The sequence below is a fragment of the Macadamia integrifolia genome, chromosome 12, assembly GCF_013358625.1.
Source record: "Macadamia integrifolia cultivar HAES 741 chromosome 12, SCU_Mint_v3, whole genome shotgun sequence".
In the NCBI taxonomy this organism is placed as follows: Eukaryota; Viridiplantae; Streptophyta; class Magnoliopsida; order Proteales; family Proteaceae; genus Macadamia; species Macadamia integrifolia.
Window position 1 is genome coordinate 25,220,768 of NC_056568.1, and position 144,179 is coordinate 25,364,946.

Sequence of the window (144,179 nt, forward strand, 5' to 3'; positions counted from 1 at the left end):
TTTTCATGCTGAGGTTCTAAGTAGTTTGCTTATTTCTCAAGTCGAGAGTCAGTCTTATTGAGATTAAAGAATATCCTTACAATTTTGAGTAGTTGCCTTTTAGATTTTGGATTTTGAATTAAGAAAATAGGACTGCATGGGGCAATCACCTAATAAAAATATATGGTTAAGTATAAGTTGAGTATAAGAGATTAGGGGATGATTCGACTTGTTAGTAATGATAGAGGTCTTTTTTATTTATAAGAACATTACAATAAATCAAATAAGGAGAGTAGGGTAATGCTGACTAAGCGTCCCTATCTACAAAACTTACTATGGTAAATAGTAAATAATAAAACTTAACCAAGGTAAAAATAAAACTAATTACGGTCATCTCAACACTCCCCCTCAAGTTGGTGCAAATATATCATACATGCACAACTTGGAGACGAGAGAATGAAATGCCTTACAGTGAACAACCTTGGTGAACACATTAGCTAACTAATTTGTAGTACTAAAAAAGGGAATGCAGACAGCCCTTTGGTCAAACTTCTCTTTGATGAAGTGTCTATCAATCTCAATATGCTTAGTCCTATCATACTGAATAGGGTTGTGGGCGATGCTGATGGTTGCCTTGTTATCACAACACAGACGCATAGGACCTTCAACATTTACTCCGAGATCACTCAGTAGGCTCTTAAGCTAGACCAACTCACAAATCCCTTGGGCCATTGCGCGATATTCGGCTTCAACACTAGACCGAGATACCACAGATTATTTCTTGCTCGCCTAGTAACAAGGTTTCCTCTAAGTAAAGTACAATATCCAAAGGTAGATCGCCTATCATCAATAGATCCAGCCCAATCAACATTAGTAAAGGCCTCATTCTTCAAGTGCCCTTGATTAGAATACAAAATACCCTTTCTAGGAGTGGATTTCAAGTACCATTAGGATCCCGGTACACAACATCAAGGTAAAGTGTCCTGGGAAAATGAAGAAAACGAGCTAATAATACCCACAACATAAGCAATATCAGGCCTGGTGTGGAACACGTAGACCAGACTGCCAACAAGTCTCCGGTACTGCTCTTTATCAACAGAGTCACCCATTGCATTGCTCAGTTGATGATTGACCTCCATAGGGGCATCCGCAGGCTTGCACCCAAGCATACCTGTCTAAATAAGGAGATCCAAAACATACTTCCTTTGGGAAATGAAGATACCTCAGTTAGATCTAGCCACTTCAATCCCAAGGAAATACCGAAGGGGTCCTAGGTCCTTAGTCTCGATTTGCTGCTAGTAAGGCCTTAAGGTTGGAGATCTCCTCATCATTGTTACCAGTAATCACAATATCATCAAGATAGACAATCAGAGCAGTGACCTGGTTATCTTTCGCCTTTGTGAACAAGGTGTGATCAGTTTAACTCTATCTATATCCAAACTTATCATAGCTTTTATGAACCTCCAAACCATGCCTTAGGAGACTGCTTGAGGCCGTACAATGACTTCAACTTGTAGACATGTCCGGCACTGGAAGGAGTGGAAAAGCCAGGAGGAACATCCATATAAATTTCCTCTTCAAGATCTCCATTCAAGAACACATTCTTGACATCCAGTTGTTGAAGATTCCATCCCATATTTGCAGCAACAGATAGCAATGCCGTGATAGTGTTCATCTTTGCAACTAGGGCAAAGGTTTCCTGGTAATCAATCCCATAGGTTTGGGTAAAGCCTTTAGCCACCATGCGTGCCTTGTATTGCTCAACTATCCCATCATCCTTCTGCTTGACTGTAAACACGCACTTGCACCTAACTAATTTCTTTCCCTGAGGAGGAAGAACAAGTTCCAAGGTCTCATTTTTATCTAATGCCAACATTTCCTCAACTATGGCAGTTTTCAACTTCGGATAATTTGTAGTTTCCTTCTAACCATCTGGAATAGACACAGAAAACAACAAAGAAACAAAGGCCCAATATGAGGGAGATAAAGATGCATAGGAAACAAAATTGGAGATGGGATGCTTGGTACAGGAACGAACTTCTTTTCTAATAGCGATAGGAAAATTGCCTACTGTCGGAGCAAAAGGTATAATATCAAGTATGGGAGGCTCTGAAGAAGTAATTGGTACAATATCAAGTATGGAAGAAGTATTACCTGATACTGGTGAATCCGATGGAGGTGCTTCAGAAGGGTATGGCTGGTTACTAGTGGCGTCTTGCTTCTTGGACCTCTAAGTGTAAGTGATCATATATCTTACAGGCTGATCTGGTGGCTCCCTTGAACGGGAGTTATACCTTGAATAGGAGATGTATCAATAACAAAAGGAGGCTCTTCCTCAAGACTCTCCCCCTAAAGAGGTGACGTGAAATACACCTCACACTCATGAAAAGTAACATCTATGGTGACATACAAGCGGCGAGTAGGAGGAGGATAACACTTATACCCCTTTTGAGAAGCCAAGTAACTAAGGAAAACACACTTTAGAGCCCGAAGATCAAGCTTGGACCTTGAAGGAGAGGAATTATGGGCAAAACAGACACACCCAAATACCCAAGGAGGAAGACTAGAAACAATTGTAGGATCAGGGAGAAAAGAAATAGGGAGCTTAAAGTTAAGTGCACTAGAGGGCACCCGGTTAATAAGGTGGGCAGCAGTAAGAATGTCATCACCCCAGAGATATTTAAAAACACCAGTAGCAAACATTAGAGCCCGAGCAACGTCAAGAAGATGAGGATTCTTGCACTCCGGGATCCCATTTTGTTCAGGTGTCCTAACACAAGATGTTTGGGAGAGAATATTCTGAGAATCAAGGTATTTCTAAAACTCCCCATCTATATACTCAGTGCCGTTGTCACTACGAAGGACTCGTACAATAGCATCAAACTAGGTATGAAACATGTCATGGAAAGATTTAAAACAAGAGAAGGCATCAGACTTATTTTGCAACAGATATACCTATGCCAAACAAGTACAATTATCAATAACAATAATAAACTAATGAAAGCCATTCCTATCAATTGCCCAAGAAGGACCCCACAAATCTGAATGAATAATAAAAAAAGGAATATCACTTTTATTTTCAGTAGGAAAGTAAGAGGTGCATGAATGTTTAGCAAATTCACATACATCACACTTAAGTTGTTTCAAACCATAATGTTTGACTAAAGTAGGAAACAGACGATGGTGCCACTGGTGGAGAGAGAGAGAGAGAGAGAGAGAACTAAGAGTATGCGTTGTCATAGGAGGAGGCACAACCACTGTTAGTTAAAATGTGTTTTAAACACGTTTAAAACGCGGTTGCTTTTTTTTGCCGTTTAAAACGCGTTTTCCCGTATGCTATTATACAATACGAAAAAAAACGAAAACGGAAAAAGAATCCGTTTTAAACGGCTGTTTTAAATGCGTATTTGTTTTTTAAGGGTAAAATAGGAATTTTATTAAAAAATTAATTAATTAAAAACAAAAAAAAAACCTATTAGTAAAATTGAAGAGTGAAGACAATATGGTGCTTGGTTTTTGGTTTTTAACTTTCATACTATCTATAGGAAAAAAATCACATCTTCTTATAGCCCATTGAGTAAAGAGAAGCTAAAGCTAGCAACATCTCATTTTCTTGTAGCCCATTGGGCTATTTTATCTTGGGACTCCCAAAGCTTTTGGAACATTAGATGCATGTATACAGGTAATAATCTCTCAAATTGCATGAGTATACTACCGTTTTTTTGGTTTCGTTTTTTTGAAAACTACATGTTTAATACTCGTACCATTCGTTTTCGTCTGTTTGCCGTCCCTTTTTTTTTACCTTTTTTGATCGTACTATTCATCGTTTTTATCTGTTTAAAACCCGTACCGTACGTTTCTGTTTTTTTTCCATTCCCATTTTAACTAACAGTGGGCACAACTAGTGGAGAATCCAAGCGGTAGAGCCCCTCACGGACCTGACCATACCCAATCGTTGCACCAGCCACCAAATCCTGAAAAAGGCATTGGGTAGAAAAAAAAATTTTTGAACAGAACTATACAACTCCTTAGTTAAACGATAGATGAAAATAAGGTTAGCACATAATTTTGGGACATACAACCCAAATGGAAGAGAAATTGTAGTGGTACAGGAAACGGAACCTTTACCAGAAATGGGGGACAAGGTACCATTAGTCACACGCACCTTATCTAGACCGGAATATAAGTATTGAAGACCTCAAAGCTACTTGTCATTTGATCGGAAGCACCCGAATCAAGTAACCATAAGGGAGAATGAGAGGAAGAAACAAGGAAACTACCTGTTTGAGCAAGGTTAGACATAAGAGGAGCAAGAGAAGTGCTACACTGTGTCATTAGTTGCTGGAGGGCAGCCATTTGATCCAAAGAGAATGGTGCAATAGTGGAGGCACTGTCAACAGACTCAGACATATGGGCATGGGGGCCTTGTTTTCCAGTTTTGCGATTATGCCCACCCTTGGGACGACCACATTAATTACGCTGAATAGTTTCCCGAGGAGGGGTAGAACCCTTAGACGAGGTTTCAACAGTCAGAGTAGCCAATAGTGCAGACTGAATAGGAATTCTAGAGGGTAGCATAACAGAGTGACGATGATCCTCAGATTAAACCAATTTATATGCCTGGAGAAGAGTCAGAAAAGTCTCGCGACCCAGAATATGTACCATGATCTGATCATATTTAGGATTAAAACCTGTCAGATAATCATACACCTGTTCCATGTCACGCTCCTTCTGAAGTGTACCAGCATCAGTTGGACAAGCCATAGGGATTGGGTGATAGAAATCTAGTTGTTTCCATAGGCTGCATAAGGTGGACTAATAACTTGAGAGAGACAACCCTTTCTGAGAGGTGGTTTTACAGTACGACGAATCTTATAGACTTAAGCATAGTTCCCCCTTGAGAATAGGTTTGCTTTACTGCATGCAGAGATCCTTGGCAGAGTAAAACAAGACAAAGCTTGGTCTGATAGTAGGCTCCATAGAGTTTATCAGAAAGGACATAACAATGGCATTATTGCCTAACCAGGTGTTAGCAGCGGCTGGATCAATTGGTTGAGGAGTGTCTCCAGTGAGAATACCAGAGAAGTTGTTCCCACAGATAGTAAGGAGGCAGGCACGAGACTATGTGAGGTAGTTCTGACCATTAAGTTTGATGGGTTCAGGATGAAGAGTGGATTAATTGCTTGAACAGTGACCATCAGAGGCCTCAGAGGAGGCAACCACAACCTTAGCATTATCACTTACTGTGGTCATACCTCAGAGAGAGGAACACGTGGATTGTGCAAGCAGGCACAAAGGGGCTCTGGCAGAAGGTGTTGATGGCAGCAGGTGCAGGCAGTGACAGGCATAGGCAGGAGCAGGTGCAAGCATAGGTGCAGGTAGGCACGAGCAGCAGCAAGCGCAGGTAGTAGGGGGCACAGGCAACAGAGGCAGGAATAGGCAACGACAGGTGCTGGCAGCAATATGCAACAGAGAGCGTAAGTAGCAGAGGTAGCGACAGGCAGCGGCAAGGAGACCACAACGGCGAGGCGTAGGCAGTGATGTCGCCACGGAGGCGGAAGCGGGAGAAGGTGTAGTGGATTAGGGGTTAGGTTGTATGGAACGAGGTTTAGTCTACCATGCTAGACTTGGATGCAAGGGCTCCCAAGGGTGTAGAAGAAAACCAAAAAAGAAGAAAAATATTTTAGGGTTTTTGCCTTTGATACCAACTTGAGAATCAAAGATTAGGGAATGATTTGACTTGTTAGTAATGGCTGAGTCTTCCTTATTTATAAGAAGATTATAATAAATCAAATAAGGAAAATAGGGTAACGTTGACTATGCGTCCCTATCTACATGACTTAACGTTGACTAACCGTTCCTAGCTACAAAACTTACTATGGTAAATAGTAAATAATAAAACTTAACCAAGGTAAAAATAAAACTAACTATGGCCATCTCAACAGTATAGTTTAATAAGTTGAGTGATCTCAATCATGAATCATTTAATTCTTAGATCCTTTCTAGATCTAGGAACAGAAATTAATATTAGGACTAAAAGATAAAAAAAAACTAGATTACTCAAATAAAAAAAATTGAAATATTCGAATAATTTATATTTTTGAGTAACCTGAAAGTAGTACTAAAATAAAATGACTAGGAACGATTATAAGTGGTGTAAAGGTAATGGAAGGAATCATGATTTTTTTAAATGGGAATTAGAGTTAAGCCAGTCCCTAAACAAGGAAACAGTTGGAATTGATAACCTAGTGATAAACATATACAGATAAAACTTACCAAACCTTTAAGGGAACACTTTGTATTCAACAATCTGCAGTCATTGTGGAATATGAATGTATACTTTGCAGCCATTACCAGTCCAAGAAACCGATCAAGATCATATCCAAAAATCCAAAGAAAATTGGACTTACCTCAGTTGGATCCAGGAGACAACTCTTGGGCTTTTGCTGCATCTTATGAGATATCCAGGGAATTCTTGTGGGACCCACAATGACTTCTGTTTGACTTTCAAGCCCTACTGTGATTGAACTCTAGAGTTTAAGGTTGACTCCCTTCACTCTAGGAACTTGATTGGATTAGACATCACATATTGAGATGACTGGATCCTGTGCATGCACTTTCTAATTACTTATATGGTTTTAGACCAGCTAGTTTAGTAACATCCTCATGGTATTCTTTTCCTACTGATTGGGTCTTCTGTTTGTGGCTTAAACAGTTGCTGCAGTTGCAGACGGGCTCAAAGCTTGGGACGCCCTGAAGGAGAAACACTACAATTTTGATCTTGTCTTAACTGAAATGGTTATGCCCTCTCTCTCCGGGTTTGGTCTTCTTTCCAAGATGATGAACAATGAGATGTGCAAAAATATTCCTGTTGTCAGTAAGTTAAACAAAGAGAAATAAAATTGTTTCATCTTAGTCTTACCTTCTTTTTGGCTTTGTAACTCTCTTTCACTTGTGTTGCAACAGTGATGTCTTCTCACAATTCCACAACGATGTCTTCTCATGATTCCCTTGGCATAGTGTTTAAATGCATGCTGAATGGTGCTGCAGACTTTCTATTGAAGCCAGTTAGAAATAACGAACTAAGAAACTTATGGCAGCATGTCTGGAGGAAGTATCATGTATGTTTTTTTCCCCTTACCAATAAATTACTCGGAACTATCCCACATCAACTAACTATGGGACCTTGGAAGGCTCCATACTCTAGTTGAGCCTCTCCACCTAACAGCTTAAGCTTTTGGGTTGTATAATCAAATATTGTATCAGAACCATCAGACCCACTAGAGGGCAGGCCTTGGTGCAACAGTAAAGTTGCTCCGTGGCGACCTATTGGTTGCAGGTTCAAGTTTGGAAACAACCTCTCTGCAAAGTGGGGGTAAGGCTGTGTAAATTATGACCCTCCCCAAACTCCGCAGTGATGGGAGCCTTGTGCACTGGGTACTCCATCAGACTGACTATGTTAATGGAACATTTGTGTGTGGCCACCCAAAGAGGAGCCACATGTGCCTTGTGTACTGCCATCCAAAAGAGGGTGCAACATGATTGCATAATTCAATATGAATATCTGTTTTTTGTTATTCATTCATCTTTTTCCCCCCTTTCTAGAAAAGCATTTTTTTTTTAATTCTTTCTTTCTCAATCATTGTGGTAGTTAATCTTGGTACTTTTAATTAAAAACAACAAAATATTTTTCTGTAACCTAGTAGTTCTGGGCTTGGATCTAACAATAGGAATCTGAACCAGGCTACACTTGAGACTGTGTCTGACAATATTGCTCCTATCAATCATGGAAGTTCAAATACTGATAAGGGATCTAGAACTGGGGGTGGTTCTGATAATGAAAGTGATTCGCAGGTAAGCATCCTCACGTGGTCCTAAAGTTTGACTCTTGTTTTGGAAGTTTGCAGTTCTTTACTTGTTTTGCATGCTTTAACAAATGGATTGGGTATACAGGTTACCAATTGGCGGTGTTTAACCTCGAGTCCAAAACTTTTGAGTTTGAAATGCAAACTGCCAATGACATTGGATCTTCACAGTTTCACTCAACTGGTCCAGTTCTCATGAAAATTTCAAGTCCAATGATCAAAACAGCCTTAGTAACATAGAATTGATCTGAATGTCAAAGTGGTTTGCAAAAGGAAAAAATTATATGTAGTTTAGTCTGAAGTTCTGTTATTTTCAATCTAAAGATACTTTATCATTTGTGTCTTTGAATGAGTTTTTTTAATATGGGCGTGATCATTATATCCAGAGATCTTTTAGTAATCTAGAAGAAAAAAATGGAGGTGCACTGAAGCTAAGGGAGAATTCTGAAGGTGAAAATGGGAATTTCGTTCAAGAAATTGACTTGGAATCAACAAAGCTTGAATGCGGTATGTATGTACTTGTTTTTGTTTGCCACAATTGCAGTATGGTAGGTAGTTTTTTTTGTTTGTCACAATTGCGGACTTGCAGTATGGTTTAAGGCCAGCAAGTATTATCATTTATATGATAAACCTGATTGTGCAGATAAGGCAACAGGGGAAGAAATGAATGTGTCTCTATCAATTCATGTGGCAAATTCAACACAAAATATTTTGAAGGCCAATGGTTTCTATAATGAATCCCCATGTAGCGAGGAATACCGAGCCTCGTCCAGAAGTAGGGATGGTTCCATTATTGATTTTGAGCTTCTTGATCAAATTGGGAGAACAAATGAACCTTCAAAAGAAATTATTGATTTCATTGGGGCAACAATCATTGAACAAAACAAGTTTCCCATCTTGGAACACAAAGATCACGCAGAAGATATCTTCTGTAAAAATGAGAAATCCTCAGTTGAAAAGAGAAGCACACTCAATTCTGGTTCCTCACAGTCGTGGAAGCTTTCTTTATGGGGACCACAACTTGAATTCAACGATGATGAAGTTTTTCAGGAGGAGCATGTGCTGAATCATTCTCATGCATCAGATTTTTCAAGGTGAGTTTCCTTTTGTTGAGTAATCTCCTTATGGACTACTCGGTTTTTGTTGGTTTAACTAATTTATTTGGTTTTATGACTTTATAGTTAAATTTTTTTCTTCCTTCTGAGGAAAGGGAAAAATAGGGTCCCAAAAAGGCTTACATGTTCTTGTGGATGAGTCCTGTTTTTGGTATTCACTTGACCATGGGAATTTTTCGCCTTAGCAACATGTGAAACGAATGTTTTATAATTATGATTTTGTATGTATAATCTTCGCAAGCTTTAGTCTAGCCTACATGCATCTGCAGACGTATTTGTTTTACTTGGAGCTGTTGGTGTTTTCAACTTGGAAAACTTTAATTCACACTTTCCTGTTTGGTACGAACAATTATTTCCTTGGATCTCTAGTCCTGTTTATACTTATTCATATTAAATTACTTGAAGCAGAAGTTTGTGTAGAGATAAAAGCAGATGAAAACTATGTGAGTCTTCAAGTGTAAACTTCATCTGCTACTAGCTGCTACTTGTATGATACTTGTCATTTTCTTTGATTGACAACCAGTGAAAAAAAAAAACTTTCTGGTCTAGAGAGAATCTTTTTCACTTTTGTTGTTCAAAAGAGAACTTAAAGAAGGAAAAAGGGTATCCTGAAGTAAGAGAGGACTGGCTACCATTCAGGAATGCTAACCACTCTATCCTTGTTTTATAGACTCCCAACTTCTTGCAAGCTGATCTTAGATATCATTTTGATATCTAGGAATTAATTTGAATGAGGTGTTCAGCTCAAACACTGAGGTCATAGCCAGTTAGCCTTCCCATGGTAGGGGATAACCTGTCTAATAAGCAATTCCAGAAACTCTAGATTTAAAAAAAGTGTTGGATGGGATAATGACTTGTGTCCAACATGACACCAGCCTTCTTTATTTATAATAACTGAGAGAAAATTCTAGAATACTACAAGGACCATTAAACCCCTAAAGGACCTAAGGACCTATTTGGAATCTAACAACTTCCCTAAAACCTATTATTACAACACTACCCCTCAAGCTGTTGCATAGATATCACATATGCCCAACTTGCAGATAATAGGATGAAACATCTTATTGCTAAGACCGTTAATAAATACATCAGCCAGTTGTTCACTACTGGGAACAAAAGGCACAGTGGTACGACACATATCCAACTTCTCTTTGATGGAGTTCCGATCGATATCTACATGCTTGGTTTGATCATGTCGGATAGGGTCGTGAGCAATGTTGATGGCAGATTTGTTGTCACAAAAGAGCTTCATAGGAAGGGCAACATAGACAACCAAATCTATAAGACGACCATGAAGCTATAGGAACTCACAAATGCCATGAGCCATAGCATGGAAGTTTGCTTCAGCACTTAATCGGGCAACCACGGCTCGCTTCTTACTTTACCATATAACAAGGTTACCACTAACAAAGGTGTAGTAACCAGTAGTAGACCAATGGTCATCAGGAGAACCTGCCCAATCAGTGTTTGTGAAGGCCTCCACCCTAAAGTGATCATGAGGAGAAAAAAGGATACCACGTCCTAGGGCAGATTTCAAATAACGGAGTTGTGCATCTATATGTGTCGAGTAAGGATCATGCATATATTGACTAACCAAGCTGACGACTAATGCTATGTCAAGGCGTGTATAAGAAAGATAGATCAAAAGCCCCACTAATCTCAGATATCTCCCCTTGTACACATAATCACATTCCTGGCTATTTAGATGACCATTAGCTTCAATAGGAGTATCTTCCAGTTTGCACCCCAACATACCTGTCTCAGAAAGAAGGCCAAACACGTTTTTCCGCTGAGACCGATAGATTCCACGAGAAGACCTGGCAACTTCAATGCCAAGGAAGCAAAGAAGCTCTCCTAGATCTTTGATCTCGAATTCCTCACCCAAGTATCTTTTGAGAAGAGAAATCTCTGCTAGATCATCACTTGTACCAATAATGTCATTTACATAGATGATCAAGATAGCAATCTTCCCACAAGATCTCTTGATGAACAGAGTGTGGTCAGCACTTCTTTGAGAGTAGCCTATAGCAATCATAGCCTTATGAAAACACTCAAACCAAGCACTAGGGGATTACTTCAGTCCATATAATGCATGCTTAAGCTTGCATACCTTCCCTTGGGTTTTAGAGTAAGTGAACTCAGGAGGAATGTTGTTCCCCATGAAGGAAAGCATTCTTCACATCCAGGTGTTGAAAATCTTAATCTAAGTTGATGACACAAGATAAGATAACATGGATTGTGTTCATCTTATCAAATGGAGAAAATGTCTCCTGGTAGTTAATCCTATAAGTTTGGGTGAAGCCTTTGGTGACAATTCTGGCCTTGTTATGATCCACTGCACCATCAACCTTTCGTTTCACTGTGAGGACCCACTTACAACCAATTGTCTTCTTTTATGAGCGAAGACACTAAATCCCATGTGCCATTCTTCTTTAGAGCTTGCATCTCCTTAACCATAGATGTTTGCCATTGTGAGTCTACACTCGCTTCCTGCCAAGTATGGGGAATATATTCAGAGGATAGAGAAGACAAAAAACTATGGTAGGATGGAGAAAGTAAGTTATAAGAAACAAATTTAACAATGGGGTGTAAACTGCAAGACCTAGTGCCTTTACGAAGGCAACTTTAGAGACGGATCAACATTACCAATTGGAACATCAACAAAATGGGAAAGAGAATTACCTGGGTCCAACGGGACAAGATCAGGCTTGAGAGGATACAATTGGTGTGGTAGGGTAGGTGCTAGATGTGTAGTGGTCTGAGTCTACTGTCTGCGACTATAAACACGTATCTTTGGTTGAGGCCAAGCCGAAGTAAGGCTATGGGAGTGTCTATCTCCCCTTGGAACGGGACACTAGCAGGAATAACAAGTTCAAGAGGCAGCACATCTTCCACAATGGAAGAAGACTCCCCCTGAAGAGGTGCCGCAGTGTAGTAAGACCCAGATTCGTGAAATGCAACATTCATAGCCACAAATCAACACCGAGTGGGAGGATAAAAACACCGATAGCCTTTCTGAGTAGGAGGGTACCCCAGAAAAATGCACCGGAGACCATGAGGATCAAACTTCCTATGAGGATGATGATCTCGAGCATAGCAAACACGACTGAATACCTTGGGAGGAACAGAAAAAGCAGTGGAGCCCTGGAGAAGATCCAAAGGGGAGAGGAAGGTATGAACCCAAGAAGGCATTCGGTTGATTAGAAAAGCGACAGTGAGAACCACGTCACTCTAATACTATGGAGGAACATACATCTCAAACATAAGAGTGCGTGCGACCTCATAAAGGTGGCAATTCTTCTGCTTAGCAACACCATTCTGAGTTGGAGTATCGACACAACTGGTCTGATGAATCATCTCATAAGTGGAAAGATAAGCCTGAAATGACCCTTTGAAGTATTCACAGCTATTGTCAATTCGAAGGATCTTAATGGTAGCACCGAACTAAGTATGAACCATTTGGTGAAACTACTGAAAGCAATAATAGGTCTCGCCTTGGGTTTGCGTCATATAAACCCAAGTGCTTTAAGAATGACAATCAATAAAATGGACAAACCACCGATAACTATTGACAGACACATAGCGGGATGGACCTTAAATATTAGAATGTATTGGTGGAAAAGGAGTTGCACTGTTATTTCCAAAAGCAGAATAGGTGATCCGAGTTTGTTTAGCTAATACACATGCCTCACAAAAAACTGACTCGAATTACAATACTTGAAAGAAGGAAAAAGCCTAGCAAAAGTTCTCAAAGTGAACAAACCGTTGATGCCACTGTAGTAATTAAGAGATGGGATGTGACTTAGAAGATGTCTGAAAAGCCTGATTTGAGAGCAATGCCGAGTCATCATCAAGCAGATACAAACCACCACGCACCCTACCAGAGCCAATCGTTGCCTCTGTCACTAGATCCTGAAAAACATAATGAGATAGGAAAAATGTGACTTTGCAATTAAGACTACTAATGGACAATAATTTAGTAGGGAAAGATGGAACATGCAAGATAATAGAAAAGGATAAAGAAGGAGTACAATTAACAGAACTCTTTCCTAAAATAGTGGAATAAGTCCCAGTAGCCAATTTGAACTTACCATTACCAAGGCAGTTAGTGTACTTAGAGAAAAGAGACAAGTAAACTGTCGTATGATTTGATGTCTCGGAGTCTAAAACCCACGTGGTAGAATTGACAGACATAATATGGCCACAGAAAGAGGTACTGACCCAAAAGGGGTGGAATGAGCAGAGCTCGCACTGGTAGATGCAGGAGATTCCGAACGTGTTCGAAGGCGTTGGATGGCAGTAAGCTCATCGGATGATAGCAAAGGTGTTGAGATGCTGAGAGCAGAGTCCGAGTATGGGACCTTAGTATGGTTGGCCTGACCAGAAGTACCGCTATGACCCTTCCCTTGCCCTTTTTCAGATGTATCAACAATACAACCATGAAGCTTCCCAGCAATGCTCCTTGGCGTGACACTCCTTGCCATAGTAACATAGTAATCTCACTTTGCTGGAACTCTGGTAGAGGAGCCACCAGACTGTGGTGCTATGTTGAGGGACTGAGTGCCAGAAGCAAGTGCAAATCTCTCGGTGGGAGTTGCAATAGGCTGTGGGAGATAGTGGTACGATGGCTGTCCTCAAGCTGGATCACATCATAAGCTTGATCTGAGGTAGGAAAGAGGGTACTTTGGGTTTTAGATCCAAAGGCTCTGATACCATATTGGATGGGGTAATGACTTGTGTTTAACATAACACCATCCTTCTTTAGTAATAATAACAGAGAAAAATTATTGAATATTACAAGGACCATTAAACCCCTAAAGGACCTAAGGACCTATTTGGAATCTAACAACTTCCCGAAAACCGATTATTACAACAAAAAGAAATAGAGCTTACTCTCTGAAAAAATAGGTTAGGGAAATAATAAAAAGATATATTATTTGAAGGAAAAACTACACTTCACTATGCCATGTGGCAGTACATGTGTAGGTCTGGTTGTGAGTGAGGACCTGACAACCATCTCATTGATACAGTTTCAGCTTAAAATGAGTAGAGGAAGTGGCTAAAATTACAAAGTTTCCATATTGTATTTTAATTTATTTCCATCTGATAACATTACCGTAATTTTACCGAAACTTTGAATCAGAATTTGAGCTACTTTCCTTACTTTTGGGGCTAAAATTGCCACTGATATGGATGTGGGTCCTCCTATCACTTGGATTAACCCATGTACTACCAACTGGCATTCACTAGGCATAGTGAATCATAGTCGGTTTTGTGTGGAACTTAAAACAAATGTTGTCCTTAGAGAGCAGTTGGCAGAGTAATTTGTTTTGTTTCTCCCAATTTGGGTAAAGCAGCTAGGATGTTTTTTTTTTTTTTTTTCCCTTTTTTAGTTACATTTTTTTCTGTCATCTGTTTGATAGAATTATGGGTTCTTAAGATATAATGGAGATTGGTTGGGTTGGTTGAGTGATGCTTTGATGGATTGAAAGGTGGGAATGATTTGATGGTGGTAAGAGAGTGAAAAGAATAAATAATTCTATTAATATGCATTCCATATGTATTTCTGTTCTTTTTTAGTGGCTGAGATTTTTTTTATATAGAAGTATTCCAAATTAATAGAAATTCCGACTCAGAAATACAAATTTGGAGTAGAAGCTTTGCCATACAGACCCTTTGTGTCCAGGTTGTCTGGTTTTGGGTTCAGGCTAATTTTGGGTAGACACAAAACAAGCAGGAAGCAAATAGATGATTTTTATGTTGGACCCCCCCCCCTCCAAACTTGAAATTGACCCATCCCACATGTTTATTAGCTTTATATTAGGAACACCCTCCCTCCCGGTTTATCAAATTTTGTGCCATTTCATGTCCACAATTCAATAAGCTGCTCATGTTAATGTCAAGTTATTTGTGTTATTCTCCTGTCTTGAATGACATAATTCATTAACACCTTTACGTTCAACTGTGTATAATTGCATGCTTGCAGCCTAATATTGATTAGTCCCCATTCCAATTCTTAGTAAGATCATAATCTTCTTTAATGTGACCTCAGGGTTCAAAAACCTTAGATTTTGAATGCTATGGTTAATCCAAGTGTGTGATAACCAAAACAATTGACAACAGGTAAATATCTCAAGGTTTACAAGGGTAGTGGTAGACCGGTAGTTTGGTAAATAAGTAGAATCTTATATTTAAGAGGATACATGTATGTAGGAATCTAAAAAGAATTTGATTTATTGAATAAGGGTAGACTTGGAATCGAAGAAAAAATAAGTATATTAAAGAGATTAAAGAAAGGACAAAGTTTTCCTGCACCCGCAGTGAATTGGAATCCATTCACCGTGGGGGGTCAGAAGTGTGGGGCAGGAATAGGGGGTATTTTGGGACTATAGGGGGTTTGTGGACCCTAGGATCACAGGGCTCACCTCCTGGTTCAGAGAAACTTTAGGGAAGAAAAAAGAGAAGGAAAACATGGGAAGAACACAGTTATTGTGTCGTTAGAATTTTACAAAAGTAAAATTTCTGCAACTCAGGTCTAACAGTAAGCCTTAAACTAGATTTGATTCTATAATGGAAGCTCACTGTAAGAGAGATAATATAGGATAGGTCTTTGGGGTTTAAGTCTCCCTATTATGGTGATTCTATATCTCTACTTTGAAGTTGAAAGGCTGTGTTATGAGAGAGTTAATTCCTCTCTCTACTGAACTTGGGTTACGGTAGAATGGTAGCAAGGATAAAAGAAAGGAGAGATATAAGAAGAGAATAGGAATCAAAAGGAATAATGCTGCAAGGTGGAAGAAACGTAGGGTGAGAGTTAAGAATTAAGAGCTTACCCTAAAGAGAAGAAGAATGATGAGAAGGGGAAAGCAGGAAAACTCATGGCCATTCCTTGGCTTCAACAGAGACTCAAATATCTATTGTCCTTAAAATAAAGCTTACAAGATAATCTCGAATAAGAAAATAAAAACAACGACTAACTCAGCCTTATCCCAACTTAATGGGGTCTACTACATGGATCCATGCAAAACAAAATAAGAGAAAGGAAAGTCACATGAAAGTAAAATGAGAGTAAAAAGGAAGAAGCACAGCCTAGCAGAATAGGAAGATCTCAATTAAATGGGGTCGGCTACATGGATCCTTGCCCTCTAATCAGCTCTATCTGCGGTCATACTTGGGAGTTGGGACAAGCCCTAGACTATGCATGTCATTCCTCACTACTTCTCCTCTTGTCATTTTAGGTCTACCCCTAGCTCAGTAGCTCTTTTAGCTCCTTCAATCAGGATCAGATCACTCCTCCTTATTGAGACATCAAGACTCTGTTGAACATGGCCATACCACCTCAAATGACTTTCTCGGAGCTTGTCATTAATCGGGGCAACTCACAAATCAGCTCTACTATGTTCATTCCTTACTTTATCCTTCCTAGTTTTTCCGCACATCCATCTTAACATCCTCATCTATGCGACACATAGCTTCTCTATATGACACTTCTTCACTCCCCATCATTCCACCCCATACATCATAGCCGGTCGCACAACAGTCTTATAGAATTTTCCCTTAAGCTTTAAAGGACTAAACTGGTCACACAACACTTCAGACGCACGTCTGCGCTTCATCCATCACATTTTAATTCTCTGTGAAACATCATCCTTTATGTCACCTTCTTTATTTATGGTTGACCCTAGATATCTAAAATAAGCACTTTGCGGTATCTCTCTCTGTCTCCTCAATTTTCACCATATTATTTTCTATCATAGTGTGACTAAAGTTATACATCATAAACTCTGTCTTCGATCTATTAATCTTAAATCTCTTGTTTCCAAGGTTTTAATTTCTACTTTAGTTTCATCCACTAAAACAATATCATCAAATAAGAAAATAAATCCCTAAATATTTTACTGGATCCAAAATCACTTTCAAAAATTGTAAAAAAGCTGATTGGAGTCGGAATCGGCTGTAACCAATCCCAATTTCGACTGATTAGGTATAGTGAATTTCAGATCTGAGGCCATTTCCAGGGTTCTTGGACTGATTCTGGCCGATTCTGATTCGGTCTGCAGGGACTGATTCGATCCTCGATTATGTGTATTGAGTCGCTGCCCGAAACCCAATTTGGACCGAATCATCTCCGTCTAAGCTCCCAAATGGGTTTGTGCCAGTCCAAAGAAGCGCTCCTGCATCATTCCTGCTATGATTCACTCAATCAATCAAAGCTCATGTTACATAACTTATGACAATATCCTCTTGGTGGAAATCATAAATAAAAAACCAGAGACCTGACAGTTTATTTATCTTCATCCCTCTTTAAAGAAGAGAAAAATCCTTGCTTTAAACTCATATTTGTGGATTATAGTTCAATGATCTTCTTTTTGATCTTTCCCCTCTTCTTTTTCTTCTACTATATCACCTATTCCTCCACTCTTTTGCAGGTATGGGGGTGGAAAAATCCATGTTACTGGTGCTAGTGGGAGCAATGTCTGCAATGATGATACAAGTGTAGTCATCAAAACAGGAACTGCTCTTGATAGTGGGAATGGAAATGATTTCCAAGATGGTAACGGCGAAGGTTTGGACAATAGCTGTTCTCGACGTCAGGCTGCATTGATCAGATTCCGCTTGAAACGGAAGGACAGATGTTTTATTAAAAAGGTGACAAATATACCCTGAGTCCACTTTAAATGAAAGGGCCATATTTTGTTCCTTGATGTTTCATGGAACTAGTCTTGGCATTTTCACTTTTGACTTTTGATAAAAGTTACTTTTTTCTGATATACTACCATGTTTGCATCAGCCACCAATTGAGCCTAGTTCAAATCTTTGGCCTGAATATGTGGTACCATTCACCTTTTTTTTTATTGTATTTTGGTTAAAAAAAAATTGTCTTTTGCTACTGAATTTGCATTAGTTTTGGGTTGTCAGGTTAGGTATCAAGGTAGACAAAAGCTGGCAGAGCAACGCCCACGCTTAAAAGGTAGATTTGTGCGTCAAGCAAATCAGCCAGATTGTTTCAGAATTGGATGATTGAGCAAAGCCATTTACCCAATTTGAAATATTGTGAGAGGTTGATATCCAGGGCCTTAAAACTTTTCTACATCGAATTAATAATTTTTAGCCCTTACATTGCAGGAATTGATAGCATTTTTTTTGGGGGGGGGGGGGTTGTTTAAAATCCCAATAATTGCTGTACTATATTCATTGGTTCCATCTGATACATTATGATATATGGTTTCCAAACTAGGATTAATGACATGGGATTATCTGTTATCTGTCAATGAATAAAGTCCTTGCACGACAGGACTAACTTTACAGTTAATGGTGTCATGGTGTTCAAAATAAACTTAGAACTCCTGAACATGGTTCTTACTAGTAGTGATAGACCAAATATAGACCTGGAAAATTTCACTTATATCCTTGTCAATTTTTTCCTTGTGTAACTGCATGGGCCTAAGCAGTACCTTGTACATATGTAGTGTGATTGATGTCGAGTTGGAAACGAGTAGAATGCTCTCCAAGTAGCTAATGCAGTCTGCCAACATGCATATTCAGCATAGGAGGATCCATTATCATGGTGGCTGCAATAGAAACTTTGCCTAACATCGTTACCTTGGAATAATAGGCAAGTTAGACTAAATATTATGGCTTTCTCCTTGCACAATTTTCGGGTTCGAAGGACTAAGATCCATTCTTCCTTCTCCTTTCTTCCACTCTTAATCCCCTCCTGGGCAGTTCCTTTGCCTTTCCCTTTAATTTTGAAGCACTATTCACCCCTGTTTATGCTACTGTGCTATCAAGAGTAGGTCACATCATATTTTATGTTCATTTAGAAGAAATGAGAACGGAAATGAAAAAATACCATAATTTGCACAACACAGAGCATCAGGATGATTTTTTTTTTTTTTTGGGGGGGGGGGGTGGGGGGTTGGGGTGTGGGGGTCAAATGTTGATTTCCATTATTTGATTGCAAAATTTGCGTCAATTGGCTTGTATAATAGATTAATTGAACCCATATTCTATTTCTCTTTTGCATAGGAGTTGGCATAGATTATTGCATTTGTGATTGTAACTAGTTAGTTTATGGTCCTGATTCCTGGCATGGTTGGAACCTCCTAAATTGTGTTGGAAACTCGAGTGCTCAAGATATGCTTGGACTTCTATCTTGAATTGTTGACCAGAACATCTGTGAAATTCCCATTCAAGTGTTGGCTGACTTCAATCTGGCTTCCTCTTTGTTTCTACCTCTGCCTTTTCGTTGTTGGGATTCTCTATATTTCAGTTTTATTACAGGTATATGACTTAACCGCCAACCGTCAAACTGCCTAAATTTTCATTAAGACCATAAATGTGAGCATGAAAAAAAGCTATTGCCATCACCAGCTAAACTTGGGTCTACTAAACTCCTACCATTCAAGCACTTAAACTACACTCATCTCTTTTGTCTCCAAAACAAGCTATTCTTCGGTCAATTAACCTCTCTTTCCTCTTCCCTCGTCTTCTCTGCATTCTTGCTGCATCAATAATGACAAGAGGGAGTTAATGTTGACATATATGAAGTTTCTTGTGACAACAACTGCATGCAATGCAATGAAGATTTAATATTTCGTTCAGTCTAATGATATATTCAACTATAGGATCCCAAGGGGGTAGCCGAGTTGGAAAGGGACCTTCCTCTCAGGAAGCGTGTGGTTCTGAGTTCGACTCCTTTTACCTCATTTGAGCTTGTTTAGTGTTCTTCACTGCTTTGTTCAACTATATGATCTTGTTCATACGGTTGTGAGGTCAATATGACCCACGGTTCTAGTCAGGCAAAGGCTTAGATATTCATTGTTAGTAAAATAAATAAAAAAATATTCAACTATGCCACATGCCTAACAAAACACTTATACTCAACAATCACTCATATTTAGGAAAATGAACTTTTTTTTTTCTTTTGGGTTTTTTGTTTTACCTAATCAATGGCCTTGATCAAGAAATCTCAAGATCTACCACCTCTTATGTTGCTCCACTCTTCAACTACAAATGGCCTTGATTAAGAAACCTCAAGATCTAATACCTCTTATGTTGCTCCACTCTTTAACTACAAATGTCTTTGTTTGAGGTTCATTTGTTATGAGGAAATACCTCTTTCGTTGCTCCAGTCTTTAAGTACAAATGTTTTTGCTTGAGGTTCATTTGTTATGAGGAAATCGTAGACGTAGTGAATTGTATCCTTCATTAAATCTATCTACTTCTTGTACGCTTCCAACGATGCTTCTAAAGCAAAGATGCCTCTCCTGAAGCACAGTCGCCAAATGATCTATTGGAATAGCAACAGCATAGATTTGATCATCAAATGCTCTCTTTCCCTCTCAACGCTTGTCTTGTATTGCTGCACCTCTCCTGCTTGCAATGGACACCAACATTTGGGTGCTTGACCCTTCATTGCCACCCAAATTTTGAAGAAGTAACAATTTCTATAAAGGTAGTAGAATGCATCTAGGTTCTAGATACACAAGCCAATAAAATCAAATAATATAGGAAATCAACACAAAATTTTCACCAAAGTACAGCCAGCTAGCATTACCATGGAAAACACTGGTTAACAACCTACAAAATCTAAAAATAAATTTGGTCACCTTTAGGTTTCACAAATAGCTTTGCTCTTCAAAGAACTTTATCAATAGATGAACATAATTGTCAGTATGGTCAAGGTTAAACATAAATTTCCCTTAAGTCACAGTTGTGGAATCTCAAGATCCATCTAAGAATTTAAAACCTTCCTATGGATATTACTATTTGACATGGTACCCACCTAAACTATGCTACTAAAATTCTTTCAAACAAACAGCCAATTAGCTTTTCTGCAATTAGGATGACAGTGTTGAGACATGATTTTCCTACCCCATAAGTAAAGGAAAGGCCCTTCTCTTTTAGCCGGTTGTGGGTAAGTGTAGAAATGCAACCCTAAAACGATACAAAAGATAATGGAAAAACAGAACAAACAATGCACACAGATTTTACGAGGTTCAACAAGGTTGCCTACGTCCCCGATGAGATGAGAACATGGTTTAAAGTATCTCTGATATCGATACGATACCCTCCGATAAGTATCTTAAATTTAACCGACCGATACGATACACACTAATACGATACATGGATTTTTTTAAATCCTTTCGTATCGATATATATCCTAAGATACATATCGATATGCACCAATACACTATCGATACGAACTAATACTCAATGGAAAATATAAAATCGAGGTGAAATATACGTTTCGGTATGTATCGGTATAGGTGAGTATTTGTATGTATTGATCGGTACATATCGATGAGTATCGGTATGTATCGATCAGTATGTATCGGTACGTATCGGTGAGTATTGGTATGTACTGATACAGTGCGCTACGGTCATATAATGGCCAAGATGGGTATTTTTCAGAAAACACAATTTTTTGAGGGGTTTTTGTTCTAAAGTTGCTGCCAGCCATATTTCTCTATAACTAAAGTGGAAATCAAAGTTGAGAATAAGGATTTTACATTTATGGGACAACTACAAACCTTGAATTCTTAGTGCGATACCCTCAATTTAGTGTTTATGCATAATACACGTTATCAATAGCTTGTTTTAACAATTTTTTTATGCAAAAGTGTTTAAAAAGGTGTATCATATCCATTTATGTGCATATCTTTAGCGTATCTTAGCGTATCTTCGATACGATACGATACCCTCCGATACGTATCTTAATTTTGGTCGACCGATACGGTGAGCGATACCGATACTTTAATCCTTGGATGAGATCGTCCTTCACTATCAATGGAGAATAGGGTTACATCTCACACCTCTCAGTATTGCTTGCATTACAGAGAAAGAAACCCTCGCTATAAATATATAGTGAAAATACCCTAATTCGGAAAGTATACAATTGCCCTCAAATAAAAAATTCGAGTGGGGGGCCCTGCTATACAGGGGAGCCTCTTGCTCCCTCGCAACTCCCACAGCCAGCTCACTGGCTAGCAGGACCGCCGCCCTTCCTGTCGAGGCGTTGCACCAGTACTCCCTAGATTAAACTGTGACGGAATACAAGACATTGTACACCAATAGGTAAGGAGGGATTTGAACCCCTGACACCGTGGTTTGTAGCCACTTGCTCTAATCCTCTGAGCTACAAGTCCCATCCCATCTCCACTGGATCTGTTCCGAGAGTACTCTAAAAACAGAACCTTTCCTCTACTCAAGCCATGTCATACTTGGCACATCTTCTTATCATGTGAATTCAACAAAAGAACATGGTAAAAAGTAAAAACAGGTACTACTCTCCACAACGCTTTCACGAAAGGAAGAGCACACAATACCTGCATATATTCATGCAATTATAGTCTATTTCATATGGTATTCCATAAACAAAACCATTTTCGCTTATGGAAACCTAATCACATTCCAAAAAGAAATGTTGCATAATATAAATAGATGGATTACTGACTTGAGCAATCATGATGAGGAAAATTGGAAACTGGAGTTGGTTATAGATGAAACCAAACACTAAGGCACCGTTTGACAATGTTTTGTTTTTGCCATTTTCTGCGTTTTCTTGTTCCAAAAAACAGAGAAACAACCTAAAAAGCGTTTGATGAAGTTATTCCGTTTCATCCATTTCTAGAAACATAAATCAAAATTTATGCCTATTTACAATTCTAGAAATAACTTTGATGAAACAAGTCTGACTTGTTTCGTCGTTTCTAAAAAGGAATTTGAGAGAAAAAAAAAAAAGGTTGTTGTGCCCGATAAATCTCTCAATTATTTAAACCTAAAAAGAGGTAAACGAACCTTCTCTCCCTTTTGGGCATCCAATGATACTATTGGGTTTTTTAGTGACATTATGTCTGCAAAAAACATTTCGAGAATCGGGTTTATCAAACAGCAAAAAATTTGTTTTTGTTTCCGGAAACGTGAAAAGCCGCTTCTGCTATTTCTAGACACAAAAACAGTAGAAAAGTTATCAAACGGTGCTTGAGTTTACAAGTTCTCAATCATCTGCTTCCACTCATAGATGGGAGTAGGTGAAATTCCTTTGCTATAGGAATTTGGGTTTCCATGTGCTGTTGGTTATCTTCAATTGAACTAAATTTGGGGTCATTCTAAACCCTAGAAGGAAGAGAAGGGGTGTTTGTGTGGTGATAGCTTGCTACTCCTGGCTGTGAGCCATACGATTCTATTCCATGGCATTAAGATTGAATCCATCACAGTTGAAATATTTAAGGAAAGCATTGTCGAAATTTGAACAAGACAGACTGCAGAGATAAGACAAGAATGCACATGCTAGACGTGCTCCATAAAATTAAGGCTCCGTTCCGTTCCGTTGTAGAACTTCAAAAAGATTATTGTAACCATCACCCCATGTGACTATATCACCAACTCTAAATCATTCCATATTTGGTTATTAAGTTTCACTTTATTTTGCATCCAAAATCTTTTGCTAGAAAATATTAAGATAAAAATTACATGTAAAATGTATCATTACTAAATATGGTAAAGAGGAAATATCACTCCCCTCCACGGTATCTATATTTTTTTAATAGTGTAGGGAAACTTGATATTTCGGGGAGGGGAATGATATTTCTTCAATGGTAAAAATTTAAGTAGTTTATACAATTACATGAGATCATATGAGGTAATGGTTATAAAAATTATTTTCCAAGTTAGAAAATTTCACTTTCCTTCTCTTTAATTTCCCTTACAACCAAACATAGCTTTCACTTTTTGATCGATTATTTTACATATAAATAAACTTCCCTAACTCAACCAAATACTCAAAATTAATCTCCCTAGGAAATAATTCCACTTTACATATAAGAAATTTGCATTTCCCTTGCCCTAAAGGTTCAACTTCTTGATTCCCATGCTTCCTGATTTTCAACAACCGATCCAACGCAAGTATTTTATCGCAGTTTTGGATTCTCTAGCAACTCCACTTATGATCTCATATGAATTTAACCTGGGCTGTCAGATTTTACTGCCATCACTTCGTATTGTTCCCATGCTTTGCTAGAATTCACAACCCACAAGTTAAGGTGACTGAACAAGGAACCAAACTTGTATTATAATGAACTACTCTCCTAATTGGCAGCACCTGATTCACTCAGATTGAAACTTCATGGCTATTCGGATTCTCTCATTTGTAGCAGAAAATTCCAACAGAAAGTATACAGATCTATTCCCTAATTGAAATTCACTATCATAGAGCCAAAAGAGAACCACTTGCATCCTTCCCAAACAGCCTGCATCATTTCATACATGTTTTTCGGAGGTGCTCATATCATTTCGTACGTGTATATATTCACTTGTTTGGATGAAACATTTGATTTATTCAACTATAGGTATCCTGAATATATACAATAGAAAATTTCTCTCCCAATTAAAAAGAATAGAAAAAAAAATTTACACGCAAAAAGAGTTCATTCAGTTCTGCACTTCTGCTGACAATTCAAAATGGAACTTGAATAGTTGAAAAGAAATGGCAAAAGCTACCACATAACAGGAACAGACAGATGCTTGTGATATTAAGGTAACTTACAGTCAAGATCTCTCTATGCTCACACACCCCGTCCAGAGTCCTCAATCATCATTCCTTTGAGGCTCTTTGCCAACCAGATTGCTGTCTCACGTGGTGAGACTTTATCCTTCCCAAAAGGCTTCAAAACAACTGCAAGCTCTTCCAATCTATTGTGCTGCAGCAAATCTGCAGACAGCTCTAGCAGCCCTTCAAGTGCATCTGCCCTCTGCCTATAAGATTTCACATCCAAAGTTTCCTTTACAGCGTTCCCATCTTCCTTGACCCCAGTAACAGTGGCCTCAGATGAGTTCGCATTTGTTTGGTCAGAGCAATCAAGTTTTGGACTTGATGCTGGTGGTGCAGGTAGGTTCCTTTCTTCAATTTCCTCAGTTTGGTTCCTCACATTGATTTCCTTGACCCCAGAGCTATCTGAAAAATTCGATTTCACAGTTGTTGCCTCCAAGCAATTTGATGACTTAAAAGTTGTCAGAGGTATTTTGTTCCTCATCTCCACCTCTTCCCTTACCACGTTTAGTAGCTTCCCAACATCCATATTGTGAACCCCCATCTCCATTGTTTCCATCACAGGCTGCTCGTTCCCAACACGGAAGCTGCTATGCCGTATTACGTGTATGACATCATCAAAGGCCGGCATAAGATGAGCAGCAGTTGGCTTCTCAGTCACTGAACTTGCCATGACAGACACCTCTGGATGAAAGTTCTCTTGGGTTGCTAAAATGGAGGGTGTGATTTCCGTCATAGATGACAGGAGTTCCCTCACAGTAAATTTGTCACTGCCACAAAGTGGAGGATGGTTTGACTGGGGAATCATACCTGATCTACCACTAGGCCTGGTTAAAGAGACCTCATCTTTGCAGACATATTCCTGGTGAGAGCTTGGGAAAGAGGGCTCAACGTCTGTGCTTGAACTCAATTCATCGATACCTGATCTACTATTAGGCCTGGTTATAGAGACCTCATCTTTGCAGACATAATCCTGGTGAGAGCTTGGGAAAGAGGACTCAATATCTGTGCTTGAACTCAATTCATCGTTGCTGGCAGCAGTTTCCTCATGATCTAGTTTTGTCCCAAATGCCGTTGTGCCTGATATGGATACACAATCATCTCCATTGTTTTCTACTGACAGATTTTCCATCCTGGTAGAGTTCAGATATGAAGGAACCAAACGACTAGATGGATGATCTTTGGAACTCTCAGCTTGAGGTAGTCTCTCATCATGATGAACTTTCACATTTGACAGACGAGACTCATTTTGTTCCTTGAAATCTGACAAATGGACAGCTGCTACCTTCTCATAATGCTCAAAACCTTGCATTGACCTTGGTGAAGACGATGAATTGCTGTGTTCCTTTGGATGAGTCTCCGAACTTTCAGTTTGAAAGAGACTCTTATCAGGATGAAGTAGCAGATTTGATGAATAACAGTTGTTTTGTTCCTTTATAAATGTAGAAGAGGCAGGTGCTACCTTGTCACAATGCTCAAAACCATTAGTTGACTTTGACGATGACAATGGATTGCTGTGTTCATTTAGATGAGCCTCTGAAATTTCAATTGAAGGAAGATTCTTATCATGGAGTGACAAGTTTGACAAGCACGAGTTTTTGTGTTCCTTCAAATCTGTCAAAGAAGCTACAGCTACCATGTCACAAAGCTTGAAACATTGGTCCGACTTCAATGATAAAAATGAATTGCTGCATTCCTTCTTATGAATCTCCAAACTTTCAGTTTGGGGGGGTCCCTCATAATGGTGAAGTATCAGGCTAGATGAACAAGAGTTGCTTTCTTCTGTCAAGTTAGTCCATGGGGCAGTGATTTCCTCATTGCTCTGCTCAAAAAATTGAGTTGACTTTGATGATGAGAGTGAGTTGCTACTGTCAGTTTGTGTTCCTTCGGATGGTCCCACTGGAGATTCAGGCGCTAGTACAATTTGTGGGGCATGATTGAGACCATTGGGTGCCAGTTTACAAGTCGTTTTAGGATCTTGTCTAGCCTTAATTCGGCCTGGTTTCATGTCATTGCTCACAGCAACTGGGGTTTCAAGCCCAATGCATTGCTCAAAACCTAGAGTCAACTTTAATGATGAGATTGAGTTGCTGCTGTAAGTTTGTTTCTCTTTTGATGCTCCCACTAGAGTCTTTTCAGGCATCATTACAATCTGAGTGCCATGATCCAGACTATTGGGTGTCAGATTATGAGTCATCTCAGGCTCTGGTGTAGCCTCACTTGGGCCTGGTTTCATGTCATGATTCGCAGCAACTGGGGTTTCAAGCCCAATAGGCTTCAGTCGTCCTGAAAAGGAAGATCGTCTGGCCAGACCGTAAGGTGGAGTCTTTTGCCTTGTCTTAGCCAGTTGTCCATCTTCTGCAGAATGTTTCACGGGCCCAGGGGTTGACGTCCCATCATATTTGGCTTTTGTCTTTGGTGCAGGTTCAAAAGTTGGTAACTGTAACAGATAAGAGAGTATCAAGACAAGCAGATTCAAATATATTAAAAAAGCACCCCAAAAAGGAAAAGGGAAAAAAGGTCATATTTCTACTTGATGCTTCAAAGGATTTGACCCAGGGATTCGTTTCGCAGAATCACTGCTCCCGTTTGCTGCCCCAGTAGCTGGTGTCTCTGCATTAGGCTTGAAACCAGAAGGAACAGCACTGGATTTCACAACTTTTGGTGATGCTTCTATATTAGCTTTTTGGCTCAATACACCTCCAGCCTTTAAACGGTTGCCTCTCATTGGGGAACTGTTCTCTCTAAGTTTTCCCTCTTCTTTCAGAGACATTGGTATATTCTTGATACTTTTTGGTTGCTTTGATTCAACTTTAGGTCTCTGTGCATCATGCGATGGTTTCATCACCTCCTCATCTGCTTTGACAGTGGATCTGTGATTGCCATGTTCATTGCCTAAAATTGGTTCATCATAGTCCATTCCATCATCAGTTGAAGCCATATCTGTGACAGCAGCGGCCTTATGATTGCAGTTGACCATCAATTCCATCATGTTTTTCTCACCTGAAATTAGGCTACCTTTATCACTGCTAGAAGTGTTGCTGCTTTGGCTTTCAGCCATGCTCTTTTGAGCATGATGTGCAGTGGAGATTGGCTTCTCTGGGGAACAGGCACTAGGCAGAGTAGAAGATATACGGTATTGATCAACATATGGCTGCAAATATGGATGCTTTATGATCTCGGATGCCTGATCAATGTTTAGACATGCATTGTTAGGCTACCTATGATGAATACAAGTCTCAAACTTTGCTATAATCAAGGAAAGCCTTACATTTGGCCGATGCTCTGGGTTTTTTCTCAGCATGCTCTTGATAATTGATTTCCTGCAGAAAATGACAATTTACAAATTCTGGCAACAATTTCCTAAGATATACATCAATTATGCTACCTATTACCCAACATCGTATCACACATGATAGTGCAAGATCTAAGGGAAATATATAAAAGGAAGAAACAACAGTAGATCACCCAGGTATCCAGCAAGACAATGATATCTATAGTAGCAATAAGTAAAATAAAATAAGCATAAATATCAGGGGAACTGGCATCACTCTGAGACTTACAACGTAGGGGAATAGCATGCAGGCAAGGGGCCGATGGAGGAATGGTTTATCTTACTTATCAGTCCTGCCATATCCTGTGACCACAAGCATAAAACCAATATAAGTAAATATTCCAGTAGAAATAAACTGAACCACAACAAGCTCAAGACTTCATATGATGCTAAATACAGCTTAAAGGGTTTCAATTAACTTAACAGATGAGTTCAAGTCACTGCATAGTGGCTTGAAGATACAGAAAAAAAATTAACTTAACAAACGACTAATTAGATGGGTAATTAACAAGTCAATTTCTAAATGGAAAGGATCACATCTCTGTCCGCAAACACAGAAAAGGATTTCTATCATCATGACTTAAATATACAGGAGATCAGATTCTCTCAGACAATCCACATGCAAATTGACTTCCTCTAAAAAGTCCACAGGAAGAACAAATCACAAGCAACTCTCAAGGAACGTTTAAACTAGCCTCTACGGCCAATAATCATGGGAAAGGCTATATTGAGGAATGTGGCACAAGAAATATCAGCAATGTATTGTTTCTGACAAGATGTCACAAAATTCAAGGAAAGATAAGCCAATGCTTTAATTCATAACTGAGATGACAGAAATTTAATAAAATGAATAAGTGTGGTTGGCAGTCCAGAATATATTATCTAATATCAAGTTGAGCATCCAGAATCAAAGGAGCATAGGTAACAGATCAAACCTGGGTTTTTTTTTTTTTTTTTTTGGGGGGGGGGGGGAGCTAGAAATCTCAGAAGTGTTGACTCCATAGGTAATAATAAGGTAATGAGAAAAAGAAGCCTGAAAGGCAGCGTGGCCCCTGCACCCAGGCACAGGAGGAAATGACCGTCCCGCCCCTCATGAAAGGTGGAAATCCCACCCCTGTTGATGCTTCCACGCACACTCCCATTGTGCAGTGTCCATGCTGCCTTTCAGGGAACTTTTCCCTAAGTTTATTTACTCAATTTGCCTCATTAGTTTTAGAGTCTAACAAAAGCTGACCTACAAATCCATGCAACACAGCTTGTAATGAGACCATAGAGGGGCACCACATGCAGCTGGTGTTAGAGTTTGTGTACTAAGAGTAGTTTGGGAACTAGTTAAGTCACTTGTTCTCTTATATTGTAATTCTTCTTTTTTCCTTTTTACCTCCCTAAAGAGGTGTATATATATATATATATATATATATATTAGTGAAGCAATATATGTGTTAGAGAGATCATTATCTCAAAACACAACATTCTACCTCCATATCTCTTCTTCTCCTTCCTCCTCCTTCCCTAACCTTGTCTTCTCCTCTCTTCTTCTCTTGTTCTCTTCTAATTTCTATATTCTAACTGCTGGCACGAAGACTTAGAAAACACAAGCTGATTAACCAGTTCTAATTAAGGAACTCTACATGCCAGGATTAAACCCATTTCTCCTCACCACAAAACTATCACAGTATTACTTTTGAGAATTCATACAACAGTAGATTTGGAGGAAAGAACTTGAAACAGGCTATAAACAATTAAACATAAGTTACTGAAATAGTAAATTTAGCAAAAATCTCTAGTCCAACTTTGACTTATCCTTTTCTTATTTAATAACCTCACCGCCTTTGCAAGGGGAATAATAAAAGTGTGAATCCCTCTGGTTCGGCAGTGGTAAACCAGAGATGGTCCTAACTCTTAATCCTTGGCAAATTTTCACAAATTGGCCACTTTCATACTCAAACCTGTCCCTTCATACTGGCAACCAAGCTTTTGTCATTGCACCAAATCATGGACCCTTTGAGAGTGCTGCAGGTACACTAAAATTATATACATTCATGCCCCAATCACAGGGTCATAATGCTTAGGCCACATGGAAAATCTGAGCCAAATAAGTCCAGATGTCATAGCAGAGCCCCAAGGATCTTCACAGATTACAAAATATAATTGAAACTAATATGAGCAACTAGATCAACATGGTTAAGACCATAAGAGAATAATATAGCTATACAGTTCTAAAATTCTATCTCCAATGCACTTAACTGGTGCCTTGATAATTTGTGCTGTTTTTCAAAATCCAATAAAAAAATCTCAATAAACCATGATCAGAATCCTGATATTTGTCTATGTATATATTTTGAGAGCCTGGAGGCTGTAGAAAGGTTAGAATTACAAAATCTAATGTCCAAAATTGTATGGCCTTTTCTTGTTGAGCTTAAGACTACACACAAATACCAATTACCAACTATCTTGATTCATGTGAGATGTTATAATCATCACAGAATTCAGAACAACTTTATTTCAATTCATACAGAAATATAAGAATTGCTTAATCACAAAGGGCATGAGATGTATCTTACAAATGCTTTAAAGGCAGGGCGACGTGCCGCCATCTCATATATACAGCACCCTGTCCAACCATAAAGAAATTAGAACTAAATCATAGACATAAACAGTAGTCAAAAGAAAAGGATGCCCATACCCAGAGACCAGATATCAGATTTGAAGCCATAAGGGATATCAGCAAGAAGTTCTGGACACATGTAATTAGGAGTTCCAACAACCTAAATATAGATGATACAAAGCCAATTGTTAATTCCCAGTAAATATGATATAACATGCTATTGTTACCTCTTTAAACAGGGTTTTTTTTTTTTTTTTTTTTTTTTTGGGGGGGGGGGGTGGGGGTATGGCCCTCCAAGACCAATAACCAAGCAAGTAAACAATCCCACGATGTGGCAAAATTGATTCCCTAAAATATCCTTTGCAAGTTTAAAATCCAACATCGCGTATTTATCACAACACTAGGCCATAAAAGTTAAAGTTTCCAAATGTATTAGAACCCCCACCCAAAAAAAAAAAAAAAAAAAAGAGAGAATGAAAATTGCTTCTCATGGTAGCTCACGAATGAAGCTAAACAAAGGAAGATTCTGGGATTCCTGCAAGGTCAAAACAACCATACATCAACCACCTTGCATTTAAACAAACATGATGGTTTTCCATACATTCTTTCCTGTTCAACAAACTTCAGAAAGAGAGTTATAAATTAAACAATATATCCCATACGAGGGAGTAGAACTTTCAAAAGTCAATTAATACCCATAGGAATTTGCATGGAGTCTCTTATCCCTAGAACAATAACAATAAAAAGGATATGCAGGCCAGCAATACAAATTGACATTAAAAAGAAGCAAAGGAAAATTATAGATACAGAAATGAACGTACAGAGGAAGCCAAATCATCTGCCTTTAAAGTTTTAGCAAGTCCAAAATCCCCTGAAGAAACAGAAAAAGTCTTTATGAGAAAAGAAAGGATAAGAGCATGACAATTAATCAGGTATGGTTGCACAAAAAGACTCCACCTAAAAAGAAGGGTCAATATGCACTAACCAAGGCGGACATCCTGGTCCTTAGTGAGAAAGATGTTGGAACACTGAAATGGTATTGCTGAGAAAATCAGTGTACAGTTTTCAGTGGTGAGAGAAAATTCAAACATTTGCAAATAATTCACATACCTTCAGATCTCTATGAAGAACATATTTTGAATGCAAATATTCGACCGCCAATAGCAATTGTGTGAACCACTTGCAGAGTTTCTGTGCAGTACCAACAATTGTCAAGAAATGATGTTAACTCGAAATTGAATCATAACCAACACAAAATGGGGTAAGTGGCTATACCTCCTCTGGAAACAATGCCCCATTTGATCTTTTCATCAACTCAGCCCTGCAAAAGGTGACAAGTAACCAGTGTCAGAATATAACTAACCAACTACACATTTCGATTCAAGCCTAGGACATTTGAATAGTACTTCTGAACAGTACTCACATGTCTCCGCCTTCACAGTATCCAGTGACGATGCAAACATAACAGCCCTACATTAAACTACCTAATTCAGGACGACACCAGTAGGAAAAACTTAAGAAGATGAATGCATAAATTACAAATTATGGGATTCTGACCTTTTCTACCCATGCTTCCTTGAACTCGACAATGTAAGTGTGCTGGATTCGTGCAATGAGAGCCATCTACATTCCAAACGTCCATTTAAATGAAAAGACTTCTTCCCCCAAACAACAAAAAAAAAAAAAAAAAAACCAGGTAAAAGACAAGCAAACCAAAAGACGCTCATTTGGCATACCTCTTGATGAGCAGATCTCCTGCAACGATCGGTCTGTCTAGCTAGACGGATTTTCTTCAAAACATACCTGAAATCAGGACAACGAAAACGAATCATCAAACACAAATATTTCGAAAGATGACACATTTAAGCAATAGCTATAATAGCTATGATGCCTACTTCTTCTTCTCCAATTTGTGATTGACAAGGATTGCCGCTCCAAAAGCTCCTCGACCGATCTGCTCCATGATCTCATACTGATCCATCCGAGACTCCATGACTTGAGCCAGTGAGAATCCAAACCAGAAATCGTTTGGAAGCAGATGAATTAATCAAACTCAGAGTGTTTTCTTGTAAAAAAAAAAGCCTTACAGTTATTCCTTACAAATCCTTATCAAACTTCCCCGCTTTAGATGCTTTAACCTCAGATCTTACACAACTCCACTTCATTTTCGATCAGCACCGAAATTGTCTTCCCTGAAGCGAAACAAGTCTGTTTACCCAATTTTTACTCACTACGAACTGTAAACAGCAACTCAAAACTGGAAATCTCTCAACCAAACAATCTTGAATCGCCTACTTCACTGATTAACTTCCATCACTTTTTTCAATACTAAGCCGTCAGTCTTCTTCAACACTATGAATGAAAATAAGCCTCTACGGAACCTTTCCTCTCACCTTATACATTTCGATTTCCTCTCCAGATTAGCGATTTCTCCTCGGCTCATTCAGAGAAAATGGAAATCAAATAAAGTTCTAACCACTGAACGAACGCCTCTCGAAGATCTTCTCCATTGCAACTCTTGCAGTCCAAATACCACTCATCTTCCTCCTTCTTATCCTGTTTGCTTTTCCAGCCCTTTCTCCTTCGATTTCAGTGAGTTGCAGAGATTTCAGAGCCGTAAGAACTTATATAGGATCCACACTTCAAAGCGAGCTACAGAGAGATTCAAACCAGGGTTATGGATTAAGAAGGAATTGAGTTCAAAAGGAAAAACTAGAAACTACCTTATTAGTAAAAGACTAAAACGAGGAGTGAGAGAGAATGTGATTTGACGTTTGAAGACGTTATGTTATTTTCCCGACTCATATGAGACTCGCTGAGAGGATATAGACTAGAGAGAGAATGAGACGAACCATTAATGGACTTTGCTCATGGCCATTAATTAGAGAGAGAATGAGACGATCCATTAATGGAGTTTGCTCATGGCCATGCTTCGTCTCACTCCGACAGCCATTGTTGGCCCCCACAAGGGTTTACTCGCGTTCCTTCTGGAGCACGTTTGCATATGAGGGTAATTTCGGGAAAAAAATAAAAGTTTACTCTACGTAAACGCTCCACGTGGCTAATTATCAACTAATCCTAAAATACACTACACGTGTCCAAAATTCAGGGTGGTAGGACTCTGTATTTCATGCTCTGCAGGGTAACAGGTAACTACCAACTGAAACCCTCAATTATCTTCCCACTCTACTCTACCAATCATTTCATGTTGTAGTAGTAGAGCTTACGTTCAAGGGTGGGACCTGTGTACGTTAGCATTATTCTTTGCCTCGACAAGAAATCTAGATCGTCCGTTTGATGGACTACTTCTTTGGTTGACCTTTGGGTTAAAAGATTCGCAGCCGTTAGATCAAGCGGAATAGTTTAATACAAATAGAAGAGCAGCAGTCACTATAGCCAAATTGAGAAAACCCCATGTGAGTTGACATCAAAACTACTAAGATACCAAAAGGCACGTGCTTTGCCATGCCACTTGGTAATATACTAACGTACGCCAAATGTTGGGTTTCGTGATAGCATGCGCCACCTGCCATGGGCCCGTGTTTGTTGTCGCTATTCAACAGTACTATCATGCGTTGATGTGATTTGCGAACTTACACAAGCGCAGTAAGGCTATGTTTGTAGCCGATAGAAAGAAAATACGAATTTAGAAAAGAAAAGAAGAAAAAAGAAGAAAAATGGTGAAAAAATAAAAAGAATATATATGTTTGATTACTAAGCGATGAGAACGAAAAAAAAAGAAAGAAAAAAAAAGAAAGAAAAAAAATTAAAAATTTAAATTTTATGATAGAAGGAGAAATACATAGAAAATCATTGTATAATCATTTATTTTTGTTTAATTATGTTTTCATATTTTTTTTATGTTTTCTTATATTTTTTGTAAAAGAAAATTTAAGAGAGCAAAAGAAAAATTTACAATCTTTATAAGGAATTTTAAATTTAAAAAATAGAATTTTATCTTCGATGAAGACATAAGAGGGTAAAGTATAATTCTTAACCTAAGAAAAAAAAAATTACAAAAAGTGTACTCTCTTCTTCTCTTCTTGGCTATGAAACGCAGCTTAAAGGCGTATTTTTTTATATTTATACTAACATGCGCCGATGGTTTTCGAATCTGGTCTTGTTCTTATGTGATATGACGTCGTTGCTTTACGCAAGCAAAGTTGACTCAGTAGAGTACTTGTGCAGTAGAGGACTAGAGTAGTAGTCTCTTCTGTCCAAGTACCTTATAAGGCATAATAGCATCTTTGACCAGTGGGAGAAGGAAGGTAACCTAAAAGCTGGGGAAGGGGGCTTTACTATCATGCGCATAAGGGTTGGAACACTTTGCCAGGTCCATTGTCTATGGAGCTTAGCTGACTGGGTGGTTGATTATCATAATTCATGAACGTGCTGCTTCGGGTATGAGCCAGCTTGGGAGTGTTTTTGTTATTATTTTTTTGAGAAAATTGCATTGCCACCCCCTGAACTTCAGTCGTTATTCAACGCCACCCCCTGTACTTTTCGAAACGTCAAAGCCACCCCCTAAAAATTCAAAAAATTTCAAATCGGTCCCTGCCGTTAACCGACCGTGAGAAATGAATGAAAACCGGTTAGTTTTTTTCTAATATACCCAAAATACCCCCACCCTGAGTGAGAGGACAATATTGCCCTCTCCTTTATTTCCTATCTTCTAAACCCATACCCATCTCACATCTCTCCTCTCTCCTCTCTCATCTCTCATCTCACTGCTCACTCCTCTCACTCACTCGGCCGGACAAGAAGACGAAGACCCACCGGCCGGACATTTTTAAAAGTTTTTATGCATTTGAAGTGCTAATGTCTTGTTCACTCTTTGCAGCTTTCAGCAACACATGCAGATAATAGTCATTCCTCAAGACCAATTAGAAGTAGTTCAGTTACTCGCCCTTCCATATCATCTACTGTGCACCACAATACCTATTCCTCCAATTCTAACAGATCCTCCTCAATGCTCAATACCAGCTCAATGTCAGTTACATCTTCTAGACCATCTACTCCAACTAGCCGCTCAAGTTCTACCGCAAGACCTATAACTCCATCTGCCCGTCTAGTGCAATCACGTTCATCTACTCCTGCGAAATCCCGGCCAGCTCCCACTAGTTCTTATGGAGAGAAAACCCGAGTTACCCAGAACTCAAGACCATCAACCCCAACTAACAGATCTCAAACAACTGGAAACTTGAGTTCTATATCGGCTCGATCAAATTCACGGCCATCAACTCCCACTCGTCGGACCGCTACTCCAGCTCCTGCTTCAGCTCCAGCAGCAGGTCGCTCCATTTTTGTGGGACGGGTCCTTCCAAATGGCCGGAATTCAACACCACCATCTCGAAAAAAAAAAACAATTTAAAAAAAAAAAAAACCCCCAATAAGATTTTTTGACCGCTTTTTTGACCGAATCCTTAAATTAATCGTCCGAATTATTTCAAATAATTCTCCGCCCGAATAATTCCCGAATCCGAATTTGCTAACTATGAACGCAGCTTAAAGGCGTATTTTTTTATATTTATACTAACATGCGCCGATGGTTTTCGAATCTGGTCTTGTTCTTATGTGATATGACGTCGTTGCTTTACGCAAGCAAAGTTGACTCAGTAGAATACTTGTGCAGTAGAGGACTAGAGTAGTAGTCTCTTCTGTCCAAGTACCTTATAAGGATAATAGCATCTTTGACCAGGGGGAGAAGTAAGGTAACCTGAAAGCTGGGGGAAGGGGGCTTTACTATCATGCGCATAAGGGTTGGAACACTTTGCCAGGTCCATTGTCTATGGAGCTTAGCTGACTGGGTCGTTGATTATCATAATTCATGAACGTGCTGCTTCGGGTATGAGCCAGCTTGGGAGTGTTTTTGTTATTATTTTTTTTAAAGGAGATCAAACATCAATTCAAGTTATATTTACCAAAACACCCTTAGGATGCTTTTTGGGTAGACAGGATTGTTGATTTTTATTTTTATCGGTGACGTGATTGTGATTGTGATTGTGGTTGTTGTTCACCCCACCTAACTGAGATCCAATTGTAGGGGGAGCCTGGGGAGAAGAACGAAAAGGTTGCAGCTACTTCGCTGCAACCTGTACGTGGTAGCATCTCATTGGTTTATCTTTTATTAAAATTTTAATATTTTTTAGTTCAACTTTAGAGGAAGTTAACAGTTTTGAATCCACCATCAATCAGGGATATGTTTCCTATTTTACCCTTTTGGTTTGAAAAATAAATATATAAATAAATAATGAAAGAATATATATATATATATATATTATTCCCAAGCAAACTTTGGGAACAAGTTCTTTGACTCAGGTATGAAGACAATAGAGAATCGATGCTGCTCCTTGCAAAGTCTGACTCAAGTCTGACTGTGTTTTCATTGTCGAGTTTTGAGGCCGTGCAACCTATAGTGCAATCCAAAATCTGAATAGCTTTGACTCGAGTATGTCTTCTTCTCCTTCAATTTCTTCATATTTTTGACAACATCCCACCTCCCCTGCCCAGTTTGAGACTACAATAGAGATTTCAGACATTGAACTTCACCCAATCAGCAAGAGTTCCAATCACGATTTGAGGAATCAAAACGGATTGGATCGGTATTGACCCTATTTTATACCCTATCCGATCCAGATTCTTATTCTTAGTACTTTTTTGTTTTCCCTTTGTGGGGTTTTTTTTTTACCCTTCTTTTTGTCAAAAACACAATGGAATAAGTGTAACAAATGGTCTTCTTTAAGAGTAACTAAAAGAACTCTGAATACCCAAATTTTAGTCTAAACACACATAATTTCTCTATTTATCCAATTGATCCCACCTAAGTTTGCTTAGCCCAAATCAATACTAACCTTCTCTTCTAACCTTCTATAGACTCGTATAGTGTGAGATGTAGTAGTAAGTTGATGATTGAACAGTGAGGACAACGTGGTTAATTGAAGATTTTGCCAAAAGAGACCGATCAAAACCAACTGAATTAAATAGTCAAAACAGAAAAGACTCCAACCAATAAAGGCTATTTCTCTTTTCAAGGTCAAGGTAAGGCTAATGCCCAATATGCATTTACTCAATATATTTTAATTGATCCTTATAAAATTTTGATATTATGTCATATCATCTAGAGTTTGTAACATAAATCATTGGAATTATAGGTTAATGGATGTTATAGAAAATATTTGCATCATTAATCAAGAAAACGATTACCATCATGAAGAAACTGTTTGTGAATGCCCAACGGAATCAAATAGTCCCACAATACATGTTAAAAAAATGATAGTGTTCCAAAAATTGGCATGAAGTTTGATTGTGAAGATAGTGCATATAAATTCTATAAGAAATATGGTCATCGAACTGGTTTTAGTGTTAGAAAACAGTATGTGAAGCGATCAACACTAAGACTTGTGAAAATGAGAACTTTTTGCTGCTCAAAACAAGGTGAACGAGTAGCGGATAAAAGGCGGGAACATGCATTGTTTCATCGGGCAATCACAAGAATGGGTTGTTTAGCACATATGATTTGCCAACTTAAAAAAAATGGTTTGTTTGAAGTTATTTCATTTATAGAAGAACATAATCATGAATTTACATCCTCACCAATGAAGCACATGTTAAGATCAAAAAGAAAGATTACACCTGCCCAAGCAACTGTTGCAGCTGATGCAGAGAAATCTGGGATTCCATCAAATCAACCATTGATTTATTGAGTATGCAAGTTGGAGGTTGTGAAAATCTTGGATTTTTAGATGTTGATTATAGAAATTATGTAAATTCGAAGAGGATAATGGCATTACAAAAAGGAGATGGTCGTGCCATTTTTGAATATTTTCATAAAATACAGTTAGAGGATCCTTCTTATTTTTATTCAATACAACTTGATGATGATGATCATATCATGAACATTTTTTTGGCAGATGATAGATCAGTGGTTGATTATGGATATTTTGGAGATATTGTATATTTTAACACAACTTATCAAACAAATGCATATGGTCGGCCTTTTGCTCCATTTCTTGGGGTTAATCACCATAGACAAACAATTATCTTTGGTGTAGCATTACGTTATGATGAAACTGTAAAATTATTTGAGTGGTTGTTTGAGACTTTTCTTAGTGCAATGTCTGATAAACAACCGAAACGATACTTATATATCAATGTGTTGCAATGGCTAAGTCAATATCAAAGATTTTTTCTAACTCACATCACCATTTATGTGTTTGGCATATTTACCAAAATGCTGCAAAATATCTAAGTCATGTTTTCCATTCATCAGAACAATTTGTATATGATTTTAGTAGTTGTGTATATGATTATGAAGATGAAGATGAATGGATTGTTGCATGGGATAATATGCTCAAGAAACATATGTTTAGTGATAATACATGGTTAGATGAGATACATAAGGAGAGACAGAAATGGGCTATGGTGTATGGTCAGCATATGTTCACTGCTGATATGGAAAGCACCCAACTTAGTGAGTCAATGAATAATGAGTTGAAGAAATATTTGAAACCGAAATAAAAATTTTTACAATTTTTTGAGCATTACTCAAGGCTCTTGACAGATAAAAGGTATAAAGAACTTCAAGCACAGTTCAAAATGAGGCAAACTACTCCAACATTATAAGTTAATGTAGAAATGTTGAGACATGCTGCAGAGATATACACTCTAAAAGTGTACAAAAAGTTCCAAGAAAAATACATTAATGTGTTGGATTGTACCATTTATAAATCTAATAAGTCTGATGCAACTACTGAATACAAAGTCAAATATGGGACAAAAACTCAATAACTTGGTTAAATATGAGGCTTCAACAATTATGGTTGAGTGCAGTTGCATGAAGTTTAACTTTGTCTGGATTTTATGTACTCATACTATAAAAGTTCTAGACAAGAAAAATATTAAGAGGCTTCCATCCCATTATATTTTGAAAATGTGGACTAAAGATGCAAAAATTGGTATTATCAAGGATCATCATGGAGTTGGAGTTAAGACGCAAGGCAATCAACAAGAATTGATAGGAAAACGTTATTCATATTTGAGTCAGAATCTTTGAGAAATTTCTACACTTGCAGTTGAGAGTGAGATCATGTATGCACATGCATATAAATGTTCATTACAATTGTTAAATGACTTGCAAGATATGAAAAAACAATGCAACAATAATGGTATAGGAATTGAAAATGATGTCCAAGATAAAGTTCTAACTGGGGTCGTGGACCAAGTTGAAAATGTGAAACATAGTATAGCTTCTCAATCCATCCATGGGATTAAGACAAAATCTATAGTTAAATGTCTACGGAAGAGATTAAAGGGTCCACTAGAGCGGCGAAAGAATCGTAAATCTCAAACGACAACAAGTCAGGTACTTCTTGTAATATATTTTTTATTTTTTTATATTAATTTTCACAATATATTTAAATAAGTACGATATTTAATTATGTAGGCTTCTACCCATTGCAATGACTCACAACAAAAATATGGAATCGATTCTCAACAGGAATATGAAAAAGTTGAAGGATCCCAAATTTTGGGTAGTTTGACTCAGGTATGTTGCATGAACTAACTTTTTAACCTAATTTCATAACTAAAGTAAAATTTGTCATAATTTTATGCAGGAATATTTTGATATTGGTAGCAATGTTCAACAAGAACATACAACTAGACTTACCTTCTCATCTTTTCAACCATACGAGTGTGGAGATATTACAATAATTCATATGAAGAATTTTGGCCATGGCATCCTCGGTTCTACATCCTCCTAAGATTTTTTTTTTCACTCAATTACTTAAGGTAAAGATTGTGATTTTTTGTTGAAAATAAATATGAAATTTATGTATATATATTTTTTTTCCATTTGTTAATATTTTGTTGTATAATTTGTAGGACTCAATAGCTCGTTCTGGTGATATCCAACAAGAGCAGCAATCTGTCAAGTCCAACTTGGATTTATCTTCTCTTTAGAGATATATGCTAGTCTTATTTATTTATTTATTTTATAAAACATGTCAAACAAATGTATGATTTTTTTTAATTGAAATTTTAAGATGAACCTACCACAAATTTTCCTTAGTGCCTCGTAACTGGAGTGCAAATGATTTGCGGTATACTCGAAATAATAATAGATATTATAACACATATCAGCCATACAATCTATACTTTAATCCTAGTAATGATCTTTCATCCTTAAAAACTTCTTATCTCGGTCTTGAGAGATTTTTTTTCTTCCTGTAATTGGTAGTTGCAACCTTTCCTAGCAGCCAATGAAAGTGAATAATTCACTTCCCCCTAAGTTTCACAAAAACCCTCTTAGGAATACTATTTTTCAAAATACCCTTTAACCATTTCTTTGGCTGCCAGAGGGGTTGGCTGCAACTCGGACAATAGCAATATTGCATTCGCTGCTATGTGGTAAGGCGGGGTGGCAGGGTGAGGCTAGGAAAAATCTGAACTAAAATGAATTTAGTTTGGTTTTATTGATCAACCATATACCTAAATTCTCTCCCCCTCTCTCTCTATGTTGTGGGGGCGCTATAGCTCTAAGTCTCGGATCGGGTTGATCACTACCGCCTTTGACTAATCCCTGGGCTTAGTGACCCGATCTCGATACACAAGTAAGACACAAGGTAAAAATATAATAATTTTTGTAATAAAAAAAAAGGATAATTCTATCTTGGGAGAAGGCAATGAATCTTGTTCCCAAAGTTTCTTTCATTATTTATTTTATTTTATTTCTTTTCAAAGCAAAAGGGTAGAATACGAAAGATCTCCTTGATTGACGGTGGACTCAAAATTGTTAACTTCCTCTAAAGTTGAGTTAAAAAATATTAAAATTTTAATAAAAGATAGACCAATGAGATGCTGCCATGTATGGGTTGCAGCAACTTATGGGTTGCAGCAAAGTTGCTGCAACCCGGGTTGTAGTGAATTTTCGTTCGGGGGAGAAAGGGGAGAGGCCAAACAGTAGGGATAATCGGTCCCACTTGACACATGTTTGACAAGTCAACTTTCAGTTTCTCCAATAGCTAACTGCCACATCACTAAGAAGACACAAGAGTAATGACTAACGACGGCTGTCTACGACAAGGGATGGAATACGAAAAGCCATATGAGGTTACAATAATAGCACGAGGATGAAAATATGGAGCATATGATAGAGATCTTAGAAGCTACTGCATTAAAGTGGACCTGGTGGTTAGGGAAGTCCAGGTTTAGGTAATTTCTCTAAAACGATTTAAAGTGGCGGAAATGTATATTTTTCTCCCAGTAGAAACATATCCTTTATTCACTCACTCATGTGAAAGCTCATGGCAAGAGAAATAAATCTTCTAAATTTATGGATTGAAATTAGGTCAAACTATCATAGATAACATAATAAAATTGACTGAAAATATTGTAGACATGTAGACATGTTTCAAATGATGGATGAACAACATTGTATGGAGAGGTTTAAGATTTACAGGATAAAAATATATATATATATATATCCTAACATAGAGGTTAGTCATCTCTTGCAAAAATATGCTTCAGGGGCAAAGTGATCATTTTTCGTCGCATTATCCCTGAGGATATAGTCGTACTTAAATTTCTAATATCTAGATGCTCTTTTTTGAGGATGAAATTCAGTGTCTACAGTATCCGAATAGGTTAATTGAGAATGCTATGATGATCAGTGATAAGCAGATTGGAGTTGTCAATAAACTTGTTAAGTTTCAAACTATAGTCAAAATAGTCTTTTCAAAATGGTCTTTTTTGAATTTAGCTTTCCCACTCAAAATTTTTGTGCACTTGTGGAGATGAAATGAACTAAGACATCTTACAATGTTTAGTCTCACATTGATTTGAGAGGAAAGAAAACTTGAATATGTATATATATATATATATATATTGTATCTTAAGGGTGCAAGCCTTTCGGAGATGAACTCTCCCTTCTCATGTGTGTGTGGGGATTTCACGGGGTGCTTTTGAATCGCGAGCATCGACCTGAGCTATGGGCTTACACACTTTGTCCTAATGGATACATTTGTACATGTACACATGTGAACCCAACTACCTATATCTATATGTGTTTCTATATGCGCCTATACGTATCAGTACATGAATGCTTATCCCATGCATAGAGTCACATTTGTATATGTATGGGTACCTGTATATGTATACCCATTCTTATATAGAGGCCTACACTCTATAAATAGTGAACTCTGGTTCTATTTATAGATTACATGCATCCTATTGTATATGTATGTATGAAAATATGTACATACATACTGTGGGAAGTTTTAAATTTATTGCAAGTGCTCTGTTCCCTGTTTTATACTTCTATCTCGGTTTTATTGAATTCCTGAGTACTACCTTCGGACATACCTGTTGGAATCGCTTATTAGAGGGCATCTTAAGCGATTTGAGAGTTGTTTTATCATGGAGGTGAGAATGTACAGTCAATCCAGTTGCATAGATATACGGGATGTTCAAAATACCTTAGGAAAATATATAATTATATGACTCCACTCTACATAAGTTGGAAGATTTCTACTATTGTTTCAGAGGATTAATTTGAACAAGTCAACCTTCTAATTAGAATTATATATGAATTATATAATTATTACTGTTAAAGTCTTAAATCTATTGCTTACAACATTTAATTTCAACAACCACTACACAATATAATCATTGTTTAACTTTAGATTCTAATCCTCAAAATTGTTAATTCAGAATTTCTTAGTTTGTGGCAACAGAAACATGATTTCAATTCTGAATTCTACAAGCATATAATATGAGTCGCATAATTCAAATTTCTTACAATAACATCTTATATGATTATTTTCTTTACCAAAAAAAAAATCTTATATAAATATTTTTAAATAATCTTACCATGAAAAATAAATGACAAACAAACATTGGATAAATTCATGGTGACATTTTACTCAGAGAAACAAACATTGAGAAAATTTTCAAGAACTACTATTGTAGCTTTAGGTATACAAGAAGAACTGATATAATGCTAAGCAACAATCTGGGATCCTTTCTAATCAGATCAAAGCACTTACGATTTAAGTAATACTACTCTGGTTCTTTACTCCTTTGTTGGATTTGGTAATGACTTGTATCTTATATGGATAGTTTGTTATGTTTAGCTGCAGGTAATTCAGCTCCAAGGTGATCAGCCACTGAATGTTTCCACTTTCCATATTCAGGTGATCCTTCCTACCCACCATACACAATTATTGTTGTTTTACTATATTTGTCACATGTACAAGTTTTTTTTTTTTTTTTTTTTTTTTTTAATGACAGGTATCCAGGCCTTTGACCTGATAAGACCGATCAGCCCATTCTCTGTAACTTGTTTTTGGTTCAACAAGCTGGCATTGTGAAGGAGCACATCAAGATTCATGGTGTTTGAGCAGAATTTTTAGCAGGCATTGGCAGCCAGAATCTCCATCTATTTATGTGTTTCTGCATGACAAGCAACAACTTTAGTATCTAGACTTTCAAATATGTAACGTAGTAGATGCGTGTGCTCTTACAATATTGAGTCCCTTTTTTTTTTTTTGGGTAAATCTTTCATAGCAAATTCGGTAATCGTTGTTTAGAAAATTAGGAGCCTCTATATATGACTTCCTTCCTGTGTTATGGCTTTGTCTATTGCTCTGTGATGAAAAATTGATAAAATTCATTTTATGATCTCAAGTGATCTATATGAACTTCAAGCATTAACGGGTTAATCTCAAGAGTTAGGGATAGACCTAAAATGACTATAAGTAGTAAAGAAAGACGTGTATAGTTTAGTTCTTATCTAGAGTATGACCTCGATATCGGTGTACGATGTCTTATATTCCATCGCAATTTAATCCAGGGAGTATTGGTGCCGGCCCTCCTAACAGAATGGCGGCCTTCTATTTTATTTGAGGATAGTTTTGTACTTTTCGATATTGGGGTTTTTCACTATATATTTGTATCGAGGGTTACTTTCTCTGTAAGTGATTCTGAGAGGTGTGAGGACGAGCGTTGTAACCCTATTCTTCATTGATAGTGAAGTAGAATCTCATCTCATCGAGGACGTAGGCAATCTATCCGAAATTCCAAACCTCATAAACATGTGTACATTATTTGTTCTTATTTTTCCATTATCTTCGGCATCGTTTTTAGAATTGCGTTTCTAACACTTAGATATTATAACTTACTCTAATTAATTGGGATTGGACTGAGTTATTGTTTGTTGTGATCTTAAATGAAATTGTTGTTTCCTCTTTGGTGGCCTCTTGATTTGGCTCATTCTCTGTTTGGATGGAGTGCTGAACTGGGAAATTGCACTGCCAACTGGGAGCAATTGATTAAGGTCAACTTGTAGAATTCATTATTTTAATGAGATGTTTGTACTATGTTTTGCTACAACTACATTTTTCCCAGTTATTGTGAGGAGTAGATTTTTTTTATGCAGTCATGTGGTAAGAATACATTGGGTGGTGTACACCTTTTTATTTATAATTTTGATTTGATTAGATGGGTATAATAAGGAGGAAAAAGCAGTTGGGCAATAATTTTGATTTGATTGTATGAGACTTTGGTTTTCTGTTATGAACCATAGCAAGTTATTGAGGTTATATGTAATTCTGGTTTGTAAAGGGTGGATTTTATTCTTGTGGGTATTTGAAAATGAGATTTTGTAATCTTTAAGAGAGGGAAAAAAATGTTCCTAGGCTACTATAATTGTGTGACTTGAGGTAGAAAATGGAGAGCCCAGGTTCATTCTTATTCTCTCTCTCATAAAGGATTGCATCAATGAGATGTGGTGAAATGAATTTGCATATAGGAGGCCAGCGAAGCAATTTCATGAGAGAGAAGATGTTGAAGACAGCGAAGATTTGAAATGGAAACCTTCTATTAAGTGTGGGTTTTGCACATAATAACCTCACCAACTGCATTAGGCAATTGCTGTTTTTGTTATAATACATTTCTTTTTTGCTTATATTGCTTGATTATAAGCTCATATATCTAAGTGGTAACTCAAGTGAGACTAAGCCCCATAGGAGGCCAGCGAAGCAATTTCATGAGAGAGAAGATGTTAAAGACAGCGAAGATTTGAAATGGAAACCTTCTATTAAGTGTGGGTTTTGCACATAATAACCTCACCAACTGCATTAGGCAATTGCTGTTTTTATTATATTACATTTCTTTTTTGCTTATATTGCTTGATTATAAGCTCATATATCTAAGTGGTAACTCAAGTGAGACTAAGCCCCATAGTAGCTACTAGGGGTGCAACTTAGCTAGGCTGGCCTGGTTTTTAAAACCCCAGCCCAACACTAGGTACACCTAACTCAACTCAGGGCTAGCCCCTATAAAGCCCCGCTGTCAAGCTTAGCCCAGCCAAACCGGACCTTGATTGACCCTAATTGGGCTGTGTTGGACCAATTTTATTCTTATTAACTCTAAAAACCCTTATGTATGGTGTATAATTATATATATATTATATATTTAGGAAAAAGAACAATGAAAGGAAGTGTGGACCTTGCCCCAGCATAGTGGGGTCAAAATGACTACCGTGTAAAGTAGAAATTCCACCCTTATTGATGCTTCCGCACACACTCTTAGGGACCTCACACTGGCACAGGGGCCATACTGCTGTTTAAGGAACCATCTTCCTACATATTTTATAGGGGGAGGAGGGTACCCTTCGACACTCATGTGCAATCTCAGGTGGAGGGGGTATTATGGGGAAAACCCTACAAATTGGGAGGGGTATATATAGGGAATTTCCATTGGGAGGGGGAATAGTAATATGGGTGGGGCACACACACACACACATATATATATATATATATATATCGAAAAAATGTTGCCCTTTTTAATGATAATACACTTTTACTTGGTACCTTCAATGTGGTTCATATTGCATCATTTCCTCTCTGTGAAAAGAAAAAAAAAATCTCATAATTTTCCTATTTTTGTTTAGGGAGAGGGATCGCTACCTAGTTGTGTGGCTACTAAGCCAACACATGACCATTGAAAGAGCATATCGAGGCATCGACCATGGAGATCGAGGCATATGACCAGGTAACATTCTTTTTCCATTTTATTTATATGGAAAAAAGAAGCCTAAAAGCAACGTGGCCTCTACACCTAGATACAGAGGTGCGAAATGATCCTCCCACGAAATCCCACTGCTATTGATGTTTCCACGTGTACTCCCATTGGTCCTCACATTGGTGCAGGGGCCACACTACCTTTTAGGAAGCCCTCCCATGTTTATATTTAGGAAGTGAGAATGCTACCTAGTCGTGTGGCCCTTACACTAGGGTGGGTGCCAAAGAAGGCATGCCAAGGCATGCAACATAAGGTGTGGGATGGCCATTTTGCTGCCTGTGTCTAGGGGTAGGAGTGCATGACTGAGTAGTGCTCTTTTCTCCTTGTATTTGTAGATACAAGGTTAAGCCAAATAGGCCAACTTGAATTAAGGGTTCAACCCAAGCCAAGACACAGGGCAGGAGTGCATGACTGGGTAGTGCTCTTTTTCCTTTGTATTTGTGGATACAAGGTTAAGCCGATATAGGCCAACTTGAATTGAGGGCTCAAACCAAGCCAAGCCCAGACCTATCAAAGGCATAAAAATCTCAACCCAGGCCCAGCACATGGGTTGAAAAGCCCAGCACATGGTCCGGACCAAACTTGTACCCTAGGAACTACAATTTTTTTTTTTTTTTTTGACAAGCAAAATATATTAAGACCCCATAATTCGGGGAAAAGAGGTAATACAATAGTCCGAAAATAATAAATTAACTACAAAAGATGGGGGATTATCCTCCCAAGAAGATATACAATGATGATAAGATGCATAGAAGGCTAAAGCATCCGCATATCCAGTAAAATGCTGGCACTTCCCCATATCCATTTCTATCCTCCATTCTTTGAATGACATAACTACCCCTATTTTGGTAAGAGAAATAGGGCACTATGCAGCTAGACAGAGAATTCAATCTCAATAAAAAATATATATATTTCTTTTATAAAGAAAAATAAAAATATATATATTTCTAATTCTCACAGATTTTTTTAATTGTCTCGCCCATATAGACCCATTGTGAATAACACAATTCTCCGTACTGCCAAGTAGTATGGCATAAGACATCCTAGGGAACCCTCTCCTAAAATATAAACAAAGAGAATTCATGGGCCATCACTATCACCATATGCATGGAAGAAAGTATGCAACAATATAACCCATTCAAATTCCTGTCCCACTGCCTCACCATCCTTCAACCATTCCAACTGGGTGAAACTTTCCCTCTAAAAGGACTTCAAGTTTGCAAGTGCTTTTCCTTCATAATCTATACAAAAAAGCAATTAATGTTTGCCACTTACCCTTCCCTTGTCAGCCAAAAACTCAAAACACCCAAGAGGAAAAGAGTGGAGGTTTGAGGTAATCTGTCAAATCTGGGACTGTGCATTAATAACACTAAAAACCACAAAGCCCATAACTTATAAATAGCAACACTCATTAACCTCCCTATATTCCACAAAAAAACAACCTTCCACAACTATTATTTATTGCACGTAGCTTCCAAACACTACAACACACACACCCTTTACACTTATACTACATCCCTACACTTTACCTTATAAACCCCTTCTTCCTTTCCCTACTACAGGAAAACCAGCAAAACCCAAATGATAATTCAGACATCCTTCTCTTCTCCTTCCAATATGCATGGAGTTATTCTTCAAAACAAGGGGGTTTTCTTTACACAGCTTTGGCTGGACAAACAGATGGACCTCAATAGGTCCAATCTTGTGGCAAGCGCACCTCTGGTGAAGATTGAAGCCTCTCATGCTTCTCCACAACAGCCTTTCTAATGGGATGTCTCTGCTTAGCCTCCTCCCCCTTTTTCACACCTGAGCAAAATGGAGGAAAACAAAAAGCTTAAAAGAGTTTTACATTATACAAAATCCAACAACTAATTTCATGAACCTGAACAGAAAAAACCCTTAAAATTTAAAAATGATAATGTCATTGAGAATCTTCATTTGAAATTTGAACTTTCCAAACCCATTTAAAATTAGAGAGAGCTTTGACAAATAGATTCAAATTTTCAAATTTCAAAATGCAAAAGGCAAGCTAGAATGGTCATTTTAAACTTACAATGATGCTTCTTCTTAACATCAAGGGTAGTTGCAAGACGGGGGAGGAAGACACCAGTCCCTCCAGATTCTCTCCCAAAACCACCAGTCCCCATCCCGTTTACCTGAAATGGCAAAAGGCGGTTTTGGTTTTGGTTTTGGAGCCCCTGCAAAACCCTAGCTCGCAAGAAGTTCTCAACCTGCTAAATAAACCCCACAAGAAAAAAATACAAAAACCCATTAGAGCTTTAAAAAGAAAAGAGAGAGAGAGAGAGAAACAACACAGAAAAAGGAAACCTAATAAAGTCGAAGTTTCCATTACCTGAGCTTGAGAAGGACTCATCGTACGATACCTGTAAACCTGTGTCAAACCAACACGAAACCCACCATTCACCGTCACCGGCGCATAATGATTTTGTCTGTGACCAACATCATGAACCCCTCCGAAGCCGATACCAAGCCCGTATCGTGGAGCAACATTAGTCCCGTACCGGCTCTGCTGCTTACTCTGCCTCGAAACAACAAAACAGAACAAAAGAACCAAACCCAACCATGTTAGAAAACCTCTCAATGTAGAGTTCAAATACCAAAAGAAGAAACCAGAGAAAGATGAGATTTAGATGAACCTCTAAGTTTGGAACTAAATTTGGAAAAGGTTTAGCAGTGTTTTGGTTACGTTCAAGCAAAGCGTAAGCTGCGAGCTGTTGAGCGAGGTCTTCCATGTACGTGAGCTCAGAAGGAAATTTGGGGCTTATCATTGGGGAAACTTCGTCGGGGAAAATATCAGAAGGAAGCCATAGTTCTCCATCGTCTAAGTTTGGGGGAAAGTCCGCCATTATAACTACAGAACAGAGAAGAAAGAGCTAAGAAGAGAAGTCTGAGTAGAGAACAGAGAGCTAGAGACCATGAAAGAGGCAAAAGTAGAAGCAAAATGGCGGTCGAAGGAAGAGATGAAATTTCAAGGACCGAAAGCGGGATTTCCTAGAGAGAGAACACGCTCTAGAAACGAGGTGAACAGGGGAGGGAATTGTGGGTTTTTAGAGAGAGAGAGAGAGAGAGAGAGAGAGAGAGGAGGGGGAGGTGATTGTACTCCTGAGTTTGGAACCGTTGGATGACCTCGAGATTGGAATCAGTGAATCAGATTCAGTATCTATCTAACGAGGCCGTATCCTTCGCCGTTCGTCGGGGTTCACTCACTCACTCGGCCGTTTTTTGGGGCTGATTGAGGAGCCCATCACATTCAGTGGATGAAATGATGGAAATGTCCTCTAAGGAATTGGGATTATTAGTGGGGCATTGATGCAATTACGCCATCGTTTATGAGGCTCATGGGCCATGACGGTACTTCGTGGGGATATATCTGTCATTTGAGTAATGGTAGTACGGTCGGTAACCACCTTAACAGCAATCGTTGAGGGGAGAGTATTGGGTCCCACCCCAAATCCAAAAGCCTCCAAAACTTCTTTTCCCGAGGTCAAAATTTTTTTTCTTTTGGGTAAAACGAGGTCAATTTATGTAGGTCTCTTAAATTCTAAATTACCCTGTTAGCTTAAAAAAAATTATAAATTACCCAACCTTTTCCCATTACCCAAACAGGATTAAAAGTGAAAGATAAAAACGCTGCCTGTGGAACTGCACGTTAGCAGACTCGGCCAATGGGAGGATGAATGTGAGTATCTTTAACGTGGGATAATTTAGTTTTTTTACTTCTGTTATGTCTAAATATAAATACATGCAAACAGTTAATGCACTTTTCTCCTCTATTAATTAAATGATATTAAATTACCTAAACACGCCATTACTAAGGTTCTCTTTGGTATAATTTATATTTGTATTTATAATCTATTTGTGAAAAATCATTTACAAAAATAAATTATGGATCGTAAATAATAATTGTTTGGTTACTAATTATTTAATACATTGTATAATTTGAAATAGATTTGGTAATTCCCAACACAATCTCAAATTATTATAAATCCAAAGAGAGAGAGAGAGAATGATGTACATTCCATCAAGGTTAGGAGGTGGGTCAAGTCCAGGAAACCAGGTGGGTCGTTGTGCTTGAACTATGGTTAACTGGGGATGTAAACTGGTAGATCTTGGGCTTGCAAGAAAGAATGTACTAACGAATGGGTAGCTGCGATGTGCTTACAGCAAATGTGGCTGAAAGAACTCTTCAAGACAAAAAGATAGCACAAGGTCTCATCCGATTAGTAATAATGCAACAGAGTAGTGGGCGAGCTGCCATGGTTGGGTCATGGTTTAATGACCCACCTTCTACTTCATACATGAAAGTTCACTGTGGCATTTTGTCGAATACCAAAGAGAGACTTGGTCTGTGAGACAGATTCATATAAGCAATCCCCCCGTCCCCCAACCTTCCACTTCATGCATGAGCTTTCACTGTGGCATTTTGTCGAATACCAAAGAGAAATTAGAGTTGATATGTGAGACATATCCATGGTACCCTTCCCCATTTCATAGAAGCAATCCCCCCACATCCCCCCCCAAAAAAAAGGATAAATCGGTCTAGGATTAGAAGCAACAAATGAAATTGAAAATGGACATTGCTAGAATTCTTGCAATGAAGGTGAACATAGCTGGCTTCCATCGAGTTCACAAGGCCCACCTCCTGCACCAACCTCAGATGTACTCCTTCTAGGAACTTTGGAGGGAGAGAGAGAGAGAGGAGATTGTTCTGGTAAAATTTTATAAAATTAGATTGAAATGACACTGTTACCCCTATATTTAAGTAGCTATCACCACGTGGTCATTAGAAGTTTGTGCATAAATAGCATTAAATAATTTGTAGCAGTAAATCATAAATAGCTAAAGAGCTATTTGTGATTTGTGATTTATTTTGATTTATAATAAATAAAAATAGGTGTCATAAATCATACCAAATACCTGTAAAAATAAAAATAAGTCAAATAAATACAAATAAAAATTAAACCAAAGGGAACCTAAGAAAAACTTAATCATTTCCTTACCATAGAATAAAAGAAAAGCAGTCACAATTTCTTTGCTTTTATTAGAGTCTTCACTCCTCATTTGCACACGCTTACTGATAAGGTTTGGTCAGCATGACGAAATTGCCCTCATTCATCTTATTAAGGTTTGGTGACAAGTTGGGGGTACCACAGGAAAGGGTGTAAAGCAGTATCATTTTTTTGTGTAATTGATTAAGTTCCTAATTGGTTCCAGTCCTAAGCGGTCATGGTCGGAGTTGACTCGTTTATGTAAGTATATTCAAAGCTGAAATGCTCTACCCAAAAACAGCAAAACCATTTATTAATGGGTTAGTATGTAGTTTAAATATTTTTACCTATGCATATAAATATCGACTCCTGACCCTAACCAAATAAATAATTAAAAGAAGGAAAAACCCGACTACTTTGGTGTTACCTATGTCAAGACTTAAATGAGTGTAAAAGATCTTGTTACCACTCGGCCAGTGCACTAAAGATGGTCTTGTATGCTTTTCAACTGATCTAACACGTTAGTATTGCCTACCCAAGGCTTGCAGGTTCTTTCTCCCATAATAAAATTGAAAATTTTTTTTTGGTGGAAGAGTGTGGCTTCTGTGCTGAAACACATGGGGGTGAAATTACTAACCCACCATGAAATGAAAAATGGCACTGATGTGAATGCTTTCTTGTGTGCTTCCATTGGCACTCGTGCACTGGTTCACAATAACCATTTGACGCGATTAAATATTTATTTTTTAAGTATACAAATAACCAAATATTCATTCGTAAGCATAAAAACAAAAAAGGGCAAGAGATCATTGCATGGACGAGTCGCCTTTCAATCAAGTCGAGGGTTAATGAGATTGCATATAAATGCATCAACATGAATGAGATTTTTTTTTTTATTTCACAAGTGGTGGGAAAGTGATTTCTTGCCCCTCTATGTTCGGTCACTGCGGCAACATGGCCATGCCACATTTTTTTTTTTTTTTTCATAAAATCATGAATCAAAATACTTAAAAAGAATCACCGTTACAATATCACTAATTCTAAAATATCCAAATCACCAACATCAAATATATGGATTATATGCAAGTTTAAAACCGGTCATTTAGTTCTGGAAACGTTGGGAGACCCATCTTTGCCACTTCTAATGTTTGGTTGAGTCAACCTTTTGCAAGATATCCATTGAATCTTGTGACCTTAAGCATTTCCTCTCGAAAATAAAATCGAGTTGTCTCCTCGTTGAGGCGATCATGATGGGCCACATGAAGTGTTAAATGGAAAGAAAATATGTAAACATGGTGAATGCTTTCAATTTAAGAAGAGTTTCTACCTGAGCGAGAAAGTAAATGATCCTTTCAACCTTGAAAGATGTTTAGCTTTTAAAAATTATCGATCTCTTTGAAAAACTCAATTCAATCTCCAAGACTTTAAGGTCTGTTGATAATCCAAAGTACTTTCGAGCATGGTTTCAAGTATCGGTTTGGGATCGGCTATATCGGATTAGTATTGATTGAGATCGATCATTGATTCGGTATCAATCCTATCACACCCTGCTCACACAAAGTCTAGCCAGCCGATGACCGAGTTAACACCGGTTAACTCACAAACCTGTCATGATCAACAATGCAGTGATTGCGATACAACATACATCTACTATTCTAAGATAAGACTTGTATTTTCAGTGGAAGACCTGTTCATAATTATACCTGTCATTGTTTCTCAAATACTTGATACCCAAATTGAGTTATAAAAGTTACAGACATTTGGGCCTGAATGCATGATATATACAAAAATACAACAATTTATGCATTAAGTAACAAAAGGGAGTACATCGAAAATAATAAAAAAGAATCACTCAGGAGTCACAGCTGCCATGCAGTACAATCCTCTCACGTGTAATCGACACCGTGCTCGAACTCTACAGGAATCCACCAGTCTTCAAATGAAAAATCCACAATGGGGCCCGACTTCTGCTCACCAGGCGGGTAACCTATAAATCACATAAAAAGAGTTGTGCATGTGGATGAGTCCACTGGCTTAGTAAGTGAAAAGGAAGATCACACAAGGCAAACCACACAAACAATCACCAAACAAATGTGTCTATATACAATTCATTTCAATCCTATTAGCCTAGCAATATTACTAGGTCATAGGTTCTATGCTACTCACAACCACAGTGTGCGTATGCCCCGGGTATGAGCCCTCAAACTCCATCTCACGATACGTCCATAGGGTTGTCGGAGAAAGCCCACCGTTGGTATAAAATTTAAAATGCAAGCCGACTCTCAGTAAATTTAAATGACAAAAAGTAAATGGGTGACTATCGAAAATAAAAAGTAGTACGATCGGCCCTCTGACTATATCACCAGGGTTATCGACTATCCTAACGACCAACCGTGCGTACTTCTAACCGCTATAAGAGTTCAACAACCACAATCCGATGCTTCTCCCCAATGATCCTCCAACATGTAAACCCTTGTTGGGAAGGGTCGTAGCACGTAAATCACATTCTAGCCACATGCCTCTACATGAGCATAGTTCGATTACACAATGACGTCATGTCCCATACCATGTGTCACCATGCACTCTTTTTCAAGCCATCTACGACATCTAGAATTTAGCATGCTTATCATGTCCAAATGAAATTCCTCTATCACATACATCAAGTCATAATGGATATTCATCATAAAGCAAAGCATAGTATATCATGTAAATGCACATTTAAATGCGTGATATGCATATGTGATGTCTAGTCTACACACAAGTGACATGATGATATGATTAGATTAACATATGTTAAATGATGTATAACATTATGAAATTAAATCAGAGTTTACTCCCCATTTACTTGTATATGTACACGGTGCTTATATCCGGTACGAAAAAGATTCGATGAGTGGGTACGTGTATATTGAGTGTAACCTATCATAAACATAATGTTTTATCATTTCACTATATTGGGGTCAAAATCATCATGTTTGAACACTAAAATTCGATTTAGAATCATAAATGAGGTTTAAACATCAAATTTGAACCAATTCTGAAAATTTCTGGAAAGACAAGTGGGCTAAAGCCAAAGACCGGTGGACTAAGTAGCCTGTCAATTACTCTAGAACTTGAAAACTAAGTTCTGAAAACTCAAGTGGGCAAAAATCATAAGACCGGTGGACTACATATAGCCCACCGGTTACTCCAGAGTCTAGAATTTGAGTTTTGGAAACTCAGGTGGGCTAAAACCAGAAGACAAGTGGGGTAAAAATATCCCCCAGTCTTTGAACGAAAAATTTTCAACATTATTTTTGACTTTCCTCCGATTTAGGGAACCTGTTTGGGGACGATTCGACGACTCAAATCACTTGTCTAAGGTCCAATCATGTATCATCAACTTAGATCTAAGATAAAATCAAAAGAAAATGAAGATTCTTCAAAAACACCAAAGAAACCCCAAATTTCACTTCTTTTGGTCAAGAATCTCCAAATACTCTAGATCTTCACCAACACTCCTTTTAAATTTCTTCAAAATCATTATACATACATTCCATTAGACCTTAGACTTGATTATACAAGTAGGATTAGCAAGATCCAAGTGAGTTATTTTCCAAAAATCAAAAAGAGGGTTTAAGGATGAGATTTTCCTAAGAATCCTTGGAATGTGCGTAATACCTACATCAAATCGAAGACTTCGACCAACTGATCATAAATCAGGGCTTAAAATATCAAAACCCAGCTCCGGTGAGGCTCTATGGTCAACTTCCCCTTTTTCTTCTTCCTCTCTTTTCTTTATTCTCCCATCGATCAACTAACTTTAATGAGGGAAGAGACAATTAATGTCTCCCCTCCTTTTATACATGGGCCCCCAAAATATCTTATAAATCTCAGGTGGGCTAAATCTCAGGTGGGTTAAATCTCAGGTGAGCTATCTTAGGTGGACTAAATCTCAGGTGGGCTTCAATGGGACTAAACTCCTACATAATATTAGATTACGTTGGCACCCACAAATACTAGTATGCACATTTACTTTTTGTATATAACCTCGTGGTGCGTGCAAGTGTAAGGTTTGGGTGTACGAATTACACTTGGTACCAGCTCGGTCGTGTCAGGCCAACCTGAGTTCAAGGTCACCCTTGTTACCATATTCCATATGATACCTATGTCGGTTCTCTCCAGTTCAACCCCTATATGATCAAACCAAGTCAATGTAGTTAATTAGATCGGGTTTAGAAAGTGGAGTATCATAGATCCAAATAGGTTAGCCAGATCGTTTCAGGGTAAAATAGGAAAAAAATAATACTTTTTATAAAAATCAGGGCTAAAATAGATCAATACCTACCGATTCTATTTAGATTGAATTGATATCGGCAAAGACCGATACCTATATTGATACCATCCCCTAATCCTTGCTTTCGAGGACCATCACCATAAGGGATCTTAAAAACACGAGATAACCACCTTTTGAAGGTGATGACAGTCTTAGGGCTGAACGTAAGAGAAGACTTCTTCAACTTCATCATATGATATCAAGACATTCCTTTGAAGTTTTTAACCAAAAAAAAAAAAAAAAAAGAAATGAAGGGCTAATTGGTAGCTATGGGCTCAGCGCGAGTTTGACCCATCGCAGATTCAAAAGTAGGATTCCAAAATTTCAAATATACAATATCCAACACATTGGCCCAAATGGTTCTTTGGCCCATCCAAGATTTAGCCAAATGGCACATTTTTAATGGGCTCGATTGAAGTATATAGCCTGATCGGTGGCTGATCCTATAAGCAGGTTCGACGTTTTGCCATGGTGAAAGACAAAAGTTGCCATTGGAAAGAATAAAAGTTGTAACGTGGAAAATGGGTAATTTTGTCATTTCAAACACTGTCGCTTGTTTTCCCTAACCCAGACGCAGACCCGGAAAAGCATCTCCAATCGACTGCGGGCGATGGTTGCTTTGGGGCGATTCGTCGTCTTAAATTCGTCATTTTATCGACACCCTCTACGGGCTCTGCGAACTCCGGCCTTGTCTTTCCGGTATTGCCCTTTTGAATTGGATAAATTTACCCACAAGCCCCACCCAAAGCACTTGAAGCTTGTCACCTCATCTGCTTTCTCCTCCTCGTCGTTATCGTCCTCATCCATGGAAGCTCCGCCGGATGGTTATAGAAGAAATGTCGGCATCTGTCTCGTCAATCCTTCTAATAAGGTTCGACCGTTTGGGATTTTCGTTTTACTCTTTTAGGTTCTTTATGGATTCCTGAGATTTTATTTATGTATTTGTTTAAATTTGCAGATCTTTGTAGCTTCGAGACTTGATGTTCCTGGCGCCTGGCAAATGCCGCAGGTGATTTCTATCCCTTTTTTTCTGCAATTATTTTATATTAACGGGAGTATTATCACGGTATCATGGGAAGCCATGGACAATAAATATGCGCTTGGAGTTCTACACCAGTTCACAGAGATGATTATTGGAAATAGGAATTGTGAGTTTCTGTCGACATACTTAAATTAATTAGTTGAAGTGAAATGCTTCTCAGACTTGGAGACCGTCCGTGGGGGGCAAGATGGATTTATTGAAGGTCTTCTTGCTTGGAATTTTATGTATTATTTATTGGCCATCAGTTTAGCAGCAGGTTTGCTAATGGTGAGAGTGGTTTAGCAGGTTCCTGTAGATATTAGATGTGGATTTTGCAGTTAGCACTCCACATTGTCTGTGTGTGGATTTGCCCTCCTTGTACACTCTTAAGAAAGCGCTCGACTTGCTAAGCACAGAAGAAAGGGACAGCGGTAGGAAACAATCAGTGTGTCCACCATAAATGTGGTTACTAACTCATTTAAGTGGTGATGGCAACCAGTTGTGATTCCTCAGTTTTTGTTATTCTCATCAAGACATTAGCAGATGGTGTATTTGGGTTGGTTTGTGGGATTCTTTGGGTATACCCCTCTGGTGGACAGTCCAATAAAACTTTTGCATTTTTGTTTTGACTTTTGGTTGGTTGAAGACAATCATCTGCTTGTACCTGTTTTGTTTTGCTTTTGGTTGGTTGTATACAACGTATCTGGTCAGGGTTGTTTTCTGATTTTCATGTCATTATTTGTATTACTTTTTCTTTTGTTTGAAGATTTATCAATGCTTTGTATGAATATGTTCTCTCAAATGGTGCTATATAGGGTGGTGTTGATGAGGGTGAAGATCCAAGAAACGCAGCTATCAGAGAATTGAGAGAAGAAACAGGAGTTACTTCTGCTGAAGTTCTTGCAGAGGTTTGATCTTAATACCCATCATTGTTAGTACATTTATAAGGAACGGTAGAACATTAATGTTTCACCTTGCTTGTCCTGAATTAAAAAAAGGGTTTACTTATTGCTTCATTAATCATTTGTGAGAATTTCCTTTGCTATCGTCCTAATGTTGCATGATTGATTGTGTATTTTAAAAAATTTGAGCCTATTAGACTGAAGTTTAAATGCTAGAGAACAGGCTACCATCAGCCAACAAATCTACTCTTCTGATTAACTGAGATATTCTATCTTTTAAGATTTTCAAACGTCTACCCACACCTTCCATTTCTCTTTCCTTAGGACATTAAGGAATTTTAGTTCACTATATTGCCAGCCATAATGTCCTAAGGAAAGAGAAGGTTTAAATTTAAAAAAATAGGTAGGTCATGGAGTAAGCTTAGGTTCTCGATCTTGAAGAAGCATTACAAGGCTATTGTTAAAGCAGTTGATTAATTATGCAGTCTTCTTTCCCGGGATATTTGGTTCACACCAATGCCATTTGTTCCTTTAAAACGGGTTAAATTAACTATCCCTCTACTTGAGCTATGTAGCCGTCTTAGGTGGTTGTGGTGGCCTGCCTCCTCGAGTGTGTGCGTGTGTTCTGTAATTCTGTTGTTAGTATGATAGGGTCACAATTTGTTCAGATTGTTTGCCTAGGAACATGTGGACTTGCCCTGCACTAGAATGAGATGTTCAAAGAAGATAAACGCAGGCAAACACTGATTAGTTGACATCTCCAAAGGCCATCAGAAGGGTTTTATAATGCGCAATCGGGGATCGAATCGACCGGAATTGGCCAGAAACGAAGCAGAATCAGTGGGAATCAGCAGGATCTGTCATAGCTGATTCAGATCTGAATTGGCTGATTCACTGATCTGATTCCCGATTCTTGAAACCATGGCCATGAGAGACTGACTCCATCTAATGAATAGCTGAAACCCTCACAAAAGCTGTTTCACATCCAAGCTGAATAGCTACAGTAAATACATCGCTATTGTAGTATCTATTAAGGGAAAAAGAACCCTGCCAGTCTAGTTCAGGAAACGCCTAGACTGGTGCGGACGTGAAAAGACCACACTGCACGATGCAGATTCTTCACCAAACGAGGCTTGTTTTATTAGGAATAAGCCTAGGGTTGGGTTCCATACATGTTGGGCCTTTGATCCCATGTGTTTTGAGTGTAATAGGCAACTTTTATGGAACTAAAAGAGGGGTTCAAAGGTTGCATATGGGATTACTAGTTTGTTTTCTTTTCATTAGTTTCCTTTTTAGTTGGGTTTGATTTGAGTTATATTTGTTTCCCTAGGAGTCAAGTTATTAATTGAGTCAAGTCATTAGTAGTTAGTTTCCTTTTTCAACTAGTTTCTAATTTCAGTTTTTAGTAACTATTGTATTAGGAGAATATTTGGTTTTTTTTTTGTGGAACCTTTTATTTTGTAATTCCCTCCCTCATCAACATTATAAATATAAAGAGAAGGAGGCTCCTAAAGAAAGAATGATTTTGATAAACAAATTAATGGTTGCTGCTATTGTCTTCTCCATTAAGAGTTGTCTTGTGTTTGATCAAGGCTGATGGAATTGATGTTTGATCCAATTGACTATTTGCGGTGTGAAGCCCAAGAGGTTCCTTTCAAGTGTTCTTCTTTTTGAGGTTATTTGCAAGGTTCTTCAAGCCAGGTAAGAGATCTGAACTGTTATTGGTTTATGGTTCTGGAATTTTCAAAATTTTCTCCTACCGCCCCTATATTGTTCTGAGGTTCCAGCCATCTGATGGCTCTCCCTTTTTTATCGAGTGTTAGGCCTATGGTGGAGGTAATTCGATTTTAATTTGAAGCCAATCAGACCAGGGGTTTGGCGTTATGGGTGTTCTCCCTATTCTGGCCGATTATGGTTTCTGTCTAGATTTGTAGCTTGATTTGTGTTGGATGTTGGGGATTGTTTGCTGGTTTTATTCTTCAATGATGTGGACTCTTAGTTGCTGATTTCAGTCCTTAATCTATTGTTTATTATTCAGTTTTAGAATTCTGAATTTTTGAGATCGATTGTCTTGATCCTTGATTGATTATCTCAGTTTTGTTATTGTTCTGTTATTGAATTAGTTGGCGATCGATTAGGTATCCTTTGATAAGCATCCTGCAATTTTTGGGCTGAGTTTGAGTTATCAATTCTAGTCCTATGGAATTCGAAATCATTGTCTATGCACAAAGTGATTTGGTTCTTCAATAAGTTTTGGTTGAATATTAATCAAAATTTTATTTTCAATATATCTAATTTAAAAGAGGTTCTTAGTTCTTACTATTGTTCATGGGATGAACCGTACGGCTCTTTTAGAATTGATACTGAAATCAAGTGTAATATAATGATTGACATTAATTTCAAACAAAGTACTTTTTTGATTTCAAAAGGTGCTGTTATTGATGGGTACTATTCATCAACAGTAACTCATGTTTGAAATCAATGCTAAAATAAAAAATAAAAAATGAATTGTTCATTATCAGTGGGATTTGAATACCGTTTTGTCTTTTAGTAAAATAAGCATGGTGCAATATGATGATTATTTTATTTAAAAAAAATATTGCAATCATTATAGAGATCCTATATACGTTTGTGCATTCCGATCCAAGGAGCACACATCTCCCCGAGGGGATCGGATTGGGTGTGTGGGGGGTTGGCCGACCAATAAGCGCCATTGCCTTTGGGAGTTGCTCCAGTAGGGTTGCTATTAGCGGCCATGGTTCTCTTTATGGTGGGTCCTTTTACCCTTTGGAAGAACATAGTGGTGGATTGAAGATAAGAATTTCTTCACCCATTCTCTATGTTCTTACGTTAATCGGCTTAAGTTGGAATAGTTATTTTTAAGTCCATGTGGGCTTTATCTTTATATAAAACCAAATGAATATTAACATATTTAGGTTTTTAATGGGATTGAGCCCATTGAATTTTAATTATTAAAATCACTTTATGCTCGGCCTTGCAATTAGGTTATGAACTCAATAACAAGCCAGATCCAATCCAGACTCCAAGGACTCAACCCAAACCAACTTGGTTCAATCCAGAATGGTCCAATGCCAAAAACAATTTATATAATTTTTTTTTTTTGAATTGGATTCTTGAAGTTGTTTTCAAAAATTCTGATAAATTAATTAATTGTTAATTAGTTTAACTAATGGTTAATTAATTGTTAATTCCATATTATATACTGAAGAACCATATCATTCTATGCATTGTGGTTATGGGATTGAAATTTAAATCTTATGGATGGCAAAATTATTTATTATTACATGAAATGTAATGGATGTGATGTGTGATGTACTCTCTCTCTATTTTTGTCTTTGTCCCTTCCCCTATTCTTTTTTATAAATCTATGTAATCCACCCCTTGAGCAACCCAAATGGTGGGTTGGTTTCTTCAAGGGGGTTTCTTTAAATAAAGGGATGTATAGATTTATGTTGTTTTTCAATTTGTTGTAAAAGCGAAGAAAATGGTGAAGATCCTCGTATGACGATGATGGAAAAAGAGATGGCTTCACATGAAGATGATAAAGATAGAGATTATACATGTTGGTTGCATCACTTGATACATAAGATGCATGTTATCTTATTTCACATTAATTAAATAATTAATTAAGTGGGAGTAATTGAGGCTTGTTACTTCCACTGCTTTTGCCATCCCATAACCACATTTAATTATCTTATTATATTGTAATCTTTTATACATATGATGTATGCTTTATTTATACATGAGATGTTTACATATATGCCATTACATTACCCTCAATATTAAAAACATGTGTGATATGGATGAACCTTAATTAGTAGATGATATCCATGGCCCCCTATCAATGGTGGATTAGTGGATGTAGAGGTTAGTAATATGGCCTTGCAATAGAGCCGATAGGACGTTGTCAGGGTTTATATTACTGACGATCTACACTACTTCCTAATGGATATGATATGGATACAGATAGTGGGGGGGCACTGCAATAGTAGGCCATCTCTCATGATATTGTGATTCATTCCGATTTGATAGGAATGCACATGACTTGAGTGTGTGTCAGCCGATAGGATATTAACATGACACTCAGGTGGCCAATAATATTGGAAGCTTTGGAAACAGACAACATAGTCCACCCAATCACAGTATTTGCAATTCTTCCCAATAGGGTAAGTTGCATGTGCAAGGATTGGTTTGTTCCAATTCACTTTCAGGATATCAGGGAATCTTGATTTTGAGAAAACCATTGTCTATGTTTCGCCCACTGGAATTCAATGGTTTTGTTTAATGTTCATGCATTTGATTATATCTTGTACATTTGTAGATCTTTGTGTGATGTCGACCTCGATCAACTCTACCCTATTGACTATAATCAATGACTACAACCTGAAAAGGATCTTTGTGCGATGTCGACCTCTATCAACTCTACCCTATTGATCCTAATCAATGACTATAAACTGAAAGGACCTAATTATGTTGACTGGCATCGGAGTATCATGTTACTCTTACTGGCAGAACGTCTGTCTACAGTTCTTGAGGAGGAGGCTCCCGAAAATCCCACCTGTGATGACTATGATCAGCAGGAGGCCTATGACTATTTCCACTCGAGGGATTCTAAGGCCATGCTGTACATTCTTGGATCGGTTGACAAATCGATTACTGACTCTGTGAAAGACAATCTCTGTGAAGGGTATGATGGATAAGCTCAAGGAGATTTTAAGTCAGATTGACGTGCACGAGCATCATGAGCTCGTTGGTCTTATCCATAATACCAAGATGACGGTATTGTGCACGTCAGTTTGACTGAAAAGCTCCTTAAGCTTATCCATCATACCCTTGGTAGAGATTATGCCTTTCACAGAGTTAGTGATCGATTTGTCAACCGATCCGAGAATGTACAACATGGCCTTAGAATCACTCGAGTGGAAGTACTCATAGGCCTTTTTCTAATCATAGTCATCACCAGTGGGTTTTTCGAGAGTCTCCTCCTCAAGAATTGTAGACAGACGTTCTGCCGTTAGGAGTAACATGATACTCCGATGTCAGTTAACATAATTAGGTCATTTCAGTCTGTAGCCATTGATTAGGGTCAATAGGGTAGAGTTGATAAAGGTCGACATCGCATAAAGATCTATAAATATACAAGATATAATCAAATGCATGAATATTAAACAAAACCATTGAATTCCACCCAATGTATGAACATTAAACAAAACCATTGAATTCCAGTGGGTGAAACATAGACTATGGTTTTCTCACAATTAAGATTCCTTCATATCCTGAAAGTGAATTGGAACAAACCAATCCTTGCACATGCAACTTATCCTACGGGAATAATTGGAAATACTGTGATTAGGTGGACTATGCTGTCCGCTTCCAATATTATTGGCCACCTGACTATCATGTCAATATCCTATCGGCTGACACACACTCAAGTCATGTGCATTCCTATCAAATCGGAATGAATCACGGTATCATGAGAGATGGTCTACTATTGCAGTGTTCCCTTATAATCTGTGTCCATATCCTATCCATTAGGAAGTAGTGTAGACCGTTAGTAATATAAACCCGGACACCGTCCTATCAGCTCTATTGCAGGGTCATATTACTAACCTCTACATCCACCATTGATAGGGGCCATGGATATCATCTACTAATTAAGGTTCATCTATATTACACATGCTTTTAACATTGAGGGTAATGTAATAGCATATATGTAAATATCTCATGTATAAATAAAGCATACACCATATGTATAAAAGATGGTAATAATATAAAATAATTAAATGTGGTTATGGGATGGCAAAAGCAGTGGGAGTAACAAGCATCAATTACTCCCACTTAATTAATTATTTAACTAATGTGTAATAAGATAAAATGCATTTTATACATCAAGTGATGCAACCAACATGTATAATCTCTATCTTCATTATCTTCATGTGAACCCATCTCTTTTTCCATCATCGTCGTATGAGGATCTTCACCATTTTCTTTGCTTTTACAACAAATTGAAAAGCAACCTAAATCTATACATCATTTTGTTTAAAGAAATCCCCTTGAGGAAACCAACACACCATTTGGGCTGCTCAAGGGGTGGAGTACATAGATTTATAAAAAAGAATAGAGGGAGAAAGAAAGACAAAGATGGAGAGAGAGTACATCACATATCACATCCATTACATCTCATATAATAATAAATAATTTTGCCATCTATAAGATTTAAATTTCAAACCCATAACCAAAATGCATAGAATGATATGGTTCTTCAATATGTAATATGGAATTAACGATTAATTAACCATTTTTTAAATTAATTAATTTATCAGAATTTTTCAGAACAACTTCAAGAATCCAATTCAATTTTTTTTTTTATATAAACTGTTTATATAAATTGTTTTTGGCATTAGACCATTCTGGATTGAACCAAGTTGGTTTGGGTTGAGTCCTTAGAGTCTGGATTGGATCTGGCTTGTTATTTAATTCATAACTTAATTATAAGGTCAAGTATAAAGTGATTTTAACAATTAAAATTCAATGGGCTCAATCCCATTAAAAACCTAAATATCTTAATATTCATTGGGTTTCATATAAAGATAAGGTCCACATGGACTCAAAAAGAACTATTTCAACTTAAGCCCATTAAGGTAAGAACATAGTGAATGGGTGAATAAATTCTTATCTTCAATCCACCACTATGTTCTTCCAAAGGGTAAAAGGACCCACCATAAAGAGAACCATGGCCGCTAATAGTAGCCCTACTTGAGCAACTCCCAAAGGCGATGGCCCTTATTGCTCGGCCAACCCCCCACACACCCAATCCGATCCCTTGGGCCGATGTGTGCTCCTTGGATCGGAATGCCCAAACGTATATAGGATATCTATAATGATTGCAATATTTTTTTTTTAAATAAAACAGTCATCATATTGCACAATGCTTATTTTACTAAAAGACAAAATTGTGTTCAACTCTCACTGATGATGAACAATTCTTTTTTTTTTTTTTTTTTTTTTTTTTTTAAATTTTAGCATTGATTTCAAACATGAGTTACTTTTGATGAACAATACCCATCATTATTTTATTAATAAAACAATTATAGCACCTTTTGAAATCAAAGAGCACTTTGTTTGCAATAATTGTCAATCATTTTATTACACTTGGTTTCAGTATCAATTCTAAAAGAGCCATATGGTTCATCCCATGAACAATAGTAAGAACCTCTTTTAAATTAGATATATCAAAAATAAAATTTTGATTAATATTTAACCAAAATTTATTGAAGAACCAAATCACTTTGTGCATTGACAATGATTTTGAATGGAAGAGTGAGGCTCTGATGCCAATTTTAGGCCTATTGAATTCAGCTCGCCATCCCAGTAGAAACCGAGAAGGTAATTGCTTCTCATTTTCCCTAATGCTTGTGCGAGAATAAAGTGCATCAAATCTGTTCAGATACTCTGCAGCAGTCATAGTCCCTTGAAGAGAGTTCAACTGGTCTTGTATGCGAGTTCTAAAATTACGTGGCAAGTACTTGTTAGATAGTTCTTGTTTCATCCCCTCCCAAGTAGTAGGCTCTTTACCACGATCTTCAAGCTCTTGCTCATAGGTCCTCCACCAATCGCGAGCATCCTCAACTAGCTTAGCACGAGTCAGTTTAATCTTCCGTTCCTTAGGTAAGTCATAATAGTCAAAGTAATCATCCAATGCAACTACCCAATCATAGAACAATTGGAGGTCATGTCTACCATCATACTCCTTCAGATCAAGCTTGATCTTTTGTGAATCTCCTGAGTACCCTTGGTATGTGGGAGGTTCAGTGTCAAAGTAACCCCTCATATATTCTTCAAAAGTAGGTTGCACTATAGGAACCCTCTGTGGTCCTCTCAGATTAGGATTAGGCCTCCTGTTAGCCAATTGAGCAACTGAGTTCATATGAGCTTCCACTTCTGGTCGTACATGAGTACTATGGGTAGGTTGTTGTTGGGTCTCCACAGCTAACATTCTTGCACCAAGAGTTTGTTGTTCAGTCCTCATAGCCTATAACATCTCCATTATAGAAGCCATGGAGTTCTTCAACTCAGTAATGGGGTTGTCTTCTGCCATGCTCTGATACCACTTAATGTAGGACTAGAATTGATAACTCAACCTAAGCCAAAAAATTGCAGGATACTAATCAAATACTAATCAAAGGATACCCTATTTAATAACAAAACAATAACAAAACTGAGATAATCAATCAAGGATCAAGACAATCGATCTCAGAAATTCAGAATTCTAAAAATGAATAGTAAACAACAGATTAAGGACTGAAATCAGCAACTAAGAGTCCACATCATTGTTGAATAAAACCAGCAAACAATCCCCAACATCCAACACAAATCAAGCTCCAAATTTGGACAGAAACCACAATCGGCCAGAATAGGGAGAGCACCCATAACAGCCAAACCCCTGGTCTGATTGGTTTCAAATTAAAATCGAGTTACCTCCTCTATAGGCCTAACACTCGATAAAAAAGGGAGGGCCATCGGATGGATGGAACCTCAGAACAATACAGGGGCGGTAGGAGAAAAATCTGGAAATTCCAGAACCAAAAACCAGTAATAGTTCAGATATCTTACCTGGCTTGAAGAACCTTGCAAATTACCTTGAAAAGAAGAACACTTGAAAGGAACCTCTTGGGCTTCACACCGCAAAGAGTCAATTGGATCAAACACCAATTCCATCAGCTTTGAACAAACACAAGACAACTCTTCATAGAGAAGACAATAGCAGCAATCATTAATTTGTTTATCAAAATCATTATTTCTTTAGGAGCCTCCTCCTCTTTATATTTATAATGTTGATGGGGGAGGGAATTACAAAATAGAAGGCTTCACAAAAAGTAAACCAAATATTCTCCTAATACAATAGTTACTAAAAACTGAAATTAGAAACTAACTAAAATTAGAAACTAGTTGAAAAAAGAAACCAACTAGTAATTCCTTATGTAACCTTAGAGCCTCTCTTTTAGGCTCATAAAAGTGGCCTATTACACTCAAAACACATGGGATCAAAGGCCCAACATGTATGGAACCCAACCCTAGGCTTATTCCTAATAAAACAAACATAGTTTGGTGAAAAATTTGCATCACTGCACCTCTCCGCTGTGTGCTGAAGATGCTCCTACCATTCCTCCCATTGGCCCGCGGGTTTGGTGTTTCCTACGTTAGACTGACAGGGTCTCTTTCCCATATATCAAATAAGAGTGCTTCTTGTTGTCAGCAAAGTGGTGAAGTGAGAAGTTTTTTCCTTATTTTGATTGTCCGTTGTCTTATTTCAAAGAGTAAGGTAGGGTTGAAAGGGTTTTCAAAATAATTTTTAAATGACATTATTATTTGTTAAGTTTGTCTTGAATTCTTGACCTTTTTGAAGAATGACCAGCTCTGATATATTTTGGTAGTGACCCGAATAGGATTTCCCCCTTGAGATGTGATGGTAGCAGAGGGGTTGGGCCAATAGGATGCGACCCGATGGATCGACCCGACTTGGAGTGGTATATAATGTTCTATCGTCTTGTTGAGCAAGTATCAAATTTTGGGGGGTTTTCGTGTTAGGGTTTCTGGGCAAGTTTTTTTGTTGCGGTTTGGGTGCTCTTGAGAGAGATCTCCATTATAACTAGGGGTGTCAATTCGTGGCCCGACCCGACAGAACCGACCGTTTAAAGCCCGGCCCGACCCGGCCCGACCCGGCCCGTTTATTAAACGTGTCGGGCTTGAGCCCGGCCCGTTTATAAACGGTCGGTCTCAGTCCTGATACTTGGACCGTCGGGCACCCGACCGAGACCGACCAATTAAGACCCGACCGAGACCGGTCTATTTTGCACCGGTTGTAAGATACCTATTCTACCCCCATATGAAAGAGTTAAAAAGAAAAAAACCAAAAACCCTAGTATTAACCTTCTCTTCTCTTCGTTTAACACTGCCGCCGTGCCGCGGCCGCCGCTGTGCTCTGCGAGTCTGGGTCGAGCGTTGTCGTCGTCGTCGTCGTCTCGCTTTCTGGGGGTCAGTGCGAGCTGCTGTGCTCTGCGAGTCTGGGTCGAGCGTCGTCGTCGTCGTCTCGCTTTCTGGGGGTCAGTGCGAGCTGCTGTGCTGTGCTCTGCGAGTCTGGGTCGAGCGTCGTCGTCGTCGTCGTCTAATCAAACCACTGAATGCCCAAAATGCCCTTCTTCAACCTTTGGCTTAGGCTTTGGTTTTGCTTCTCTGCCTCTGCCTCCGACTTCGGCTCAAGCACCTCAATTTCTTCTGAGCCCTCATTTTTATGTTGAGCAAAACCCCCAGAACTTGCAACATCCTCTGACCCGCCATATTCAAGCTCATATTATTAGGATTCCTCTTGCAAATCTTGAACCATCCTCACAAAATCTGGTAGAATTTCTGCAGATTCAGCTGGCTCTTTGTTACTAAAGAACCAGGTTCATTTTACTTTTTCTTCTGGTCAGTAGAGTTTTTCAAACTCATTAATGGGAGGTGCTTGTTAAGATCTAGTCATTCAAGCCCGCTTTCTGTTCACATTCCTCTCTCTTTCTCTTTCTGTCTCAGAGGATTGTTACGGTAAGAAATTATGACCTTCCATGCCGGATCTTCTTTTCTAGTTCTCGGGCTGTAAGATTTTCCTTGTTTATTATCCCCTAGACGTCTAGATGTTGAAGTTCTCCAGAGATGCTGTGGAGCGGTGAGGAAAGTTCTTTGTTTTGAAATTGTGTTTGGTTTGGGGCTGGATTTAAACTCAACAATTAAAGAAGGCCCGTTTAAAAACCGGTTACGCCCGTTTAACATTAAACATGTCCGTGGCCCGATTAAGGCCCGACTAAAACCCGATTAAGGCTTGATTTTAATGGCCCGATTATAGCCCAAGACCGACCGACCGAATATAAAGTGTACCATGCCCTCACTAACTAAGCCCGATTAGTTAAATGGGCGGACACGGTGCAACCTTTAAAAGTCTTCAAGCCCGATTAAGCCCGACTGAAACTGGACCGGCCCGACCGATTGACACCTCTAATTGTAACTTTTCTTCAATCATAGTGAAACATCTTCTTTGCCCGAGGACGTAGCTTACCACATCGGTGTGTGAACCTCGTTAAATATGTGTCTTGTGTGAATTCGTGTCTCTGTTTTTCTTCATATTTGTTGGTGTTTCCTCTAACATTATTGTCTTGCACATTTTTCAAGTGCACATGTGAAATGATATGATTTACCTTCATTGAAAAAAAAAATGGTATACTAAACGGACAAGAAGTAAGGTTACAAACTTCTTTTTCACCAACCTGGGTTACAACAAGATTTTCCCATTAAATAAAAACTTTTTGGAAAGAAAGCAAGTCATGTTTCAATGGTAAAGCACTCCTTTGAATGTCTAATAAATGGTCTTGGGCCCTCCTTGACAGTAATATTATATTATTGGAACACCTAAAACCTTAATTGGTAATAAGGTTTCACTTTGAGGCTTACTATAGGCAGAGTTCTTGTTCCTATAATGTTAAAATCAATGTGATCTGAAAAATATATATTAGGTCCAAGATCTCAATCCCAGTTTGAATGGATTGGATCCATATCATGTTCTGATAATGGTACCATCAAGCTGATGCAGTTACATGATGGTTTGATGAGGGATATTTTTATTATTTCCTTTTATTATTTATTTTTGTTGGAGTCATAGGAGATCGTATTTATTTTTTAATTGTAATTAGATACATTAGTTACCATATGAGTTGGGATTTGAGTTAACTTTTGTTTTCAGTTTTAGGATAGGATTAAAAATTCTTTTGTTTGATTCTATATAAAAGTATGTAAGCCAACATTTCAGAGTTGAATTGGAAATTGAATGAACTTTGAGGCTTACCGCAGGCTGTGGTGTGTGTTGTTCTATCACTCTCTTGCTCTCTGTGGTTGGAACTCTTCTCCGATCACTCTTCATTCCAGGTTGTCCTCGTTCTTTTTTGTGTTCTCTTATTCCCTGTGCTCCTTAATCTTCTTCTTCCTTCTTAGTGTTAGTCTGTTTATCATTCTTTCTTTTCTGCAACTGTCTGACGAATTGAACTGAGAAAAGAAGTGATCGATCTCACTCTTGTTGAATCACTTTGGTCTGAAACTTTGGGCAAAGGGTTCCCTGCCTTAGGTGAACTGATCCCTAGAATCTCATTCCATACCGAGCTTCCTGCTGTGAGTTGTTAGTCTAAGACCAAACCAAATTTCTCTTCTATTGCCTGGGCTGGTGCCAGGTAAAAGTTATTACTTTCCTGGTTGATTATTGGTTCTGTTGCTGATTGCATTCAGAAGGGCAGAAGTTGCAAGCCATCACCTGGAATTTCAAGTCCATCAGTGTGTGTATGAGAAAGCACTTTCATTCTAAATAGGTCCTGCTCTACAGCTGGTTCTTTCTGAGATCATAATGTTGAAGGACTTTTCCCTTCATTACAACCAAGGATTGATTCCTGGTTATTACCTTTAGAGCCCCTTCATTTTGAATCCTTTTTTTTTTTTTTTTAAATACCTCATCCTTATTTACAATTTCAGTTTGTCCTTCCTTTTACTTTAATTGCTATTTTATCCTAGGGTTTGTTTGCCTTTCTCAAAGAAAGGGCGTTACCCAGTGCAGGCTCCCGCTACTGAGGGGTCTGGGGAGGGGTCATAATATAATAGCGATCCGATTTAATGGTTTCAGAGCCCAGGATCGCATCACATCCTTCTGGGAAAGAAGAAAAAGAAAATCAAACATGTGAAAACAAAGTATGCCTTCTGGTCTACGTAGAAAATTAATTATTATTTCCAATTTCATGCTTTGGATATGAACTCCTTTACAGATTTTTCACCTTATGTAATTTTAAAATGATATTTGAGCTTTCTAATTGATCAGAAGATATTTGAACTGAGTAATTTACTGAACTAATTTCTTATATTCAATTTCTCATTCAGGTTCCATATTGGTTGACTTACGACTTCCCACTGGAGGTAAAAGAAAAGATTAATCGTCAATGGGGGTCAGACTGGAAAGGTCAAGCACAGAAGTGGTTAGCATGTCCAGTCTCTTGTATAATTTCAGCTTCACTCATATTTGAACTTGGTACAATTCTTTTGTTTTTATATTTGTTGAAAAATGGAACTCCTATCTTTCCTTGGAAACTAACTTACTTATTAGAGGGGGAAGGAGGAATAATAGAAATGGAGCGGCTATTCCGACCACAATAAATAACAAACGCAGAATCACCTGGTAAAGGAAAACTATCCCCAATATAGGGACAATGGGTGTCTCTGAAGTGTCTGGTGTCTTTCCTCCCAAATACCCAACAGTAAGTGCCTGTGAAGAATCACATTACTTTTATGAAATTATTGTGAAGTTCATAGGCTTAGGTGGTAGGTCAGATTTAACTGTTTGACATATTTACAGTGTGTTCAGGCCTCTTACCCCAAAAAGATATGATCAGGCATTCCTGAACATTCATTGAATGAAGTTGCCCCGTGCCTTGTTCATTTGTTGTAAAAGGGATCATATCGCTACCAATGTGAGACCAAGAGAGACTCTCAATCCTGCAAGAGAAAAAGGAAACACGCAAGAGAGAATAGTGATGGAGAGAGGGAGATTCAAGATTAGGCCAATTGGACCACCATGCCTCTTATTTATACATTACATATAGAGAAGCCCTATTACACGTGAAAGTACAAGTAATGCCCCTAGTATACATTACAAAAAAGCAGGACCACCATGGCATATTGAAGCTATAATTTCAGACTGTCAATCCCTTTTATCCTCTTTTGATTTGAGTTACTATTTTTTCATACTTATCGCCAAGGACATACAGTTGCTGACTGCTTTGCTTCTTATGCCTCTCTTAATTGCTCTTCTTCGTTCTGGGAGTATATCCCACCTTTTGTGGCTAATGCTTTGTTTTTTGATAGTTGTAATACCTCTTTTCCGTGTGTTGTGGCTTGTAAATAAATCCTCTTATTTTCTCCCCAAAAAAAAAGCAGGACCACCAGAGTTGAGGAAAAGTGAACTTTACTTCCCTTGCTAATAACACCATAAACAACTACCCATAATAAGATGTGGTTTGGCATTTTCTGTTGTTGACTATTGGATCTATCATAATGTTCATGATGAATTGGGTCAGTTGTCAGTTTATCAATCATTTTATGTGCCAAGCTTCCTTATGATTTCTAGAGTTTTCTGAAGTTATTTATTTATTTTCTGCATATTAATCCTAGGATAGGTTTGATTGGTTTATTTATTTATTTATTTATTTGTTTTTGTTTTGGGAGGATTATATCTCAATTTAAGGCAATACTAAGGCCTGAATGGATCCATGTATTTGTACATGCTAGACATTACTTCTGTACAACCGTATTCTCATACCGTTTTATAATGTCAAATTTTGGACTCTTGGATGTTCAGGTTTCTTCTTACATTCACTGGGAAGGAGGAAGAGATAAACCTTTTGGGTGATGGAACTGAAAAGGCAGAGTTTGGGGAGTGGTCATGGATGACTCCACAGCAAGTGGTTGACCTTGTGAGTGCCCTGTGATTTATTATTCTTTATAACCTTGGAAACAGCCTCTCTTGCAAAGTAGGGGTTAAGGCTGCGTACATTTGCCCCTCCCAGACCCTGCAGTAGTAGGAGCCTCGTGCACTGGGTTGATCTTTTTATTTTATTTTTATTATCCTTGGCATCACAAAATAGTAGAAATACAATTCCTGCTAATTACAGCAATTGATTCATTCTTTTTTTTTTCTATTTCTCTCAAGCAGGCAGTCAATTTCAAGAAACCTGTTTATGAAGAAGTTTTGAAAGTTTTCACTCCCTATCTTCATTATGATTCATCTGGACAAATGTTGTAGACAGTTCTCACTTCTAAGTGCAAAGAGGTGACTGGAATTCGCTGGTCCGGATAGTGGGTTCGCTGGCAGTTTCTATGAGTTGCGTGAACAATCTACTTGCATCTGTATTCATGTCCTCTGTTCCCAACTTCCCGGTGTAAATCAGCCCAAAATCCCAGTTTAATAGTTTATCCAATGTTCTACCAAGTAATATCATAGTTGTCATGCCGTCTAAGTGACCTAAGGCGTTGGAGGGGCCCTAGATGTCGATGCAACACTGAAAAGGCCTAGGCGATCAATTGTCATGCGGGCTTCCTCTCAGACCTCTGGTGTTGGAAGAAGGGACTTAGTACAAGGTTTGTAGGTTGCTGACCTTGAGGGATGATTTGGTGATCCTGATCCATGGATCAGATTTGTAAATCTTTTCAGGAACTTTTCAGTAATAACGAATTTCATATAATCCAAGCTCAAATAGATTCAATATAACAGAACAGGATCCATCGACAATGAAGGGGGAGAATTTTATTAATTTCTTTTGTGTTTTTCCGTGGATTTTTATTCCCATTGAATTGAAATTCAAGTATATATATATATATATATATCCATTGTGAATCAAGTGGTCATATGAGTTTGAGTTAGAAAATAGTTTCTCCGTAAAATGGGGTACTGATCCTTCCCAGAATAAGGGTGTCAATTTGGTTTTGATATCATATATTGAAGCATTGAAACCATACCAAAGGAGATTTGGTTCATTACGAATTTAATATGATTGAATGATTTCATCCTTGGTTTGGTATGGTATTGATTTTAAAGACAAAACAATTCAGTAGGAATCAGCACCATATCCAAATACTGAAATTGTATCGAAGAATCAAATTACCAGCCATATACATAAAAGGAGATAAAAAAAAGTGGCAATAAATTGTATTGAAACTATATTCGTATCAAATAAAACCATAGTTATATTGAATAGAAATCATACCAAGTTGATACAATATTAATATTGACACAGGCATTTTCTTGATACGATACAGTTTTGAAATTGACCCTTGACTTGATGAACAATCGTACCAATTTTTTTTTTGATAAGGGAGCAATCGTACCAATTGACACCCTTAACCTAGACCCCGCTGGGCTGTCTCTAGAGTCTAGACTGGGACTAATCTATCGGTTGGTCATACTAATCATTCATCAACCACATTTCTTTTTTTTGATCTAGTTGCCACACTGCCTTTTAGAGAACCCTCTCCTATAATTAAATAAGATTTTATCAAAATGGGATTGATAAAAAAAAATTATAAAAATCCAAGTGAGCTCATATAGGGGCATGTAATGTCTATCTTAAATTCAGATGATGGTGGTAACCCAAGTTCTACCTGATGCATCTAATCATCGCTCACTTGATAGATAATGGAGATGCGGGGTATCGAACCCCGTACCTCTCGCATGCAAAGCGAGCGCTCTACCATGTGAGCTACATCCCCAGTTGTTGAATAGGATGTAGATTTCAGTTATCTACAAACTTAAAAAAAAAACTCTTTTAAGTCCCCCCAGTGGGGTGAACTTTTGAAAGAGGACTTACACGGAGATTGAAAATGAAAAGAAGGCTAGAATCTAGGATTCCACATGGGTTCCTCAAGTCCAAGATGGGAAGATTACCTTCCTTGCAACCCCACATTGCCCCGGATTAATATTTCACCACAGGAGCTGAAGCGCTCAGCCAACTATGAGTTGTTTTTGGATATTAAAAGCCTTGGGATCAAACTTTGTTATTTCTTACCATGCTTTTGTTTAGTGGTACGTTGGCTTCATTTTGTTATAAGGGAAATTAAAGGGAAGAGAAGGAAAATAAAAATTACAAACTTAAAGAAGAAACTTTTATAATTATTACTCCATGTGACTTATATCACCGATTTCAAATCATTCCGTAGTTGGTTTATTTCACATTACCTTGCATCCAAATCAATAAGGGGGCTATGACAGTTGAGCCAGGCATTAATCACACTCTTGAACACCCAACAATGTTTCTGATGAGTATGAGCAGGTGATCTCTTAAGAGGTTAACAATCCTTGGAATGATTGCTAATCTATGAGATGGCGTAATCTGAAATCTGATACCAGCATGCCACAAGGGCCTCCAAACCCTTTTAATATTCAACATACTCTTATGAAATTGAAAAGTCTTGAAATATATCAGACCATAGTATTCCAATCCAAGGATTTACAATGCAATACAATACAACCACCAGTCTAAAAAAATTCGACTTATAGTTTTCTTGAGCTTTTGATCTTTCAAGCCATAATGGGAAAATGACCAATGAAGACATCGGCCTTTGAATGGCAATGAAGACTGATTACTGTTTTTCTTCTTTTCAATCTGTGCTTGGGCTTTGTCAGAAACCTCCAATCAAAATAACATTTTCTTTGCAAATGCCTCAACTGCAGCTAAAACCCACTAAAGTTAGTTTATCTTGCTAAGATCTTCTCTATTTTATCAACAACTATGCCAGCAACAACCTCAGGAGAGAATCGCCTCATCATGTCCTCCCTAGCTTTCTTCCCTTTCTCTCTACCTTCTTCAGGATTACTCATCACGTGCCTCATCAGAAATCTAAGCTTATCAACTGAAGGTTCAGCCCAAAGATGACCCTTGAATGGCCCTTCTGTTACGTCACTCATTTCATCCACAGGCAATGGATAACTATTTTCCTCTGTTAGATACTCCGTAGGACCAGACCAGTTCGTTGCAATCACAGCCAAAGACATTGCCATGGCCTCCACAATGGGGCGACCCCATCCTTCTCCCCTTGATGGTAAAACAAATACGTCAGCTGCACGATAGACTCTAGGAAGATCCATCTGAGCTATGTGGTTGTCAATCAAGTAAACCAACGGCCACCCATTAATGGGCCTTTTAATTTCAGAATGTTCTACAAAATCTGTAATCTTATTCCCAAAGTCTCTATCAGAGTGGTAAGGATTTGTAAGAAGATATAATGCTACATTATCCAACCCAGAGAATTCTTTCAAGTATGATCGCAAAAGCAAATCCCACCCTTTCCTATACTCCCACTTGAAAATGCTTAAAAAAACAAAGTTTCTATTCTTCTGAGGATTTGAGATCCTATGAGGATTTGAGATCCTAGTGACTGAGCCTAAAATCAATTTTTCCATAGAGGCAAAAGACAATGGCTTATACTTTGACGGATCAAAGAACTTCACATCCACGGGTTGAACAATCTTTAGGACCTTGGATGATTCAATCCCACTTTGAATAAATGTAGAAACATGGAATTCAGTAGGAACCCAAACAGAATCCATTCTGTTACACCTCTTCACATGACCAGGGTTGACTCTGTCAGTCTCAAACATGGTCCGACCGATGACGAATAAGGGCTCCTCATAACCAGTGGGAGGACAAGGCAAGGTCTCAAATAAAGGGGGGTACCAAGCCCCTGGTTCACTGTGACAAATCACAATAGTCTCATTCATCTTGCATTCTGTACTGTAAAGTTTAAAAGCCAAATCTTTGCTCCCTTTAGGCAAACCTTCCCAGAACTCCAGGCTTTCTAGATCCCCATGTTGATCAATAGCTAACTTAAATCTAGGGTTTCTCATGTTTTCATGCAGAGCCATCAAATAAGCCCAAACTTCTGAACTATACCCTCCTCCAGAAAGGAAAGGTGCCATCCATAGAACACAATATGGAGACATGGAATTGGGTTCAACTGTTGGGATTGCTCTACCTCTATCGGTTGAGAAAAGAAACCCTAGAACTCCATTTATGAGGGTGAGGTTCTGAGGGTGAGATGAAAGGCTTGATTTCAAATATTGGAGCTTGAAATAACTAGTTTTGGTGAAGCTCAAGGAGATGGCAAGAAGGAGAATCAAAACAGTTGACACCCAAAATGTAAATAGTTTGAATTTCAAGATCAATGGGTGATTTTGAAGGGTATGCGGCGGGTTTTGGTGTTGAGTGTTTTCATGAACATCCATTTCAATGGTTGACTACAAATTCACAGCCTAACGATGTTATGATTGTACAAGCATTTGGAGGAGATTATCAGCTAGCCAACACAAACAATGCTTGGTTCGGATTCTAATTCTGAGAATTACAAATCTGGCACAGTTCAGGAATTTGGATTGTAGGTCAAATTCAAGAATTTTAGAATAGCATTTGGAAAGCAAAAACCATAATCTTTTGATTCTAGGCTCCAGAATCAAAGAATCATTTTTGGAATTACAGGTCTTGTCATCTCAAAACTCACAAGAACATACATTGAAATGGGAAACCAAAAGACCAAAAAATTGGGGGGAAATGAGTACCTTTTGTATGCCAAAAAATATGAAGAAATCTTCTATTACCTCAACAAGAATGACCCTTGATTAGTGTTCTAAACCCTGAAAATCTGAGTTGCAGAAGCTGTGAGAGCAGTTCGAGGTCTGAGAGAAAGAGGGCCGGAGCGAGGAAGAGGAAGAGTCGTGAATCGTGAGTTGCTCTGAAACTTCCACTGCCCTTTCTGTTATTGTCTGCGTTCCAAGGTGGAAAGACCTTTTAGCCCTTTCTTATTTGAATTTGTAATTTTCGTATCCGCGGCAGAATTCCGGTGGAATTGGATTTGGGGATCCAAGAATTCGAATCCAACTCTGGATTTTGGGTAATTTCCGGGACAATTCCGACAATCCAAACCCTAGAGTTGCTGCCCTACCCAAAGTGTGGCCCTAATTGCATTGTCACCCTAATTATGCAACACCGCTGAAGTGGTAGATTGGGCCTGCATTGCAAACCCCAATAATTTTTTTGTAATTTTTCTCCCACTTTGTATGATTTATTGTGGCTTCGACTGGTTGCAGTGGAAATTAAAGGGAAAAGAAGTAAAAGATTTTTATTTATTTATTTTTTATAAATAAAATAAATTGTAATTAATATTAACAGAAGAGTATCTTGAACAGACTGAATGTCTGAAGAAAGACAATTTACAATAAAAGATGGTGCAACCGTGCAACCAACCTTGGTTGAGAGGTTGTGGGACAAGAGACCGTTGAGGAGGAAATTTGATAGATATTAAGAGTTTAGGATAGTGTTCCCTAAATGATTTCCCCATATATGTATGCTCCTTGTGAATGTTGTGATGCATTTGCTAGACATACAAATATTGTTGAACATGTCGTCTTGAGCTATGGGCATATAAATATAGTATGCAAAAGGAATTGATGTGCATTCATCATGAAAGTGGATGGAATATTGTATTCTACGAGTAAATAGATGAGAACGTTTTATAAAGCAAACGCTTTGGAGTTACAATATAGCTATGGGAATTGTCAAGAGATGTGTTTGGGTGGGACCAGATAAGAGACACATTTGGTGAAACCGAGGTCAAGAGACCGCATAGTGAGACGGATAATTGTCAAGAGACACTTGGGTGAGATATAGTCAATACACGACATGGTGAGGCATACATTGCCAAGAGAAGTGATTGGTGAAACTAGAGTCAAGAGACCTTGTGGTGAGGCCATACCATGGCAAAGAAAACTTTATGGATTTGAATATTTCTTACAAATGTAATTTTACAAACATATGAAATGATTATGATTAGTTGGTTTGGTTTCATAAGTATATATGCATGTTAGGTGTGATTTTTTTTTTTGACGGGCAATTCACTGTGTTGTTGAGCTCACTCTATTAATATACATCGTTTCTACAGGTCAAGATCAGGACCACAGGGCTGCTAAAGAGCTTGCATGTTGATGTAGAGGATACCGAAGAAGCCTTTTCTCTTTTGTTATTTTGCTGTTATCTTCTTATGGAGAGTCAGACTCAACATAAATGCCACATGTATATGTGAATATGCGAACACGAGATGTATATATTTTGTCCACTACGGTCTAATCCTATAAACTCTGAAACTTTGAAATTCTATGCAATTGGATGCAATTACGTGATGAATGAGATGGTTTAATTGTAGATGTGTTTATAAATTATTTCTGATCATTTCATCATCACTTATGGAGGTGTGACCATACTCCATCCCGGGTTTGAATTGTGGCATTCATTCACTTCAAATTTCCTTCCCTTATGATCATCATTATTTCTTTCATCTCATCATTACCCTTTAAATTTTCCTTGTAATCAAACATGTACTAGAATCAAGTTTTATTGTGAAGTGTATCCCTCTGGTTCGTTCTCTCCCTCTCTCCAAAGGAGAGAAATTACGCCCCTTCCCCTGTAGTTACTAAAATTATATGTGAATCCAAGGGTTTGTACGAATTATGCCCCCCCTCCCCTCTACTTTTTAAGATTCTTAGAATTATGTTTAATTGGGTTAGTCCTCATGAAATTGAGACTATTAGTTGGTGACGTCACCTTATATGTTACCTTCTAATCTCGAAAATACCCTTAAATACATAATTGTTAGAATTTTAACTGAAAATAAAATTTCAATCAAAGGAAAGGGCTGGCAAGCTACAGGGTGCCCTCCGTGTGTTATCTTCTCTCTTTCCCTTTTGAAAAAGATTCTCTTGCTCTCATACATCCAACCATGTGATTGGTGCATGCCATTAACTTACCAAAAGCTGATCTCTCCCTCTAGATATATATATGTGTGAGAGAGAGAGATCCAAAACTAGATAAATTCTGGTAAAAATCATTAGAAAGAATCAAGATCCCCTTGGATTCACTCTATGGAAATGAAACCAAATCCACCCCAAGAAAGGTTCTATGAATCTGGATCGATCCGGAATGAGTTTTTTTATGGGATTTTTTCCGATTCTAGGTATTTTGTGGCCAACTCTGGTTGCTTCTTAACAGCAACAATTCTGGTGCTGATTCCGAGCAAAAGATTTAGTTATCAGTATTGATATCGGTCTCGGCCGATACCAATATCGGTGAAGATCGGTGCATATCAATCACTTTTGCCCTTGCTTTTTCAAAAAAAAAAAAAAAATTTAATAATAATAAATAAATAAAATTTTCTGTTCTACCCCTGAAACAATACAGGCAACCGATCCAGATCGATCAGATATCGATATCAGTATCAACCTCAATCGATACCGATACTTGAAACCATGTTCCCAGCTCTTGAACTATGACCTCAAAAGACCAACTAGAAGTGAAGAATTTAGGACCTGCAAAGTGGAATTGCTGTGGATGCCAAATTTTATAATAATTCAGCAAAGTGTGGTTGTAGTTCACAAGCTACACAGAGAAAAGAAACTAGGCATATAAATACTGTCGTGTAAAACTCTTCCTCCTCATGTGGAGTCTAAATCAAGTCACACCACTATAATTAACAGGACTGGATTGTGTTTCTGGGAGCCACTAGCAGTGTGGTTGTCTTCTCCAGTCTGCCCGTACTGCACTTTAGTTGCGCAGAATTATTGAAGAGAAAAGGTAGGGTGGATGTTGTAGTGAACAAGGCACAGAGAACATACAAGACAATTGATACAGCAGCTTCTTCTACATCCTGGACAAGATGCGGCTCAAGCTAGCTTGAATTGTCCCATGTGGTTCATCAGTTGGTGTATAGACATCATCATCAAACTGCAAAATCTCATTACGAACAGTTCGATGAGTGAGATAAGGAGTTGCAGGACAAGCATGATAGTTAAAAGCAACTAGAAATCTTCTCAAACTCAACAAAAAGATTTAAATACTGTGTGGTTAGTCTCTTGGTATTACTGCATAATGAAAATGCTAAGGATTCCTTTCCTTTGCTGTTAGTTATTTAGTGGCTAAGCCCATTCCTTATTAAAGCCCTGTTTCTCTCTGTACTGGTAGAACTAGAATTCCCATTTCCAAAACATGAGTTTCAGATGCCAACACTGGTATCCACATATGCTGATCTTTTTGCTCATGCTTTCATTTTTCATAATTATCTAATTCCACAATTCCAGGTTTTTTTTTTCACTTCTTTTCTTCTCTTGTTACTTTTTTATTCTAAAAGAAAAAAACTGATTTTTTTTGGGGGGGGGGGGGGTGGGATAAGAGGGATAGAGTAGTAATAATAAAAATAACCATGTCCCCATATCTATATTTTTTTAAAGCTTTATCAAAAAGGAAAGAGGGGGGGGGGGAGGGTGAGTGAATGCGAGAGTCAATTTGGCTATTTGGAACCACAATAGCTGAACTGGAACTCCTCAAGAACAGTTTGAAGTTTGAACTAACCTCTTTGGGCAATTTGTGTTTTGTCCAAGATGAAGTGGGCAGACTGGACAAGACTAAGAAACCTACCTTAAAATGTGAGATAATCAGTTTTATCAGGTTAATCAACCGGAAAAACAAGAATAGCAATTAGCCAACCCCACCATCCTGTTCCAATGACCATGGTTTGTACATAAAGTTTACCTCAGTCTTGTTTTCACTGCTTTTCTTCCTGATCCCTTCCTTTCCAAATTGTTTCTTTCTTTCTTCTGTTTTTGTTGCAGTTTCTCTCTATATGTATATTGATTTTTACTAATCTACTTTTCTTTGAAAATATTTGATAAAAAAAACTCCAAGACGAATAAAAACATCACAATCTACTAAGCGGGAGAGATACAATACAATAAAACACAAGAGTACAGACTATAGAGTATAGTACAAAAATAGCAGCCAAATGACGGTATATCGCCCAATGCACTAGCTAATGCACACATGCATTTATTTATTCTACAAATAAATATGTGCACCATAATTTTCAAGGCAACAAGGCAACCCAAGGCAGTGGAGGGGTGCCTAAGCGTTTAGGCGACCAATTCTTATTTCTTATTTCCCATCTTTTCTAATATTATTTAATATGCTACATATATCTTATATAATAAAAATCAACATCAAGCCACTTAGCCACATCAAATCATCAAAAACCAAGATTAAGCCATATCAAGTCATCAAAATCAACATTTAGAGAAATTTTCTTATTCTCAAAGTTTGACCAGTCAAATGATTTCATTTTTATATAATACTTATTGTATTAGGTAGAGACCACAAAGCCAGTTTTTCAACAAGTCTAAGATTACTTAAATCTAAATAATAATGAAAAAGTTATGTTCTAGTCGAACTTATTTTAAAGTGCACGAATTGTGTTAAAATCACCTGAAATGAAAATAATTTTATGGGCATACAGAAAATATTATTTTACAGTACTTTTGGTTTTGGCAATGTTTTACCATGGTAATATTTATGAAATTTTCAAAATTGAGAAAAACCCAACATTTGAAAATTGAAAATCGCCCAAAAAAAATTTTTTTTTGAATGGGGGGTTGACTTTTTGTCTTTTTGGAATTTTATTTTGAAACTATTTTTATTGGACTCAAAAAGGGGGTGTTTGCTTATTTATGAATAAAATCTTAAGTAATTACTTAAAACGATATTTGGCATAAATAAGTGCTAGACCAGAGCCTTGCACTAAGGCGACAAATGCCTGGACAAGAAGCAAACCGTCTGAACGCCAAGGCAACGCCTTGACGACTATGATATGCACATTCAGTCTTTTCATAGAATTCACATATGTAAATCAGACCAATAGGGATGATCCTCATTGTTGTTGTATTGAATGCTCTTGCCAGACCTGTACAAACCCAGACCAGAACTCCAATGGACTACATGTCAGTCCTACGCCCTCGATAGTCAAAATCAGATCAGATTGGATCATCAGATGAACCTGATCTTTTTGTAGTCAGTAATGGCACATATTCAAGCATGCAAGTTCTGGTATATAACTTGAACTTTTCCTGGAGATATTATTAAAAGAACTCTCACAGTATGCCTACTCTCAAGCTACCAAGCTTTTCTTTTGTTCTTTTTGCTGAGGATACCGTCCTTAATTCATGGGGTCCCAAAATCACCTTGTTTTTCATTATATTTTGAGGATTTTCTAATTTGATTCATCTTTCAACAGTAAAGTTTAAACAAGCTAAGAAAGAAGTCCTACCTTTACAATACTTGGAGTAATCTTGTTTGGTAGATTGACTGGTAAGAAATGGATATTAGGCATTTGTAGATGGATTGATGATATATCTGGGAACCTGACAAAAACAAAAATTAAGGATCAATCTTGGAATATCCCAAAATTAAACTCTAAACAGTCACACATGATGAGAGACAGAGAGAGAGAGAGAGAACCTGTCAATAACAGCCCGGGCCATGTCATAAAGAGTGCCCTGGACTGAGGGGCTATAAACTCCTCCTTTTGGAGGACCGAAAAAGTTCCTTTCCAGTACTTTCTTTACACCAAGGTATCCCTCAGTAAAGTAAAGAGGCTTCAAAGGAATGCTAGAAAGCGATTCAAATTTGTACCTGCAATCATAGTAATAATCCATCTAATGATTATGTTATCCTTTGGAAAAGCTAAGCCTTCAACACAATCCTACTCTTGACTTGGGGCAAACTTTGTAGGTAAATTCATATTATCATTCAATTTTGAAAATAAAGACATGGTTACAAAACTTAATAAACCAATAACGTCAAACTGACATACTTCCACTCCGTCAAAACATGATAGTTAACCGTCTTCCATAAATTATCAAGTTGACAAAAACCTTACATTTCTTGTACAAAAATTGCCAAACTTTATCAGAAATTAAGTACTTCAACCATTAAGATTTTTTTTTTTTACTAGGGTATAATTCAATAGACTACAACATGTAGTGAGGACAGTACCAAACAAATCATAAATATTTTTTTTCTCGGAGTTCTCACATCCAAGAATGGTATTTCTTAATTCTGAAAGTGACTTTCCGTTAGTCTCATAGTTTTTAAGGCACTGCTAAGACGAGGTGCCTTGGCGCTGATGCGGTCTAGAGATGGTAAGGTAGTGCTCCGCCTTACGTGAAGTGGCGCCTTATGGTTTTTTTTTTTTTAAACACATTTTAAAATTACTTGATGAAGATTCTAAATATAGATTTTTTATTGGTAGGTGTATGGTTTTGTTAACACTTGAGATGAATGGGATCGGCTTTACTCCACCAAAAATTATCAAAACAAACAAAACAAAAACACGATTCACAAACAGGGTTTGGATTTTGTCAAGGGTTTTAAGAAAGGGATTTGAGAAGGAATCAAGGAACAAGGAAAAACCACTGATCCAGGCGACCAGCTTGCTCCGGCAACGGTGAGCTTCATTCTTCTTTGACAGGAGTAGAAATATAGTGGATGACCTTAGGGCTTAGGCACTCATTTTGGCATCATAGAGGTAAGTATAATAAATACTTGTATTTTTTATGTCTTCTTTTATTTATATTTATAATTTTGTTTCATAATTATGTATTTATATTATATGTTAAGATGATTGATGATTGATGAAGATGAATTTAGTTTATTCACTTTATTGATTTGTTTTCTTGATGAATATCTTACATTGGTATGAATATGAACTTTTAATATTTATTTAACATATGAGTAATAGGATGCAACTAGAGTTCGAGTCAAATAGATTGGTTTTATAAAAAAATTACACAGGAACGCTTTAGTCAATAAGGCGACGATTTATGCCCGCCTTATCGCTAAGGCGCTCCGAAAGACCCTCAAACACCTCCGTCGCCTTACCGCCTTAAAAACTATGGCTAGTCTTTATCCCTATCGACTCCATGCCCCCTTCCTCTGCTTTCAGATCTTAACTTCCTCCTTATTTCCTCCTAGTCACAGTTTTAACTTCCTTTTTATTTCCTCCTGGACACAGTTTTCAAATAACTTGTGAGACTTGTCGTTACTAAGTCGTAGCTGTGCACATCTTAAGGTAATATCAGTCGGGAAGGCCTGAGTTAAATGTGGAATGGGGGTAATCCCGTTGTATATTGTCCACATCAACATGTTAAAGGTGTTTCTACAACTGCAGCTTATTTCATAAATAAGAGAGCAATCTTACCTCCAGAAACTAAGAAAACTCGGGCTTGGTCACTTCAAGCTCTTGCATTAACTGTTCCTACTTCTTTTTAACAAAGACAACAATGTGTTCCACTCTTTAGAGATAAGGGATTTGAGAAACAGTTTACTTCAGATTAGGGAAAAGGCAATGTAGCTGTAGGAGAGATGACGAATTGAAGAAGGTGCAGGGCCATGTCAACAGTGATATCGGAAGACAGGAAAATTCCGTCATTTAATTGATGGAAAATTACTTTATACGATTTTTATCTAAATGACCTGACTAACTTTATGTTCACAAGAAGGATGGACTTTCCAAACTCACAATTGCTCCTCCCTACCTCTTTATTCCTTGACAAATCTAGCTAACTTCAGTAGTACTGATACAGATCCTTTCTCGTACCCGTCGAGTTGGCAATTGGAAACCTATATAGTTTTCTTGAGTTGTGAAAGCCCAATAGTCCCATTCACAGCTAATTCATCACCATCAGCTCCACACTTTGTGGATACCTCTCCGTGCATAAATGGTTCTTTGGGTTCCCAATATTCTTATGTTTTTGGGGGAGATGAGTTGAATTATTCAGATCTACTGGACTCGTGTACCATCGGCACAATGGTTCCAATTCGAAAGAGAAACAAGATTTAGGATTCCACAAGATTCCATTTGATTCAGGTAAGATAAGGTGCATGTTATGGGTATTTTGAGTCTTGTTACATAAACCATTTAACAATTAACAAACCTTTGCGACATGAAGATTCCCCTTTGGGGTATTGAAATAATAAAGATTGGCTTACTCTAAAATTGACCCAAATGCCTCAATAATATCAATGGGGTAGCCTATGTAGCTAACACATTGATGTGGCCAACTTACCCTATAAAATAAGGTTCAACAATGTACTAGTACAACATCAATAGTCTATTGTTGTTGAAAATGACCAGAATCACTAGCATAGCTACAATATGATGGAAATCTTAATGAGACAGATGAAATCATGGTTGTCCAGGGAAACATTGTTGATGCACAAATACAAATGGGGGTCCACTAACCATAAAACTGACACGTTGCAAGGCATAATGACAATGGCACTCAGGTCAAAAAATCAAAAGAGGATATGATCAAGATTGTGTTGGTCCAAGAAGGGTCAGTGGCCTTTGTCAATAAGCCCAGCATAATGGGGGCTCCACTAGTCTTGCAGAATGACAAATGCCTCGACAACTTGACAAAATAGCAGTACCAAGGATTATAGATGTGAAATATAAAAAATCCTAAAGCTACTAAGTTTGCATTGATGAATCACTTTTTCTTGTACTATTTTTCTTTGAAGTGATATAAGGCATATTGATCTATTATTTATGCTTTGACAGAAGCTTGGCATTCCAGACATGCACAAAAACTAAGGTTAATTGGCAATAATTTTCTTGAACCCTTATTCATGGTTTTTAAATGGTTACTAGATGTGTATTGGTGCGCATGAATATGCAAGGATTTCCATATTTTGAACAGGATTTTAACGCACTCCCATAAGCTTCCATTATTATGAGGACTGAAGTTCTTAACCAAACCAAGCTTTAGAACCTAGGATGAGGGGGAAAACCTATTTTGCATTGGAAGTGCCTCAAGTGGACCAAAGTATAAAGTGGTGGGTTCCACAAGCCCTAAAAATGGGATTTCTGGACTCAGAAAGTATATTTAAGTAATGCATGTACGGAGACAAACGTGTGGAAGATTTCTACTCATAGACAAGCGCATAAATAATTGTGACAATGTTTTGCTAACGGTGGCTAGATAAATTTAGAAAGTACAGCATAAGAATCCACAAGAGTATTGCAATCCAAAGTCTACATGTGGGTATTTTAGTTATATATCTGAGTTCTAATGAAATGAGGAACTTCTATTTCATGTTTGATGATCACTTAAGCTTGCTATCCTGTATTCACCCCCTCCCCCTACCACATATATATATAAAAAAATAAAAAAAATAAAAAATCTTGCTACCCTGTAAACCTTCCAATGTGGAATGGAAAAGTCATACCTCCATAAAGCACTGACTTCAGTTGCCAATATTCTTTCTTTTGTTTCAGGCAGGGCAGTGTATTTGTCCTTAATATATCCTTCAAAACCTGACTGCTCATTGGAGGGAGGGGAAAAAAGAAAAGGTGAGAAGCAAGTAGGTTGTATGTATTAACTGTGTCTTCTATCATGGTTTGAGATATTGATATCAAAGTATGCATTGTAATAATAAATGATATTTTCACATGTTTTTGTTGCAGAAGAGAAATTTTGGAAAATAGATTATGAAATAAAGGAAATATAAAAACTAAAGTTGTCCTAGCATGTCCAAAAAAATGAAGAAATTTTCATCCTTCCTGCACCTAAAAGCAGCACATGGCAGACAAAAAAAGGGAACTAGACAACTTCAAAATAACCCCCCACTCCACCAAAAAAAAACCCAACAAACTTTATGACCAAATTAATCATTTTGAACAAACTGCTCAAGAAGTTGCCCAGTTCCCAAAGTGCACTCATCCTTATTTAAGACCTTGGAGGACAGAATTTCATCAATGTAGGAGCAAAGTTTCTGAAAGGGGGGGGGGGATTGGGAGGAAAAATATGTCAGCATTGGCAAACAAGTATCAAGGAGCCTATATGCAAAAGAGGGCCCCTGGTGTCCAAATGAGTGTTTTCTCTGTGTCAATAGTCCACATAAGTGTCTGACAAGAATCTTACAAAACAAAGATTCTATCCCATATTCCCATTCCTTAATTTCTTAATTCTAGTTCTCCAACTTAGTTAGAGAACCCTACACCTTCTCCCCTTGTAATGAAGACTAATCTTGAAACAATAACCTGTCCTACATAGTAGTCGTGAGGAACAATAAAAAGGGATACAAGTGATAATAGAACCAAACCTTGGTTGTTTTCAACACAGACCATCCTTCGATTCCAGAAGTTACCACTACCGCACCAGACTTCTTCACTGTTACTTCTGTTGTATGTTTTTCAGATCCAAGTTGAAACCCTGGAGCCAGAAAACACAAAATAAGTTTAAGACAACTTCGGGAAAATAAAAAAACTCATCAAATCTAACATATATAGAGAAAGCTGCCACTTGGTAATGGAAGATCCGAGAAACTTAAAAAACTGAAATGATTAAAATTAATTCATGAAGCCCATAGCTCATAGACCAAGAAGCAAAAGCAAGAAGCAAGATACTAGGCTCAGTATAGGTCTCTCTCTCTCTCTCTAGATTTGCTGGTTTCTCCATTGCAAGCTTTATTTCTTTCTCGCTCCTCTGCTTTTGAAGGTGTGTTTCTTTCTTTCTCCAATTCCTTTTCTACATTGAAGAGACATTCTGTAATTGTACCATTGAAAAGACCCCTCCACAGAGTATAGTAAAGTTCAACAGTACTGTAAAAAGGAATTTGCCAATCATCTGCCACTGGAACCTCAGAAGCTTAGGATTTGGGGAATTTGGAAGCAACCCGAAAAGGCAGCGGAATTCAGCCATCACTAGCCTTCTAATCTATCTTTAAACAACAAACTGAAAAAATGGGAATTGGCCACTTGTATCCTGACATGCCTGCATTTTTCCCTGTGAGTGACCCATAGGAAAGCAATAGCACATTGGTTGTTGGGAGAGAACATAATGTCTTCTCCTACCAAATACAGAGTTATGCTTTATGCTTTTCTTCCTTTCGTTGTAAAAGGATCATCTACTAACCATGTTCATGTGGTTGACCATCTACATGTACACGTTCCCATGGCTTTTCCACTATTGTGATTACTGCACCTGTAACCTACATTTAAAGCATAAATAAATATTTTACTTCCCCAAAATATGTAAGATCATGAATTGAAAAACCAAAACTATATAGATATTGCCAAAGGAGAAAATGAAAATCATCATCTTCATCATGTTTTAGGATCTCATTATATTTCTTCCATATTCTAAGATTTGCAAAACACAATAACATTATATTGCGACCCTGACAAAGTAATTCTCAAATGGAACAATGAAAACCGTAGTCTTTTAATTCACTGGTTGAAACCCAGGTTTTTTACTGCTTCTGCCATTCACATTACTCGGTTATCAAAATATGATATTGAGAAGATTTCAGCCTCCTTCATAGCAACCACATAATTTTATTAATCGGCATTTAGAAATGTGATGCTATTAGTTTCTAATCATTTACAGCTTGATGTGAATCAGATCTGTACTCTGGTTTTCCAGAAAATAGAGCGCTGGAGGCAGATTAGAAAGAAGAAGAAGAAGAGGCTTGTAAGCCAAAACGAAAAGGCCAAGTTGGTCAAGTTTGTGTCATTTTTGGTAGGAGACAAAAAATGTCCAGCAATCCAAGTTGTTAACTGCTAAACTTTTTTGAGTCAAATAGATTTTAAATATTCATGGATCTTAAATGCATGTTCAAAGTTCAAGTTCCAGAATGGATACAATATTTTGGCTAGAGTGAGGTATAATTGATTTCAGCTCATCACATAGAGTGTAAAGGTTATAGTCCTGGCAGAAGTCTTTGTAACCAAAGAGATGATCAGATAGGTTGCAAGGTGTAAACGAATGCAGTCTGAGAAAAATCAAGAAATAAAACAATAAGACAATTGGAGAGAGAAATTCCACATGAAGGCTGGTAACTAGAAGTTGGCTAATCAACTCACTGCCAGACAGACACACAAGCACAGAGCTTCAAAATTGTCGAATAACCTTTCTTCAACGAGAAAAGATGTTTGTAAAGAAAGGAGTTTAATAATTTCCAAGCCCACAATCATGAAATACTTTTCCACTCTCGCACAGTGTTAAGCTTTCAATTCTCTAATTTATACGAAAGATGTAGCATATTAACTCAACAATACCAATACAGTGAATTAGGTACCTACCTTCGGATAGTATGATGTAAAATGTTTCCCCAGTGCAATTGCAAAGTTCTCAACCGAAATAACTTCCGCACATTCCTTTGCTTTTGCATATACCTGTATTGGGATTCAAATAACAAAAACACAGACACAGATACAGAAGTTGAAACCATCTATTGGAAGCGTAATCCAGATTAAGGATTTCCTTTCTCAGCACCATTCATGTGTAAGATGTAACAAGAACACTGGCAAAGGGAAGGGAAGGGAAGGGAAGTGACAGCCCTTCTGGAACCCAGGTTATGAGCTTTGCCATAGATAGGGATGAGAGTTGATTCAAAATTTCTTTTTTTTCAACCCTTTTTCGCAAAATTTTCTATACCAATCATGGTTCAGGCTCAAAGCAATCAGAAACATAAAAACAATACAATAATAGCAGAAAAGAAGATGAGAGAGAGAGAGAGGATGAATAATTACAGTGTTCTTCACGGTATCGGTGGTGACAAGATCTGAATTATCACCCTGAACATATGAAGGCAAACAATTGGAGAAGAGGCTTGTATTGACATTCCATTCAACAATCAAATCACGCCCATCTAAATTCCTCCAAACTCTAGCAACCCTGACTCTTGACTTCCCGTGTTGCTGCTCAAAATTCAAACCATCAACTACAATTGCCATAGCTGATTCCCCTTCTTCGATAGTCGATATACCTCACCGATTCTTCGACAGAAACAGAGGAGATCAGATCAACAAGAGTTTATACATAAGTAAAGAGCAGTCTCTGATTATAGCCAGCCTGAGAATCGTGACTTGCAGCTGATGTTGATGCAGAAATCCGACTGTCGACTTTGGAAGAGACTTAAAAAATGAGCGAATCGATGCTCAGTCTCAGAGAATAAATAATTTATTGGAACAGTGAAGAAGGTGTGAGAAAGATTGAAATTTTAACCTTTTATAGGGAAGATGAAATGAAGCCTCAGATGGAAACTATTGGAGCGTCGCCCGTGGTTTCTGTATCGCTAAAAGCAGTTTGCCATTACGTCTGCCGTCGGTTGTCTGAAATGAGTTTTGAAAGAATTTTTTAAGGGAAACTGGCGTGCTGAATACTGACTATACACTTGGCAAAAATAACGACCAGGACACGCGAGTCACCCAGACGTTGGCAAAATAGTCATGCAGAAACTCTCAATCATTAATATATGAAATTATCTAATAAAAATGATAAAAATAAATAACTAAAGACAAATGTTTTGTGAAAAATCCGATCTCGCTCGGTGTCCACTGTGCAGTATAAATTCAATTGTTGAGTCTTGTATTTTGTTACAGTTTAATCCAGAGATTACTGGTGCAGATGCATCAACGAGTAGGACGATGATCCCGTTTGCTGGTAAACGGGCCACAGGTGTTGCAACTTGCAAGGGGGTAGGAGACCCCCTCGAATTTTTTTTTTAGGACAGTTTTATACTTTTCGGATTAAGGTTTTTCACTATATATTTGTTGTAAGGTTTTCTATCTTTGTAATATAAGTAATACTAAAAGTTGTGAGAATAAGCGTTGTAACCTTATTTTCTATTGATAATGAAGCAAGATCTCATCTCATCGAGGATGTAGACAATCTTGCCGAACCTCGTAAACCTGTTAGCATTAATTGTTATTGTTTTTTCATTATCTTCTGTATCATTCTAGGGTCCGTTTGATTTTGTTTCTCATGTTTCTATGTCTAGAACAACATAAATGGTTTTTGTCGTTTTTGTGCTAAGAAACGATTTTTGGAAATGCAAAAAGGTGTTTGATTTTTTTGTTTCCCAAAACGTTTTCAACTGTGTAGTCTAGTTCAAGATATGAGTGAAGACACGACGTTATAAGAATGCAACTCACGAATGAAGGTATGACGTTGGAGTTGCAGGTATGCTTCATGGAGATGAGCTTCAGAATGATGAAGGTAATGTGAAATTGTGAGCTTCGAACAACCAGGTTTGGAATCGTCGCATTTGGATAGCGAGAAGTTTCAACAATGGGTTAAGGGTTTTGATAGGTTGAGTGATGTATCGGATTTTTCATAATTTTTGTCACTCCCACTTGTTTATAGAAATAGAAAAACAAATCTAATTTGTTTCTCCGTTATTGTTTCCAGACACAGAAATAGGCATAACTTTCTATTTTTATTTTAAAAAACAAGTGAAATGAAACAGAAAAATAAACGGATGTTTTTTCATTTCTGAACACAAAAAAATGAAAAAATCATTTCTAAAAATAAAATCAAACGGACTCTTAGAGTTGCGTTTTTACACAGGCATCCATCTCAACCGTCAAATATGCACCACACACACAGTGCCACGCCATACCAGCATGCTACAGAGGAGCACTACACGTGAAAGGAAACAAATCTTTTATGGTGATGGAAAGTCAATTGTCATCTTATGAGCCATGACTTATCCCTGAGTCAAATAAGTCTCATGCATCATGCATGAGATAAGAACGGTGGTGGTTTCCACATTAGGACCAATGGGCAATGGCATATGGGGGCCACCTAGCTAGGTTCCCAATCTGTTGCATGGTTGCTGTGTCAGCGCACGCGTCAATGGCATTAAGAATGTGAAAATTAAATCGAAATTATGAAATTTGATTTTAGTTATAAAATTGAAACGATAACATATATAAGATAAGTTTAAGTTATTTATGTTAAGTTTATATATATATTTTAATAATAAAAAAAATTAAGTTTACATTAAATAATTATTGAAAGAAAGCATACAATATATAATTAAATTCAATTTCAAATTTACATCAATTTCAATATAAAATTTAAAGGTAAAAGAAAACATTTTCACTAAAAAATTAGAAACCCTAATAAACTGTTTTCAACTATTTATAAGATTTTGATTTCAATATTTGAAACCATTTGTTAAAAGATTTGATTTTGATTTTACTAAAAAATTCTTGCGTCGAATCGGATCATATCTTTTATATCAAAATTGAATTGATTAAGATCTATACCAACGGGAGAGCAAGTAAAGATATCGATCACAAGGGGGTAGGGTGACCTTTTCACACAACTCATGTATATAGGGCATGATCGACTTTTCCATGCCCTATTCCCTTAAAAAATTTTCGCTTTTAAAAGTAACAAAAATTATCAGAGGACACGTGAGCTATTTTCGCATCTATTATTAAGTTCAATTAATAACTTATAGAAACTGAATGGAGAGATTAAAACTCAATAATTTTCCCATTACTTGTACAGGAATATATAGAGAGTTACAGCCTAGAGGATCCAATAGAATATGGGACTATAAAAGGATAGGGTTACATTGTAAGCAACTACCAAATATAGTGTTACATAAGAAAAGAACTATCTAACAGAAAAGAAAATAAGATATATGAAAGAAAAGAGAGAAAGAAAGCTGGAAGTCGGTGGCATTGGTTCGAAAACTCTGGACTCCTTCCAGAGTGAGTCGGCTAATGATAACACAATCTCAAAAGGAAAAAGAAAAAGCAAGATGATGGAATTGAAATTTTGCTAAGAGAATTAAGAGTGTCAAAAAGGAATTGGAATCGAAATTAAAAAACCGGATATCAAACTAAATGAAATGAATTCGATCTAAATCCGGTCATGGAATATGGTATCAAAATCAATTCGATTCAGTTTTGGACCGATTTTTAGATTCTTCTGTCAAAATTGAAATCGAACCAAATTCCTCATTAAATAATCCATGCTTTAAGGGGATGTCTTATATTTAATAACATTGAGTCATTAAGACGTGTTTTTGTTATTGATTTATTGGAAGAAAGCTACCTCTTGGTGTGTGTATTGCACACAGTACATGCAAAAAGATTGCGCTACCCTGCATTGGAGATGTGTGTGCATGACTTTTCATTGATCGTGCCTACTAGCATGTACATGCCTACTTGTGTTCTATTACCCTAATTTAATATATTTACCCATCAAAAGGAGATGGCATGCAAAGGTCACATGGAGGTATGGAAAATTGGGAATTAGGAAAGTATAGAAATAGTGCAGGAAAATACTACCCTAACGTAAGTACACACCAACATGGGAGCATCTTCATGTATCTATGACAACTGACAGCATTCTTTCTCCCATGCAAAAAAATAATATAAAATAAAAGAGAAAGGGAGGAAAGACACCTCATACAAGAATAAATGGACTTCACTCTTTTTTCTGTATTTTTTTAGGGGGGTGGGGGGTGATTTATATTGACAAAGCATGGTTCTTCTTACTTCCTAGAAAGTTCGACTCTTCTATTTCCCAATCCTCTATGCCCTTGGTGGCTTAGTGTAACATACACAAAGAAGTAAAAATGGAACCATGAGGTCTACACTTTGCAGTCTGCGAAACATCAATCCACTCTAGAGATTTCAGAGAGCAGCAATGAAGGCTTGCGGAACTTCGGATTTCCTACAAATTCTTCTCCTCTCAGCCTTATTTCTTTACTGATTCAGTTATTTTTTTTCTTCCTTCTTCTTTTTGAGGAAAGGTGAAAAACAGTATACTAAAACCAAATAAGAACCGCATGATGGAACCAAATTCAAGACATAACCGAATCAAATTGAACGAGTTCAGTTTATTTATTTATTTATTTTTATCTTTTATTTTATAAGTATATGTGGTGTATTAAGAAAAGAATACGAAAACATACTCATGGAGACAGCCCCTAAGTACCCCCAAAAGAAAGGGGGAAGAGGCTCCTAGACAAGTCGGGACATGCCCCATCAACCAGGATAAAAGAAAATAGGGAAATATGATGGAATTACATTTGAAAATAAGTTTCTAGATTAGCATCCTTCTCAATGAGACTATGAAGCTCATAGGGGAATTGGGAGGGAAGCCAAATAATGCCATTCATAAAGGTTGGAGAAGAAGCAAACTAAAATCAGTTGGTTAATTTCATTCCCTCAAAGCATGTTTGAACTCCTTACACTTAAAGAGAGATGAAAGATATAAAAATGTCGCTCTTACAACTCTGCACACTCTAAGGCTCACAGATCTTTGCCTTTATGATGTCCACAATCAGAATTGAATCTGACCTAATAGAAACCTCCAAGAAGCCCTCATCAATGCATAAAGATAGCCCCTTTGGAATAGACTCAGTTCTTGGTTTGCATTTGGATCACACCATCAAGCTCTAGAATCGAATCAAATCTGAACCGAATAGTTGGAATTGAACCGATTTACACCCTTATTGGGTAAAGTCATCTCTATCTGAGGGTGAAAGTCCCCCATGTCATTCATGGTCAATTTAGATTATTTTCTAGATATCCAATGGATGAATTTGTAACATCACCATTCTAAGAGTTTAATCAACGAATTTTCTACTTTTCTAATGGAAGATATCAATAGTCTAGATATTTAAGATACAGAAATTTAACGCGGTTGAGTCATTTTTTAGAATAAAAGTAAGGAAATGAGTACATGAGATGCAACTACTAAATGATTAGATCAAGGTAGGCTCGGGATCTCTTTTCTTTGGATTTAGTTACCCCTATGAATACAAATGAGAGATTCCCATCCAATGGTTTATCGTATATGAGCTATAATATATATTGTGAACCTAAATCCATCACTATTCTCCGAGCTAAGAGATAGGGTAATGACCTTAACGCTTATTTTCTAATGGATGTGGGGGATATTCTACCTTTATCCCTTCATTTCCACCCTCCACTCTTGTTAGCTCCTTAAAGAGTGGCATATTGTTGTTAGTCGTCAATGTGCTTCGGATGTTATCGTTTGCCTCGTCTCACCAAATACCAAGTTACTTGCTATCAAATTCTTATTGGTAGGTCAATGGACTCAAATCATTTGTAATACCAACGAATATGAAAATGAAGGCCCCTATCATCATGATTGGCTCCATCTGTTTTGACATAAAATTCTACGTGTGAATAAAGGATGTGTAAAATTTTCATTCCTTGGCAAGTACAAAGGTAAAAGTGGGTTAATTGTGTTTAATGGTACTTTCATCATATAATTATCAATTGCATAGAATCAACAATGGTGCATGGTTGGGGCAAGAGGTCATCGGTAGATTAAATTGGATGAATATGGACTGGACCTTAGATTAAAATGCGTGCATATGTGTATGTACAAACTATATAGTCATAGAATCATAAAATGCCCCTTACTCGGGAATGTAATCGGGAATAAAGAAGAAACCTTACCCTTACCCTCCAAAGACAGGTGGGGTAAGCGGCTATGTCCATTATCAGTCTTCCAAAAAAAAAAGGAAAAATTACATGATTACCCACTTCTGAGTTTCTCTTTACAAAATTATCTATCAAAAGTTTCAGTTAACAAAAATACCCTAAATTATGTTTCCCTTTACAAAATTACTCATTTTAAGTTTAAGTTAACAAAAATACCCAAAATTGAGTTTGGGTTTACAAAACTACCCACTCAAAGTGTTAGTAATAAAAAAATACATGATTATATGTGAAAGATGAAGAATCACTATTTTGGGTAGTTTTGTAAACCCAAACCTGTTTTTTGGTATTTTTGTTAAATGAAACTTTGGGTGGGTAGTTTTGTAAACCCAAACCTAATTTTGGATATTTTTGTTGACCAAAACTTTTTGTGGGTAATTTTATAAAGGGAAACTCAAAACTAGGTAATCATGTAATTTTCCCAAAAAAAATTGCGTGGAAATCTATGACAACATATTTCTTTTTTATGCAAGGGCCCATTAGGAGTGGTATAAGGGACCCACAAAGGAATCAAATAAGGATCTATAGAGGGCAGGATAGGGTAGAAAAGGGTCACACACTTCTCGAAAGATAGGAGAATCCAGTAGCCAAAAGCGTCACTAGCTTAAGCTCTGACCCGAGTAGCATGGGACACGTGGAATCCCATGTGAATCAGCAAGGACCACTATTGCAAGGCTAAAATATCCTTGGTGACTGATAGTGAAGTGTACATGAGGGAAGGGTGAAAAGAGCCCCCATTGAAGAGTGAAATAGAACATGAAACCGTAAGCTCCCAAACAGTGGGAGGAGACTAGGGTCCTGATTGCATGCCTAGACGATGCAATTGTTTTTTGTTGAATTAATTGGGAGAGTGATTTGCATATGATCTCTTTGTTTATGGCTCTTTCTTCCTTCTCTGATTGCTATTTGTTTTCCATCTTGTGGAACATTGATTTGGTTTGGTCATCCAATCTCTCTGTTTGAAACTACATGGTGGGCTAATATTGGTGCCTTTTTAGATGTCGCAAGGGACTTGATCCTGATCAAGTCCCTAAACACTCTCCAGCATGGTTTGAGGAATCAAATCAGATCGGATCGGTATTGACCTTGATTGATCTTTATTCTTGGTCAATACTCTATCGGTGGAATGAAGGGTAAAAAAAAAAAAAAAAAAGCACATTTTTGAAATTGAACTTGGGGTATTTCTATCTAATCCAGGCCAATCCAGATCGAGATCAAATTGACATCAGCTTTGACCAATCTCAACTCCGATTCCATCTTCTTAAACCATGCTCTATAAGGGAGTAGTTGCCCTAGATCCACTATCACAACAGTTTAATCCATCACATATTTCACAAAGTTGGCCGATACCGATCCCATCCCATCCCATCGCATCCCTTTTCTTAAACCATGCTCTCCAAGAGAGTAGTGCTTGGGCAAGCCCGATCGGCTATGGCAAAATTTAATCCATCATATATTTCATAAACTTAATTCTTTCTCATGTCTCATGTGCTAGTTTAGGAGGGGGGGTGTAGAGTTGCATGGTCGCATAGTCCCTATGCTTGACATAGGAATGCGTAAAATTACTGTTCCATCCCTTGTGAAATAAAAAATTCGCATTTGTGTCGATGCCCTTGTTGTGCTCTTATTGGTTCCCTCGCTAGTGCTCGAATCACATGATCAGGCAACAATCTCTTGCTCTTGACAATAATCCCAATTCTAATACTTGTAGGACCTATATTTTACCCTTAAATATCCCATGTAAAGGGGAATCAAAGTGGGTGGTGGAGAAGTCCTACACATTTACCATAATGATCACTGACAATTATGCTTCCACCTAAATTTAGTGGGTGTGTTGCCCATATCATCAATTAATCATATATTAAATTCCATTTCATTATAATTATACTAAAATTATGTTTAAAAAAAGTCAAGAAGTTCCATACATACACGGTGGACCTTTTAATGACTAGGATATAGAACAAATCTTGATTTATAAACTATTCAAAAGGTTAAATTTTTTGATTGAATTTTCCTTCACCGTTCATGCACTATGGGTATCCGAATTGTCAAATGCTCAAGGGTAAGGCTAGTTTCAACCCTAAAAAAAATAAGGAGTGAGAGTTTATGATGAGACAAGAGTCCTATAACATGGTAATATCTTCAATGATGATGGGATTCTTTCTTTCTCACTTCTCAGTGGTGGAAGAAAAGTTTTGCTTTACATTTATCCAGTAGTAAAAATGCTAAATCATTTCATCCACAATAAAGGGTGTCTAGAAAAAGTTCCCACACAGATGTGCATGAACCCTAAAGAAATGAAAACTTGCTAGAGACATATAATAGTTGATTAATTAACACATAGTGATAAAAAGAGAAAATCGATGTGTGTTAATCAACTATTATATGCCATTTTCCTCTGAAAGGTGATTTAGACCAAGATGGTGGAAGTGGGCACTTGAGACATGAGTGATTTGAATTGGATGGCAATGCTATTAAGGTTCCGTTTGCTTCTTCATAAAAAGAGAATTTTCCTGTAAAATAAGGGTTTTTCATCATTTATTTAAAAATTTTTACCTTTTATTTTATTTATTTTTATTTTGAAAAAATAGAAAATGTTGGTGGATGAGTAGAAGTTTATTAAATTAGAGAGCAGTAGTGTGATGATAGGATGCCAATGTAAAAACAGAATGAGCAAATGTTAAGGGTATCACAGCCAGGGTATGTGGATGATATGGTTGATGCTGAATTGAACCAAAGACTTGCACCAAAAAATTAAAAAGAAGTGCACAAATTCCAAAGAAGATTTGTATCGATTTCACCAATCTGAGACGTAAATTGTACTCTTAACTTTGGGGTTGGAGGTGAAAGAGATATTGACGTGACAAAATTTCGTTAAAAATAGAAATCTTAAATTAAGAGGAGCATAAAAAAGATGGACCTAATGTGCAAGGTTACTGCCACAACATAGGTTTGAAAATGATCATAATAGAGTAATCTGACCATTGCATCGAGGTGCCTTTAATCCACTAAAATATGAGTTCACATCCCTTATAGTGAGCGGTGAGGTGCAATGAACATCGAACGATTGAGAGTATCTAGACATGAGCCCAAAGAGCAGCATCGATGCAATGATTGTAGCCACAACAGAGGTTTGAAAATGGTCATAATAGAGTAATCTTATCATTGTGCCGAGGTGTCTTTAATCAACTAAAATATGAGTTCACGTCCTCTACAGCGAGTGATGAAGTATAGTGAGCATCGAACGACTGAGAGTATCTAGACACACACCCCAAAGGGCTTGTTGTAGACGATCTTGATACCTAAAATATCCCTTTGATGCTTTTTTTTCCCCTCCTCCACCCCCTCCCATGAATGTACATTCCAGAGAAAAACTTGACTTGATCCAAGTAGTTCTTGACCAGTTTACCCTTTAGACCATCACTTGCGCTTGAGCCCACCCTCAAGGGCAAGGACTAAGGAGTAAGGAACCCCAATGTGTCGCCTTCATGGTCCATTTCATTCTGATGGGTCGCTCCTAAATCCTAATGAAGCTTGTACTTATATATGTTATCAAGCCAAAAGTAGGTGATAGAAAGTCCTCTGTTTGGATTGGGAGTAGATAGACTTGGGCCTAGTCAGCGCTTGGGAAAATACCATGGCAATGAGATCCAAGTCCAACCTAACTAAAATGCATAGGCTCTGGGCCAGGTTTGGACTAGCCAGGCCTGAAGGCCCTGAAGTATATATAGCAAACACTAAAGGTTAAAAGCATACATCTATGTTCTACCAGAACACCTATTGCAATCATTTGCTTATTATGTTTTCTATTCATAAAAAGGACAAAGTTTTTTTGTACCAATGGTTGAATGATGGGATGACCCAGATGTGACCCCTCTCTTCCCTCTTCCCCCTTCCCCCTTCCCCCTTCCCCCTTCATCCAAGGTCAACTTCTACAAATTTTATTTTTAGGAACAATAATCTTTAAATGTTCTCAACCTATTTAGGTTTCTCTTCACTATGATAGTAAGTACCAATAACACTTAATAAGTTTCTAATTTACAAGGAAAAAAAAAGTATGCATCGTCCTTGTACAGATGCCCTAATACCTTTCTCACATAATAAATAGTGGGGCCCATACTAACAAAGAACATTCTCTATCCTGTTATAACCATGTAGACCTCATGTGGATGATACCATTTTCTAGCCCAGCATTGGTGTAATGTGCATATTTCTTCTTACACTACCCTTGTAGGAAACCTTCCCCCATAAAGAAAGTATATACATCCAATTGCATCTAGTCCGTTGGGTTGGACTAAGGTGACTCTAAGCACGGCCCATTGTTAAGCTTAGGCCATACAACCTATAGGAGTTGGGCTTTCTCTTTTTTTATTTTGGTTGGGAGCCTCTTCAGGCCAGGGTTGTGGAGCTATATGTTGGACTGGGACCAAGAGCCCACCCCAAATTCCAGACCACCCCCACCCCTCACCCCTCACCCCTCACCCCCCTCACCCGTCACCCCTTAATTTGTTTTTCCATGTAAGAAGGGATCTAAGAAAGAAAGTTGTCAAGTTAGCAATTCTACGAGTAAGTCTAAAGATAGCTGCTCAACTATTCGGTTAACAATGCTTTGAGAAAGCACGCAAGGCTCTAGAAGAGTGTAGTTGTTTAGCAGATGTTAAGCTCGAACCATCAAGGAATCATTTTCTTTTCAGTGGTAAAAGTGTAAAACCATAAAAAGGGAAGAGAGGGAGAAATTGATAATGCCTTCTCCGTTGATACCCAATAAACCCATAAGCAAGAGAGTCTCCATTCACTATTGGTGAAGGGAAACTAAATCCTATATAAATCGTCCCTTCTCTTTCTTTTTGTACTGATAATATCCTTAGTTCACCCAAAAAATATATATATATATATATATATATAGTATCCTTAGTTAATGACTCTCAATAACTTTGATCTAGATTCAATGCAAACCCATTTGGATAAGGACTATTATAGTTAGTGGATTTATTTGGTCCAATAATAAAAGGGGAAATGATTAGTCTCAGATCTAAGCATGCCGTCATATTGGTATTTGATGCGGTAAAAATTGACTGGATGACCTTCCCTGCAGTTCCTGGTGCTCTAGCCGACTTGCACAGAAGAGATGACAGGGGAGAGCCGGGCTGACCAGACAGGGGACTCTTCGATGTCTAAGTCAGATCTTTCCACAACAGATGCTCAAGAGAGCTTTTTCAGTAAAATAAGAAGTGAGTGATCGATCCCCTTGATGGAGGCTTACCATGGTATTTATAGGCTGCTGATGGAGGGAGAGTGGGAGACGATTGTGAAAAGTCTTGTTTAGGCTTGGAGTCATTGAGGGGAGTGGCTCTGTGATTCTGAGAATATTCCGGGTCTTAGGGTATTCCAGGGAAACATTCCCCTCTTATCTCGGAAAGGCCAACCGTGTGAGGGATATATGTCTATGGTGACGTGTAGTGGATAGAGTCCTGCCCCCCGTGATCAGGGATTACGTTCCTTGAATGTAGGAGTGGACGAAAGCACGTTTCTAGGTGCCTTACTTGACTGTGCCGAGCCGAGGTGACAGGTTGGTCAAGCCGAGGTGACTGGTAGCACAACTTGATGGAGGGCTAAGGTGGTAGCACGACCTGATGGAGGGCCGAGGTGGTAGCACGACGTGGTGGAGGGCTGAGGTGGCAACACGACCTGATGAGATGCCAAGGTGGCAGCACTACCTGTTGGAGGCCCGAGGTGATAGCACGGCCCGACGAAGGGTCGAGGTGGCAGAACGGCTTGATGAGATGCCGAGGTGGTAGCACGGCCTATTGGAGGGTCGAGGTGATAGCACGGCCTGATGGAGAGCCGAGGTGCAGCACGGCCTAATGGAGGGTCGACACAGAAGCACGGCCCGATGGAGGGCCAGGTGGTAGCACGGCCTGGCCTAATGGAGGGCTGAGGTGAAGCACGGCCTGATGGAGGGCCGAGGTGGTAGCACGGCCTGACGGAGGGCCGAGGTGGCAGCATGGCCTATTGGAGGGCCGAGGTGGAAGCACAACCTGATGGAGGGCCGAGGTGGCAGCACGGCCTGTTGGAGGGCCAAGGTGCAGCATTGGTCAGGACCGATCCTTACTCATGCCATGGTTGGGAAGAAATACCCTCATCACCAGCCCCCCGCTCTAGCGGTTTGGCTCGAACAACTAGAGCATTAAATTCTGCTGACATTTATGATCGTGCGCCGTCCACTCGACGTGAAATGCGATCGTTATACCACGTGTCTTGGAACTGTTACCTCACCTCGGGCAGGCGAAGAGATCACTCCTGTACGCCGTTGATTTCAACAATATCCAGTCGTTCATTCTACACTGCCTTCTCCTATAAATAGTGTACATCTTTCCCTGAAGTCTTGTCGTTCGATCTTATGATAAAGTCAGCTCAGCTCGCTTCCATCCTCTGTGCGGACTATCAAAGAGTTTCAGAGCAACACGGTGTCGTGAATAGTGCTCCTTCTCGCTCGTCCTTCCAAGTTCGTCTTGCAACAAGTAAGTACGATTATGGTTGTGACTCGTCGGTCCTTTGCTCAGCCTTCCGCAGACCCTAGCGCTAGCCCCAGAGATCCCAACATGGCGTCTCCGCGTGATCTGAACTCACCCAACCAGACCCCCTTGACTACCGTGAGGCCTGGAGAAAATCACCCTGAGTGCCCCATTCCCGATCCTTTGTCCTCTAGTGACGACACTTCCAGCAGTCAGGGCTCTAACGATAGCTTGGGCTCGGGCAGCAGCTCGGGCTTTGAGTCTTTGGAGGTAGTCTCGCTAGAGACCGTCTCGAGCAGGGTTGGGGTTGGCTTAACTACCTCAGCTTAGGCCCCCAATGCCACGGTAGCAGGTACTCTGGGTGCCAGCCCCTTGGGTGTCAAAGTCCCTAAGGCCGGCCAGGCAGAGTCTGAGGGGGAAGGCTCTGTCTGCTCAAGAGAAGAAGACCACAATGAATACCCCAAGCATCCTGACACCTAAGGTGCTCAACCTGATCCAGAGCCGATACGGCATCCCAGATTATGTGGTGATGCGCGTCCCAGACGAGAACAAAAGAGTGGACGCCACTGGGGATGAGATTGCCCTTTACGATGTGGCCTTTCAGAGCAGCCTGAGGATTCCTGTGCCCGAGCTGGTAAGATCGGTCCTGGAACGCTGGTGCCTTGCTCCCAGCCAGCTGACTCCTAACTCATGGCGGACTGTTCTTGGCTTTGAGGTGTTTGTCTCGAAGCTGGGTCGGATCGTAAAGCTGGATCTGTTCAGGAAGATGTTCTTGGTGAAGAGGCACACCTCAGGGTGGTACTACATCACCAAGAGGGAGAGGGACGGTCCTTACAGTGACCTGAAGATGTTCCTCAACATGCCTTCCTCGGTGAAGAAGTGGAATGAGAGGTACTTCTACGTGGCGATGGAGGGGAACCCCTTCAAGAGCAGTTGGGTCAAGCCCACCCTCTCCGTGCTGAACCGAGCACCCAAGCTCTCCCCAGCTGACCTCCAAACATATCAAATGTGTTTGGGTGGGGAGGCTGTGGATGTTCGCATGTTGCAGGATGAAGACTTACTCTGGGAGTTTGAGCTGAGTGAAGTCCCTGGTGAGGGTCCGATTGAGTCCGATTATTGTGGTTCAGCTCAGTTTTTTTAAGTTTTAGCCTATTCCTAGTACTGATAAAGCTCAGTTCTTTTTCGTCTTGCAGTGGTTAATATGAAGGTAGACAATAAGGCCTTGGCCACAGCGGCAGCGGAGGCAAGGAAGAATGATATGACCAAGTAGGCTGCCAAGAAGGCCGATGACCAGGGCAAGGCCGTCGCGAGCCCCAACCCAGGTGTGAAGGTCGCCCCTCCCGTTGGCACGGGCAACAAGTCCACGCCCCTTACTATTGGGGGCAAGCAAGGGAAGGAGATGCCCCCTCCAGTACAATATTCAGCTCGGCACGGGGCTCCGGTCTCTATGAAGGCGAAGGAACCAGATGGCGTGGTAGAGAAGGTGCCAGGGCAGATTGGCACACCTGACCGATCTGGGGCAGGATCCGATGACCAAAAAGGGAGGCACTCTCCAGTTGACGGGGGGCAGCACGGAAACCCTCTAAAGGTGGCTTGAACGGGGAAGTAGCTCATAGACCCCTGGGTGGAACTGCTGGAGAATGGCACTGTTCTGGACCCCTCGGTAGCTCGGACTTGGTGCCACCATAGCCGTCCTAAGAAGGATGTTATCCACGTGAGGAAGCTGCCTGACATTGACTTTGTGGAGTAGGTCTATGCTCAGATGGGGGACGTAAGTATTTCTCGCCTCTTACCCTTTGTATTTATTTGGATTCCTAGAATTTATAGCTCCGTTGGATAAATGCAGGCTTTCTCTTATATGGTAGAGGCCGCCAGTTGGTTTGAGAACATGGCCATTGCACATAAGAAGTTGGATGATGAGGTAAAGCGCCTATGGGGGGGAGCTTCATATGGCCACGGGCCAGTTGGAGAATGAGAAGAGAAAGGCCCGATCTGAGGAGCAGAGGGTGAAAGACCATGAGGAGAGGGCTGGCGAGCTGGAGCATGAGATGACTAAGCAGCTCAGGATCAACAACGGCCTTGTCAAAGAGAAAGACACACTCCAGAGCGAGCTGGCCGAAGCTCAGGAGGCTAGCAAAAAGAAAGAAGTTGAACACTCAGCTCGGATTTTCGAGCTGGAGAAGAAACATCAATCCGAGCTGGCTTCTAACGATGAGGTCACCGCTAAGAGGTGGCTGAACTCTGAAGTTGGTCAGAAATGGCTAGTTGACGTCAACGTCTCCTCATTTCAGGCTGCTCAGAAGATGCCATTCAGTTCATTCTACAGCTCATTGGTCAGGCTGAGGTCGGTGAGGAGGTGACCTAAGCCGACCCTAAAGCTACCAAGTGATCCAACTCGCTCCTTCCTGATCCAGCCCCCCAGCTTTTGCAGTACTGATGTTATGCTTCTCCTTTTTGTCTTGTTTCTTTCTTTTTTTTTCCTTTTTCCCATTGTGGGAGTGATGTAATCTCCTTGCTTCTCTTCCTCTTCTTTTTTTTTTTTTTTTTAAAAATCCCATTTGGGAGTTGATGAAACTTTTGAGTGTTTCTTCCCTCCATTAATGGAAAAAAAATTCTCTTCCCTCATTGTGTTTCTCCAGTTTCTGTAAGGTAGTTCCATTTTTCAATTGAACTTGATTTGGTCCTGTGTGTCTTTGTATGACGAAGCTTCATGTCTAGACCTGGACCGCCGTACAAGTATGCCTAATCCGGATTTGGGATTAAAGGTGCTAAACCAAAGCTAGTTCTTCATGCCTTAGGTGTTAATGTCTTAAGTTATGAAAACTAGGGTAAGGTCCTGTTGATGGTGCCGACCTGGAGCTCGGTCTTTGTGCCTTAGTTAAGGTCTTTGAGTTGCCAAACTAGGGCCTGGTCTCATTGATGGTGCAGACATGGAGCTCGGTCTTAGAGGCTGTCGAGTTGGAGCTCGGTCTTTGTGCCTTAGATGTTAAGGTATTTGAGTCACCAAACTGGGGTCTGGTCTTGTGGTGTCGAGCTAGAGCTCGGTCTTTGTTGCTACTGAGCTGGAGCTCGGTCTTCGTGCCTTAGTTGTTAGGGTCTTTGAGTCACCAAACTGGGGTCTGGTCTTGTGGTGCAGAGCTGGAGCTCGATCTTTGTTGTTGCCGACCTAGAGCTTGATCTTTGTGCCTTAGTTGTTAAGGTCTTTAAGTTGCCAAATTAGGGTATGGTCTTGTGGTGTCGAGCTGGAGCTCGGTCTTTGTGCCTTAGATGTTAAGGTCTTTGAGTCGCCAAACTGGGGTCTAGTCTTGTGGTGCCGAGCTGAAGCTCGGTCTTAGATGCGTGCCGAGCTGGATCTCGGTCTTTGATGCCGACGAGCTATACTCAGTGTTGGAAGAGCCAGATATTTAGGAGAAGCTTCATAGTATATTGATGTGTGGTATGCACTTGGGACAAATACATTGCTTCGAAATAGAATCTAATCCGCTCCGTGAATAAAATTATATAATTGAGATATGGAAGCTAAGGTGCTAACAATATAAAATCTATAAGACTAACACTCAATCGATGGGATTTCAATGCAATCTATTGATAAAACTATCTACTGATAAGAGTGTCTACTGGCCTCAGTGGTTGGAACAATAAGTAGCTGTTCTACTGGCTCAACTCGGGTCATGAGGCTTTCATCTCTGCAATCAACAATTTCTATCGTACATGCTAGGCCCGAGCATAGTTTCTTGACAGATTTTATGAAGTTTGCATAGCATTCCTGGGATTCCTTCTGGCTGGACTTGCATTCCCCAACTCCATTACTGGTGGGGAATTTAACTTTCATATGCTTAGTGGACACAATCGCCCCAAGGCCATTGAGACTGGGTCAGCCAAAGATTGCATTGTAGGGTGAGGCGATCTTGGTAACTATAAAAGAAACCATAGCAATGGCTGTCTGAGCTCCCTGTCCGATGGTTACGAAAAAGTCTACAACTCCTTCTAGCTCTGCCGGTGTGCCTGAAAATCCGTACAAGGGTCCTGGAGCTGGTTTTAGGGTCTCAGTGCCAAGCCCTAGTTTTGTAAAGGCTTCATAGGATATGAGGTCAATGAAGGCTCCTATGTCCACTAGGACCCTGTGGAAGGGGTGGTTTGCCACCACTAATTGAACTACGATAGCATCGTTGTGCAGCCAGTTCAACTCTTCTAGATCTTTGTCAGAGAACGTAATGAGTGGATCCGTTCTGAGGGCTTTGATAGGTTGTTCCGTGATGTATACGAACCACACGTGGACTTTGGATTTTTTGACTGATTTCGCCATGGGTCCGCCCATGATTGTTAGAATAGCTGGACCCACGGGCTGGTTATCGTAAGCGTCAGCTAGGTCCATGGCTAGTTCCTGGGACGGCTCGGCCCTATCTCGGCTCAGCCTGGCATCATCTCTCCTCGGCTCAGGCCAGTTCCCACCATATTTCTGCTTCAAATACTTGTTGAGGTATCCAGCCTTGATGAGCTCATCAATTTCCCTTTTCAGAGATTTACAGTCTTCAGTGTCATGTCCATGGTCTTAGTGGTATTGACAATACCGGTTGGGGTTTCTCTCCTCTGGTTTAGCCGTCATTGGCCTGGGCTAGCGAAAATACTTCTGATCCTGGATCTCTAAGAGCAGGTTTGTTCGGGAATGATCAAGTTCATATTGCTCGGGTTCATCAGTGTTAAGCGGCCTATCTGTTCTATTCTTCTTCGACTCACGAGAATCGTCCATAGGCCTCAAAGTCCTTTTCTTCTCCTTCTTTGATTGATCACCCCTGTTAGCTATCCCTCTGGCAGCCAGGACTTTCTCCATATTGGCGTATTGATTGCATCGTCTTAACAGCTCAGGCATTGTCTCTGGCAAGTCAAGGGCCAGAGACTGGACCAGATCAGGGTGCATTACCCTATTGCACAACGTGCTATACACCACTCCTTCCGGTAGGTTTTTTACCTCCAGTGTCACCTTGGTGAATCAGGCAAGAAACTCTCTTATAGTCTCTCTCGCTCCCTGCCTCATGTTCATCACGTTTTGCGTAGTTTGCTTCTGCTTCATACTTGCTACTTTCTTGAAAACATGTGAGGAACGCTCTTGTCAGCTCTTCATAGCTACGGATGGACCGGAGCCGCAAGTTCGACATCCATACCAGCGTTGCTCCTTTTAATGAGGTTGCAAAGGCTCGACAGAGAACTGCATCTGACCTACCATAAACCGTCATGACCGAGCTGTAGTACAGCAGATGATCATAGGGATCTGTGGTGCCATCAAATCCATTGAAGACGGGTATCTCAAAATTTAAGGGCAGCTCGGCGTCTATCAGTTCGTCGGATAGTGCATTATGGGCCAGAGTTACAGTTATGTCGGCCGGGTGCCTTTGTCTCTGCATTCCGTCTACTTGCTCAATGAGGCACTGGATGCGGCTCTCCAGGTCGTCCCAGCAGAGACCACCAGATTGATCCTGACCTTGCCGTGGTGCATCTCTGGTCGGCCTGGTGGGTGAGTCCTAACCCCCATGGGGTTGATCTCATCGAGCTGTCCTCTGAGAATTTTCTAGTTCTTCTCTGTGTGGAGGCATGCCTCTAGTGAGTCTTTGAGGTGACAACTGGCGTCTTCCTACCCAGGGTGGGGATCTATGGACATCATGTATCTCTGGGCTCCGGTGACACGTGGAACGATGAGCTCTCCCATTCTGGGTTGGAACGGGACCTTGCCTGTGTCCCTCAGTAGGAGAGCGGGGTGCTACCAAATGAACAGTACGTGACGTTCTGGCCGACCCCCTCCTTGTTGTTGATTAAGGGGTGACACTGTTGTCAGGAGATTCATCGTTGAGTTGTCTGCCCAGAACTGACCTGGGTGCCTGAGCTGAACTAGTCTGTGGCATTGAAAGTGTCGGGCCAAACTGGCATATGAAATCCCGCACCAGTGTGTTTGTAGCTAACACCTGCAGCTGCAAGCTCTGCATCTGCTCTTCCATGTTCGAGTGAGTTACCCGGGATGATGGTGAGTTACCCGGGATGATGGGACATGGCGAGATAGCTGAGGGTTTTGCTCACGCTGATCCCCCTCTCCTTGGGTAACTTGCGCATCATGCCTGGTTTGCTGGGGTCCTCGTGGAGGGGTCTCTGCTGGGACGTTTTCTTGCTCTGCCATTGGTGGTGAATGGGGACGTCCAAGTGGTAATTCGCTGGTGGATCTTTCTCGCATTGTCGTTGAAGAAACGACCTTCTCCCTCCTTAATTGCATTGGTCCAAGGTGACTTTTTGTAATTGTTTCCCACAGACGGCGCCAATCTGATACAATAAAAATTGACCGGATGACCTTCTCTGCAGTTCCTGGTGTTCCAGTCGACCTGCACAGAAGATATGACAGGGGAGAGCCGGGCTGACCTGACAGGGGACTCTCCGATGCCTAAGTCAGATCTTTCCACAGCAGATACTCAAGAGAGCTTTTCCAGTAAAAGAAGAAGTGAGTGATCGATCCCCTTAATGGAGGCTTACAGTGGTATTTATAGGCTGCTGATGGAGGGAGAGTGGGAGACGATTGTGAAGAGTCTTGTTTAGGCGTGGAGTCCTTGAGTGGAGTGGCTTTGTGATTCTGGGAATATTCTGGGTCTTAGGGTATTCCAGGGGAATATTCTCCTCTTATCTCACCATGTGAGGGATATACGTCTATGGTGATGTGTAGTGGATAGAGTCCTGCCCCCGTGATAAGAGATTATGTTCCTTGAATGTAGGAGTGGACGAGAGCACGTTTTCGGGTGCCTTACTTGACTGTGCCAAGCCGAGGTGACAGGTTGGTCGAGCCGAGGTGACTGGTAGCATGGCCTGATGGAGGGCTGAGGTGGCAGCACGGCCTGATAGAGGGCCGAGGTGATAGCACGGCCTGATGAGATGCCGAGGTGGCAGCACGATGCGTTGAAGGGCCGAGGTGATAGCACGACCCTATGGAGGGCCGAGGTGGCAGCACGCCTTGATGAGATGCCGAGGTGATAGCACGGCCTATTGAAGGGCCGAGGTGGTAGCACGACTTGATGGAGGGCCGAGGTGCAGCACGGCCCGATGGAGGGCCGAGGCAGAAGCACGACCCGATGGAGGACCAAGGTGGTTGCACAGCCTGATGGAGAGTCGAGGTGACTGATAGCACGACCTGATGGAGGGCCGAGGTGGCAGCACGACCGGTTGAAGGGTTGAGGTGATAGCATGACCCGATGGAGGGCAGAGGTGGTAGCATGGTCTGACGAAGGGCCGAGGTGACAGTACGACCTGTTGGAGGGCCGAGGTGGTAGCACGACCTGATGGAGGGCCAAGGTGGTAGCACGACTTGATGGAGGGCCGAGGTGGTAGCACAGACTAGATGGAGGGCCGAGGTGCAGCACGGCCTGACGGAGGGCCGAGGTGGTAGCACGACCTGACGGAGGGCCGAGGTGGCAGCATAGCCTAATGAGATGCTGAGGTGACAGCACTGCCTGTTGGAGGATCGAGGTGCAGCATTGGTCAGGACCGGTCCTTGCCCGTGCCGTGGTTGGGAAGAAATACCCTCATCAGTATTTAATTTGCATATATTTATTATTCACCAAATACAACTATTGTATTTTAGACAGGGAGATCCCAATGGTCTCTTGCTCACATGTCAAGTGTAAAACTTAAAAAGAAAAAAAGTTAATAAACATATAGTTCGCTATATTAAAAGAAGGAAGAGAGTTATCTAAGCAAGCGGCATAATGGAACACATCGATGGCATGCGATAAAATGGTATTGTATATTGAAGAGTGTTGAGATCATTTGATAAAAGTAGGAAAAGAATAGCCATTGGTGTACAAATGTTATCTTATCAAAAAAATTTTGATGTGCGAACGTACTTACCCTATGATTCATAGAACTTTTTCCCATATCAAAATAAAAGCAAGGGAATATGATGATGAACCCTTTGTCTTAATATTTAAGTTTTTTTTTTCTCATTAAAAAAAATAAAATAAAATCAAGAAAAAAATAACGCTGTCCCCACGTGTGGTCGTTGCACTAGAGTGGGGTCAATGAAAAAAAAAAAAAAAGGTTTGTAACTTGAGTGGTACTTTATCAGCATCAGAGAACCTAACCCTAAGATGGATTTGTTGAACTTAGACCCATTGTGTAACACAAACAAAAGTAAGTTTTGACTTTTTGTAGAGACAAATTAAGTCTCAAAGACACAATTGGCTGCATAAAGCGTTACTCTCTGGAGAAAATGAAAGGTTTTTAGTTACAAGTTTCAACATTCAACCACTCCCATTTTTCTTTATATATTTTTGTACTGTGTTCAAAATTATTATCTCTAATTCTTCCTTATTCACCCATTTTTCTATATTATCTTTTACTATGTTCAAAATTATTTCTTTAATTTCTTCCTTGTTCATCTTTGGTTTTTTTCTTCCCATTATAATATGGTATCCAACTGGAAGTTTGCAATAATTTGGAAGTGTACCTAATCCACATTTAAAGGAAAAAAAAAAAATTGGTAGACCCATATTTCAATTTTATGGTCTATGTAATCTAGAGGGGTTTTCCCATTCTTCACTTTTTCATGTCGAAAGATGATGATCCATTGTGTAATGTGTATGAAGGGAATGATTTGGATATAAATTTCAGATCATAAGTCAATATATACCATCTTATGTTTTACACTCATTCTATTACTGTAATTGCAAGTAAAAGTAAAGGTAGGGAGGTGGAATTAGTTTTCGAAATAATGAAAAAAAATTAGGGTTTTCTTTCTCATCACTATGTCTAGTAATGTATAATACTTACTATTTGCCACATGGGTTAGTCTATGTAAGAAAGGATTAGGTTACCAAAAAAAAAAAAAAAGACTAGGCAATCATCTCATTGGTACAATCTAGTTTACAGAGTAGATGAAGTACTTAAAAATATAAAAGATGCCATTTTGTATTTTCTATCTTTACCATTTGATGTAAATTTGGTAATTTTACTAAAAATTTGTCTCAGTGTTTTAACAATGTTCCTTCCTTACTATAGACTAAATTTTGGTCATTGAGATGTATGTGGGGTCCGCTATCATATGGACCAATCCATGTATCACCAAGTGACAAATAAAGAAACTTTATGTTTCACTATTGATGCCTAGGACCCTTTTTTTAATCATTGGTTGTGCGAGTATCTTAAGCTTTTTATTGAATATGGAAATCATACTTCTTTTTTTTTTTTTCTTTCTTGTAGAATATGGTAACCATACTTTCAATATATGATTATTTTTCTGGGGGTGGGAGGAGGGATGAACATGTTTCTTGCAAGCTAAGCAATGAATAAATAATGGTGAATGCATATAGTTCATATACAGAGACTCACACGATCAAAGAAGAGAAAGAATGTTGTGAAGTATGAGAGGGTGTGCACTGTGTACAACATGCGCATCAATTTATTTATTTATTATTATTATTGGTTGAAGACAATATAATTCAATTTAGATTGATTTAATTATCAAATCATTTTTATAATTAAGAATCATTGTTACTTGTTATTTCTTGAGGTTAAGGACTGAATATCTCTCGCACCTTCTTTTTCTGACATGTTATCACGATTTCAAAGATCTAGCTATTGGCAATCTATGCAATTTTATTATTTTATTTTCTATTTTTATATTACTTATTATTTTCTATGACAACCTAAAAATATTGGTGTTCAGACTAATACCCCCTCAAACCCGTTTATATTGTCAATAATATCTCTAGATGAGTTATTAGTTGCAATTGTTCATTGCCCCTCAAACTGAGAATCTGATACCTACTTGACCCCATTCTTTATCCATATCAACATACTATGAGATTTTACCTAGCTCAAGTGCATCATAATAGTTGATGCGGCTGAAGTTAGGTGAGTTTTGACTCTCACTAGGTACACCTTAGGCCATTCACATGGGAGTGTTTAGTGCTCCATTGTTCTTAGTGAAAGTTGAATGATTTTCATTCAACCTCGATATGATTTGATCCATTCGATTATGGAGTCAGTATAAGCCTGGAGGACTTCATTTGTTGCTATTGATAAAATGTTTATAAATACTACTCTAGTTATTGATATGTAAGATCAGTAAAAAAACTGGAGGCAAAGGGGTTGGTCGAGCGAACGCTAAAAGTGAGAGAATTGAAAATCACAACTGCCACCTTTTTGAATTATTGTCAAGAATTTGGTTGATCTGTTGTACGGGGAAATGGATCACTGGTTGTGAGATATCTTTACGTTTTTTGTTGGATATCAAATATTGTTTGAATAATTTTAAAACTATAAAGTTTCTTCAAGTAGGATCATATTTATGTTCTGATAGCTCATAATTTGTAAATGCTAACGTTGTTGTTGTTGTTGGTTTTTTTTTTCTCTAGTTAATGTTATTTTGTAGGAAAGAAAAATGCTCCTTGCTCATGTGATTCTACGTCTAGACATAGAGATCGACAAAATGACACCTCCACCCCTATAAACCCAAAAATCCCATTTTAGTTGATATCCAAATACATCACATTCCCTTTCTATTCTAAAAAAAAAAAAAAAAATTTGAAGTTAATAATGCAATCCTAATCATGAATTTAGGAGATTGTATCGATATTGATATCTGTCGACACTAATCTGATATCGATTCAAATCGGAGCAGATCGATCAATTTTGCCTTTGCTTTTTTTAAAAGTATATTTTTTTTTTACTGTTTTACGATTTTACCCCTAAAAATATAATATAGGTAATCGATTCAAATTGGTAAAAAATGAAAGATCAATTTCAACCAATATCAATATGATACAATCATATGATTAATACGATATCAATACTTAAAACCATAACCCTTTTAAAGGTAATAATTACAAAAGAATATCTTTCACAAAAATTTCTATTTTGAAATCTCTTGTAGCCAGCCGACATGAGCTGGTGGTCCCTCGGACTGTATCCTCGGTGGTATCGTCTCCCGTGTGAAAGTCGTTACTTGCTGCATTTGACTTTGACGAGGATCGACCAATGCTAACAATAACGCGGAGTATAATATTAAAATAAAGAGGGGCAGCTAGCTGTTAGCCTCCGCAGTTGCGCCGGCAATTCTCCCAGTCAAAAGGAAAGGAAAGGAAAGGAAAATTTCTATAAAACCAACCCTTCTTGAACAATGCTGCCATGATGTTTTGGTCGTCTCAATAGTCATTCACACCATAACAACGCAATGGCCACAGAGGAGTCGATTCAGGGAAAGAGGGTCGTGATTGTTGGAGGAGGAGTTGCAGGTGGCCTTCTTGCAAAAACTCTCCAATTCCGTGCCGATGTTACCCTCATAGATCCGTAAGCTTCCCAAGCCTTCTCTCTCTCCGTTTCTCCTTCTTTTTCTTGTTTACTTGTAAGAAATACAAGAGAGAACTATGAATTGTGTTGTCCTTTTTGAGTTTTGATTGACAGCCAATGGTGAGATGATATTCGATAAATATTACCAAGTTTTATCCCAAAGTCTCATGCGTAATTTCAGGCTTCTGGAAAATTTAAGATTCATTGATCCTCTTAATATCGCATTTGAGGCATCTCGGCGATTTAGAATCTGAAATTTCCATCACATTCGTTATATATAGTAACTAGTGAGTTTGTTCGGGGACTCATGGATTACTTCCAAGATAATGTGTTAAGTTTGTCTCGAATTCTTGACCCGTTTTGAAGATTGACCTGCTCCGGCATATTTTGGTGGCGACTTGAATGGGAAGTTTGTTGAGATCTGTGATGGAAGCATCGGCCCAACCCCGGAGCCCATCACTGAACTTGTATGGAATGCGGGGCCCGTAGTATGGTTCTACCGGATCGACCGTGACCCGATGGGTCGACCCGCGATTTGGAGTATATATAATCTACTGTTGCTTGTTGTATTTTGGGGTTTTTTCGAGCTAGGGTTTCAGGGCGAGTTTTCTCACCACTGCTTGGGTGTAATCTCTCTTCTGCATAGTGAAACATCTTTTTTTTCGTCCGAGGACGTAGCACACCACCCTAGTGTGTGAACCTCGTTAAATCTTTGTGTCGTGCGGATCTATTGTCTCTTTATTTTTCGTATTTCTTGGTGTTTGATCTAACATAATGAAACTGAAATACTAGGAGTTTGAACTAGATCTGGAGGAAATCCAAGCTGAATTATACATTTCCAAGATATTGACTCGATGAGTGTAATTAACTTGCCTGTGTTTCCTTGTAGTTAGCTTGTCTGTGTTTCCCTGAGTTGATTCAATGTGAATTTGGTAGTCAATGGATTACAACTTTGAATATGAATTCTACCCGAAATCCATTTGTGTAAAGTCTACACAGCTGGGTTCTGGTCCATTGATTAAGTTTCAAAACTATGGATGCTACATTTGCACTCCATGGCATAGAAGGGGGATATGTCTTTTTCTTTTTGCAGAAAACATCTGTTTTCTGAGCATTCGGGATGCTCAGAACCCCTCCCCCCAACCCAATAGCTCATTTTATGAAAGAAAAATGTTACTTTGTAAGGTCAATCAATTGAAGCATTAACGTAGCCAGTTCCTATGTGTCTTTACTTAGAGAACACCACATGCACCAGAAATTAACTCTGGAATGCACACCTTACATGGTTTTGGATGTCAGATGGTGCATATTGGATCTATGTAGGGATGGTTTCGTACTTTGCTTAGGGCATGATGCATGAACACCCTTCAACATTCTTGCATGAGGACATTCCAATAGCTTGTTCATCTTCAAATGACTTTACTACCAATGCATTATCAATTTCCTCTAATTATCTGGAACAATTAGAACACAGCTGTAATATCTTTGTTAATCTTATTTTAGATTTGTAATAGTAAAAAATCATGCCAATTATGCCATAATTGTGGGATTATAATATTGGAGGAGAGATAATCAGTGCTCAGGGGATGGCTGCAACCGATGGATTGGGTTATTGTCATGGTTTGCCTTCTGAAGTATTTATTACCTTTTAACTCCATATTCAGATATATGGAGGTTCTGGAAGGGTTATCTTCATTTGCTATTTGGATCAGCATGAGTGAACCCCTCCTCCAATTTATTGTGTGAATTTGAACATTGATGAGTTCTCCTTCAATAACCCATGCCCTGGAGGTCATTAGAGACCTTAGTGAAAGTAAATACAATTACGATTCCTATTGGTTAAGTTGAACCAGAACAAGAGGAGAGGTGAAGGAGAAACAGAAGAAGAGAGTTTGGGACAATGAGTAGAGAAGTTTCAAACTCCTCTCAACTCAAAATAATTCACTCTAAATTCTGAAATTACAAGTATGCCCTTACATAACAGCATGTGTGCCTATATTACCCACATTTCATAACATTCCCATCAAACCCCTACAACAGTATTCCAACACTCCCCCTCAAGGTGGGAAGTAGATATCATATGTGCCCAATTGCTCTAAGGGTATGGAATAGAGAAGCATTTGTCCCTTTGGTTAACACATCAGCCAATTGGTCTCGTCTTCACAAAGGGGATGGTAATATACTTGGAATCAATTTTTCCTTTATAAGATGATCAACTTCAACATATTTTGTTCGATCATGCTGCACAAGATTGTGGGCAACATTGATAGCGGCCTTGTACTGTCACACTATAGTCTTATAGAATTATCAACTTCATATCTCAATTCTTAAACTAACTTTTTCAACCATAGGAGGAGTTCACAAACACCATGAATTATAGCTCTAAATTAGGCTTCAGAACTTGATCTGGCAACTACAATTATTTTCTTGCTTCTCCTAGTAACCTGGTTCACACCTACAAAGGTGCAGTACCCAGATGTAGACCATATCTGTCACTCACAGAGCCAACCCAATTAGCATAAGTGTAAGGCTCAATTCTTAAGTGATTATGTTTGGAATACAACAGTCTCTTTCCTGCGCTGGACTTTTAGTATCTGATATGCGATATACAACATCCATACGACTAGTCTTAGGAGCATGCATAAATTGGCTAATCACTCTAACAGCATATATCCGTGAGAGGTAGATTAACTTTCTTACAAGCCTTTGATACCTCCCTGGCTCCCTGCATCAATCAATGAATAGCCACTATTCTTCCCCAGCTTATGCTTTGGAACAGTGGGAGAGTCTAGCGGTTTACCCCTTAACATTCTTATTTCTTTCGAGAGATCTAGCACATACTTTCTCTAACAGATATGAATTCCCTTTCTTGACCTTGATGCTTCAATTCCTAAGAAGCTCTATAAAGTACTACCCATAACCTTGATTTCAAACTATTGGGAAAAATAAGTTTTGAGCCTCTTTAGTTCTCAATCATTCCTAGTTACCCCAATGTCATCCACATAGGGCTGTAATCCGGCCATTCCCTTTTCTAGTGAACAGGTTATGATCCACTTGACTTCGCCCTGTACCCATTCCTTAATGTTACCCATTTAAATCTTTCGAACCATACCTTTGGGGATTATATAAGGCCATTGAGGGCCTTCCTAAGCTGGCACACGTAGCCCTCAGCTGTGAGAAATTTTATCTAGGAGGAAATTACATATATACTTCCTCTTTCAAGTCATCATGAACAAAGGAATTCATCACATCAACCATCTACCAATTTCAGGTTCTAATGTCATTGCAATTGAGTTCTCCATCTCCCATTCTGGTATGTAGGATCACTGCGATTTGGAGCCTTAACTTATCCAGTTATGGATCCCAACTTCCAACGGCTTCTGAACGATAATTTTATAGAGTGAGCGCAGTCTAGATAGCTGGTGTTCTCCAACTTGACAACTTATATCTGGGTGTTTTTGCTCTTAAAGCAAACAAACTTGGGTTAACATTACTTGTTCGGCAGATGAAGAGTTCATCGTTCCACTGACTTCAGACATTTTATATGAGTACACAATGGGAGCTGGTTGGATACCTAACCAGGTGGAGATTTCGGACTCAACCCAATCTTCTTCCTAACAACAGAGTACTCAGTTACAGTTATCAAAAAATACCACAAACATAGAGAAATTGCAACCGGATAAATATTTCCATGTAAAAATAGAAACTACTACACTTCTCAATCTTTTAACGTCAAGGCTCAGAAAATAGAATCATCTACAAACCAAGATAATATTCTCAAGGGCATGATGAACAGAAAATTTTCCATGATTCTTGCAGTAGAATGCCATGGGATTTGAAGTTGCAGAGAAATATAGAGAAGCATTACCGGCTGATGTGGGGATCTTTAAGATGAGACCCTAGGGGCACCCAAATGGTGTGGGACTCGCCATCAAATGAGAGAGAGAGAGAGAGAGAGAGAGAGAGAGAGAGATTAACTTGTTTCCAGAGCTGGCGGTACTCTGTTTTGATGAAATTCTTCATCAATCTGTACTTCGCAGCTCCAAATCCCATAAAATCTTCTCATAAGTTGAAGTTTAGATCCTCACTTTTGATTCTTACGTGGGGTTACCCAGGTCGACTCTCAAACCTTTTGGCCTGGAGCTCTGATACCAAGTTTAAATTGCTATTGGTTAAGTTGAACCAGAACAAGAGCAGAGGCGAAGGAGAAAGAGAAAGAAGAAGAAGAAGAAGAAGAGAGTTCAGGAGAATGAGTTAGAGAAGTATCAAACTCTTCTCAACTCTTTACAGTAGTACTCCAACAAGTACATCCTATTGGTGTATTCAGGACCAATAGGCATATCTAACTCGGCTAAGGATGAATAAAACCACCATTATCTTTTAGATTGGTTTAGCCTCAATGGATTTGTGGTCATTTGATTATATAAGGTAAAAGTAGATGTCACGCACTCAAATAGGCCGGTGGAGATACTCCCATTTCATGGCCAGCTAGGATGCTAAGATGTACTAGGAATGTCTCCTTACAATGGAGAAAAAGGTTAGCGAATTCCTGGGCAGATGACCTTGCAAAGGGAGGGCCAATGTACATTGGGACATATCAGATTCCAGTGTCTTGATAATTGATGCTTTAGTTCCTCTATGTGTGTGGGAATGCGTGTGTTTCAACTGTGTTGTTTTCTTTTCTAGTTGCGTGTTTGTGTAGTTTTCTTTATTCTTGAAAAGAAAAATCAAAACCCAAAATAAGCTCCTATCAGCTGCTACAACTGTTAACTGTCATAGCAGGAAGTATTGGTCAAGAGTTGGCTTTAATCTCTTGATCCGATGAGAAGGTCTAGGTCGATAGTGCAGTTAGCCTATTTAAATACCCTTAAGTTATGGCATAATGGATTGAGATATTTTGAAATATTCTTTGCACAACATAGTTTTATTGACTAACATTATGATTTGATATTATCTCAATCTCTGGAGTGAAAAGTTGACATTCATATATGTAGTAAGTCTTGAAATGGTGTTTAATAGGCATCTTCTGCAAATTCCATCCACCTTGTAATTTTGTGACTTGGAGAACGTTTATAAATGTTGTGTTTTTGCAAGGAGAGAGCAGGCTTGGTTGTAGTAATGGTTTTTTTTGGGATGATTGATAGGGGTGTGCTTGGTCCAATGGTAAGGTACGAATGCTGCGGCCTAGTGGTCAAGCGATCAAAACAACCTCTCGACATTCTCCGGATAAGGCTGCGTAGTTCTCGCCCCCTGGGACCTCGCACATGCGGGAGCCTAATGTACCTGATATGCCCTTTTTCATAGGTGCAGGTGTAACTCTTAGAGGCTCTTTTATCTCATCAGTCAAATCCAAGCTTGTGTGCTTCCAGTATGAACATCTTATGGGATGGTTCTACAGATCTGGGAACTCAATATTGATGAATGATTGAAATAGGGGTTTGGAATACATAGTCCCCTATTGTGTTTAGTTCATAGTTTTTAACGCGCTAGTAAGGCGACGCCTTAGCAGCGCCTTGGCGCTGATGCGGTCTAGAGATGGTAAGGCAGTGCTCCGCCTTATGTGACGTGGTGTCTTATGCGTTTTTTTTTTTTTTTAAACATATTTTAAAATTACTTGATAAAGATTCCAAATATAGATTTTTTATTGGTAGGTGTATGGTTTTGTTAACACTTGAGATGTATGGGATCAACTTTACTCCACCAAAAATAACCAAAACAAACAAAATAAAAACACGATTCCCAAACAGGGTTTGGATTTTGTCAAAGGGTTTTAAGGAAGGATTTTGAGAAGGAATCAAGGAACAAGGAAGAACCACTGATCCAGGCGACCATTTTGCTCCGGCAGCGGTGAGCTTGCTTTGGTAACGGTGAGCTTCATTCTTCTTTGATAGGAGTAGAAATATAGTGGATGACCTTAGGGCTTAGGCACTCATTTTGGCATCATAGAGGTAAGTATAATAAATACTTATATTTTTTATGTCTTCTTTTCTTTTTATTTATAATTTTGTTCCATAATTATGTACTTATATTATATGTTAATATGATTGATGATTGATGATTGAATATTGAATATTGATGATTGATGATTGATGATTGATGATTGATGATTGATGATGATGATTGATGATTGATGATTGATGATTAATGATTGATGAAGATGAACTTAGTTTATTCACTTTATTGATTTGTTTTCTTGATGAATATCTTACATTGGTATGAATATGAACATTTAATATTTATTTAACATATGAGTAATAGGATTCAGCTAGGATTTGAGCCAAATAGATTGGTTCTATAAAAAAATTACACAGGAACACTTTAGTCGATATGGCGACGCTTATCACTAAGGCGCTCCGAAAGACCCTCAAATGCCTCCGTCGCCTTACCGCCTTAAAAACTATGGTTTAGTTTGCCATCTTGACAACCTATTATCCAGTTGATTGTTTCTTAGGGTGAGCTCTGTATTTCTAGTACCTTTCAGCCTGGTTGTGTAGTAACATTTGTGCTGGATTTTTAGTTTCTCCAATGAAAATTTTCTCTTTTCCATCAAAGAGAATTTTTTGACATAGTTGGCTCCATGTAATGTTTTTTATCAAATCAAATTTACAGGCAGATATCTTTGCATAGAAAGAGGAAATAAAAATAATGTCCTATCTGGAAATTTTGATGTTCCTTCAATTTGGATGGCCCAAATTAATCACATCGATAATTTGGGATTAATGGAGGAACATGAAATGAGAAAGTGCTCTAGTAATAATAGAGCCATAGCTAAATTTCAAGCCTTTGAGGTACGTTAAAATGTATAACAAAGAAGTCAGTTAATTTTATATGGGCATATTTATTTAAACTAAAATTGAGCATATTTCTGATGTTCAAAAACATGTGATCATGGATGAAGTGATGTCCTTACCTAGTAAATTTTTTTGGCTTTATCAAAGGGTGTACCTAGTGCACAAGGCTCCCGCATGTGTGAGGTCGGGGGGACGAGAACTATGCAGCCTTACCCTGAGAATGTCGAGAGGCTGTTTTGACCACTTGACCACTAGGTCGCAACATTAGCCTTTATCATTCAATAATAATTCCTAGTATACCAGTATAGCTTTTGAGTAGAAATTTATGTAGTATATATGGGCAACCAAGGTCCTAGTGATATTAATTGGTAGAGGTTCAATTGTATAAACTAGAGGTTTTATCTGTTAGATCAATGTTGTGGAAAATATTGCACAATTTTAAAAGTACAGGCTCTCTACCTTATATTAGTACTTCCTGATTCTCTTCAATCCAAGTAGCTGGAGCTGCCACTTACTGTGGTGGTGTCATATACTCATATGATCATTTGCTTAACAATAAGGAGCAGTGATATGATAAGCTTGGAAGTAAATTTACATAACACTACAAAAAATGAAATGCTTGGCTTTGGATAATGGGAGGTGCATATGCTGGGGGTATTCCATGCTGCACAGGTTGCCTTGAACATTCTCAATAAAATACGTTTAATCAAGGGTATTGGTGTCACATGTTCGAGCTTTTTGTGGTGTTCTTGAGGTTTTGGTGTCTTTGGACCACCTCTGCAACCTCAAATTGCCAGAGCATATTCTCTTGGTGTTTATGCTTCAGTAATCTTAGTTATGTACTAGAACAGCCGAATAATGATACAAGTACTTATGGCATTATCATTTCTGGTTCTTTTAATCTAGAATTAATGATCTGAAGCATCACGGGATAGATTGGGTCTGTGATTAATGCTTTTGACTTTATTGTTGCTACTTTTGGATGAGAATCTTTGATGGGATTCTAGAAGCCTAAAGTGGTGGTAGGTTTTGGAAATCTAGAAAATAACCAGAACCGCAGTGACAGGTTTAGCAACTAGGTTTGAAGAGAAATCTAATATCAGGAGATCAACAACTCCGATCTGGTCAAAAAGATGGTCGAATCCTTAATTTCAACAGATGAATAATATATCAGAAACTGGTCTCAATCTAATGGTTAGATTCTTAGTTACTGAAGAATCCCACATGAAGTGGAAACCAAGAACTCTCAAAGGATATCAGAACATTAATCAAACACATTCAGATTAAGCAGAATGCTGATAACAGACTTCAGTTATAACAACAAACAGACATGGAGGTGTATGCTGGATGCCCTTCCAATCAGAGACCAATTCCGGAAACAATCTATATTCAGGTAGCTCAATACTACTGTTGGGCATGGATGAAAAGTAGGGACCATCTATTTTTTGATTTCCCTTTCACCTCCTAATTATGGGGAGTGAATTTTTTTTTCCGGGTGAATAATAAATGCATTAAAAGAAGGGGGAGGGAGGATATATCCTCAAAGGGCCCCAAAGGGGAAATAATAAACCCAATAAAGGTAAACAAAAGCCCATACAGGACTGCTTCCAAGGCCCACATGGGCTTAAAGAAGCCCACATGGGCTTGAAGACGAGCTAAGGAGCCCAGGACAAAGAAAAAGGGCAACCCGGTCAATTTCAGGCAGGGTTCCTCAAACCCTAATAAAAAATCTCAACAGTCAACACATCATCTTCCAAGCTGCTAGGACAAAAATCTGAACACCGCTGGCAAGAAGGTAGTCACAGAGTAGTGCGCTGGCCTTGCCGAGGGCCACGGCCTAGTGAGTAGCTGGCCTAGAGGAGGAGACAGCTGCAGAGGAGGGGTGCCTGGCTTGCAGATGGAGATGGCGAAGCGACTGTCAGCCAAGCATAGTTGGCAGCCTTGCAGACTGTTGGCCATGTAGGAGGCTGTCGAAGCAGAGTAGGCTGTCAAAACGAAGCAGGCCCCGCCGGCGGTGAAGATGATTTGATATGAGACAAACAGGGGAGCCTAGAGAGACCCACAAAGATGCGAAGCAACTCTGCTCTCATCTGAGCAGAGTAGCGGCATGGCCGGCGGCACTTGGAACAGAAGAGCAGCTCATGGTCCCACCAGATCAGAGCAATGACATGGCCGGCTTGCACAGCCAAAGAGAGAAACAAAGTGGACTCTAAGCAACGGCTTGTCCGGCTTGTACATCGCACACCCGAACAGAGCATCGGCACATGGTTCCACCAGATTCATACAACGACAAGGCCGGGCAGCACTCGAAATAGAGCAGAGGCACAAGATCCCACTGGATCTGAGCAACGGCATGGCTGGCAGCACAGAAGCACACCCAAATAGAGAAACGACATGGACTCTGAGCAGCGACTTGTCCAACTTATACATCACACAACCGAACAGAGCATCGCCACATGGTTCCACCAGATTTGTGCTGTGGCAAGGCCGGTGGCACAAAAGGTCCCCGAAAAATCAGATTGTAGTCATGACGGTAGAAAGAAGTTTTGGGGAGTCAGTAGAGGGGATTGCTACCTCCAAGATCGTGTGAGACAGTGGAGGAAAAAGAGGATAAAGGGTGAGAGGGAGAGGGTGAAGAAAAGAGAAAACTGAGTAGTGGAGGGAGGGGGGGAGAGGAAGAGAGAAGGAGAAGAGAGGGAAAGAGATGTAAATTGGGGGGGAGGGGGGGAGAGCAGCTTGGCTGTAATGGCGGCCAAACTTTGGTTTTTCTCTAGGGAGTGATTTTTAGGCTATGTTCTCCTTTAAGGGGCCTTGGGAGGAGAGTGGAGTAGGAGGCTCATTGGCTGGAGAGTTCATTCGAGGGAGATCGGATAGGATGCATTGCCAAGCTAGCATTTTGTTGTTCCATAGCCAACATTTGGATGGAAAGGAACTTCCGCATCTGCCGGAATAAGACTAGTACTATTCCAATCATTATTAGAAGCATTTGGTCGGATGTGGAGAAATGTTGTCAGGCCCTCATTCCCAAGAGGGCCAATACCCCTAGGAATCAATGACTTGTGGAGAAATGGGATGTTCAACCCATTTGGTCTTCTAGATAGTTTGCTGCCATCTGGGTTGGTTGGGGCGGGCCCTCTTCTGGGGCTCCCCTAGCCTTGTTGTTCGTCATAGGTCTCCTTTGGCTCCCTGCTCTCGCAAGGCCTGTCTCTTAGTGTCTTAGGGGGATCAACCCCTCGTTTTTGTACATTGTTTTCTCTTTTGTTTATTTATTTATTTATTTGCATTAGATTTGATATCACCAATATAAAAAAAAAAAGCAGAAATCTTACATCAGGTCTTGGAAACAATAACTGAATTGAACTTTCCAGAAATCAGAGTTGAAATACGTTTCTGAGAAAACAACAGCAAGATCAGATTTTGAAATCTGGAGTAGCTTAAGAAACTGATCCGATTAATATGTATGAAAACAGATCTGAAATCTCAGGTCCAAAACTAAAGAAATCAGAAAATCCTATTAGGAGGAAGCCCTAAACCAGTTTGAAGACTTGACTTTTATTGATCAAACAGTAACTGTAATTCATATTTGATTTAATTGAAGAAGTACTAACCAGGAACTTAACTCAGAAATCAGAATCAATCATATAAAGTATGCGCTGGAAAAATAAACTTTAAGAAACTAACCTGGTTTGCTGGAAAGTGAATCTGGAAGAAGAAAAGAAGATATGATATGTGCTTCAGGAATCCTACCTGAATCACTAACTTGGCATCCCACCAAGGGCTTCACTGCATCTCACAGCAGTAAATGTTCTGAATCTCACAGAACTAAAGGCCTGAAACCCAATTCCATTAATCAAATTCATGTATGAGGCATAGCCTTTACAACATATGATTAAAAAAAAAAAAACCATCGCAAGAATAAAACTAGGCCTAAAACTCCTGCAACCAATAGCCTACCTTTGAGGTAGTTTGTTGTTAGTAAAACTGAGCCTAAAATAAAGGAAAACAGTTTAATAAGGCTGGACTGAAAGAGCCCTAGTCCAGCAAAACTAAAACGCTTTAATGACAATAAAATAAGAAATAAAAGACTCAACTAAATTAATAAATAAAATCTGGTATTCGTACCTCCAACCCATATTTTAGGCCCATGAAAGTGGTCTATTACAAAGAAAAACCTATTGGACCAAAGGCCCAACACATATATAACTCAACTCGAGGCTTATTCCCACTAGAATAAGCCTAATTCAGTGTTTTATATGCATCAATCTTTCCTTTTGATCATAAAATTGTGAGAACAAAGGTTCCAATCCTTAGATTCTTACATCCCAAAATTTGAATACTCTGGTACCCAAGTGTTGGATCTTTATCCTTTCCAAACTGTGCAAAAAGGGCATGGATGCCAATGCATAAGAAATGCCAATACTTAGTTCTTTTGTGCATGTTGAGCTACCCAGGATCTCGCTTTATATATACAATACAATAGTTTCCTTCACTTACTGTTTTCTTATTCATTTTGGGCTTGTTTTGTTTAAATAGTAAGGAGTATTTTGAAATTACATGGGCGAGCTTGAGATCAATGGTGGAGCCATCTTTTGCAAAGAGGTCAGTGATCCGGCATACTGATTACTTCAAAAATGGACGTATAATCACATCTCATGCAATTAACATCACCAACACTGAAGTATTAACTGCGGACGGGCTTCTGGTTCCCTATGATTATCTTGTCTTAGCCACTGGCCACACTGATTCTGTTCCCACATCAAGAATTGAAAAGCTCCAACAGTATGAAGCAGGTGCTAATACTATTTTCAAAAGGAGCAATCCTTCTAGGAATATACTAATATTTGTAATATGTTCTTAATTCCTGCTTTTATTTTTCTTTTTCCCCTAAACAATCTTAATACTGCTTATAAACTGCTTGTTTGGTATTAATGTGATAACTAAATAGGTCTGCTTTTACTGCCATGTCATTTCTTATAGTATTATTTCTAAGTGTTATTTTTTGTTCAAAACTATGGACAATTAATTATATAATTAGGCAAATATATTGATAGACTCTCTCATTGTAAGTCACTTAACATTGAAATTAAGTTTTAAATAAGAAAAAAATATAAATTGTCCTAACCTAAATGATTATTTTACTGACGAAGAAGAAGAAAAAAGAAAGAAACTTATTACTAGTGTTTTAAATGTTATATAAGGCCAAAAAACTTAATAATTTTTTTGTTTTAACTTTGTCTGATAAGGCTAAGAAAAATTAAGAATGAGAAAAGAAGATCGTCCCCGCGGGAGGGGGGGCTATTAAGTTCTGCTGGCCAAGGTTTTAGCCCCCTTGAATTCTGTACCAGTGAAAGCGATTCAAACTAAATTGTTCTTCATTCTGGACAGAACCATATTGATTTCTTCCTATTCTTAGTTCTCCTTTTCATGAGCGAATTCTTCATATTTTCACATCTAGAATTTTCATAAATTTACAAATACAACACCTATTACTATGAAGAGTGAATTTCTTGTTAATTAGATATTTTGATTAAAAAAAAAAAGGATTAGAAGCTTGAAAAACAAAGATTGGGTTGCACCGTATACATGAAAGAGTCGCAATTGTCATGGTTCTCGAATACCTTTTTCATTCCTAACCTGCTATAGGACCCATATAGTGGCTCTTGAATTTAACAAATATGGTATTCTACCCTTGATTTTCCAGATTTGAGCATTTTACATTTAGTTTCTATTTAGTTGTCTTCTTAGCTAGCAAGCAATTTAGTTTAGGAAGGATTAGTTTCTAAAGTCTTAGTTTCTATTTTCCATTTGTTTCCTAATTTAGAGCTTTCTATGTAATTGAGTCGAAGCCTCTACTATATAAATTATAAAGAGGTTGGTGTAGTTGCTGGAACGTAGTTGATTAATGATATTTTGTGAGCTTTGCTTGCTAGTTTGTTCCTGAGAAAGGATGTTTCAATAGTTGAGACAACTGTGGGTGAGAGGCCCAAGGCTGAGGTAGTCATCCTCCTCCAACATCTATCCTTTTATTCTTCTTCTATTTATTCACTATTATTTGGAGAACAAAGTCCCAACCTTTGCTAAACAGAAAAGCACACAACCAGGCTATCGATTCCAATTACACGGTTTTCCCGGGAAGAAATTTCGAGTGCTGTATCTCCCAGGTCTGAACTCCGATTGCTGCAGGATTTTAGGGCCTTGCTGGTGACCTTAGAAGAGAGACTCAACCAGGAGCTCGGGTCCGTCCGCGGCCTATTGCTGCTGTGGCTACCCAATTGAGCTTTGTTGAACCTAATTCTGCCCTACTTGTGACTGTGGTGGATCTCTTCAGCCTGTGATCTATTGAAGATGAGATTTTAGGGTTATATTGGACCAAAAGGGCTCACTTGACCCAAGTTTCAGGATCTCTTGAACCTTGATCTGAGATCTGATCCTAAGTTTTGTGAATTGTTGGAGCTTATTATTATGATGTACTCTATTGGGACTGATTACCCCTTGGTAATTTAGTCAGACATCACCCATGCGACACATTGACTTCAACATTTCCTTCCAGCTACATCATGAAAGGCCTGAATGTGAGAGAGGTTAGAAACTGTTTTTGCAGCCTTATGACAAAAAATGCATATGTTAGACACAAATATCCCCTAGTCATCAGATGATCGATGCTCAGAAAACTGCATTTATATGCGGTCAACATGAAGAATTGCACCTCAGCCCAAACTAGGTGGTGGGTAAAATATGATGGTAAGACTTAACAATAAAGCCACCTTAACTTTTCATTTCCAAATCTTCTGTCGTTTTCCTCCTTATTCAATCAACAGTTTCAGTTAAATCTAGCAGATTAGTGTGTTGAAAAACGTTCCAATGGCCATTAGCTTGTGGAAATAGTACTTTCAAGCTGTGTCTCAGCACCAAATGTCACTCTAAAAAGAATCTGCAGATCATTTTCCACTTTAACTTTATTTACTTGCAGGAAAGATTCCCTTTGATTCATGATTCATCTCCATAGGCCTGATCTATATGTAGATGTCAGTAGTCGAGTCTCCCAATATGAAGAAGTCCAATTCTTTCTGCACTCACTGATCTTCTAAGCATACCCTCTTCCTATTTTTCCTGTAATCCTATACTTTGTTCCTCCTGAGCCTTATATATACCTTATTCCAATCAACAAGGTGATAGGTAGTCCCTTGCTCTCATCCATACCATTACAAGTTCTTTTGAAATTTGATTCTGTTGAACTTTATTAGAAACCAAAGCTGGCACCGTGGAAAGGGAGAGATAGTGTATAGGAGTTTTTGTGACAAAAGATGCAATAAGAGCAATTTGTGAGGGAGCTATATATTTTTTGTTTCTATCTTTTAGCTTCCTTTAAAAAGCAGTTTAGTGAATTTTTTTAATAAGTAAAAATAGCAATTAAATATTATGTTTGACACAACAACTCAGAATTCTTTTGGGCTCTATTTCCCATTATTTATCTAATTGCTATTAAGGGGTTTAGGAGTGACCTGAGAATGATACTTACTGAGCTTTCTTCTTTCTTTCTTTTCCCGTCATTATTTCTTTATAATTTCTTGTTGAATAAAAAAACTATGATTTATATTAGTATTTTCTTTGAATCAGTGTTCTGTTTTTTTAGTTTAAAGGAAGTAAAAGGAATATCTTGATTGAAGCATTTTTTTTCCTCTTAATTTTCTTTAAGTATACTTTCCACAGCTCACATAAGAATATCTTCCTATAAATTTCACCTAGTTGTGCTGTTTGATATGTAGGCATTGCCTGAATTGGCACATGTTGAACTCAAGAGTCAAATTCAGTCAAATTGTCCCCATATTGGTTTCCTTGTATTTTCTATTTGTTTTCAATTATTTTTGCGAAGTTTCATTTTCTTAGTGAATTTTCAAAGCTTTATTTTGTTGTATGCCCATTTCCGTTTTGGCGAAACTTAATATATGAGAAATGTGCCCTATCTGATGCAGTTAAAGGTGTTTAATCAGGCCAATTGAGCCTCGGAAGACATTATTTCGGCCCCATGGTTGGGTTCTAGGGGTGTAAGTTTGGCCCCGATGGCCTGAACCTGCCCTAGGCCTGAATTGGGCCTGGGCTAAGATCTCTAACCTTGAGGGCGGGCTAGGGTTGAAAAACACTGACCTTGGGTCAAGGTTGGACAGGGCTTGGGTAGACACCTAGGCCCCAGCCCGACCCAGATTTTAACCCTGATTTATATAATATAATTTTGGGTTGTCATCCTATCCTTTTGTTTAAAATAATGAAATTTGGTCATTGGTTCTTATGGTTAGGTGTCTTGAACATCTATTATTATGTTGCACTTCATAATTATAATTGCGCATTGATCATTTGATCTATTGGTGCTTTTTTATTTTTTAATTTTTTTAATGCATATGACACAAATGGCAAAAACAAGGTCAATCAAGGTTAGCCCGACCCTGCCAAAAATCAGAGTCAATTAGGGCCAACCTAGCCTAATCAAGGTCGATTAGGGCCAAGTTGAGTTTTGGGGACCTATGGTTGGGCTGGGGTTTTAAGAAACCTGGCCCAACCTGGCCCTGTTTCGCCCCTATTGTGGGCTCTATGGGTCTTCGGATTTTCATTTTGAGGTTTATTGATGTAATGGGCCTCTATTATAGCTTTCAAGAGTTCTATTTTGACTCTATTTAATTTATGTCTGTATAAGAGAGTGATTAGGAGTCTTATTATTAGTCAATTTTGGAATTTTTTAGAAGGTCTTTATATATATATACAGCCCCCAAGGATTATAAGTATCAGTATTGGTCGGCCAAAATTAAGATACGTATCGGAGGGTATCGTATCGTATCTAAGATATGCTAAAGATACGCACATAAATGGATAAGAAACACTTTTTTATACACTTTTACATAAAAAATAGTTAAAAAAAGTTATAGATAACATGTATTATGCATAAATACTAAATTGAGAGTATCGCACTAAGAATCCAAGGTTTGTAGTTGTCCCATAAATGTAAAATCCTTGTTTCCAATTTTAATTTCCACTTTAATTAGAGAGAAAAATGGCTGGCAGCAACTTTGGAATAAAAACCCTTAAAAAAATCATGTTCTTCTAAAAAAGACCCATCTTGGCCATTATATGACTGTAGCGCACCGTATCGGTATATATCGGTCGATGCATACTGATATATACCGAAACATACATTTTACCTTGATTTTTTATTTTAATAGATTATCGGTACGTATCGGTATGTGTCGTAGGATACATATCGATACAAAAGGATTTTAAAATTTTCATATATTGTATTGGTAAGGGTCGATACAATTACGTATCGGTCGATACGATACGATACGTACTGATACTTTAAACCATGCACCCCCCCAATCAATTGGAGATTTTTTGAGTAAAGACTAAAGAATATGAATTTCATTAAAGAGATTTGGAGCTGTTGAGCTTGGCATACAGGATTTGTATTCCATACTCTATTCCTTCTCTTCTCCTCAATTGATTTCAACGTTAGCTTATGAATTTATTTTCTTCATATCAATTTCTAGTTATGATTCTGTTATTAGCATTAAAATCCTATCTTTTTGCTGGTTTCTTGAATTCCTACTCCAACTAGGAATTTTTTGAAAAAGTCACATCTAGCCTTGGAATTCAATTCGGCTTACATACATAGCAATCGATTTATCTTCTGTACCTTCTTACAGTGTCAAAATTCAAACTTGGAACTGATTTCCAATGATGTAGATTCTTCACCAAACTAGGCTTGTTTTATTAGGAATAAGTCTAGGGTTGGGTTGTATATGTGTTGGGCTTTCAGTCCATGTGGTTTGGAGTGTAATGAGCCACTTTTGTGGGTCTAAAAAAGGGACTTTAAGATTGCCTACGGGATTACTAGTTTGTTTCCTTTTAAGTTGGGTTTAATTTAAGTTATTTTTGTTTTCTTAGGGGTTAAAGTCATTAGTAGTTAGTTTCTAATTTCAGTTTTTAGTAAGTATTATATTAGGAAACTAAATTAAGGTTTCCACCTTCTATTTTGTAATTCCCTCCCCCATCAACATTGTAAATAAAGAAGAGGAGGCTCCTAAAGCTCATAATGCTTTTGATAAACAAATTAATGGCTGCTGCTATTGTCTTCTTCATGAAGAGTTTTCTTGTGTTTGATCAAGGCTGATGGAATTGGTATTTGATCCAATTGACTCTGTATGGTGTGAAGCCCGAGAAGTCCTCTTCCTTAGCTTATTTTCTTCTTCTCTCATCTACACAGAGTGTTACTGATCTGCTCAAGTTTCTATAGGTATTAAATTCAGTTTTCTTATCATTTCTGCCCAGAATTTTCATTAGCTTCCTAATCGTTTCCCTGCTCCCTGAAGCACTTCCAGTCATAGGTTTTAGCTAAAATTCTGGTCGAACCTTCCTCCCTACCAAAGTGAGACTCGACCTAGGTTTGGGCTGTTTCTGACCAGCCAATTTTGAGATATTAAAAATCTCTTGATTTTTGTCCTGTAGTGACTTTACGGAACAGGAACCAGAACCGATAGAGCTAATCTGTTCTCTTCTGTTTCTGTGGATGTTTATTCATGATTTTCGTAAACTCCAGCTTCTGGGTTCGAAACTCTGATTTACAAAGATCTGTTTTCTTCCTTAATTCTGATCTGTTGTTTTGCTGTCCTACCTTGGTTATTATTGGTTGTTCTTCTGATAAAAAAAATCTTGCAGTTGAAGGCCTGGTTAGTTTTTCTATCCTTGTCTGCATTATCCTGTTTTCCTGTTTTCCCACTGCAAGTCTGATTTCACTTTACTATTCCAATTCTGCTTTCCATTTATGATTTTTGGTTCTGATTTCTGACTGAATAGAAACTTAACTCCTTTAACTGAATTCTAATTTAGGTCCATAATTTGTCCATCGAATTCTGCAACTTCCAACTTTTTAACTCTTTTCACCTTTCTAACTCCTCCTGCCAAAGGTGCGATGGGTTTTGGTAGGGGTGTCAATCGGTTGGTTCGGTTTGGTTTCGGTTGGGTTGAATCGGTTTCGGTTTTGGTCTGGTTTGGTTTCGATTTATTTGGGTTTTTCAATATCGGGCTAATACCGGTTTAAATTGGTTTATAATTGTGCTTGAACCATAATGAAATCTTACATTCATAACTTATAGTTACAAGATTTGACCAAAAAAACACTTGAAATTTTTTATTAAATCATGGTTTATCGTTGTAAAGGAAAGATAACTAATATTGAAACCAGTGGATAAAAAATTACTAAAAAGATAACTAATATTGAAATCACAAAATGAACCCTAATATCCAATCGTTCATTTAATTATCCAACTAGTTTTATAGTGAGCAAGGAAATCAAGGGAAGCATTAATACAATTTACAAATCAATTTCTCTATTCATAACCTAATATTCAATGATTTGTAACAATTCCCCTTATAATAAAAAATTTTCTCACTAATATTGTAAAAAATGGATAGTCAATTCACCAATTTATAATCTTATAATCATTTATTTTTTTATCGGTTTCATTCAGTTTGGTTATTGGTCGGTTCAGTTTGGAACGGTTTTCAGCCAGTCCCAACATACCTCAGTCCAAAACCAATCCAATAAGGATTGGTTTTGTTCAGTTCGGGTTTTATTGGTCTATTTCGGTCGGTTTTATCGGTTTGGGCTTGGTTTTGGTGGCCTAACGAGATTAGCATAACTGGTCTTTTTCATATGAACGGGAAAGAAGAGACTGGGCTTAGGAGTACTAAAGAGCAAAAACCAAGCTGCGATAGAAGTTATGAGCTTGGCTTTATCCTATTTTTCTTCGGGTCGATTTGATCAGGAATCCTATTCCCAGTAGGATTACTCCATATATCTGAATCTGTTCATCAGATTTAGATCATCTTTTGCATACCTGTTATTTTGGCTGATTACAGAAATCTACCTTAATTTGTTTTGATTGAATTATTCAATTTTCTCTTAATCTGGTGCTTATTCCGACATCTATGATCCTGTTGCAAGCTAATCTTCTATTGGGTTTCACTGGTTCAGGATTAGCACCAAATTACTACCTGACTCTAAAATTTGGACCCAATTCAGACTGCCGTGTGGCATATATCAAGGTCATACATGAATGCCTTCCTAAGTGGGCTATCTAGGAGAATCATTGGTGTAATTTTCTTAGAATTTTATGCTCGTACATATTTATTTTTCTTATCTTGCATTACTTCTCAAAATATTCTCAACTTCATCATCTTAATTTATCCGATGGGAGCAAGAGTAACAATACAGTCTATAATGCTACAGCGGCTGGTATAAAATTAGTCTCTATAGAAAAGAGTGATAGAGCATGGACTGAGTATCATATCACTTCTGTAGATCTAAACTTCAGGCCTTCCATCTTTTAAAAAAGTCCCGCCTTGGATTAAAAGTATAAATCTTAAAATATTGAGCTGTGCATGTGGTAACTGTCCTCAAGGTTTATATGTTGACAAAATCAGATTTAGTAGTACTCTTTTGCAATTAGTTTGGATGGATTATACTCTAAACCCATTTGTCGACTTTTCTTTTTAATGGTAATCTTGCTGAAATATTTGATATCTAATTTGGTCAATTTGTTGAACCATTGTTCAAATGGTACGGTGGTTCAGCATGGCAAGAGTGTGGACTATCAATCTGTCATTATTGGTCAGAATCTAATGACACAGTGCCAATACATGTGGACCTGGGTATTATTTGAATTCCAGTTTTACAGTTGAGAATTCCAACTCTCCTGTACCTTTCTTTGTGATTTGCCACTTTTCCTTTTTAACTTCGTGCAGTATTTGTTACTATGGGCAGCATTCCCATGTCTGCATGATAGGCCCTGCTAGAATTCCCCCCCCCCCCTCTATGCATCACCTGGTTTCTGTCCTTTTATTTGAACAAAGTGACTGCTATGTTGTTACAACAGTTATTCTTTTTTTTTTGGGTAGAAGTTACAACCGTTATTCACAATCAGTTAACTGTGTTATCTTTATAATGGCAGAATACCAAAAGATAAAAGCTGCTGGTTCAATTTTAATCATTGGAGGGGGTCCCACTGGTGTTGAACTTGCTGCAGAGATTGCTGTTGATTTCCCTGGGAAGAAGGTTACTCTAGTTCAGAGAGGATCAAGGTTGCTAGAATTCGTTGGAGAAAAGGCTTCTACCAAGGCATTGGATTGGTTGACCTCGAAGAAGGTTGAAGTGATTCTGGGGCAGTCAGTCGACGTGAACTCTGTATCAGATGGAAATGGGACATATAAAACATCCAGTGGAGAAACTATAAAAGCTGATATCCACTTTGTTTGTGTTGGTAAACCAATAGGTTCTGCCTGGCTAAAGGAGACCATACTAAAGGATATGTTGGATATGCATGGGAGATTGAAGGTTGATGAGAACTTGAGGGTTAGAGGTTGGAAGAACGTCTTTGCCATTGGGGATATTACTGACATTCAGGTAATGTGTTAAATATAACTTGATTGACCACAAAAGGCATTGTAAATGCAAGCCAAGTCTTATTTTGGGCAGCCCTGGCACACAAATATGCATGAAACATTGTGCCTCTCGTGCTCAAAGTCCCAAACATGTAGCCTAGCTGGCCATCCTGCTGCGTATCAACCATGAGTGTCCAATTTGAAAAAATTGGTTCCTTTTTGGACTAGTCAATAATGTGTGTGTGTATATATATATATATATATATGGAAAAAGAACACTAACCTGCTGGCACTGGCGCATGTCAGCGCCCGGGCCAGCGTGAGGGAGCAGGGGAGCATCCTCAGCGCATGGTGGGGCAGGGGCAGCATGGTATTTCCATGGATGCTGTGTCTAGGCGTGGTGGAACGCAAGTGGGTAGCATTCTACATATATATATATATATATATATATAGGTATGGTGAATTATTACCAAACCGAAATAGAGGTTAAAAATGGCATAATTTTCTAGATACCTAAAGAACTGTCAAACTAATTTCTTGGTGTAGAGAATCTCCTAGACGTATTGCATTGTTTGTACCATATTGGATTAAAAAAATAATATATTACCACTTGGCTAACACAGGAGGTGCTCTCATGCTAGTGGGGCTATACAGTTTTTGTCCTCTAAATAAAGTTCAGGGGTTCAGCTTTGATCTGTGGTTGCAAAACCCTTTAATATTGTTCCAGAGAGATAATGGGCATATCACATAGACAGCAGATTGAGTCCCGTTGTTAAATGTGCATCATCTAGTGAATTGCTTGGGCCAAAATCCGCATGATCAAATGACTTTTAGCCATCCCATCTGTATCCATGGTGCTTAGAATTTCCTCCTCTCAAATTGTATATGGTAAATGTACATAGTTGCAATCATTGCATGGTGCTGATTCTTTGGCTAAGAAATCTTAAGCATGAACTGTTCAGGAGCATATCTCAATCCTTTTTCAAAAGACATATCCCATATATGTGGGCCCAGACCAGAAAAAATTAAAATTCTCATCTTTTTGTCAACTAAATGTAATATTATTTATGCTGTAGCATTTTCACATATTCTTCAGTAATTTTAATGCCTAATTATTTTTGTTCCTGGTGGAAATTAAAAATCACAGGAAATCAAACAAGGTTACATTGCACATAAGCATGCTTTAGTGACTGCCAGGAACTTGAAGCTTTTGATGAATGGAGAAAACGAAAGAAAGCTGGAAAAATACAAGACTGGTAGCCCACTTGCACTTGTTTCGCTAGGGAGGAAAGAAGGTGTGGCACAGCTCCCCTTCGTGACAATAAGTGGATGCGTTCCTGGATATATCAAATCCAGGGACCTGTTTGTTGGGAAGACAAGGAAGGAAATGGGCCTAGAATCATATCCTGTGGAGGATGAATGAGAGCTGAGTGAAAGTAATACTTCAGTAGCCATTTGCATAGGTAAGAATTAATGAAATATATTTTGGAATGTAAGACATATGCACTATTATAGTTCTATAAGTTGTTACTCATCTGTATAGAATAGGTTGTGATTTTCATGTGGTTTCATGGAGAGAATGTTGTTCAATGTAGAGATATTTGTCATGTTATAAACATAATGGTTGGCTTTTATAATTCAAAAACAAACTTTCAAGAAAAAGGAGTGGCACTGGTTTCTTTATTTTTCTGTTACTAAGAGAATTTTAGGATTAAGGACAGAGCACCTTCATGGATCCTCAATAGAGGATACACTCCTGACTCTGCCAAACCCATCTCAGTTGTCAAAATCTAATTTTTCTTTCTTTCTGTGTTTGCTGTAACTTGTTATTTCGTATGGATAGCTAGGAATTACTGTGCTAAACAAGGAAAATCGTTTAATCCCACATCTGTTGTTTCAAACATCAATAGAAGGGTCCAGATCTTAACCTTATTAACCTCTCAAGCCTTGATAATAATCTTTCTCGAATGGAAGTTCTTTCCATTGACCAGAATACCGAGGGTTGTTACCCAAGAACTCTTGTGTGATTGTTTGCGATGGGAGTTTTGATCTTAGCTGTTACAAAGCTGGTTGGGCTACTGTTACTTTTGAAGATGGCAAATGTGCATCTTTAAATTCTGGGTATGCAGGGAATAAACAGGAATCATAAGCCAGAAAAATGCTCAAAGGATTATACCAGGCAACGCGATTAGGAATCTTGGACGCCGCAATCTGGTCTGATTGTGAAAAGGTCGTTAGAATGCTGCAGCATCACCCCTGTTCTTGGAAATCTTTCCCTTTTTACCTGATATTAGGAACAATTTATCTCAATTTAAATGTTGTAAGATTGAGAAGAAAAATAGATGTATGATTTCGGTAGCTGATCAATTAGCTAGAAGGTTTGAACTGATAATATTTCGGGTTTGTGAACGATAATCTTGATCTGTCTCTGTTTTAACGAATTTTTATTTTCCATAAAAAAAAAAAAAAAATCAAGATTAGGGAGGCGATGATCAAATATGCATTAGCATTAATTTATGAAAATGCATGTCTAATTATTTTAATTGAGAATAATTGTGACAAGAAATATTTGTTCTCGGTTGGGGCATTTGTGTCACAAAAGAAGATTTAATATAGTAGGTTCTCTACAACCCTAGAATACAAAAATAATCATATGCCAGTGGAGGTGAACTAATAGAGAACCATCATATGCTACATGATACGTGTTACTAGTAGTTTCCTATTTTTATTCAATTAAGTTGGGGTCGTTAGGGAGTAGAACGAGATAAGAGTCCATGCAAGTTGTAAGTCCTATTCTTTAGGAAGGACCTGCTCTTTCGGAGTTGTAGTTGTGATTTTATTGTTTAAGAGTTGTTGCTATCAATTAGGAAGTGGAAAGCCGTCAATATAGAAGGCTCGTTCCCAATAGTGTAAGGACATCTGGACATTAATGAATTAAGTTGGAGGTTGGTTTTTCCCTCGAAGAAACCACTGCTTGTATCTCTCCTATCTTTCACAATAGGTAGGCGCAAGAACAAGGGCCGATCACGTGAGCTTACCCACTTGACTTGGGAGTCTATCCGAGGAAGTTTGAGTTCATCTGTAAGGATCACCTGATACCATGCTCCTGCTCATAACAGCTTGGTATCAGGGCCAGGCATGGCCGACACACGCTTGGATTGATTAGAGGCGGAGAAGGAGACCTTGGCAGCCACACAAGGTCAGAAGTTTGAGGAGTTGATGGAGTCGATGCAACAGATGTTCACGGCGGTCAACACAAAGCTGGATAATGTTGCTGCGAGCCGTGAAGTTAGCGAGAGATCTCACCACAATCATCCACGTGAAGGTGGTAGGACCTCCAATGGACTGTCCAACGGTTCCGGGGGGGAGGGGGCAGGGGCGCTGCTGCCCAAAGTAGTGAGCTGGATTTTCCCAAATACAATGGTGAGGAAGACCCTACCAGCTGGGTTTGTTGTGCTGATCAGTTTTTTGAATACCATCGAACGCCGGTGGAGGAACGTGTTCCATTAGCATCATGGAACCTCGAAGGTGATGCCCAATTATGGTACCAACTCCTCAAGGATGAATGCGAAAATGCCCCTTTCACTTGGCAGGAATTTAAGAAGGAAATCTTTGTAAAGTATGGCCCATCCCATTACCAGGATTATTTTGGTGAACTAACAAAATTAAGGCAAACTGGGACAATAAGAGAATACCAGAACTAGTTTTCCAAATTGTTGTTATGAGTAGAAAAACTATCATCGGAGCAGTAGGTGAGGTGTTTTACTAATGGGTTGAAAGAACATCTTAAAATTGATGTTCAAGCATGCAAGCCGACCACCTTGTCAGCAGCAATTGGACTTGCAAGGTTGTATGAATCTCGCAACCAAGCGAGCCAAACTATGTTTTCAGCACTACTTAAGAAGCGTGCCAATAGTCCATCAAACCCGAGTACAGGTATGCCGATCAAAAGACTCACTCCTGCGGAACTCAGTGAACGCCGAGCCAAAGGATTATGCTTCAATTGCAATGAAAAGTTTGGGCCCGGACATCGTTTTAAGAAGCTATTTCTTATTGAAGGGAGCTGGTCAGATGATGAAGAAGACTTGTCCGAATCCGACATGATTCCAAATGATGTCGAGCTACCAAAAATTTCCATTCTTGCTATATCCGGTGCCAAGAGTACACAAACCATGCGAGTGCAAGGAAAGTTGGGGCATCATCGGGTAATATTCTTAATCGATTCTGGTAGTACTCACAATTTTTTGAATGATAGAATTGCTAAAAGAGTGGGACTAATACTTAGCCATGAAGAAAATTTTGAAGTGGCTGTTGCCAATGAAGAAAAATTGCCTAGTCTTGGCCGGTGCAAGGGGGTAACTATGTGCCTCCAAGGAATCTTTGTTATAATAGACTTCTATATTTTGCCCTTAGAAGGATGTGATGCGGTGCTAGGTGCCCAATGGTTGAGTTCTCTGGGGACAATCGCATGCGATTTTTCTAAGTTACAAATGACCTTTTATGTGAAAGGTAAAGAGGCAGTGTTGAATGGGCTACAAATTCCCGTGGATAGGGTCGTGGATGAGTTGGAAATGAGCAAGGAAATTAAAAAGAAAAAAGAGGGGCTATTGTTACAAATATATTCATTATCTATGCAACCACCACCAAGTGTCCCATTCCTTGCCCACTACCAAACTGCTTCTAATGTAAACTTTAAGCCCATGTTGTAGAAATATGATGACTTATTTCAGGAACCAATGGATCTCCCACCTGTGAGATTTCAAGACCATCAAATTCCATTGAAGGATGGAAGTCAACAAGTGTCAGTACGATCGTATCGATATCCGTATTATTTAAAGACAGAGGTTGAGAACAAGGTAGCAGAGTTGCTAAATTCGGGAATGATTAGGCCGAGCAACAACCCTTACTCCTCTCCAGTTTTACTGGTGAAGAAACATGATGGATCATGGCGGGTGTGTGTCGATTATCAGGCTCTTAATCAAATTACAATTAAGGATAAGTTTCCAATACTGATTATTGACGAGCTACTGGATGAGTTGCATGGGGCATCTTTCTTCACCAAACTCGATTTGAGGTCGGGTTACCACCAAGTTCAAATGCGTCCAGAAGATGTACCAAAAATGGTGTTCTGAACTCACCATGGTCAGTTTGAATTTTTAGTGATGCCATTTGGTTTAACAAATGCCCCCTCCACTTTCCAATCATTGATGAACTCCATTTTCAAGGATTATATCCGTAAGTTTGTTTTAGTGTTTTTTGATGACATTTTAATTTATAGTAAAAATTGGAATGATCATCTTAAGATGCGGAAATTACATTTTCCATTTTGAGATCTCATCGGTTATTTATGAAAAGGGAAAAATGTAGTTCTGGTCAAAGGGAAGTGAATTATTTGGGACACGTCATCAATCAAGGAGTGGCCGTTGATCCTGAGAAGATCTCAGCTATGATGGACTGGCCAAAACCAAAAACTCTCAACGCGTTGCGAGAATTTTTGGGGTTGACTGGATATTAATGTAAGTTCATTCAGAACTATGGTAAGATTGCTGCCCCATTGACAAACATGCTTAAGAAGGACGGTTTTTCATGGTTTCCTCGGGCTAAAGATGCATTTGAGCAACTCAAGGCGGTGATGACTAAAGCTTCAGTACTTGCGTTACCAGACTTCTCCCAGCCATTTATCATAGAGTGTGATGCCCTAGGAGTGGGTGTCGGCGTTGTATTGATGCAGGCCAAGAGACCCGTCTCATTTTACAGTCAAGCACTCCAAGGGAAAAATTTGCTCTTATCAACTTACAAAAAAGAGATGTTGGCATTAATGCTTGCAATACAGAAATGGAGGCACTACCTTTTAGGCCGGCAATTCATTGTGAGGTCTGATCAAAGGAGTCTTAAATATTTATGGGAGCAAAAGATCACCACACCAACCCAACAAAGGTGGTTAATGAAACTCATGGGGTATGATTTCTTGATTAAGTATAAATCTGGTTATGAAAATTTAGGCTGATGCACTCTCTAGAAGAGATGAGAGAGGTGGCATTTTTGCTATATTTAGCCCTATTTGTAGAGCCTTACTCTTTAAATTCGATTTATTGATCGGTTGGTTTGGTTTGGTTTTGCAGGGTCTCAACCGGAATGGGTTGATATCGGTGCCTTGTGGTACATGATGGTAAGAGTGACGTCAAATGCGGGATGATTGGATGAGATTGTGCCAGTACCCGAGATGATCCACACACCTAAGTCGTGCCCTTGCACCTATCACAAGGCCATGTATGAGTAGGAAATGTACACTATCATATTAAATGATAGGAACTTGGTCCACAATGCATGGCGAGAGTGAAGTACATGTTAAGACTCCGTTTTTCTTCAAAATACAGCAAGATTGACTTGTTTTTCCGACTAGTGGGTGTCACTGGTAGGTGCGAGACCCACCAGTGTGACCCACCTAATGAGTTATTATGGACCCCAGCATGCCTGGATTGGATGAGCACGTGTGTCTCGACCTCCTCGTCGTAATGAGGTCTTGTATGCCCAATGATGTTTGCTACCTTGCCCAGAAATGAGGTTTAATGTGATTCAGTCCATAAATGGACAAAACCAAATGGATCATAGTAGATATTTATAACACTAGGGTATAAATAGCCTTATAGCACTCTCTCCCTCATTTATGGTTTTTAGCAAAGTGGGTGAGAGGAGTAAAGAAGAGGGAGAAAAGAGGAAGAAGGAGAGAAGGAAGGGGAAAGAGGCTCACCCCCTTGGATTCCGGAGCCGCACGTCGCCTTTCTGGCACAGAAAAAGTGTCCGGTGACTGGAGATATTCATTTTGAGGTAACAACATGAACCTTGAGATTTGATGAAACCCTCTTTGTATATGTTTGAACCTAGAGGATAATGAAGCCATTGTGTGATTTCTTTGAAGTATTTGAGGAGAGAAACAAAGATTTGGTGATCATTGAAGTGGCATTTGAGTTTGGGTAGAAGATTCCAAGATTTGGGGTTTTCTAAGTAAAGGTATGATTTCTTCCCCCAAATCTTATTGTTGTCTTAGATCCATGGTACAATCAAGTAGATGAAACTTAGAATGTGTGGGAAATGATGTGGGAATCACCCTATTGGGGTTCCAAGAGTTGGATGGAAGAAAGAAGGAAAATAGCAAAATTCGAGAGAATCGGAGGTGCTTGACCCGCCGGTGTGACCTACTAGTCATTTCTGTACCTCTGGTTCTACCGGCGGGCAAGACTGCTGGGTTCTTGATCTGCCTGTATGACCTCCCGGTCTGGGAAAACTGCATAGGTAGGTTCCCCTACCCACCTGTATGACCCACCTGTAGCCCAAATGAACTCCGATTGAACTCAAACTCATCGACAACCTTCTTCACACTATTATACGCTTCATGTCTATATCCTATGTCGATTATAATCTCGATTTGGACGTATTTCTAAACCCTTTATTTGTGCCAGGTTTCAAGAAACTCATATTCTCACTCCGGATCTTACTTGTACTGTGAGTGTTGATTCTTCCACAAGAATAGGTAAGTGGGAGAGGACTTTGATTCTTAATTTTTAGAGTGTTTTTGGCATCTTTTGCATTCATGGACTATATTGACATATAGATTGCCATGCTAATGCATATGATTGATGAATGAGTGATGCATTAGAATTGAACATATATATCTTAAATTCTATATGCATTGTTATATGTTGAAATCTTGAGAATGGAATATCATGTGATGTTTATAATGTCGGCTTGCTGAACATGTGTGGGATTTCTAGATTAGATGTTGTAGTCGGCTTGAAAATAAATATATTGGTTCATCGTGGAGTGGGACATGGAAGAACTATGCGGTTGTACTATCTTATGTAGGAGCATGTGGTTAAGATTTCATATTCCCTCATGCTATGACCATTCCCAACAGGAGTTTATGTATTGGGATATAGGAGTTTATGTATTGGGTTATCACTAGGGGAAGCATCGATCGAGGACTGCCGAGGTGGTTAGAAGTACACCTGACTGGTCAGTAGGACAGTTAGAAACCTTGGTGATATATTCAGAGGGCCAATCGCACTGCTTTTAATTTTTACTGTGGTTCGGCCACGATTTGCTTTTCTACTGTGGTTCAGCCACGATTTACTTTTCTGAGTGCTCACGGTGGCCTTCTCTGATAACCCTATGGGCGTATCAGGGAATGGAGAACGCGTCTCGGACCTAGGGCATACATGCACTGTGGTTATAAATAGCATATTACCTATGACCTAAAATTATTGTTTGGGTGGAATATGACTAAAATGAATCTCATACATATAGTATCATTTGCTTTGCATTTTCGTGTGTGCGTCTTTCTTTCCATTTACTGAGCTTGTGAGCTCACCCCTCATGTACACACATTTTTAAATGATTTTGTAGGATATTCTGTAGAGGAGCCTGTGCCGAGTTCCACTGACGAAACCTTAGTGGGGGATTTGTGGGTCTATGAAGAACTTGAACATGGAGAAGGCTGCCCGTGTGAGGGTTGTGTTGTAGGGTAATAGTGACGGATTCTATTGACTATACTCTTTTTTTATTCTTTCAGTATATTTCATTTTTTGTGTTCTTGATATTTAAATTGCTATTTCTTATGTAAATATCATGCCTACGGGCCCACATATAATTATACTATGTATAACAATTTGGGCATCAAGAGTTTATGGGGAATTGCAGGTAATCATTTATGATAAGACTTTTACTGTATTATATTATTATATTCCATTGATCACATGTGGCTTGCTGTGCTATGGTTACTGTATCAGATAATCCTGGTGGTTTTGGGTTACCCAGAGGGAACCTAGTCACAGGTCCGGTTCTAAGTGAACGGGACGTGACAACGGTGGCATCAGAGCGCGATGCTCTAATCACATATAGCTCGCAAGACTGAGTTCTTAGAAACCCAAATTTAGACAAGGGGTTGGGGAAAAATATAAAAGACTTCTAATAAAATTAAAAGTACATAAAACTTAAAAATTTTGCCATGATGTATTTGTAAGTTGAGAGTACCAAAAATTTCACACAAGAAACAAGATGACATAATCACATAAAATTTGTCTATACACAAGAGGAGAATTCACAACATAAACACATCTAGAAATTTCTCTACACACTGGGGAACTGTTCCAATAATTTTAGACAAGAAAATATAATAGAAAAAAGAAAAAGAAAAACAACAGAGTTCCTAAAATTACAACCCATATGATAGAAAAGAAAAGAAAGAAAAACAACAATAGTATCACTAGTCCTCATCGTCAATGTCATCCAAGTCGATGACCTCCTCTACTTGTTCTCTTGAGTTAATACCCAAGTGGTGATCATAGTAGTCGAATCGACGGTTAACCAAGTCCACGCCATCCTGTAAATGTCTGAGACACATCGCCATGTCCCTAGAGGCTAAGTCCAAGGCATGGTCTACGTCGTCGATGTCTATGATCATGCTCGTCCGAGTTTCTTTCTTCTCTGCCTGCCCTGTCAGGAGCTTTTCCTAACCCTCCTAAGCACCTTTAAATTGGCCATCATACCTTGGAAATCAAACCCTATGCCTTGAGATGGTGGAACTGATCTGAGGGGGAAAAACCCAACGAATACAATGCCAATGATTGAAATGGAGCTACATGTGAATGGAAAGTGGCGAAAACCATATGTGGATAAATGAACATCATAGAGAATTCAATGCTTGATGCAACACATTAATAAAGACAAGTATGGGAGCTTTTATATTGAGGTATAGAAATATGAATTGGCCAAAATTAGCAACAATACAAACAATTGACAGATTTTTCAGAAGAGTAAATGGGGAAATTTCATAAAGTATTGCATAACTTAGTATTTCCAAATCATTTTGGAATGATAACAATCATATCTGAGGAAAGGAGTCAATTTTATGAGCATGTGAATATTATGGTATATTGAGGTTGAAATGAGTGAAAGCACCAAATTTCCAAGAGCATTAACCTAGAAAATGGGGAAGATCCATGCCAAAGTAAGAAAAGTGGTGCATATGTACAATTTAGCATTCCTACCACTAATGTGTAACCAATTATGAATGTATAGACTCATTTAATCCTATATTGTGCAAGAATGAAAAGAGAAAAAAGGAACAAAACCCTAAACAGCAAGAACTTTGAGGAATAGGGTTATCAATTTATGGAAATGACCAAATATAAATGATTAAAAGAAAGAATCATGAAGGAACACCATATCCACACATTGCATTCAAACTGGTTGGAAGAAATCAAAAGAAAATAGAGTTTTGAGGCTATTGAACAAATACAATCGAATCCCTAAAGAGAAAGGGGTGAAATCCTACTTACTTAAGATGATGGAGAATGTATATGAAGGCTTGGAGTTCAAGTAGGGGCGTGAGTAGGGCTTGCAAAGGCCTCCTTGAATCTTCTCTAAGTGCCTTGGACAATTTGGAGAAGAGAGAAAGATGAGAGAAATGAAGATTTTTTGAAAATAAGAGTTTTCTGTTTTAAAAACAGAACTCGCGACAAGACCAGTGGGTAGCCACCAACGAGTCATAAAAAT

General features: G+C 38.6%; 8 protein-coding genes and 1 non-coding gene across 18 annotated transcripts in view; 4 read left to right on the top strand and 5 right to left on the bottom strand.

The window, feature by feature from the left end:
- The window catches only part of LOC122057553 (two-component response regulator-like PRR95), a 23,960-nt gene extending 5,688 nt beyond the window's left edge, over positions 1-18,272 (top strand). Inside the window, exons 2-9 of one of the 2 annotated variants that reach the window (XM_042619690.1) lie at positions 6,695-6,856; positions 6,946-7,100; positions 7,723-7,833; positions 8,231-8,351; positions 8,488-8,938; positions 17,389-17,608; positions 17,751-17,792; positions 17,879-18,272. In XM_042619690.1, the coding sequence (XP_042475624.1) occupies positions 6,695-6,856; positions 6,946-7,100; positions 7,723-7,833; positions 8,231-8,351; positions 8,488-8,938; positions 17,389-17,608; positions 17,751-17,792; positions 17,879-17,980 (1,364 nt within the window). In that variant the 3' untranslated portion in view covers positions 17,981-18,272. The remainder of the gene's footprint in view (positions 1-6,694; positions 6,857-6,945; positions 7,101-7,722; positions 7,834-8,230; positions 8,352-8,487; positions 8,939-17,388; positions 17,609-17,750; positions 17,793-17,878) is intronic. The other variant, XM_042619691.1, reaches the window with a different exon arrangement.
- Positions 18,273-24,279: 6,007 nt separating this feature from the next.
- LOC122058030 (serine/threonine-protein kinase Nek5-like) lies at positions 24,280-33,305 on the bottom strand. 4 transcript variants are annotated; one of them, XM_042620420.1, is made up of 15 exons: positions 32,542-33,305; positions 32,350-32,426; positions 32,191-32,257; positions 32,012-32,077; positions 31,878-31,924; positions 31,730-31,775; positions 31,565-31,645; positions 31,440-31,482; positions 31,276-31,325; positions 30,533-30,614; positions 30,411-30,460; positions 28,076-28,149; positions 27,784-27,835; positions 27,046-27,699; positions 24,280-26,952 (listed from the first exon to the last, which is right to left on the bottom strand). In XM_042620420.1, the coding sequence occupies exons 2-15, from the start codon at positions 32,415-32,417 to the stop codon at positions 24,529-24,531; spliced, it is 3,804 nt and encodes a 1,267-aa protein (XP_042476354.1). In that variant the 5' UTR covers positions 32,418-32,426; positions 32,542-33,305; the 3' UTR covers positions 24,280-24,528. The 4 variants fall into 4 exon arrangements, with proteins under 4 accessions (XP_042476354.1, XP_042476355.1, XP_042476353.1 ...); XM_042620421.1 differs by having other exon boundaries at positions 27,046-27,407; positions 27,516-27,699; positions 32,350-33,305; XM_042620419.1 differs by having other exon boundaries at positions 32,350-33,106; positions 33,178-33,283.
- A 5,916-nt stretch (positions 33,306-39,221) lies between these two features.
- On the top strand, positions 39,222-40,414 carry LOC122094825 (protein FAR-RED IMPAIRED RESPONSE 1-like). Its single transcript, XM_042665418.1, has 4 exons — positions 39,222-39,450; positions 39,526-39,815; positions 39,897-39,998; positions 40,337-40,414. The coding sequence occupies exons 1-4, from the start codon at positions 39,222-39,224 to the stop codon at positions 40,412-40,414; spliced, it is 699 nt and encodes a 232-aa protein (XP_042521352.1).
- A 7,454-nt stretch (positions 40,415-47,868) lies between these two features.
- On the bottom strand, positions 47,869-49,589 carry LOC122057513. Of its 2 annotated transcripts, none has more exons than XM_042619633.1 (4): positions 49,192-49,589; positions 48,888-49,073; positions 48,588-48,768; positions 47,869-48,340 (listed from the first exon to the last, which is right to left on the bottom strand). In XM_042619633.1, exons 1-4 carry the CDS (start codon positions 49,399-49,401, stop codon positions 48,222-48,224), a joined length of 696 nt encoding a protein of 231 aa, XP_042475567.1. In that variant the 5' UTR covers positions 49,402-49,589; the 3' UTR covers positions 47,869-48,221. The 2 variants fall into 2 exon arrangements, with proteins under 2 accessions (XP_042475567.1, XP_042475568.1); XM_042619634.1 differs by having other exon boundaries at positions 48,588-48,765; positions 49,192-49,587.
- A 6,764-nt stretch (positions 49,590-56,353) lies between these two features.
- Positions 56,354-73,176, top strand: LOC122094725 (nudix hydrolase 26, chloroplastic-like). 2 transcript variants are annotated; one of them, XM_042665330.1, is made up of 6 exons: positions 56,354-56,729; positions 56,817-56,867; positions 57,695-57,787; positions 70,751-70,845; positions 72,225-72,339; positions 72,576-73,176. In XM_042665330.1, the coding sequence occupies exons 1-6, from the start codon at positions 56,469-56,471 to the stop codon at positions 72,666-72,668; spliced, it is 708 nt and encodes a 235-aa protein (XP_042521264.1). In that variant the 5' UTR covers positions 56,354-56,468; the 3' UTR covers positions 72,669-73,176. The 2 variants fall into 2 exon arrangements, with proteins under 2 accessions (XP_042521264.1, XP_042521266.1); XM_042665332.1 differs by having other exon boundaries at positions 56,383-56,729; positions 72,579-73,176.
- Positions 73,177-74,058: 882 nt separating this feature from the next.
- Positions 74,059-74,131, bottom strand: TRNAA-UGC. Its single transcript has one exon. It is a non-coding gene; the product is annotated as a tRNA-Ala (tRNA).
- Positions 74,132-74,510: 379 nt separating this feature from the next.
- On the bottom strand, positions 74,511-77,308 carry LOC122057306. The gene has a single exon (XM_042619358.1). The coding sequence runs from the start codon at positions 76,641-76,643 to the stop codon at positions 75,114-75,116; it is 1,530 nt and encodes a 509-aa protein (XP_042475292.1). The 5' UTR covers positions 76,644-77,308; the 3' UTR covers positions 74,511-75,113.
- A 2,477-nt stretch (positions 77,309-79,785) lies between these two features.
- Positions 79,786-90,458, bottom strand: LOC122058293 (uricase-2). Of its 4 annotated transcripts, none has more exons than XM_042620910.1 (9): positions 90,300-90,458; positions 89,825-90,196; positions 89,375-89,467; positions 88,206-88,281; positions 87,394-87,503; positions 86,518-86,609; positions 82,747-82,920; positions 82,556-82,649; positions 79,786-80,187 (listed from the first exon to the last, which is right to left on the bottom strand). In XM_042620910.1, exons 2-9 carry the CDS (start codon positions 90,026-90,028, stop codon positions 80,104-80,106), a joined length of 927 nt encoding a protein of 308 aa, XP_042476844.1. In that variant the 5' UTR covers positions 90,029-90,196; positions 90,300-90,458; the 3' UTR covers positions 79,786-80,103. The 4 variants fall into 4 exon arrangements, with proteins under 4 accessions (XP_042476844.1, XP_042476845.1, XP_042476846.1 ...); XM_042620911.1 differs by having other exon boundaries at positions 89,825-90,208; positions 90,300-90,453; XM_042620912.1 differs by having other exon boundaries at positions 89,825-90,189; positions 90,300-90,451.
- Positions 90,459-113,117: 22,659 nt separating this feature from the next.
- On the top strand, positions 113,118-135,287 carry LOC122058251 (apoptosis-inducing factor homolog A-like). Its single transcript, XM_042620851.1, has 4 exons — positions 113,118-113,406; positions 124,731-124,987; positions 133,196-133,647; positions 134,773-135,287. The coding sequence occupies exons 1-4, from the start codon at positions 113,291-113,293 to the stop codon at positions 135,046-135,048; spliced, it is 1,101 nt and encodes a 366-aa protein (XP_042476785.1). The 5' UTR covers positions 113,118-113,290; the 3' UTR covers positions 135,049-135,287.
- Positions 135,288-144,179: the final 8,892 nt, after the last annotated feature.

Excerpts from the sequence above, each read along its gene's own strand:
- LOC122058030 (XM_042620418.1), bottom strand. The coding sequence starts at position 32,447 with ATGGAGTCTCGGATGGATCAGTATGAGATCATGGAGCAGATCGGTCGA. Across the intron at positions 31,646-31,729 it reads GGGCATTGTTTCCAGAGGAG|AAACTCTGCAAGTGGTTCAC; the intron begins GTATAGCCACTT and ends GGTACTGCACAG. Across the intron at positions 26,953-27,045 it reads CAAATCCTTTGAAGCATCAA|TTACCAACTTTTGAACCTGC; the intron begins GTAGAAATATGA and ends TATCTGTTACAG.
- LOC122094825 (XM_042665418.1), top strand. The coding sequence starts at position 39,222 with ATGGGACAAAAACTCAATAACTTGGTTAAATATGAGGCTTCAACAATT. Across the intron at positions 39,451-39,525 it reads AGTTGGAGTTAAGACGCAAG|TTGAGAGTGAGATCATGTAT; the intron begins GCAATCAACAAG and ends CTACACTTGCAG. Across the intron at positions 39,816-39,896 it reads CTCAAACGACAACAAGTCAG|GCTTCTACCCATTGCAATGA; the intron begins GTACTTCTTGTA and ends TTAATTATGTAG.
- LOC122057513 (XM_042619633.1), bottom strand. The coding sequence starts at position 49,401 with ATGGCGGACTTTCCCCCAAACTTAGACGATGGAGAACTATGGCTTCCT. Across the intron at positions 48,769-48,887 it reads TGAGTCCTTCTCAAGCTCAG|CAGGTTGAGAACTTCTTGCG; the intron begins GTAATGGAAACT and ends GGGTTTATTTAG. Across the intron at positions 48,341-48,587 it reads TGTTAAGAAGAAGCATCATT|GTGTGAAAAAGGGGGAGGAG; the intron begins GTAAGTTTAAAA and ends CATTTTGCTCAG.
- LOC122094725 (XM_042665330.1), top strand. The coding sequence starts at position 56,469 with ATGGTTGCTTTGGGGCGATTCGTCGTCTTAAATTCGTCATTTTATCGA. Across the intron at positions 56,868-57,694 it reads GCGCCTGGCAAATGCCGCAG|GGTGGTGTTGATGAGGGTGA; the intron begins GTGATTTCTATC and ends GGTGCTATATAG. Across the intron at positions 70,846-72,224 it reads AAAGGTCAAGCACAGAAGTG|GTTTCTTCTTACATTCACTG; the intron begins GTTAGCATGTCC and ends TTGGATGTTCAG.
- LOC122057306 (XM_042619358.1), bottom strand. The coding sequence starts at position 76,643 with ATGGATGTTCATGAAAACACTCAACACCAAAACCCGCCGCATACCCTT.
- LOC122058293 (XM_042620910.1), bottom strand. The coding sequence starts at position 90,028 with ATGGCAATTGTAGTTGATGGTTTGAATTTTGAGCAGCAACACGGGAAG. Across the intron at positions 88,282-89,374 it reads TTACATCATACTATCCGAAG|GTTACAGGTGCAGTAATCAC; the intron begins GTAGGTACCTAA and ends CTTTAAATGTAG. Across the intron at positions 82,921-86,517 it reads GAAGTCAGTGCTTTATGGAG|GTACAAATTTGAATCGCTTT; the intron begins GTATGACTTTTC and ends CTATGATTGCAG.
- LOC122058251 (XM_042620851.1), top strand. The coding sequence starts at position 113,291 with ATGGCCACAGAGGAGTCGATTCAGGGAAAGAGGGTCGTGATTGTTGGA. Across the intron at positions 113,407-124,730 it reads GATGTTACCCTCATAGATCC|TAAGGAGTATTTTGAAATTA; the intron begins GTAAGCTTCCCA and ends TTGTTTAAATAG. Across the intron at positions 124,988-133,195 it reads GCTCCAACAGTATGAAGCAG|AATACCAAAAGATAAAAGCT; the intron begins GTGCTAATACTA and ends TTATAATGGCAG.